The sequence below is a fragment of the Hordeum vulgare genome, chromosome 4H (genome assembly GCF_904849725.1).
Source record: "Hordeum vulgare subsp. vulgare chromosome 4H, MorexV3_pseudomolecules_assembly, whole genome shotgun sequence".
Classification (NCBI taxonomy): Eukaryota; Viridiplantae; Streptophyta; class Magnoliopsida; order Poales; family Poaceae; genus Hordeum; species Hordeum vulgare.
In genome coordinates this window covers 123,240,906-123,385,084 of record NC_058521.1, presented here as the reverse complement: position 1 = coordinate 123,385,084, position 144,179 = coordinate 123,240,906, and positions in this window count along the sequence as shown.

Here is a 144,179-nt window from a genome sequence, read left to right as displayed (position 1 = left end):
GTGTTTGCAGCACAAAAATTATGTCATTACATGTTAGAACACACTGTACACCTTGTGTCAAGAGCAGACCCTCTCAGATATATCTTAAAGAAAATGGTGCTTTCAGGTAGATTAGCTAAGTGGGCGATGTTTTTGTCACATTTTGATATAAAATTTGTGCCATAAAAGGCCATGAAGGGACAAGCATTAGCTAACTTCCTAGCCACGCATCCAATACCCAATGATTTCCCAATAGATGATGACTTGCCTGATTAAGATGTGTTCGCTACATCAGTTGCTAGTTCGTCATGGCAAATGTACTTTGATGGTGCATGTCGGCTATTAGGGGCAGGTGCGGGAGTTGTGTTGGTCACACCAAGTGAAGCAATAATCCCGTACTCCTTTACCCTAACTTCAACAGTTTCAAATAATTCAGCTGAATATGAGGCTTTGATAATTGGGTTGGAATTGGCTCTGAATATGGGGTTAGATTCATTCACGGTATACGGTGACTCTCAGTTAGTGAGCAACCAATTAATAGGAATTTACATGGTAAAGAAAGAGGAGTTAATGCCTTACTTCCAACGAGCCAAAACGCTCATGTCCATGTTTGTTGATCTAAATATTCAGCATGTTATAAGAAGTCAAAATGAAAAGGCCGATGCATTAGCAGGTTTAGCTGCTAGTATGTCATTAAGTTCATATCAAATGATGGACATTCATGTTGAAGAATGCAGAATCCTACCTATACTCGCCGAAGAGAAAGAAATGGCGACATCACTTGCAATGACTACAGACATCAACGAGATTGAAGTCGAAGATTGGCGAAGCCCCTTCCTGGAATACTTACTCCACGGATATTTACCTTTAGACTCTGCAGAAAGATCTAGAGTTCAAAAAAGGTCAGTCCACTATACATGTATAAATGACACCCTGTATAGGCGTTCTTTCGACGGCATCCTCTTTCGTTTTTTGGCGGGGAAAGAAATTTTGAAAGCCTTAAATGAAGTGCACGCTGGGGTGTGTGGGGCACATCAATCGGACCCAAAGTTATATTATCAACTCCGACATCTTGGTTACTATTGGCCTACCATGTTCGACGACGTCATGAAATTGCAAAAAGGTGTCATGAGTGCCAAATACATGGTAATTTCATACACCAACCTCATGAATCGTTGCATTCCAAAAATATGGCATGGCCGTTTGAAATGTGGGGAATGGATATAGTGGGACCTATTAATCCGCCATCTTCAAAGGGCCACAAATTTATCCTGGCTGCCACCGATTATTTCTCCAAATGGTCTGAGCTTATACCATTAAAAGAGGATAAGGGAGAATATGTGGAACACTTTATAAGAACACAACTCATATATCTCTTCGGTGTTCCTTCTCGTATCATGTCTGACAACGGAGGCCCATTCAAAAATAAACATGTTGATAAGTTATGTTCAAAATTTAAGATAAGTCATCACTATTCTACGGCTTATAATCCGGCAGCTAATGGACAAGCAGAAGCTTTTAACAAAACCTTATGCAAATTGTTAAAGAAAGTTGTGTCAAGGAATAAGCATGAGTGGCATGAGAAACTCCTTGAGGCCTTGTGGGCTTACAAGACCACGACACGTACACCAACTGGAATGACGCCTTACGCCCTTGTGTTTGGTGGATAGGTGGTTCTACCATTAGAAGTACAAATTACTTCGCTCCGAGTCGCTATTCAGGAGAACCTTTCTGAAGAAGAAGCCATAAAATTATGCCTCGGTGAGCTTGAATTACTTGAGGGTAAACGCCTTCAGGCTACAAAATTTGGAAGCGTATCAGGCTAGAATGTCTCGCGCTTTCGACAAGCGTGTTAAAACGAGGTCATTCAAGCAAGGAGACCTAGTGCTCGCCGTTATCCGTCCCATGAATGTTACAAGACGCATGGGAGGAAAGTTTGAGCCAAAATGAGAAGGTCCCTATGTCATAAAGGAAGTCTACTCTAGTGGTGCATATAGAATAATTTCCCCTGACGGTGAGTACTGTCCGCCACCTGTAAAAGGGAAATTCTTTAAGCGTTACTATGCTTAAAAATAATAATATTCCAATACACTTATGAGTATAAACTGTGATGTTAACAAATGTTACTCCAACGACTTACGAGTATAAACTGTGATGCAAAAGAAAAAAAATACTCCAACGATTTACGAGTATAAACTGTGATATAAAACATATATTACTCCAACAACTTACGAGTCTAAAATGTGATGCCAAAACATGAATATACTCCGCGCCCTCATGAGTATAAACTGGGGCACATAAAATGTTACTCCAATAATCTTACGAGTATAAACTGTGATGCACCCAAAAGAAAATACTTCACACCTTCACGAGTCTAAAGTGAGGTACAAAAAAAATACTCCATACCCTCATGAGTATAAACTGGAGCACATAAAATGTTACTCAATAAACATACTCCAATAAACTTACGAGTATAAACTGTGAAGCAAACAAAAAATGCTCCATACCCTCATGAGTCTAAACTGGGACATCCAAAGAAAATACTCCATGTCCGCACGAGTATAAACTGAGACACATAAAATGCCACTCTAATACACTTATGAGTATAAACAGTGATGTAAACAAATATACTCCAATAAATTTAAAAATATAAATTTTGATATAAAACATATATATATATACTCCAATAAACTTATGAGTATGAACGATGCAGCAAGAAAAATACTCCAATATACTTACGAGTCTAAACTATGATAAAAAAATACTCCATGCCCTCACAAGTCTAAACTGAGGCATCAAAAACATTATGTACTCCATACCATCACGAGTCTAAACTGAGGCACTCAAAGAAAATATACTCCAATAAATTACGAGTCTAAACCGTGATGCGAAAACAAAAGCAAATGTACTCCATACCCCACGATTCTAAACTGGGGCACTCAAAGAAAATATACTCCAATAACTTAGGAGTCTAAACTGTGATGCGAAAAGAAAAGCAAATGTACTCCATACCCCCACGAGTCTAAACTGGGGCACTCAAAGAAAATATACTCCAATAACTTATGAGTCTAAACTGTGATGCGAAAAGAAAAGCAAATGTACTCCATACCCTCACGAGTATAAACTGGGGCATCCAAAGAAAATATACTTCATACCCTCACGAGTATAAACTGGGCATACCTAAAGAAAATATATTCCATAGCCTCACAAGTCTAAAATGAGGCACCCAAAAAAAGGAAGATATACTCCACACCCTCATGAGTATAAACTGATGTACAGTACACAAATTACTACAATAACTTTGGTTGTAAATTGTGTGATATATATGAAAAGCATTTACCATAACCCTCATGAGTATAAACGGGGCATAAAATGATACTCCAATAGCTTAAGATTATAAACTGTGGTGCAACAAATTGATGGAAATTAAATATTCATCGAAAAAATGAAGTTCACGCTTATGCATATAGGAGTAAATACTCCTAACATCAAATGAATAAGCATATGTCTATAAATGCTCTAATACTTCAAGAGGCAAAACCAGCACGTACAAACTGCTCCAATATGAGCGTAAACTATAAGCATGCTCTAAAATGTTAAAACTAAAACAACCCTCATGGGTATAAACTCCCAGATGTCAAGTTCAACTGCACAAAAAATCCAAGCTTACATTGAAATTAAAAAAATGCATTGTGTAGATACAAAAAACTGCATAGCCATGTATAGCTGGCATACATTTGAATAAAAATCAGACACTTAAAAATGGGAATATTATAAAAAAGACATGATGCCACATATGCATGAAAATACTTCAAGAACAAAAGAGATTGTCAAGTTTCGAGCTCTAGACCAGAAACAAAATATCTCTTCGGACCCAGACCTCGAGGGGCATTTGTTGAAATGGATTTTGACCAAGATAAAATAAAACACATAAAATATAAATGCAAATCTGCCAAAATCCGTTTACGATGAAAATGAGAAATTAAGAGGAATATGTAATCAACCGTTCAAAATGAGGACGAGCAAAAAATAGGCATATGATATATTGCCGAGGATACTGAAAAGTGCTAAGAAATTATAAAATGTGAGCATACGCACATATGTGTAAACGACGACGGAAATCTAATATTGACACAAGTTCGAATTATCATAGACAACATTAATATTACTAAAGTATTGGATCACAGACTAAATGGGCACATATTCTAGCACTGTTCATGAAATGTCACACCTAGCATGTAAAAGAAAAAAAATGTCATATATGATGACATACTTAAATTAAAATGTGTCGGACCATTATCAAAATATTGACGTATAATATTGATAGAAAGAATATCGTTTCATATGAAGGAAACAAGACTTGGTTAGCCATTCCAACTAATAAGCCCTAGCTCATTCAAATAAATTGGCTACGTACATGAGCATGCATAGTCTCATCCATCAGTCACTCACCTATGCAAGGTTAGTGTGCAGGTCCAGATGTTGAGAGAGCGTGGCCTAATCCCAGACTAATTAGAAGCTGCCGGTTGATTAGCAATAAAGAAATAGAAAAAAAAAGAAAGGAGCATCCCCACTCCCTTCATCACACGATCCCACGATCACTGGACGTGGGCGCGCGCAGGCAACCAGCCATAGGCCACAGTGCTCCGCTACTGGCCCTTATAAATACACGCTCGCCCAGGTTGCATCAGGTTGGATCCAGTTTTGCTCTCCCTGCCGCCTCCTCCTGCTACTATTAGCAACACACGTATATACAGATACACACACACAAAGAAGAAGAAGCAGGGAGGCCGGCGTTCTACTTGCACAGGTGAGAAGGTGAGATATGATGATGTTCTCATGCCCTTAGTTTCGGTCGCTTGGTTCAGATACAGGAGCTCTCTCTTCGCACACATGAAATCTTGTCCTTAGTTTCGGCCGCTTGGTTCGGATCAAGGAGCTCTCTTTTCTCACACATGAAATCTTGTCCTTAGTTTCGGCCGCTTGGTTCGGTTCAAAGGAGCTCTCTCTTCTCACACATGAATTCTTGTCCTTAGTTTCGGCCATTTGGTTCGGATCAAGGATTTCTCTTTCTTTCTCACCTCATGAAGTTTTGCCCTTAGTTTCAGTCGTTTGGTTCGGATCAAGGAGTCATCTCTTATCATAGATCAAAGCATATCCTTAGGTTCAGCCGTTTGGTTCGGATCAAGGAACATAAAATCCATCAAATCATGTCCTTAGGTTCAGCCGTTTGGTTCAGATCAAGGAATATAAAATCCACCAAATCATGTCCTTAGGTTAGGCCATTTGGTTCGGATCAAGGAACATAAAATCCACCAAATCATGTCCTTAGGTTCAGCCGTTTGGTTCGGATCAAGGAATTTTCACTCTTTCTCATCTCATGAAGTTTTGCCCTTAGTTTCAGCCGTTTGGTTCGGATCAAGAAGTCATCTCTTCTCATAGATCAAAGCATATCCTTAGGTTCGGCCGTCTGGTTCGGATCAAGGAACATAAAATTCACCAAATCATGTTCTTAGGTTTGGCCGTTTGGTTCGGATCAAGGAACATAAAATTCACCAAATCATGTCCTTAGGTTCGGCCTTTTGGTTCAGATCAAGGAACATATAACTCATCAGATCATGCCCGTAGGTTCGGCTTTGTGGTTCAGATCAAGGACGTACTTTTTTTTATCTTCACGTGGACATGCCATGTGTGGAAAAATTCATAAAATGCTCTACGCATGGGTTCCTTACATTTGAGTTCCATGACATGAAAGTACATTTCGTGCATGGGTTCTTTCTCACGAATTCCGTGACGCGAGCCATAAAATGACTAAGCAATGAGCCAAAGAAAATACACAATTACGCTATGTCATGGGTTCTTCTCATATGAATTCTATGACATAAGTCATAAAACCAAAGTAAATACAAATTATGCTATGTCATGGGTTCTTCTCATATGAATTCCATGACATAAGTCATAAAATAAAGAAAATACAGAGTATCTTATGTCGTGGGTTCCTTCATACAAATTCCACGGTATAAGTCACCCAAAAAATATATAAAATATCTGATGGCATGGATTCTTCCATACGAAGTCCGTGGCCTCATATGAATTCCATGGCATAAGTCATAAAACCAAAGGAAATACAAATTATGCTATGTCATGGGTTCTTCTCATATGAAGTCCATGACATAAGTCATAAAATTAAGAAAATACATAGTATCTTATGTCGTGGGTTCCTTCATACGAATTCCACGGTATAAGTCACAAGTTGACAAAAAATATGTAAAATATCTTATGGCATGGAATCTTCCATACGAATTCCATGGCATGAGCCAGAAAATAATAAAATTACGCTATGACATGGGTTCTCTCATACGAATTCCATGGCATACAACATCCATATAAAAATACACAATTATGCCATGTCGTGGGTTCTTCAAAATGAATTCCATGGAATAAACCATCAACCAAATAGAACATCAATTATGCTCCAAGTAGGGGTTCTTTGAAATGAATTCCATGATATGAGCGTTAAATATTAAAAATGCATGGATGCATCCTATGCCTAAAAACAAGGGGCCAAATCAAGTTGGGACCAAATCAACCTTCATTTTAAATCATAACATAAATGAAGTAGAGCACAAACAAATTAATTGCATGATAAAGACATATATGGCAAACCATCAAACATAACGGCGTCGAAGATAATCTACGCAGATAAATTTCAAGTTCCCACGTCGGAGTTCAACGACGACCGCAAGGAGGATTTTTCTTGTAGCATATTGTAATAGGAATGTGTTGCAATATCATGTAATAGATATGTTAGAATTCTTAATCGGGTTTTTCTCTTTGGAGATGTAATTAACAGAAGTTTTATGTAAATATAAGAATTCTGGAGATATGTACCTACAATGTTTGATCTTTATTTTGTATATTGTATGCGCTATATTTTATTCACTCTCTATCAATGACATGGACGCGTGTTTTCACGCCTCGCCATTTTCCCGTCATCAATTGAGACTGGAGGGGCTCGAAGCAATTCAATGGCAGACTCTTTGTAGTGCGCGTGCTGAGTCATCCAATCCAAAACCCAAGTGTTGACATCCTTTGTGTCGCAGAGATGTGCAGAGTATCTTAGAACTGAAGAATGATGTCACAGTTCTAGTCGCTAATGTCAGTGCAGAGAGGCAATAATCTAGCTTCGTCAAGAACGTTGAGGACTTGAGTGAAGCAAGGTATTTCCTCCATATCACACTGAGGAATATGTTTATGCTGAAATATCTTGTTCCTCCCACAGAGCACTGAAGCATAATAGTTGAATTGGTTCCTTGTCCAAATCTTCCTGTGCCTGATGCGAAGCTTATCATAAGAATTTTCACAAGTGAAGTACATGCGTTCTTCATAAAATGCCTCCTTTTGAAACTTTGGCCTTTTGGAGAAAGGAAGATTCTGCTATGGTTGAAGATTATGTTGTTGTTCCTGAGGAGGAGCCACTATCATCGTTGTTTCTGTGCTTGGGGCTCGAGCATTTTCTTCATTCTGAGCATTTTCATCAGGTTGAGGATTTTCCTCAGCTTGAGGAGTTTGCTTCTTGGAGGAGGCAGTTGTCGCATTTGTCGCTGCATTGTCTTCAGCTGATGTAGCTGATTCTTTAGCAGATTCCTCATAGAATGTCTTCCCATCAGATCCTGTGAGGATTTCTGTTGCAGCAGAAGTAGGAGGAATTTGAGTTTCTTTTGAGAAGTCATCATGAATAACTAGACTGCTGCACCGAGTTTCATCATCACCCACAATTTCTTCAAGGGTCTTTTGACAAATGGTAGATTGAGGAATATCATCAATTAGTATTTCCTCATCCATGATTTCTTTAGCTTCAGCATCTTCCATTACCTCATCATCTTCAGGAATGACGTAGTCAACTCCAAAGGGAACCAACAAGTAGGATGGAGTTACATTCAGAGGGTTAGGATCCACAGGGGCAGTTGAAGACTCTGATTGAGTGACCTTTGGGCGCTTGGCCTCTGAGGATTCTGAGATCATTGAAGCTTTTCTCTTCTTTGCTTCTTTCTCAGCGGCTTTGGTCTTCTTCACGTCAGATGCAGACAGAATCATCTTCTTCAACTTTGAGGGTTGAGGTCAAGGAATAGTTTCATCAGGAGCTGGTGCAGACTCAGTCCCGACAGTTTCCTCAGCTGAAGCATTTTCTTCCGCTGGAACAGTTTCTTAACCTAGGGTATTTTGAGGAACTTCCTCAGCAGCAGGTTCATCAGCTTCATCTTCCTCTGTCAGCTGAACAGTGTATATTCCCTGAGGTGTTGTTTGCTGCATTCGAGGGGTTGTTCTCTTGTTGTATTCATCAACAGCAGCTGATGCAACCTTGATGAAATTCACCTTGATGCCTTCACGATCAGTGTGAAGACTTGTATACTTGTGTGTTAGTGTTTTGAGTTCAGCTTGAGTTGATACAAGTGCTTCAGGCGTCAACTTGAGGAGATTCTGTCTGAGAAATTTCTCCTTCTTGAGCTTAGCAGCCTTTGCTTGCTTGGCTTGCTACTCTTTCCACTTTGCCTCATTGATGAAAGTGGCTACCATGTGGCTTACTCCAAGCGGAAGCTTCAAGTCATCAACAACAGTGTTTGAATCTTCATACCAGAGATCAATGAAGTCGAGCAAAACCTTTGGGTCCATGGCTAGAGGAATGGAGCTCCCTGAGGCTTGAGCAACTCGTTCCTGCTTGTTTCTAATGATAGCTTGAAGTGTCTCCTCATCAAATTCTTCACTTCCTTCTGATGCAGAAGGACGTTGATGACTTTGCTAGGACTTGGCCTGATGCCTCTACCAGCAGTCATTTTAGTCTTCAATAAAGGTGGTGAAGACTTTGCAGCAGAGCTCATAGCCGACGGCACTGAGGAACTTGATTGAGCAGGCTGATGCTTAATGAGCTGCTTCTGTTGAGGCTGTGCGGACTGTGGTGTTGTTGAAGATTTTGTCACTGGTGCAGCCTTCTGAGGCAACTGCTCTTTTGGCACTGAGTCCTTTGGTTTATTCGACACAGTCTTCTTCTGAGGAATGGTTGTATCACAGGCCTCAACAGCTGAAAAGGTGGCGGCAGTGGCAGCAGCAGAGTCATCATTGAATTTATTCACGACTGCTTCTGCCTTCTTCTGTAACTTAGACATATATTTGTTTTTCTCATCAGGGTAATCTTGTTGATCACCCTGAGGAGGCCTCTTGCAAGGTGGCTTGAGGGTGAATTTCTTCGCATATTTTGGAGTAACATATCTGTACTCCTTCCACTCCTTAGCCCACCTGCGTTCAATTTTCTGAAGCCTTATCTTGCGCTTCGCCATGGTTTCTTTCCATGAATTTCCTCATCAGGAGTGCAGTAGTCAGCATATATATCTTCTGGTATTTCAAAAGTTGTGTTCTGTTCAAGCTTCTTTCCTCCCTTCTGTTTTTGGTCATCCTCCATTTTCTTCAACTGAGGCTTTCGCTGAGGAATATGAGCTCGTGAAGTTTCTGATGACACAGGTAAAGTTTCTTCGAGGAACACTGCAAATGAGTTAAGTTGATGAGAACCTAGAGATTCATCAGCTGACATTTTTGTACCTGTGAACAGAGTATGGGAGCGAAGAATTTGGAGAGGTCATATGTGTTCTCTGATTTGAAGAAATTTAAAAAATTTAGAAGTGGAGGAATTTGACCAGTGGGTTGAGGAATTTGACTAAGAATTCTCATCTTGAGTTCCAGAGTTGTGCAGGTTCGGGAATTTACACAATTGAGGAATCTCATGAAGAATTTGAGTGGCCTAGTGAAATTCATCAAGTGTTTGAGGAATGAGTGTGCATGGCTGACAGACGCTCTGAGGAAAAACAGATTTCGCGAGTCTAAATTGAAAGAATGGATCAACAAAGGTAGTAAAATAAGATTTTAACTACCCTGAGCGAAGAACACGAAGAACAGGAGCAATAAAAGAGTGAAGCTCTTTGGTTTAGATCTTCTGCGCCCTAACTCGGCGGCAGAAATCAGCTATGGCGGTGGCGGAGGGAGAGATTCCTCTTCTGACGTGAGTTTGGCGACGGGGAGGGCGAGCCAATGAAGCTTTTCCTCAACGGCGATGAGATTGCTAGCGGTGGCGCTAGGGTTGAGCTCGAGCGGAGAGAAGATGAGAGGACAAAGAGTTTTGAGTGAGGGGGGGTAAGAGGGCCTATTTATAGCTCAGGTGAAAAAGTGTTCGGCCAAAACTTTCGGACCGAGCCGCCCTTGCCCATTCGTCTTCGCATGACACGTGGAACCCACGATTGAAGCTGTGGAGTTCGTGGTTATCTTATCGTGGGAAGTGGGTCCACTTACTGTGTAACGATATAAAAATTGATTTTTGAAAATTTGAGGATTTCGTTGGAAAGTCCTCAGGTGACAAGGGCACAATGAGGATTTTGAACAAGTGTCAAGTAGAAGGCATCTGAAGAAATGAATAGACTGGGTTGAGCTTAGCATAGAGGGGAGTCGGGTCTGATCACATTCACTTAGATGAAATATCAAATTTGAAGACTGAGCTATAAGTGAATGTTGTTGAGGACATGGAAATCTCAGTCTATATATATATATATCTAGGAAAATGAGAATCATCAAACGTTTTGAAGAAATTGAAGATTTTGATGTTTTTGAAAAACTTGAGGATTTTCTGACTAAGTGTGAGATTGATGAATTTCAACTTTGAAGAAAAACAGCTTGAAGAGTTTCAAAGTTGGGTGGTGGCGTGACCCACCGTATAAGAATGATGATTTCAGGCGCCGCGTACAATTGTCATAGGGCCCTGAGAACAAAATTCTTCATTAGTTTCCTCACACTAAGAGTGATATTCTTCATTCATTGAAGAAAATCGATTCTTTGTGTGTTGCACATTTAAGTAATCAATTTTGCATAAGTGTTAGGATGTGTCCATATTTTCACAAAACATTTGAAGACTCTAGGATATTTAGCTCGCACCTCATGTTGCAAAACCTTTTCTCATCCAAGGGCTTAGTGAAAATATCTGCTAGTTGATCGTCAGTCTTCACATGGTTGATGATCATATTGCCCTTGAGGACATGGTCCCGAAGAAAATGACAAAAAATCTGGATGTGCTTAGTCTTCGAGTGTTGTACTGGGTTGTATGCGATATTAACTGCACTCTCATTGTCACAGTATAGGGGCACATTCTTCATGTTGATGCCATAGGGTTTGCTTCATCCATAGTAGTTGGTTACATCAGGATCCATCAGCAATGTACTTAGCTTCGGCAGTGGAGAGAGAGACACAGTTCTGCTTCTTTGAGGACCAGCATACTAATGATCTTCCTAGGAAATGACAAGTACCAGATGTTGACTTGCGATCCACACGGTGACCAGCATAATCAGAATTCGAATACCCGACGAGATGAAAATTTGAGCCATTGGGGTACTATCCTAGTGTTGGTGTGTGAGCTACGTATCGAAGAATATGCTTCACAGCCTTATGGTCTAATTCCTTCGGTTTTTGCTTGAAAATGAGCACACATGCAACCACTAAACATTATATCTGGCCTAGATGCACATAGATACAATAAAGAGCCAATCATCGAGCGATATACCTGCTGATCGAAATCTTTACCATTTTCGTCAGTGCAGAGGTGGTTGTTGGTAGGCATAGGAGTCTTGCACTACAAGAAATATGTCAACTAACGACCTTTTGTGAGTGACACTCGTAGAATTGGTCATAAATCTACGACCATTTTAGACCAATTGGTCGTAAGATGTCCGGAGAGGTCTAAACCCCACGAACTAATGACCATTTTCATGAGAAAGGTCATAACTTCCTTACTGGAAATGGTCATAAAGTGGATAGCCCTGTTCTACTACCTAATTTGTAGCTAATTACGACCAATATAGATGGTCATAGCCACGACTAGGTGCCACATCATCAGTTTTGCCTACGTGCACTACAGGAATCAGCTAATTTGCCGTCTGCCATCACAGACAGCAAAGACTAAATCCCGTACGGCAAAGAGAATTCCACAGACGGGAAAGAATCTCATGGCCGGCAAAATATCTGCGTCAGCCTACGACGACATCGTACCTTCTTTGCCGCCTGTCCCCCGAAAGCGGATGACAAAGCTCTTTGTCGTCAGCTTTCCATAGGAGCAGTCAGCAAAGTGCTCGAGACGGCAGCCGACAGGCGTTGCCTCCGTTAGGAGTTAACGGAGGCTTTGCCGTCTGCCTCCCCCTTATTCTTTGCCGTCTGCCTCCCCCTTATTATTTGCCGTCTGCCACCCCCTTATTCTTTGCCGTCTGCCTCCTCCTCCTCCCCCGTCCACTCTTTGCCGTCTCCTCCTCCTCCCCCCTCCTCTGTGCCCTCTTCTTTGTCGTTTGCCCACCCTAGAGGCAGACGGCAAAGACCCTATATAGACACCCCAGGATGCACAGCTGGGTGCCATGTGGCACCTTTGCCATCTGCCAGCTGATGGCACAGGTCTTTGCCATCAGCTGGCAAACGGCAAAGAGCCCATATAGTACCTGTTTTTTTTGTTTTATATTATTGCACATCATATATATATATATATATATATTTGACAGAACATTTATATAATTCACCACACATATATGATATATAGTTCAGCACACATATACTTGCCAACACATATATATAATTCACCACACATATATGATATACATATAAATCAATGTACATCCCCATATATCGAAAGAACCAACATACAAAGTATTGCACTGTTCATCCATATATACATATAGTTCGACATTGTTCATCAACTCAAATGAAAACTAGATGATATACATACAAAGTTCATCCATCAACATTGTTCAACTCCATGAATGCCAGCTTCCATGCATGTAGTATATCCAATCTACAAAAATGTGAATAAGAAAGTCAGAAGAATAACAAAATATGAATTTTTTGAACTAATTATGTCATTTTAGCGAAAAACAAGCTAAGAATATAATACTCATGAGCTAACCAAGGTTCTTATGCCATTTTTAGCTTATTATGGCATTTTGGAGCTAAATGGGTTCATTATGTCATTGTTGGGGAAATTAAAGCAAGGATAATATGAAAGAGGAGAAGAAAGAGGAGGAGGAGGATAATAAGAAGAAAATAAGAAGAAGGAGGAGAAGGAGGAGAAGGAGGAGGAGGAGAAGGACTAGAAGGTCCTTGGCCTTCTCCTCCTGCTCCTCCTCCTTCTCCTTCTTCTCTTCTTCTTCTTCTTCTTCTTTCTTTTCATTTTTCCTATTTCTTCTCCTCTTCTCCTCTTGTTGGAGCTAAATTACCTAATTATGTCTTTTTGGATCTATATGGGATAATTATCCCATTTTAGAGGAAAACAAGCTAAGAATATAATATTCATGAGCTAACCAAGGTTCTTATGCCATTTTGAGCTTATTATGGCATTTTGGAGCTAAATGGGCTAATTATGTCATTGATGGGGAAATTAAAGCAAGGATAATATGAAAGAGGATAAGAAAGAGGAGGAGGAGGAGAAGAATAAGAAATCAAGAAGAAGGAGGAGAAGGAGGAGGAGGAGAAGGACTAGAAGGTCCTTGGCCTTCTCCTCCTCCTCCTCCTCCTCCTCCTTCTCCTTCTTCTCTTCTTCTTCTTCTTCTTTGTTTTCATTTTTGCTATTTCTTCTCCTCTTCTCCTCTTATTGGAGCTAAATTACCTAATTATGTCTTTTTGGAGCTAAATGGGTTAATTATCCCATTTTAGAGGAAAACAAGCTAAGTATATAATATTCATGAGCTAACCAGGGTTCTTATGCCATTTTGAGGTTATTATGGTATTTTGGAGCTAAATGGGCTAATTATGTCATTGTTGGGGAAATTAAAGCAAGGATAATATGAAAGAGGATAAGAAAGAGGAGGAGGAGGAGAAGAAGAAGAAATCAAGAAGAATGAGGAGAAGGAGGAGAAGGACTAGAAGGTCCTTGGCCTTCTCCTTCTCCTCCTCCTCCTCCTTCTCCTTCTTCTCTTCTTCTTCTTCTTCTTCTTCTACTTTCTTTTCATTTTTCTATTTCTTCTCCTCTTCTCCTCTTGTTGGAGCTAAATTACCTAATTAGGTCTTTTTGGAGCTAAATGGGCTAATTATCCCATTTTAGAGGAAAACAAGCTAAGTATATAATATTCATGAGCTAACCAAGGTTCTTATGACATTTTGAGCTTATTATGGCATTTTGGAGCTAAATGGGCTAATTACGTCATTGTTGAGGAAATTAAAGCAAGGATAATATGAAAGAGAAGAAGAAAGAGGAGGACGAGGAGAACAAGAAGAAATCAAGAAGAAGGAGGAGAAGGAGGAGAAGGAGGAGGAGGAGAAGGACTAGAAGGTCCTTGGTCTTCTCCTCCTTCTCCTCCTCCTCCTGCTCCTCCTCCTCCTCCTTCTCCTTCTTCTTCTTCTTCTTTCTTTTCATTTTTCCTATTTCTTCTCCTCTTGTTGGAGCTAAATTTCCTAATTATGTCTTTTTGGAGCTAAATGGGCTAATTATCCCATTTTAGAGGAAAACAAGCTAAGTATATAATATTCATGAGCTAACCAAGGTTCTTATGCCATTTTGAGCTTATTATGGCATTTTGGAGCTAAATGGGTGTCACACCCAAGATGCGACCCTATCCTCAATTTAGCACGGGGGCCTCGTCAGGGATAGAAGCGCATCTCGTCGTGTTGCAAGAATGGAGATCGTTACTAGTACATGTACTGAAAAGAAGAGATATATAATAGTATTGGCTTGCACTCGCCATAAGCTACATCAGAGTCACATCAGTACATTACATAATCATCAAGAGTAAGAGCAGGGTCCGACTACGAACGAAAACAAACGACAAAAGAAGAACGACGTCCATCCTTGCTATCCCAGGATGCCGGCCTGGAACCCATCCTAGATTGATGATGAAGAAGAAGAAGAAGAAGAAGAAACTCCAAATGAACAATCAATGCACTCGCGTCAAGTAACCTTTACCTGTACGTGCAACTGGTGTTGTAGTAATCTGTGAGCCACAGGGGACTCAGCAATCTCATTTCCAAAGGTATCAAGACTAGCAAAGCTTAATGGGTGAGGTAAGGTTAAGTGGTGAGGTTGCTGCAGCGGCTAAGCATATATTTGGTGGCTAAACTTACGAGTACAAGAAATAAGAGGGGGAATATCTACACATAATGGAAGTGAGCTACTGATGATCAAATGAATGATCCTGAACACCTACCTACGTCAGACATAACCCCACCGTGTCCTCGATCGGAGAAGGAACTCACGAAAGAGACAGTCACGATTACGCACACAGTTGGCATATTTTAATTAAGTTACTTCAAGGTATCTAGAACCAGTGTTAAACAAAGCTTCCACGTTGCCACATAACCGCGGGCACGGCTTTCCGAAAGATTTAACCCTGCAGGGGTGCTCCAACTAGCCCATCACAAATTACCACAAGCCGCATAGAAATCCTCAATCAGAAAGCTCGCGATCTCGTCGGATTCCTTAGTGGAAAAACCTCAACTCTGAGATCACCCAAAGCATCACTGGAATCCCGATGCACAAGATATTTTGTCAAAGGTAAAACTAATCCAACAAGGCCGCCCAACGTGTCGACGAACCCAATAGGAGCCGCGTATCTCGTTCTCAGGACAGGACGGATGGGTCACACTAGGAGAACCAAACCTCGGGTTGCCCCGTGGTGGCCCCGTAGTCTGCCAGTTTGGACCAACACTCATGAGGAGCACTGGCCCGGGGGTTGATTAAATTTCCTCGGGTGCCGGCGGGTCCCTATGCATTATTATTAGGTTATTAGGCAAATGTAGTACCAAAGTTTGGCCTTGTCAGACCAGTATTAATCTAAAACGAATTATCAAGGGGGTCCCCATAACAACCCCGATCGTGTTAGGAGCGCTCATTTATGAACATAACACCGGTAGCCGGAAACTAAGGGGGCAAAGGTGGAAAAAAACACCAGGCTAGAAAGGCCGAGCCTTCCAACTTTTACCAAGTGTATAGGTACATTAAATTAAATAGCATATAATATGGTGATCTAACAAGGAACCCATGTTTTCACATGGAAGCAACTGCACCTGCAACTAGCAACGCTAACACAGGGTTAAGCAACCAGTAACGTAGCCAATCAGTGGTTTGCTAGGTAGAACAGGTTGATGGTTTTCATGGCATTGTTGAGAGGCTGATGTTTAACATGTGGTAGGCAACAAGACATAATCTATAGAAGCGATAAAACTAGCATGGCAATGATAGTAATGGTATCTGGGGAAATGGTCATCTTGCCTGAGATCCCGCTTGGAAGAAGAATGCCTCCGTGAAGCAGACAAACCGGCGTAGTCGAACGGGTCCTCACAATCCGACACGGTTGCGGAACTCTATCGAGACGGGGAAAACCAGAAACAAGAATCAACACACGAATTCAACACACGATGCACAACACAAATGATGCATGAGCAGCTGAATACATGCAAGACATGGCATGGAAAATCACACAAACAAACACTACACATTAAGTGAAGTTCAATATGCAACGAGTTGCATATTGACGAAACTCCACGTTTATTTATTTAGTTTTATACCGATTAGGTACTCGGCAATATTAAATGTGGTTCAACATGGCAAGAGGTGAAGCGTAATTAATCTACCTATCTAGGCATTTTAAATGAGGTCGGAAAAGACATATAGCACCTCCGAGACGACCTCACATGTTAATTTACAATTTTGTCCAGATCTGAACTAACACCTTTAATTAGTTGTTAAACAGCAAAACAAATAGGTTCACGTGATTCTACAAGTCACTTAAAGCAATTTACACATAGAGATCATCTCCAACGGAGCTACGGAGCAAAAGTTACAAGCACCGCAAGATATGATGGCATGAATGCAATATGTGTGCAACGACGACTAAGAGCACTTCAAAACATAAAAAAAACAAGAGAAAATGAAACTACACGAGACTCTAAGCAAGTTTCATGTAGGACACGATCAAATCGGAGCTACAGATCAAAAACTACGAGCAAAACAAGAAATGACTACAATCTGCCAAAATCAGCCACATAGCATTTTCTATGCCCCACAACTACGAGCTACACAACTCCGATAAACTCAAGCAAGGTATGACACGAAAGAGGGCAAGAAGCACTACTACAAACAACTAACAACAACTAGCATGGCAGCAAGGATCACTAGGGAAAGAAGTCACAAAATGGCATCCCACACAGTATTTCAGACTTGGTGAAAATTACACTTCATGAAAGTGCAGTTTTCAATCTGAAGCCATATTGACAGCAGCAAAACCATAAGCTATAGGTCTCCAAATGGCATGAAAACTCATAGCATGCTAGAGAGTCACAAGAACTACAACTAACTCCATTGCACCAACCTCAAAAGAGCTACAGATCACAAGATACAAGCAAGACAAGACAACAACAAAATATAACAGATTTCAGACATAGAAATATTTCAGCACCTCCAAATCAGCACTATTTCTAGCAACTTGAGAGCAAGCAAACCACACCTAAACATGCATTTATATTGCAACCAAAAATACCAGGGGCTAGAGTAAACATCAAAGAACAACTTCATAGTTGACAACTCCGTCAAACTAAGCACGGAATAAATCCTACAAAAAAGACAAGAGGGCAATAAATCCAACGTAATCCACGCGTAAAACTACGGGAAAACCATATACTACACGCCTCGTTCCGACACACGGTTAAAAAGATTCGGTTATTCATTGGAATTTATTAATTCCGAAAATTCCTATTGAATAACGGGCCTAACACGGGCGTAATGTAAATAAAAGGTGATGGGGGCAAGGGAAAGGAGCTGCTCACCTCGGGCCTGCGTGGAGATGGGCCGGCAGCGCTGCTGGTCATTGGGGCTGGAGAGAGAGGCGAGGCGGCTGGGCCGAGCCGGTGGAGAGGTGGGCCTCGGGGCGGAGTAGCCTGGGCCGCCGGCTCGCAGGGGTTGGCGGCGCTCCCGATCGGCACGGAACGCAGCGGCGGCAGAGCTCGAGGGGGCGCGCTGGATCGGGCCTGGGCTGGCGCGGTCAATGCGGGGGCTCGGCACCGCGGGAGCCCACGCGGGGGAAGCAACGAGCGGGACGATGCGGCGGTTGGCGCTCTCCACAGGACGCGGGGAGGCTGGCTGCCTCGGTCAACGTCCCCCGACGGGATGTGCCGGATCGAGCGGGACGCGCCTCAATCGGGGAGGCGGCAGGGGCCTGCGCGGGAAGGCTGGCAGCGGGGAACACGAGGAGGCGCGATGGGATCTGGCGCGGGGACTAAGCGAAGCTGGCGGCGGGGTGCTCGCAGATCGAGGGGAGGATGGCGGCTGCAGGGCTCTCTCGTGCTGGGCAGGAGGCGGCGCTGTCGGGACGAGGGGATATGTTCGAGGTGAAGGCTGTGTACGCCAGGGTTAGGTCTAGGTTGACTATATACGGTAATTGGGTTAGACTAAATGGCATCTGGACCCTCTGATTAAATCGGACGATCAGAAATAGCTGGGTTAGGGAGTTCAATGGACAAACCGAAGACGGTTTGCGGTAAAACGGGGTTGATCCGGATCCAACGGTCACAACAGCCGGGTTCGGGTTCCGGGAGGTTTTGGACTGGGCTGCGCGTAGGGTCGATGCACTGTGCAGAGGGGCTAGGCGGAGATGAGAGGGAAAACGGGCACCCCACAACATATTTTAAAAACACCGACAACCGTCCGACGGTAGACCGAATACTGTGCCGCTACGGTCGACCGTTCGGGTACCAGACGGACCCCGTTCCCGACGACATTTGTCAGGCGGCCTACCTATAGCTAGTCACGACCGCATGCCAAGTTTCACCTCGACCAGAAAAAGTTTTCAACACAATTTTAAAATAGGGTTTTGATGATGCCGCGGGCGCGTGCGAGTGCGGTCGGACTCAGAACGGACAACGACGAGAACCGGCAACTACTAACGGATGCAAGTTTGGAAACTGGCGGCAACGGAGATGCCGATGTAATGCAGATGATGCGCATGATGCGATGATGATGCGACAAAAGAAAATAGACACACGACGAAAATGGAATAGAAGGGGAATCTTCTGGAACGTCGGCACCAGGCTGTCACAATGGGCTAATTATGTCATTGTTGGGGAAATTAAAGCAAGGATAATATGAAAGATGAGAAGAAAGAGGAGGAGGAGGAGAATAAGAAGAAATCTAGAAGAATGAGGAGAAGGAGGAGAAGGAGGAGGAGGAGAAGGACTAGAAGGTCCTTGGCCTTCTCCTCCTCCTCCTCCTCCTTCTCCTTCTTCTCTTCTTCTTCTTCTTCTTCTTCTTCTTCTTCTTCTTTCTTTTCATTTTTCCTATTTCTTCTCCTCTTCTCCTCTTGTTGGAGCTAAATTACGTAATTATGTCTTTTTGGAGCTAAATGGGCTAATTATCACATTTTAGAGGAAAACAAGCCAAGTATATAATATTCATGAGCTAACCAAGGTTCTTATGCCATTTTGATCTTATTATGGCATTTTGGAGCTAAATGGACTAACTATGTCATTGTTGGGGAAATTAAATCAAGGATAATATGAAAGATCAGAAGAAAGAGGAGGATGAGGAGAAGAAGAAGAAGTGAAGTAGAAGGAGGAGAAGGAGGAGGAGGAGAAGGACTAGAAGGTCCTTGGCCTTCTCCTCCTCCTCCTCCTCCTCCTTCTTCTCTTCTTCTTCTTCTTCTTCTTCTTCTTCTTTCTTTTCATTTTTCCTATTTCTTCTCCTCTTCTCCTCTTGTTGGAGCTAAATTACCTAATTATGTCTTTTTGGAGCTAAATGGGCTAATTATCCCATTTTAGAGGAAAACAAGCTAAGTATATAGTATTTATGAGCTAACCAGGGTTCTTATGCCATTTTGAGCTTATTATGGCATTTTGGAGCTAAATGGGCTAATTTTGTCATTGTTGGGTAAATTAAAGCAAGGATAATATGAAAGAGGAGAAGAAAGAGGAGGAGGAGGAGAACAAGAAGAAATCAACAAGAAGGAGGAGAAGGAGGAGAAGGAGGAGGAGGAGAAGGACTAGAAGGTCCTTGGCCTTCTCCTCCTCCTCCTCCTCCTCCTTCTCCTTCTTCTCTTCTTCTTCTTTCTTTTCATTTTTCCTATTTCTTCTCCTCTTCTCCTCTTCTTGGAGCTAAATTACCTAACTATGTCTTTTTGGAGCTAAATGGGCTAATTATCCCATTTTACAGGAAAACAAGCTAACTATATAATATTAATGAGCTAACAAAGGTTCTTATGCCATTTTGAGGTTATTATGGCATTTTGGAGCTAAATGGGCTAATTATGTCTTTTTGGAGCTAAATGGGTCATTGTTGGGGAAATTAAGGCAAGGAGAATATGAAAGAGGAGAAGAGAAACTTACCGTAGTGGTCATCAAGGAGGAGAAACACCTGGAGAAGGGTCGGCCGCTCGGGAGTTATTCTGTAGAATAGATATTTTGCAATGTCTCAATTAGCATGATGACACTCAATTATTAATACTAGTTTATAATGAAACTCACCGTGCCAATCGAAGAGAAGACGGGCATCGGCGGAGGGACTTGACCGCTCTTCTCGCACAGACCCTGAAGAGTGGATCGTATTAGTTAGTAATGAAACAGACATTACACACATGATTTGCCTAATGTGAAAAAAACTTACCACAAAAAGCTCGTACAGGGCCCGTTGACCCGCCTAATTCCGGACCTCTCCTCCTCAATCAATCGTGCCATGGTCTGGTCCCTCTCATCAAGAGCAACCTGACTTGCCAGTCTCTCTTTCTCAAGAGCAGCCTCAAGAGCAGCCTGGCTTGCCAATCTCTCTTTCTCAAGAGTAGCCTGGTTTGCCAATCTCTCTTTCTCAAGAGCAGCCTGAAACACCATTCCTCGTTACCACAGTAATGATCTATGGTGACACACATAATGAAATGGATGAAAGTGTTCTTAGTCCGTACAACTAACCTCGATGGCAAGTTCGACTGGCCGTGGACGACGCATTATCTCAGGAGAGCTGCTCGACTCGCGCGCCTTGATCTCCAGGAGAGTGAGTGGACAACGTATTATCCCATCTCCAATGGCTATCGAGCCATGGGGCCTCCCGCCACCAGATATCATCACCAGCTCTGCATCCAAAGGTTCCTGGCTAGGGTTAAAGTCATCCCCTTTCGTAGCTTTCCCCGCGTCCCTGTATGCCACGAGCTTCTGGTTGGATGATATATTGGTGAACTTATTGGGATCATCCAGGTCAGACTCAGAGAATGCCTTCGCCTTCTTGTACGAGGCAGTATGGGCCATGCCATAAAGGTCGTACAAGTGTGGCATCTCCGTCTTATTGTGATGCGCCTAAAAGAGAGTAACAAAATACTAGCATCAAGAATGAATTGCATGAATCATGAAGCAAATCACATACCCAGTTTCGTCCAAACTGAAGTAAGTTGGCACTGCCTTGATGGTGTGGCACACCAACCATTTGGCTACGCCGATCCTTCGCATTCTCGTGGACGGCTCGCAAGCTGCCTGTGCACCACTCATCAACCAACGCCTCCCAACAATCCATCTTATCCTCACACCATCTCGGGGGCACCTGTAAGTTATTAGAAAGAATTTTTAGTGCTACGCCTATGAATGAAATCAAGAAAACTACGTAGAAGGACTTAAGAATAGTTAATTACCTTCATGTATTGCTCGTTCTTCAAAAACTTTCCGCGGCAATCCTTCTTCTGCTTCTTAATACCACGCGTGGCGTAGTAATCTCGAATAGCCTGCGGCCGAGCCTCGTGGCGCAAGTTCTGTAGTAACCGCCGAGCCTCGAGAACCCTGGCCGCCTCCTCCTCATATCCATCCTCACACCTATAGAAGGTCTGCAATCAAACGTGAAAACACCGATTAGTACAATAATTAGCTATATTGTTAATTTTAGATTCTGTAAAAGGATAATTTACCCAAAAGCTCTTGATCACCATCTCGGCCCTCGTGTGGCACAAGACAGCATCTATAATCTCCTCCGGCGGGGCCTGCGCAGCCTGGTAGTGCTCCCAGGAAAATCCTAGTGTAGGAACCTGGCCCTCAGCAGGCAACGTGACAAACCCCGGGAAATTTGTCCGGCAAAGCACACCAAGGACGGAGTTCGGCCTGCGGACTCCAAGAGGGTGTACCCATCCCCTGCAGTATGATAAGGTCAACGCATTAGATATTTGAAAAAACTTGAAGGCAAAAGCTAAACAAAGAGTAAATGTACTTACCTATCTCCTTCAGGTTTAATCACCGGTCTCTGCTCGCGGGTAGCCGATGCGACAGGGAGACATGTACTACCACGCTTGTACACGGTGGCCCCGTCCACGTGCACATCGCCCTCACTATCCGTAAGCTCATCCCCGCCCCCTGAGCCACCCGGACCCTCGGTCCAATCCGGCAACTCGGTACGATCCGGCCAGGTCTCCCATCCGGGCCTCTCCACGTCGGGTGAAGCCTCCGGAACCGTAGTCTCCTCCGGCTGCTCCTGGGCCGAATGCACCTCGACCCGAGGCTGCTCCGGACCGGAGTCCCATGGGACGAATGCCCGTCAACAACAGGCTCCTGGAACGGAGTCCCCGTAGCCTCCTCCGCAAATGGGTCGACCATAGTAGTCCTATGCTCGGGTGAATGAGCTGGTGGTGGTGGCGAGGACGGCTTAACAGTCCTCCTGGATCTTCCACGGCCACCACCTCTCCCTGTACCCTTCCCCTTCTTCCCTACCCGACCAGCACCTCTCCCAGTGGGCAATGCCGCCGACGAAGAAGAACCCACAGGTGGTGTCGACAGACTGTCTGCCAAGGCTCTACGGAGAGATAGGGGTGGAAGGGAAGTACCACCCCTCGTGCGGGGCGCCTGGGAAGAACCCGTCGAGCGATCTCGACCAGCGCCCACCATCTTTCCACACCTGGTGACCTGCCATGATAAATATTAAAATAAATTAGTACAACATAAAAAAATTGAATAACTGACATGAATAATTATATGTACATGAATAATAAAGATTAAAAAATATATAATTTAAGTTGTGAATCTTACAAACTAATAATCATCATCAATAAATGCATCATCATCATCACTATCACGCATGTCTTCATGAATAAGGTGCTCGTCGGGTTCAACGGCGTGAAGTTGTGAAAGGCCTTCCTTTAATCATTGAAACATTGACAGGTCATCCGCATCAGTAACCTCTACGAGTTCCAGGTCTTCTGGTTCCGGCTCAGGGCTGGAGTCGGATTCATTGTCGCTGTCTACTTCCATGTTCTTGGGTGAAGCACGACGGTTCTTGAAACATTTTTTGGAAAGACGTGTTTCTTGGAAGAATTCTCCATCATATGTGTCTGGGTTAATGTGAGGTTCATAATCCTGTTCATTTGGGAGAGGTAGTCTGACATGTGGCGGCACTTCATAAACAACATACCAACCTTCCAGATTCTTATCCGTTTGGCATGCCCACGGTAGATAGAAAACTTGGGTCGCCTGTTGAGCCGTAATATATACATCGGGAACATCTAAATGGGTGTTTGGATTGATTTTGACTAGTCCTATATGTTCATGAGTCCTTCTAGTCTTCTTCGGCTGGAACCAATAACATTTGAAGACTACGACGTTCGGTGGGTTTTCACCATAGAATTGAAGTTCATAAATTGCTTCAACTCTTCCATAATACTCGATAACACCTTCGCCGATAGCAGAGACACCAAAATTTGTAGATTTCCGGTCGGGCATAGATAGCTCTTTGCCAAAGGTACAAAAGAGATACTCGTTGATGTTGTATTTCTCAAATGAACGGACCTTATAGTAAAAACCATTAGCGACTTGTCTCAATTCGGCGTCCATAGACTCTGAATTAGCCTACAAGTTTAATACGAAACGATTATTGCATTAGCCGCAACATAGACCAAGAATGAAATGGTCCATTATTGATAATTACCGTTTGTTTGAACCAAGAGATGAAACCGGGATAGCCGCCTCCTGTCTTCGATAGAAGCTCATACTCTTCGACGGAATCATTTTCGATCACCGCTCCATCCAAGAATTTGGCGACGTAACGACTGTTTGAAATATCCGGGAATAAGAGCTGTTCAAATGAATTAGAAGTTACGGGAAAATGTGTCGAGAACTCACTCGATGTACGGCCGCACTTCTGTTAGGTTGTTGAAGATATACAACGAAATGTCCCGCCATTCTTCGACATCCAACGTTATTGGTTTCGAAGCACCGGCTGGTGCGAGCTTCCCTTTGAATAGGCTGAGGTTGGACCCACCTTTTTTAGGGTCTGCATCATTGTGCCGAGGCTTCGGATTATGCAAATGATGATTTTTGGCTTCGTAGTGTGCTGTCACAAAGTTTGCCACCTCCTCAGTAATGAATGCCTCAGCCATCGATGCTTCAATTCTACGCTTATTTTTACATTTAGCTCGAAGGGTCTTCTGCATCCTCTCAGTTGCATAGCACCAACGATCTTGCACGAGCCCACCCAATCTTGCCTCGGTCGGTAGATGTAAAATCAAATGCTGCATTGGATTAAAGAAGCCCGGTGGAAAGATCTTCTCTAACTTGCACAACAACTCCGGTGCAAACTCCTCCATGTCTTCTACCATGCCAGGCGACAATTCTTTCGCACAAAGAACACGGAAGAAATAGCTCAGCTCCGCCAGTACTAGCCATTCATCCTTGGGAATAAAGCCACGTAACATCACCGGCATTACCCGCTCTAGACATATGTGCCAATCATGACTCTTGAGACCAAAGATTTTTATTTTTTCAAGAATCGCTCCCCTCTTTAGATTCGTTGCATACCCATAGGGGAACATCAAGTGCATTTTGTCCCACAAGATAATTTCCCTCATAGCTGGCCTTCCAACATTGAACCAGGCCTTTGGCTTCGACCACTTCTGCTTTCCTTTGCCTTCTCGCATGTTTTGTAACGGTCTATGACATAGTGTCTCTTGATCGACTCTAGCCTTAATATTATCCTTTATCTTCCCATCTATGTCGAACAATGTACCAAAAATAGCCTCTCCGATATTCTTTTCAGTGTGCATCATGTCGATATTGTGTGGAAGAAGGAGGTCTTTGAAGTAAGGCCGATCCCAGAAGCATGGCTTGTGAGTCCACGCGTGTTTTGAATTATACCCCTTGAAATACCCTGGACGCTCTGGATCAGGCTCGAGGGTGTTTAACTGATCCAGGATCTGTTGGCCTGTGAACGCAGGTGGTGCCAAGTTTTTGACAACTTTACCTTTGGTAAAGTTCTTCTTGTCTTTTTTGAACTGATGGTCAGGATCCAGAAACTGTCTATGCAAGTCAAAGCAAGAATACTTCCAACCCTCCTGCAACCAATGAAACTGAAGAGCTGCCTTGCATTGGGGGCACGGGAACCTTCCATGCACACACCATCCAGAGAATAGCGCATACGCTGGCAAGTCATGCATATAGTACATGTACCACACATGCATTTTGAAGTTTTCTTTTCTAGCGACATCGTATGTCTTGACCCCATTATCCCAAGCTTCTTCCAATTCATCCTTAAGAGGTTGCAGGTACACATTCATATTCTTCCCCGGATAATTGGGCCCTGGAATTATCAATGTCAGAAATATGTTATTTCTTTGCATAATCTGCCCGGGGGGGGGGGGAGATTGAGTGGAATGACAAATACAGGCCAACAACTGTATTGGGTTGTCGTCATGCCGAAGGGATTAAAACCATCCGTGGCGGCGCAGACTCGAGGATTCCTTGGATCTGCCGCTTTATCCTGATGCAATCCATCGAAATGTTTCCACGCTTCCCCATCCGATGTGTGTACCATCATCTTATTCCCATCCGCATCTAGTTCGGTTCTTTTGCCCAATTTGTGCCGTGTCATCTGTCTGGCTGTCTCTTCGACCATGAAAAGACGTTGAAGTCTTGGTACGATTGGCATATACCGAAGAACACTAACTGCAATTTTGGTCTGCCTCTTCTCACCCATACCGTTGTCTACCACAAGATACCTGCAAGACTCGCAATTGGGACAATAGTCCAAGTGTGAATACTCCTTCCTAAATAAGACACATCCTTTTTCACATGCATCTATCTTCTCATAGGGCATCTTAAGTACACGAAGTATTTTGTTCGACTGGTACATGTTTGCAGGCATGATATGGCCTTTGGGTAGGAAGCGTCCAAATAGTGTCATCATCGCGTCGTAGCATTCTCTTCCCAAGTTGAACTGAGCCTTCACAGCCATTACTTGTGCAATTGCATCCAGCTGACAGAGCTCAGTGTGCTCATGGAGAGGATGTTTTGAAGATTCCAACATTTCATAAAAGGCCTTTGCAGATTCCTCCATCTCATCTTCCGAATCCCGAGCATCATCAAAGTCTTGCACCATGTCTTCGATCCCGGTACCATGCTCGTCCGTGCGACGACGGACCACCTCAGCTCTTGTGCGTTGTATAGACTCACCATGAAATGTCCACACCATATAATTAGGCTTAAAACCCCTCCTTTGCAGTTGTTTAATCATTACAGCCTCTGTCGTCTTTTAATAGTTGTCGCATCCAGGATAGGGGCAATAGTTTCTTTCCTGGCCATTTGCGAATGCGGCTTTCACAAATTCCTTTGTCTTTACAAACCATTCTTTCGTCATCTCTTTCTGACTAGGGTGACCGGTATACATCCACGCATGATCACTCATCTTGCGTAGCTACTAAAGACAGAAGAAATATATTTATATATAATTTAGCATTTATATTCATCGGTTAATCAGGTTCGCCATTTTTATTACGTCCAGGCAACCTACACGCTAATAGGTAAAGATAGGTCCTAATCCCACCCGAGTATGTGTAGATTGGGTTTGTTTTCCCATGCTCTGCTCTGGATCCAACGCAAAATTTCAGCAGCACCTCCCTGCTGTTCTCCTGATACACATCTCCGCAATAAACAAAGAGGATGTGCATCCGGAGAACAACAGGGAGGCACTGACGAAATTCCGCATCGGATCCAGAGCACAGCATACGGGAAAACGAACCCAATCTACACATACTCGGGCTGTCCATGGATAATGTGGGACAATTCGAAAGGATTTTGGTTATAAATATGCAAAGACATGCATATTTATAGATGTCGCCCTTTCGAACAGGAGACGCATACTGGTCACGCATACTCATGATTGAAGAAACCTATAGATAGCTAGCAAGTTTCATTGGCACGAAGACCGGGACAGAGCAAATTAAGGGGGTAGGAGGAGAAGTCATTTGTGGTCACCAACAAATGTAAATGCGGAGCTCGTCCAACGCACGTGGAGGTCGTCGAACAAGTGCACATTGAAATTCACCCGATCAACACAAATATGATGTTTTTATAAGATAATCAAAAAATATATGACCTAACTCTTATTTTCTTTTTTTGTTTTTTCCTCTTATTCTTCTTCTTCTTCTTATTCTTATTTTCTTTTTTCCTTTTTCCTCTTATTCTTCTTCTCCTTCTTCTTCTTTTCTTATCTTCTTCTTCTTCTTCTTCTTCTTCTTCTTATTCTTATTTTCTTTTTTCCTCTTATTCTTCTTCTCCTTCTTCTTCTTTTCTTCTTCTTCTTCTTCTTCTTCTTCTTCTTCTTCTTCTTCTTCTTATTCTTATTCTTCTTATTCTTATTCTTATTTTTTCTTTTTTCCTATTATTCTTCTTCTCCTTCTTCTTGTTTTCTTCTCTTCTTCTTCTTCTTCTTCTTCTTCTTCTTCCTCTTCTTCTTCTTCTTCTTCTTATTTTCTTTTTTCCTCTTATTCTTCTCTTCCTCTCCTATTTTTCTTCTTCTTCTTCTTCTTCTTCTTTCTTCTCCTTCCCTTCCTTTATCTTCTTCTTCTTTTCCTTCTTCTTCTTATTTTTTTCTTCTCCTTTCTCCTTCTTCTTCTTCTCCTTTCTCCTTCTTATTCTTCTCCTTTCTCCTTCTTCTTCTTCTCCTTTTCTCCTTTACTAAACAGGAAACTAACCTAACTAAACCTAAACTAAAACTGAACCTAAACTAAACTAAAACTAAGCCAAATCCTCACTAAAACATATAACTAATTAAACAAAAACTATTAAAAAAAGAAGAAAGAAAACTAACCGGGGGTAGGAGGGCCACAGGGGTAGGAGGGCTGCAGGGGGGAGAGGCCGCAGGGGGAGGAGGGCAGCAGGGGGAGGAGGGGCATGGTGAGGGGCACGAGGAGGGCGGCAGCGGTGGGGTGGGGCGCTGGGGTGGGGGTGGCGTCGGCGGCGGTGGGGCAGGGAGGCCGGAGGAGGGCGCGGTGGCGGTGGTGGTGCCGGGGGTGAGAGAAAGGGGTGTCGGGGTGGAGGACGGGGCGCAGGGCAGCGGTGGAGGAGGATGCGGGGAGGCCGGGGAGGTGGAGGGGGCGCAGGGCGGCGGTGGAGGGGGCAGGGCGGCCAGGGTGGAGGAGGGGGCGCAGGGCGACGGTGGAGGAGGGTGCAGGGCGGCCGGGGAGGAGGAGGGCGCAGGGTGGCCAGGGAGGAGGAGGGCGCAGGGCGGCCGGGGAGGAGGAGGGCGCACGGCGACGCAGGGAGGCCGGAGGAGGGCGCGGCGGCGGTGGTGGTGTCGGGGGTGAGAGAGAGGGGAGTCGGGTGGCCGTTAGGGGGAGAGAGAGACGCATGGTGGTGGGGCTAACGGCCGTTAGGGGGGGCACCCTCTTTGTCGTCCGCCTCCCGACGGCAAAGAGCATGCAGGCAGACGGCAAAGAAAGTGGCCGTTAGGGGGGAGAGAGGGGCTCCGGGGTGGGCCGCCCATGCTCTTTGCCGTCTGCCTGCATGCTCTTTGCCGTGAGCTGGCAGACGGCAAAGAGCTGACTGATGGCAAATAGTACCTTTGGCATCAGCCTTCTCTTTGCCGTCTGGTTTCTGGTAGCTGATGGCAAAGAGAGTCTTTGCCATCAGCCAGCAGACTGCAAAGAAGCAGCAGATGGCAAATAACTTATTTCCAGTAGTGGTGTCATGTCCATGTGTCAATTTTTGCCCTAGTTTGTGAAGCAACCTACTATTCTGTCATTCGAAAAATTCCCAAACAATTCTCATAAATAATTAAAATCATATATTCCTCAAATATCTGAAAACCCTTCCTTCCATAGTTCAAAAATAATTCAGCAATATTCATTTTCCTATTCAGTTCATAATAGCACTTTGTGAAGGAAGTGCTAATTCCATTTTCGTTCTTCCTCATCTTGCTTGTTTCGGAAAATCCACTTGGTGGCGATGACATTGTGCTTGCGAGGATCTGCTCGTTTAACGAGTTCCCACACGTCATTTAGCTTGAATTGAAGAAGTTCATCTTGCATGGCTTGAATCCACTCAGGTTCCATGAAAGCTTCAGCAACTTTTGAGGGTTCTGTGATAGACACAAAAGAGGAATGCCCACAAAAGTTAACTAAATGTGAAGCTTTTGAGCGAGTGAGAGGACCTGGTGCGTTGATGTCATCGAGGATTTTGTCAAGTTCTACTTTATTTGCAATCCTTGGATGAGCTGGTTGAGGACTTTGTCTGGGCTGAGGAATTTGATCTGGAGCAATTTCCTCAGGAGCACCTTCTTGAATTTCATCAGTGCTGGTGACGATTTCTTCAGCAATTTCCTCAGTAGGAACAATGTCTTTGGTAGCTTTGAACTTGATTGCTTCCTCAGGAGATAATTTTTGTGGCACAGGAGGCAATTCCTCTCTTTGCGAGCCATTAATTTCATCGGACCACACATCTACAGTTTCAACAACCTTGTTGTGATAGGTGTTGTAGACTCTGTAGGTGTGCGAGTCCTTTCCGTAACCAAGCATAAAACCCTCATGTGCTTTAGGTGCAAATTTTGAGCTATGGTGAGGATCTCTAATCCAGCATTTTGCACCAAAGACTTTGAAATAACTTACATTTGGTTTCTTATCAGTGAGGAGTTCATCTGAGGTTTTCTTGAGGAATTTGTGAAGATATACCATGTTGATGATGTGGAAAGCGGTGTTGATTGCTTTAGGCCAGAAGCGACGAGGAGTCTGATATTCTTCAAGCATGGTCCGTGCCATTTCAACGAGAGTCCTATTCTTGCGTTCAACGACGCCATTTAGTTGAGGAGTATAAGGAGCAGATAATTTGTGAGTAATACCAAGTTCATCAAGATAATCATCAAGACCAGTGTTTTCGAATTACGTCCCATCGTCACTCCTGATCTGTTTGATTTTGACGCCGAAGTTCGTCGAGGCCCTTGAGGAAAATAGTTTGAAGACTTCCCGCACATCAGTTTTGTACAAAATGATATGTACCCAAGTATATCGAGAATAGTCATCAACAATGGCAAAACCATATAAGGATGTTGCATTGGTTAGAGTAGCATAATGAGTAGGTCCAAATAGATCCATGTGAAGCAATTCAAATGGACGAGTGGTAGTCATGATAGTCTTTGAGATGTGTTTGGATCTGGTCATTTTTCCAGACTGACAAGCACCGCAGAGGTGATCCTTGAGGAATTTGACTGACTCGATGCCAATGACATGCTTCTTCTTCGCCAGCGTGTGCAAATTCCTCATGCGTGCATGACCAAGTCTTCGATGCCATAGCTAGCCTTCTGAGGTTTTTGCTCGTAAGCATGTGGATGGTTGAGGACTTGTGGAAAAATCAACAATGTACAAATCTCCTCTCCTAAAGCCTTCAAAGACTTCGGATCTGTCAGATTCCATGATGGCTACACATCTATATTTTCCAAAGATAACAACCATATCAAGATCACAAAGCATTGAGACTGACATGAGGTTAAACCCAAGGGATTCGACATGCATCACTTTGTCCATGTGCATGTCCTTGAAAATACCACTGCTACTACAACAAAATACCTTCCAACGGCGCCAGAAATAGGCACGTCGACGGGAGAATACTTGGCTTGATCTTTCTACTGCGGCTACACCTTAAGGGACTTCCTAGGAAAGTATGCAAAGGATTTCCCCCGTGGCCTTGGAGCCTTGCGTTGGTGTTCCCTCGAAGCGGAAAGGGTGATGTAGCGTTGCGGTGGTAAGTATTCCCCTCAGTTTGAGAACCAAGGTATCAATCCAGTGGAGGAGTATCTCAAGATCCTGCACAAACACAAAAACTTGCTCCCAACGCTATGAAGGGGTTGTCAATCCCTTATAGATTGTTTGCCAAGTGCGAACTGAAAGCAACAAAGTAACAAAGCAAAGTAAAAGCGGAGGTGTAAATGATGGATGTGAATAGACCCGGGGGCCGTAGTGTTTACTAGTGGCTTCTCTCATGAATGCAAGTAGACGGTGGGTGAACAAATTACTGTCGAGCAATTGATAGAACCGCGCAAAGTCATGACGATATCTATGCAAATATTATATCTATAGGCATCACGTCCAAAACAAATAGACTGATACTTTCTGCATCTAATACTATTACTACACTCGTCGACTGCTATCCAGCATGGATCTAGTGTATTAAGTCCATAAGAACAGAGCAACGCCTTAAGCAATATGACATAATGTAGAGGGATAATCTCAAACCAATGATAAAAACCCCATCTTTTTACCCTTGATGGCAACTACTTGATGTGTGCCTTGCTGCCCCTACTGTCACTCGGAAAGGTCACCACATGGAAGAACCCAAAACCAAGCACTTCTCCCATTGCAAGAATCATAGATCTAGTCGGCCAAACAAAACCCACGACTCGGAGAGACTTACAAGGATATCAAATCATGCATATAAGAAATCAGCAAAGACTCATATATATATCATAGATAATCTGATCACAAATCCACAATTCATCGGATCTCGACAAACACACCGCCAAAGAAGATTACATCGGATAGATCTCCATGAAGATTATGGAGAACTATGTATTGAAGATCCAAGAGAGAGAAGAAGCCATCTAGCTACTAACTACGGACCCGTACGTGTGAAGTGAACTACCCACGAGTCATTGGAGGGGCGATGATGATGATGAAGAAGCCCTCCAACTCCAAAGTCCCCTCCGGTAGGGTGCCGGGAAGGGTCTCTAGGTGAGATCTCGCGGAAACGGAAGCTTGCGGCGGCGGAAAAGTATTTCTGAGGCTCCCCTAATTTTTTGCGGAATGTTTGGGAATATATAGGCGAAAGATCTAGGTCAGGGGGCGGCCAGGGAGGCCACAAGCCTGCCCACCGCCGCCTCCCCCTGGTGGCGGAGTGGGGGCTTGTGGGCTCCCTGGAGCCCACCTGGCTTGGCCCAAAGGCCCCCTGATCTTCTTCCGTACGGTAAAAAATCATTTGGGGGGTTTCTTCCGTTTGGACTCCGTTCCAAAATCATATTGAAAAGAGTCAAAAACACGGAAAAAACAGGAACTGGCACTTGGCACTGAATTAATAAGTTAGTCCCAAAAAAGATATAAAAGGTACATAAAACAAGCAAAGGAGACAAGATAACAGCGTGAAACCATCAAAAATTATAGATACGTTTGAGACGTATCAAGCATCCCCAAGCTTAACTCCTGCTCGTCCTCGAGTAGGGAAGTGATAAGAATGAATTTTTGATGCTTTCATGCTACCTAGCATAGGTGTCCTTTGTAATTCCTCTTATGTGACGTGAATGTTCAGATGCATTAGATTCAAAACAATAGTTTTCTATTGACGTGGAAACAATAATAATTCAAGCAAACTAGCAAAGTAATCATGAACTTTCAAAATAACAAGGCCAAAAGAAAGTTATCCCTACAAAAGCATATATTCTCGCTATGCTCTATCATCATTGCACAATGAATTTATATCATGCTCAACCCCGGTATTGACCAAGTAATTGTTTCACTCCTTTACTTTCTCAAACCTTTTCAACTCTCACGCAATACATGAGCGTGAGCCATGCTTATAGCACTATAGATGGTGTCGAATGTAGTGGAGGTTGCGAGACAAAAAGGAGAAGATAGTCACATTAACTAGGCATATCAATGAGCTGTGGAGATGCTCGTCAATAGATATCAATGTGAATGAGTAGGGATTGCCATACAATTGATGCATTAGAGCTATGAGTATGTGAAACCTCTTAAAGAAAACTAGTGGGTGTGCATTCAACTTGCTTGCTCACGAAGACCTAAGGCAATTTTGAGGAAGCCTATCATAGGAATATACAAGCCAAGTTATATAATGAAAATTTCCCACTAGCTATATGGTGGTGACAAAACGAGAGACTCTCAATCATGAAGATCATGGTGCATAATATGCATAAGTGTGGAAAATGTGGTAGCATTGTCCCTTCTCTCTTTTTCTCTCTTTTTTTGGTGGGCTCTTTGGCCTCTTTTTTTTGTGGGCTTCTTTGTCCTCTTTTATTTCCTCACATGGGACAATGCTCCACTAATGATGATCATCACACTTTCAACTCAAAACTTAGAGTAACGATGACTCTATATGGAATGCCTTCGGTAGTGTAGCGTGGCAATGATCTAGCATGGCATAGGCATCAATGGAAACATCATGCTAGCTATCTTACGATCATGCAATGGTAATGTACACGTGGTGGCACATGTCATGGTGGTAGTTGCATGGCAATATATCTCAGAATGACTTTGAAAAAGCCATAGTAGGTAGGTATGGTGGCTGCTTTGAGGGAGGCTAATGGTGGGTTTTGTGCACCGGCGAAAGTTGCACGGCACTAAGAAGATAGTGATGGTGGAAGGTGAAAGTGCATCTAAACCATGGACTCAACATTAGTCATGAAGAACTCATATACTTGTTGCAAAAGTTTTATTAGTAATCGAAACAAAGCATTCAACGCATACTCCTAGGGGAAGGGTTGGTAGGTATAAACCATTGCGCGATCCCGACCGCCATGCAAAGGATGATAATCAATAGACTAATCATGCTCAGATTTCATAACATAGCGGTTCACCATACGTGCATGCTATGGGAATCACTAACTTCAACACAAGTATTTCTAGATCCACAACACCTTACTAGCATGACTTCAGTATTACCATAACCACAACTCAAAACTAATTGAGATGAATCAAACTTCTCTAACTATTCAATGCACATGAAGGTGGAAGTTTTCGTATCCCTTTGGATAAATAACCCTTTTGAGATTACTTTCAAAGCATAGATAAACTACCAAGCCATGCACCACTGCTCTCTAAAAGATATAAGTGAAGCACATAGAGAAAAAGTATCTAGCTCAAAAGATATAAGTGAAGCACATGTGAGCTGAATTGTCTACCGAAAGATATAAGTGAAGCTCGACAAAATCACGGTGTGTGCATGTATCTCTCTCTAGGTGTGCAGCAAGGATAATTGTGACAAAAAAAAGACTCCTACGATACAAGACGCTCCAAGCAAAAACACATAACATGTGGTGAATAAAAATATAGCCCCAAGTAACGTTACCGATGGATTGAAGACGAGAGAGGGGATGCCTTCCCGGGGCATCCCCAAGCTTAGGATTTTACGGCATCCTTGAATCTCTTGGGGTGCCTTGGGCATCCACAAGCTTGAGCTCTTGCCACTCTTTATCTCTTTGTCCATAAGAACTTCACCCAAAACTTGAAAACTTCACAACACGAAACTTAAACAGAAACTCCTGATAACATTAGTACAAGAAAGCAAACCACCACTTCCTTAGGTACTGTAGAAAACTTAAATTCTACTTGTGTTGATGATGTGTTACTGTACTTTCAATCTTCCATGGCTAATACCCCCCGATACTATCCATAGTTTCATCAAAATAAGCAACCAACACAACAAAACCAGAATCTGTTAACAACAGACCGGTCTGTAGCAATCTGTATATTTCGTATACCTCTGTTACTTGAAAACTTCTTAAACATTACGACAGTCTGAAGAATTTGCGTATCAATCAGCAGAAAAAAGAATCAACTCAAAAGATCTTACAGAAAAAAATTAAAATTCTTTTCGTGAGCAGAAAGTTTCTGTCTTTTCCAGCATGACCAAACGATCATCCCCGAGACTAATCATAACGGTTTTGCTTGGCACAAACGCAAAAAGAAACACAAAAATACAATCATAACAGAATTATGAAAGAGTGGAAAACACAAAACATAAATAAAAAGGATAGATTCGTTGGGTTGCCTCCCAACAAGCGCTTTTGTTTAACGCCCTTAGCTAGGCGAAAGTGATGGAATCACGTATAGTCATCTTTGGTGCTCAAACCATAGTTAGCCCTCATCATAGATTCATAAGGAAATCTTATTTTCTTTCTAGGAAATTGATCGATGCCCTTCTTTAAAGACAATTGAAATCTAATATTCCCTTCCTTCATATCAATGATAGCACCAATAGTCCTTAGGAAAGGTCTACCAAGAATAATGGGACATGAAGGATTGCAATCTATGTCAAGTACAATGAAATTCACGGGTACATAGTTCTTATTTGCAACAATAAGAACATCATCGATCCTCCCCATGGGTTTCTTGACAGTAGAATCCGCAAGATGCAAATTAAGAGAACACTCTTGAATCTCATGAAAACCAAGAATATCACATAAAGACTTTGGAATCGCGGAAACACTAGCACCCAAATCACACAAAGCATTCCACTCATAGTTTTTGATCTTGATTTTGATAGTAGGTTCCCACTCATCATGAAGTTTTCTAGGTATAGAGACTTCTAGTTCGAGCTTCTCTTCAAGAGATTACATCATAGCATGTACGATATGCGCGGTTAAGGCTTTGCTTTGGCTATAAGCATGTGGAGATTTTGCGATGGATTGCATCAAAGAAATGCATTCAAACAAGGAGCAACTATCATAATTGAATTCCTTGAAATCCAAAGTGGGAGTTTCGTTACTACCCAAAAATTTGACTTCTTCTACTCCACTCTGCACACCTTTATCATCAATATAGGTGGACTCCGAATCATTGGGGCGTTTTTCAACCAAAGTGGATTCATATCCAGACCCTCCATAAGTAGGTTTGACATGCGAAAACAAAGATTCAAGAGGAGAAACACCAAGCACTTTAAGATCTTCGTGATTTGCATCACTAGAACGCACCCTTTTAAACCATTTATGTCTAGCGCGAATTTGGGCAGTTCTTTTTTTGCTCTCATTCATGGAGATACGCATAGCTTTCAAAGTTTCATCCAAGTTGACCTTGGGAGGAGCGCATCTAACTTTCAAAGCATCAATATCACAAGGCATCCTATCAATGCTCTTAGCCAAATCGTCTATTTTGAGTAGTTTTTCCTCTATGGACGCATTGAAAATCTTTTGAGAGTTGATGAACTCTTTGATATTACTCTCTAAATCATAGGGTAATTTATTGTGATTTCGATTAGTGTTGTTGTAGGAATTGCCATAATTGTTAGAGGAGTTCCTAGGAAAAGGCCTAGGAACATAGTTTCCTCTAAAAGCATTATTGATGCCAAAATTGTTCCTACCAACAAAATTCACGTCCAAACTAGCGTTGCTACTCTCAATCAAAGAAGACAGTGGCATGTCATTAGGATCTACGATAGTGTTTCTACTAGCAACAAAATTCATCAACTCGTCCATCTTAGCACTAAGCGAGTTAATATCTTCTATAGCGTGCACCTTTTTGCTAGCACGCGACCTTTCAGTGTGCCACTGAGAGTAGTTGGTCATGATATTGTCTAGGAGTTTTGTAGCGTCTCCTAACGTGATTTCCATGAATGTTCCACCTGAGGCAGAGTCCAAGATATTGCGAGAAGCGAAATTCAAGCTAGCGTAAAAGATTTGTATAATCATCCACAAACTCAAGCCATGAGCGGGACAAATTCTAATCATAAGCTTCATCCTCTCCCAAGATTGTGAGACGTGTTCATGATCAAGTTACTTGAAATTCATGATATCGTTACGTAAGGAGATGATCTTAGCCGGCGGAAAATACTTGGATATGTAAGCATCTTTGCACTTATCCCAAGAATCGATACTATTTTTAGGCAAAGAAGAAAACCAAGTTTTTGCGCGATCTCGCAACGAGAAAGGAAAAAGTTTCAACTTAATCACGTCATTATCCACATCTCTTTTATTTTGCATATCACAAAGCTCAATGAAGGTATTGATATGGAATGCGGCATCTTCACTAGGAAAGCCAGAGAATTGCTCTTTCATAACAAGATTCAGCAAAGCTGCGTTGATTTCATACGATTCCTTACTAGTGGCGGGACCAATCGGAGTACTAATAAAATCATTATTATTGGTGCTCGAGAAGTCGCAAAGTTTGGTGTTTTCAGCCATCATGACTTCAACAAACAAACAAGCACACAAGCAAGCAAGAAAACCGGGAAAGGCAAAAGAAAACGGCGAAGGAGAAAGGCGAATAAAAGGGACAAATGTGAAGTGGGGGAGAGGAAAACAAGAGGCAACTAGCAACAAAAGTAAATGCAAGAGAAGATTTTGTGAGACCTACTTGGATAGATCTTGATTTCTCCTCCCCTGCAACGATGCCAGAAATACTTCTCGTACTGCAACAAAAGACCTTCCAACGGCGCCAGAAATAGGATGTCGACGGGAGAATACTTGGCTTGATCTTTCTACTGCGGCTACGCCTTAAGGGACTTCCTAGGCAAGTATGCAAAGGATTTCCCCCGTGGCCTTGGAGCCTTGCGTTGGTGTTCCCTCGAAGCGGAAAGGGTGATGTAGCGTAGCGGTGGTAAGTATTTCCCTCAGTTTGAGAACCAAGGTATCAATCCAGTGGAGGAGTATCTCAAGATCCTGCACAAACACAAAAACTTGCTCCCAACGCTATGAAGGGGTTGTCAATCCCTTATAGATTGTTTGCCAGGTGAGAACTGAAAGCAACAAAGTAACAAAGCAAAGTAAAAGCGGAGGTGTAAACGATGGATGTGAATAGACCCGGGGGCCGTAGTGTTTACTAGTGGCTTCTCTCATGAAAGCAAGTAGACGGTGGGTGAACAAATTACTGTTGAGCAATTGATAGAACCGCGGAAAGTCGTGACGATATCTATGCAATGATTATATCTATAGGCATCACGTCCAAAACAAGTAGACCGATACTTTCTACATCTACTACTATTACTCCACACGTCGACCGCTATCCAGCATGCATCTAGTGTATTAAGTCCATAAGAACAGAGTAATGCCTTACGCAAGATGACATGATGTAGAGGGATAATCTCAAACCAATGATAAAAACCCCATCTTTTTACCCTTGATGGCAAGTACTTGATGTGTGCCTTGCTGCCCCTACTGGCACTGGGAAAGGTCACCACATCGTAGAACCCAAAACCAAGCAATTCTCCCATTGCAAGAATCATAGATCTAGTCGGCCAAAAAAAACCCAAGACTCGGAGAGACTTACAAGGATATCAAATCATGCATATAAGAAATCAGCAAAGACTCAAATATAGATCATAGATAATCTGATCACAAATCCACAATTCATCGGATCTCGACAAACACACCGCCAAAGAAGATTACATCGGATAGATCTGCATGAAGATCATGGAGAACTTTCTATTGAAGATTCAAGAGAGAGAAGAAGCCATCTAGCTACTAACTACGGACCTGTAGGTCTGAAGTGAACTACTCATGAGTCATTGGAGGGGCGATGATGATGATGAAGAAGCCCTCCAACTCCAAAGTCCCCTCCGGCAGGGTGCCGAGAAGGGTCTCCAGATGAGATCTCACGGAAACGGAAGCTTGCGGCGGCGGAAAAGTATTTTCGAGGCTCCCCTAACTTTTTGCAGAATATTTCGAAATATATAGGCCAAAGATCTAGGTCAAGGAGCGGCCAGGGAGGCCACAAGCCTGCCCACCGCTGCCTCCCCCTGGTGGCGGAGTGGGGGCTTGTGGGCTCCCTGGAGCCCACCTGGCTTGGCCCAAAGGCCCCCTGATCTTCTTCCCTTCGGGAAAAAATCATTTCGGGGTTTTTCTTCCGTTTGGACTCTGTTCCAAAATCAGATCTGAAAAGAGTCAAAAACACGGAAAAACAGGAACTGACACTTGGCACTGAATTAATAAGTTAGTCCCAAAAAAGATATAAAAGGTACATAAAACAACCAAAGAAGACAAGATAACAGTGTGAAACCATCAAAAATTATAGATACGTTTGAGACGTATCAGCCACTTTGCCAAGTCCCAATACCTTGCTTTTACCTTTGTCAGCATAAGTGATTTGCTTCAGTTAGTGGCACATTCATCAACAAGATTTTATCACTAGTCATGTGGTTTGTGCAGCCACTATCAAGAACCCACTCAGTACTCTTGGGTTTGTCAAGATGCAGATGAATTAGTACAGCTTACCATCTCATATGCTTCAGACTTGAAGAATATGATTTCAATTTCATCAGATAGGAATTTCATCATAAATAGTAATTTGAGGACGGGTGAAATGTTATCATTTCATCAATTTTAGCTTGCGTCCAATCAAGCATTTTCTTCACGTCTCCAGCAACTTCTTCAGATGATGACTTTCATCTGGAGACCAGACTTGCAGAAGTGATTAGTTCAATTTCTTCACCACCCAAATCTGTAGGGGTGGCAAAGAGTTCATCATCCTGCGAGCACCTTATGAGAATGGGGGCATTGAAGCTAATGCACTTCTCTTCTCAGTAGGGGGCTTAGAGTACTCAAATGAATAGACAGAGAAGTTCTTTGAGGATTTATGAACATAATGATTTGAGGAATAATGCTCATATTTGTATCCCTTGTAATTTCTCTGCATATCAAAAGCGTCAACACGAGTACGAGCATAGTTTTGACTAGTTGAGGATTTTGATCCTCTTGAAGACTTTGGTCCACCTGAGGAATTTGATCTGGGATTCAGGTTCTTCACAGGTTATGTCATGAGGACATTCACCTGAAGATTTTCCAAGCAACTTTTGGGGACCCAGATTTTCCTTAGGAGTGGTCCATTCCTGCAGTTAGTTCCAATATATCGAGAAAATACTTCACCAGATTGAGTTTTGAACGGTTTACAGTTGGAGTCAAATGACTCATCTAAGGAATATGATAATTCACATGCAAGGCCTGTTAGAGTAGATGGATCAATAGGAGGCCTTTAGCAGCAACCCATGAAGTTTTGGGGTACTGCTCAGGTTTCCAGTATGATCCATCAACATTCAATTTTCTCTCGGATGAAATTTCTTCTTTCCTCACGTTCCTGTTCAAAATCTGCTTTTTGAGCACATCGCAAAGGGTTTGATGCCCTTTGATACTTTTGCATATGCTTGTCACATACAATTCCTTCAGCCCTGCATTTTCATCAGTAACACTTGTGGTTTCCTCAAGTGAGGAATTTGTTACCACAGGAGCAGTTGAAGAATCTGTAGCAATAGAAGCATTTGATGATTCTGGTGAAGAATTGGCAGTTTCACGTTCGATGCATTCGAGACATGGTGGAGTGAATTCAACCTGAGCGGTACTGATCTGTTGAGCAAGCAATGAATCGTTTTCCATTCGAAGATCATCATGAGACATCTTCAACTTCTCAAGATCAAGTTTCCTTTGAAGAAATTCATAGGAAAGTTTCTCATGATCAGCAAAGAGTGTGCCATAACGATCTTGAAGACTATAAAATCTAGACTTAAGACTATTCATGTCTTCAGTGATGACTTGAGTAGAATTCATTTCATCATTCAACAGATCATCGCTTCTGTCTAACAATTTCTGAAGCTTTTCAATGGCACTTTGTTGTTTAGTTGCAATATTGGCAAGTTTACTGCAAATGGGTTTTTTATAATCATTAGGTTCACAGTCACTTGAATCATAGGAGGAAGTGTCATTCGTTACCTTTGAACCTTTTTCCATGAAGCAATAGGTTGGAGCGAAGTCATCAGCATAGTCATCAGTGTAGATTGCGTTGTCATTTTCTTCAAGGTTAAAGATTGACTTGCTAACGAATGTGGTAGCCAGTGCAAGACTTGCCACACCAGACTTTGAGTCTTCCTCAGAACCTTCCTCTTCATCACATTCCTCAGATTCTTCCTTAGAATCCATTTCCTTGCCAATGAGTGCCCGAGCCTTTCTGAAACTAGTCTTCTTGTGCGATGAGGACTTTGAGGATGAGGAATTTGAAGATTTCTTCTTTTTCTTCGAGTCATGAGAACTTTCATCCTTGTATTTCTTCTTCTTTGCCTCCTTCACGTGAGCGAGGACAATCAACAATATAATGGCTAGACTTCTTGCATTTGTGGCAGGTTCTTTTCTTGTAGTCCTTAGATGAAGATTCTGATTTCCTCATGTCTCTTCTTGAAGATTTACGAAACTGGCCATGCCTTGTAAACATCTGGAATTTGTCCACGAGCATTGCAAGCTCCAGTCCAAGTTCTTCAGGATCGCCAATGCTGCAATCTGAGTCTTCTTCTTCAGATGATGAAATTGCTTTGGCCTTCAGCGCACAAGGTCTAGAGCAGCTTGGTCCATACAGATCTCTCTTTTCTTCCTGTTGGAATTCATGAGTATTGAGTCTTTCGAGTATATCAGCAGGATTAAGCATCTTATAGTCTGCTCTTTCTTGAATCATCAGAACCAGTTTATCAAATGATGGATCCAGAGATCTTAGCAGTTTCTTCACAACTTTAGGGTCAGTAATGTCTCGAGCTCCGAGTGCTTGCAGTTCATTTGAGATGTCAGTGAGGCGATGAAAGGTATCTTGGAAGCTTTCATTGACAAGTCTCTTGAAGCGATTGAAGAGATTTCGAAGAACATCAACACGATAGTCACACTGAGTTGAAATTCCTTCATTGACTTTGGACAGCCTATCCCAGATAAGCTTAGATGTGCCCAAAGCACTCACTCTGCCATACTGACCTTTTCTCAGATGGCCACATGTGTTATTCTTCGCTTGAGAATCAAATTGCTTGAATTTCTTCACATCAGCAATAGAGACTGTAGCAACAATGGAGGGAACACCATGTTCCACAATGTACAAGAGATCATTGTCAGTAGCGTGAAGATGCATCTGCATCTTGGTCTTCCAGCAGGGAAAGTCCTTTCCGTCGAAGGTAGGACATCCTACAGTAACCTTGATCATACCTGTAGTCAACATAACTAAAACTCCAGGTGGTTAAACCAAAATCACACAGAAGAAGGGAGTACCTTGCTCTGATATTAATTGGAAGTGTGTTATATCGACTAGAGGGGGGTGAATAGGCGATTTTTACAATTTCATCGCTGAGAAAATTCCTTTTGAGGAAATTCCTTTTGAGGAAGTTCCTCACTGATGAATTGCGTGCAGCGGAAATAGCGCTGGATCAGAGGTGCAAAGATTACAACAGTAGTAAACTTGGTGAAGAGTATGAGAATCGGTTTAAACAGTATGCACGCACCGAATAAGCAGGTGAAGATTAACTGGTATGAAGATTTTGAGGTTGAGGAAATTCAGTGAAACTCTTCCGCAAATTCTTCAGACAGTGACAATGAAAGTCTTCAACATACAATATTGAGGAATTGAAAGAGTTGAAGAATTAGAACTCGTTTCACGATGAAGATAGTTGATGATGACCCAGTTCCAATTGCTGTGATAGTCGTATGTCCGGTTTGGAGTGGCTTGGTATTGAAACCAAAGGACACAAAGTCCCGGGACACACAGTCCCTACCGTATTATCCTTGAGATAAGGACACACAGTTCTCGCCCAACACTCGTGCTAACTCTTCAGGGCAGACTTCCAACCCCTCAGAAACTCGGTCACCAGGCGATCCACAATTGACTGCTGGATGTTCTAGACCATGACGCCTAACCGTCTGGAGGATGTACAATCCTCAAACATAAAAGGCTTCAGTTCCACACAGGAATAAATTCTTCAGTGATGCTCAATCACTTGGTTTTGGTTTGTGGTTTGGTGTTTGGGGTATTTCCTCACTTGATGATTTACTCTCGAAGACTCTGGGAATTTGGGGTTGCTCTTGATGACAAGTGTCAGTTTCTCGTGGAGTAGCCAACCAGCTAATGGTTGTGGGGGCGGCTATTTATAGCCTGGGAGCATCCCAACATGATTTGACATAAATGCCCTTAACTATTGTGACCGTTGGGTGGATAAGATCAGTGAGGTGGCGTGTGTCGCGACACCGGTCGGAACTTTCAACTATGAAACTCCTCATGTCTCTCATATTCCACACTTGAGGCTTTGGTAGGTTTAGGATTGGGTTGAGCGTCATGAAGAAATTCATTCCGTTGTATTACTTTGAGCCCCTTTTAACAATACGGTGTTACTAGGACTCAAGAGTAAAGAAAACAAAACAGAAAGAGTAAATCTTCACGCTTCAAAGTCTTCAGACAATATTTCTTCACGAACCACCGAATTCCTCATCTTCAATATCTTCATGAGGAATATCAATTTCATCACAATTTCTTCGCGATCAAAGTCTTCAAGCTTAGACCAATTTCTTCAGCGGAAGACATACATTTTTAGGGGTCGATATTCATCATATAACTCAAACTCCTCAGCGACTTATAGAGCCTGTGTGCACTTATAAATACATTAGTTACTTAACCTATAAGTCTTCAAACCACCAAAATCACTAAGGGCACTAGATGCACTTACACTCCCAGGGCCACAATCAACAAGATAAAATGAGAGTCACTTGAGCGTCAAAGGGGGGCTCCTGAGCATCGTGCCTTAGGGGCCTTACGGGTCACAAGGCCACCTGCCTCCCTTGATATTGTCCACGTATATCCGATTGTTATTAGGAGTGGCAGGGCTTGACCCCGTAGCTGAGATCGTCCATCCGGTCCTAAGCAGCGGCGGTTGGGAAATGTGCGGAACCGGGTCCAGGCGACGCAGAGTCGCTTGAGCATCAAAAGGGGCTCCTTTGCATCGCGCCTCAGGGGACTTACCGGTCACAAGGCCACCTTCTGTCGTTGATATCATCCAAGGACATTCGGTCATTATCAGGGGTGGCAGGGTTTGACCCCGTAGCTACATTCGTTCACTCGGTCACACTCAACGGCGGTTGAGAAATGTGCAGGACTGGATCCTAGCGACGTAGAGCCGCTCGGACATTAAGGGGGCTCCTGAACATGGTGCCTTAGGAGCCTTGGTAACCCACAAGTATATGGGATCAATTGTAGCCTTTCTCGATAAGTAAGAGTGTCGAACCTAACGAGGAGCTAAAGGTAGGACAAATATTCCCTCAAGTTTTATCGACCACCGATAAAACTCTACGCACACTTTACGTTCGCTTTACCTATAACAAGTATGAAACTGGAAGTACTTTGTAGGTTCGAAAGGATAGTTTTGCAAGAAAACGAAGAACACGTAAATAAAAACTAGGGGATGGTTAGATAAAGAAACAATTACGTTAGTTTAACGAGTGTGGAAAAGTGGTGGTAGGAGTTGCGGAATTGTCCCTAAGCAATTGACTATGTTACTAGACCGATAGCAAGTTTTATGTGGGCGAGGCCACTTCTAGCATGTCATCCCTTACATGGAATTCTATGCACTTATGATTGGAACTATTAGCAAGCATCCGCAACTACTAACGTTCATTAAGGTAAAACCGAACCATAGCTATAAGATATATTGGTCCCCCTTCAATCCCGCATGCATCAATTTCTATGCTAGGCTGAAGCTTCTGTCACCCTTGCCGTCCAATACATAGTCCTATCAATATACTACTAACCCTATGGTGTGAGACACGTGCGCGCTCATATGATGGGCACCAAAGGACAGCAACATAACCACAAGAAAATTAAACCAATCATAGCAATTCATCAATCACCTATAGGACAACGAAAATCTACTCAGATATCATAGGATGGCAACACATCATTGGATAATAATATGAAGCATAAAGCACCATGTTCAACTAGAGGGTACAGCGGGTTGTGAGAGAGTGGACCGCTGAATATAGATGGGGGAAGGTGATGGAGGTGTTGGTGAAGATGACGAAGGTGTTGGTGTAGATCACCGTCACATGATGATGTCCCGCGCGGCGTTCCGGCACCGCCGGGAGAGAGGGGGAGAGAGCCCCCCTTCTTCTTCTTCTTCCTTGACCTCCTCCCTAGATGGGAGAAGGGTTTCCCACCTAGTCCATGGTCTCCATGGCGGCGGAGGAGCGAGAGCCCCTCCTTCTGTTTCTGCGATCCCATATTCTGACTTTCACCATTTCTTAAATTACCGGAGATCCGTAACTCCGATTGGGCTGAAATTTTAACACGATTTTCTTCCGGATATTATATTTATTGCGCCAAAAGAAGGGCCCCAACCGCCTTAGGGATTGGTCACAAGCCTGCCAGCCACGCCCTAGGGGGGCGCGCCTCCTGGGCTTGTGACCTCCTCGGGCATCGTTTCGCATAGATTCTTGCTCCCAAAAATCATAAATATTCCAAAAAAAATCCCGTAGGTTTTTTATTGCGTTTGGACTTCGTTTGGTATGGATAATCTGCGAAACAAAAAACATGCAACAAACATGAACTGGCACTGGGCACTGGATCAATATGTTAGTCCCAAAAATAGTATACAAAGTTGCCAAAAGTATATGAAAGTTGTAGAATATTGGCATGAAACAATCAAAAATTATAGATACGATGGAGACGTATCAAGCCCTACTGGTCACAAAGCCACTTGATCACCCTGGTGCCGTCCAAGTTTGGTCGGTATGGGGGGGTGTCGGGGCCTTGCCTCGTGAGGCGCCTCACGACGGCAGGGAAATGTGCGGGAATGGGACCTGTCGGCGTAGAGCCATAGAAAAGACCTTAACCGGCCTCACGAGAAGGAGTGCGCAGGACCTTCATCGACCCGCCGCACCTCTGCATCGTCCTTCAATCCTTCGGGAACCTACTTCATCCCGTGACGCTCTCACATAATAACGAGCCGAGGATGTATACGCCCACGCCCCCCGAGGATGCGGAAGGGGTCCAACCCATGCCTAGTGGAAGACCTATGCTCCGTGCAGGGTAGACACGGAGGAAATAAACACAGTCCACCAATGACTTCCAGAATCAGGCGCCTATGCCTTGGGGGTAGGGACACACGCAAGGCCAAAGCGTCCTCGCAACCTCCCATATACACACCCACCGTGACACTCTCACGTAATAACGAGCCGAGGCTGTATACGCCCGGGGCCCCCCAAGGACGTGGAAGCGGTGCACCCCACGCCTAGTGGAAGACCTATGCTCCGCGCTGCGTGAAGACGGAAGCAATCCACTTAGTCCACCAATGACTATGCCCGCAGCTGGCAAAGAAACCTATATAGTCCACCAATGACTATGCCAGCCTAAGTGCCAGACGCGGTGTTTGCTTTCTTTTTCTTGGATTTCTAACTATCTTCTTCCGACTTACATCTATCAATCTGAAAAGTTGATGTTTGAAAACAAAAGGGGGGCTGGATCTTTCTCTTGCGCTTTCTCGTATTCGCCAGTTTTGAAACCTCTTTTTCTGGATGACACTCTCTGAGGAGCTGAACGCTCCGCACCGCGCTTAGGGGCCAAGGAGCGAAAGCAAGGACTTGTCGTGCAAGGGGTGAACGTTTTTGGCTATCGGCCCCCGCTCGGGGGTACGGCTCGAAGCACGATATCACCACAAGGAGTCTTAGGAAGCCTTAGGGCGACCTGAGGCAATGACCGGAGAAACGAGAAGAGGACTCGCTCAAGCGCTAAAGGGGGCTCCTGAGCATCGAGCCTTAGGAGCCTCACCGAACACGGTGCGGGAGCCGCAAGCATAGAGATCGAAAGGGTCTCCACCCAATTCCACCTACGGAGAAGGACCTACTTAGGAGGAGCTAGGGGTCATTTGGTCCCACGCCAAACTAATAAAAAATTGAAAAGATGCGTACTAGCAAACGGATGCACAACCTAAGGATTCAGCCACGGCGAGGACGGAGGTTATCAACCAAGCGTGCAACGACACAGGCAATAGCTCAGGAGGACGGGGCCTCCTGAGGGCCCCGGCCGTCGTTACTCTCGAGCGACGGTTGGGGCAGCAATGAGCCCTATGCGAAGAAGCCGAGCTGCAACGACTACGGGCAGGCGAGCTATTGACCCACGAGCGAAAGGGAAAACGAAAAACAACGAAGGTGACGAACAAAATTTTAACGCCCAACAGGGCAAAGTTTTTGGTCAGACGTTACAGTGGAAGGATACAGAAGCTGCGTGACGCCTCGGGGGACAGGCCGCTGATACGTCTCTGTCATATCTACTTTTCCGAACTCTTTTGCCCTTGTTTTGGACTCTAATTTGCATGATTTGAATGGAACTAACCCAGACTAACGATGTTTTCAGCAGAATTGCCATGGTGTTGTTTTCGCGCAGAAATAGAAGTTCTCGGAATGACCTAAAAATTTATGGAGAATTTTTGTGGAATATATTCAAATACCGGCGCAAGAATCAACGGAGGAAGTGGAGTGTGGATCCCAAAAGCCCACCAGGCGCGGCTCCCCCTGGCCGCGCCTGGCAGGCTTGTGGGCCCCACAAAACTCCACCGCCTCCAAATCCAGCGTCTATTTAGTCCCTTTTGTTCGAAAAAAGATCAGGGAAAAGAGTTCATCGCGTTTTACGACACGGAGGCGCCGCCACCTCCTGTTCTTCATCTGGAGGGCAGATCTGGAGTCCGTTCTGGGCTCCGGAGAGGGGAGATCATCGCCATCGTCATCATCAACCTTCCTTCATCGCCAATTCCACGATGCTCTTCACCGTTCATGAGTAATCTCATCGTAGGCTTGCTGGACGGTGATGGGTTGGATGAGATCTATCACGTAATCGAGTTAGTTTTGATGGGGATTGATCCCTAGTATCCACTTTGTTCTGAGATTGATGTCGCTACTACTTTGCCGTGCTTAATACTTGTCACTAGGGCCCGAGTGCCATGATTTCAGATCTGAACCTATTATGTTGTCGCCAATATATGTGTGTTCTTGATCCTATCTTGCAACTTGTAGTCACCTACTATGTGTTATAACCCGGCAACCCCGAAGTGACAATAGCAGGAACCAGTCCCGGAGATGACCATAGTATGAGGAGTTCATGTATTCACCAAGTGTTAATGCGTTGGTCCGGTTCTTTATTAAAATGAGAACCTTAATATCCCGTAGTTTCCATTAGGACCCCGCTGCCACGGGAGGGATGGACAATAGATGTCATGCAAGTTCTTTTCCCTAAGCACGTATGACTACATACGGAATACATGCCTACATTACATTGACGAACTGGAGCTAGTTACATATCTCTCCGTGTTATAACTGTTGCATGATGAATAGCATTCGGCATAATCATCCATCACCGATCCATTGCCTACAAGTTTTTCTACTGGTCCTTGCTACATTACTTTGCTGCTACTGTTGTTACTGCTGCTACTGTTACTCTCTTGCTACTGATGTTACTTTGCTTCTAATGCTGTCACTTTGCTGCTACTGGTTACTGTTGCTACTGCTGCTATCATACTACCTTTCTACTAATACTTTGATGTAGATACTAAATCTTTCAGGTGTGGTTGAATTGACGACTCAACTTCTAATACTTGAGAATATTCTTTGGCTTCCCCTTGAATCAAATCAATAAATTTGGGTTGAATACTCTACCCTCGAAAACTGTTGCGATCCCCTATACTTTTGGGTTATCAAGACTATTTTCTGGCGCCGTTGTCGGGGAAGCACAACTATATTCTCTGAGTCACTTGGGATTTGCGTCTGTTGGTCACTATGAGGAATCCGATAGATCCAAGAACTGAAGTCTTGCCCTCAACTACGAGGACAGGTAAGGAACTGCCATCTAGCTCTGCACTTGATTCACCTTCAGTTCTGAGTAAGTTTGCGACACCACCTCCTGCTAGAAATCTTGATATGTCGCCTGTGCTTGATGATTCTACTTCTGCTGCCCATGATGCTTATGATGACGCTATGCTTGATACTACTTTGCCACTAGGTGCATTCCTTGATGCACAAATTGCTAGAGTTGCTGCTTAATGTGATGATACTTTTGAAACTGCTGATACTATTGAAGTAGAACCTGCTATTTTGCTTACTAGAACTAGCTCTCCTAGACATGAATTGCCTGATATGCCTGAGTGTCATGTTATGGAGGGAGAGATAGCTGAGGACTTTCTTGCTTGTAAGGATATCTATGATGTTGAGAAATTACTGCTCAAGTGGAAAGAAAAGTCTTTGAACGCTAGGATGAAATATGACCGGAAGTTTGCTACTTCGCCTATCTTTGTGACCGATAAGCATTATGAATTCTCTGTCGACCCTGAGTTAATCACTCTGGTCGAATCAGATCCTTTTCACGGTTATGAGCCTGAAACGGTCGTAGCACATCTTACCAAACTGCACGATAAAGCCACCCTATTCACTAGTGAGGAAAAGATCCGCCACTACTATATCCTCAAGTTATTTCCTTTCTCGCCAAAGGATGATGCTAAGACTTGGTTCACTTCTCTTGCTCCTGGTTGTGTGCGTAGCCCCTAGGATATGGTCTACTAGTTCTCTAAAAAATATTTCCCTGCCCATAGGAAGCAAGCTGCCCTCGAGGAAATATACAACTTTGCTCAAGCTAAAGAAGAGAGTCTCCCACAATCTTGGGGGAGGCTCGTCCAGCTGCTGAATGCTTTTCCTGATCACCCTCTTGAGAAGAATGAAATACTTGATATCTTCTATAATGGACTTACCGATGCTTCTAGAAACTACCTAGATAGTTGTGTTGGTTGTGTTTTTAGGGAACGAACCGTAGAACAAGCTGAGATCCTATTGAATAATATCTTGTGCAATGAGAATGCTTGGACTATTCCCGAACCACCTCCTAAGCCAACTCCGAAGAAAAGAGGTATTCTATTCCTTAGTCCTGAAGATATGCAAGAAGCTAAGAAATCTATGAAAGAGAAAGGCATTAAATCTGAAGATGTCAAAAATCTACCACCTATCGAAGAGATCCATGGACTTGATAACCCGATACAGGTAGTAGAAGTAAATTCTCTGCATAGGTTTGATGAGAGTGATATTCCTTTTGATAAATCTGCTAGCTTATGCCTGGATGAATTTGATAACTTTGTTGCCAAACAACAGATTTTCAATGATTATGTTAGCAGACAATTGGAACAGAATGCTCGTATGCTTAGTCATTTAAGTGCTTGTGTAGACAGAAATGCCAATGATCTTAAGCTCCTGACTAAACATGCCTCTATGGTTACTACTCACATAGAACAAGTACTTAAGGCTCAAAATGACTTGCTCAATGAGTTGAATGACAATTATGTCAGAGTTGTTACTAGAGGCAGTAGAATGACTCAGGAACCTTTGTATCCTGAGGGTCATCCAAAGAGAATTGAACAAGATTCTCAAGGATTTAGCACTAATGCACCTAGTCACCCTAGAAAGAAGAAGAAAGATGATAGGAACCTGCACGCTAGCAACCCTATTGCTGCTACACCTGAGAGTCCAAACGATGTCTCTATTTCTGATGCTGAAAAACAATCGGGTGATGAACATGAGCCTAATGATAATATCGATAGTGATGTTCATGTTGATGCTCAACTAGCAATGATAAGGATGTGGAGATTGAACCTGTTGATCTTGATAACCCGTAGCCTAAGAATAGGAGATATGATAAGAATGACTTCACTGCTAGGAAGGATGGTAAAGAAAGGGAACCATCGGTTCAGAAACCCATGCCCTTTCCTCCCAAACCATCCAAGAAAAAGGATGATGAGGATTTTGAGCGATTTGTTGAAATGATTAGACCTGTCTTTCTGCAAATGTGTTTGACAGATATGCTCAAAATGTCTCTGTATGCTAAGTACATGAAGGATATTGTGACTAATAAAAGGAGGATACCTGAGGTTGATATTTCCACCATGCTCGCTAATTATACCTTCAAGGGTGGAACTCCTAAGAAACTAGGTGATCCCGGAGTGCCCACTATACCTTGCTCCATTAAAGGCAACTATGTTAGAACTGCTTTATGCGACCTTGGAGCCGGTGTTAATGTTATGCCTCTCTCTTTTTATCGTAGACTTGAACTGGAGAAGTTGACACCCACTGAAATCTCTCTCCAAATGGCCGACAAATCAACTCCTTTTCCTATCGGCATTTGCGAGGATGTGCCTGTTATGGTTGTGAACGTTACTATCTTAACATACTTTGTTATCCTGGATATTCCCCAGGATGGTGCCATGGCGGTCGTCCTTGGAAGACCCTTTCTAAACACTGCAGGGGCTTTTATTGATTGCAAAAATGGCAATGTCACTTTCCATGTCAACGGTAATGAGCATACGGTGCACTTTCCGAAGAAACAATATCGAGTACATTGCATCAATGCTATCGAAAAAACTTCATCGATTCTTATTGGGAGCTTTAAATGCCCTATACCTCTTGTCAAGATGAAGTATAATTTTCTTGTTGGGGAGATACACATCCCCATTGAGGTGACCTAGTGACTATTCGAAAATTCTCTATTTCCTTTTGCGATTCGAAAAAGTTTGTCAAGGAGACTTGATCAACTTCATTGACGGATTTCTTTTGATGACCATGAGATGGATGAATCGAGGAGTCACAAACCTCTGTTCCAAGCTTTCACCTTCGGTTGCTTAGAATAAAAATGATAGATTTAGTTTAGTTTTCCCTGTTTTCTGTTTTAGCGTCCCATAGAAAAGTACCCCGAAAATAAAAGTTCTCCAAATGTCGTGAAAATCAAGTATGATTTTTCTGGAATTTTTGAAAAATAGTGAGACTAAGAGCTAGTCTGGGGGCTGCACCAGTGGGCCATAAGCCGTGGAGGCGCGGGACCCCCCTGGCCGTGCCTACCAAGCTTATGGGGCCCACATGCACCCCCTCCACTCATTCTAGCTCCCATTTGCTTCTCCTACCTCCAGAAAAAATTGTTTCGTAGCTCAAACCCGTGTTCTTGCTCTTCTTGCTGGGACTTTCGATCTCATTGTGCAAAGCACCATTCACCAAACTATTTTGGGGAAATTACTCCTTGGTAAGTGACTCCTCCATTGGTCCAATTAGTTTTTGCTCTAGTGCCTTATACTTTGCGTATTTTTGCTGCCTTGGTGACCATGTTCTTGAGGTTTGCATGCTAATTATAGGCGGTCCCAAGTAGTTTTGATGCGTAATATGGCCTCTAGGCACTTGTGGGAGTAGTTCCTATGAGTTTTGTTGAGCCTTGTTCATTTTTCCTTAGAGTCACTAAAAATTTCAGAAAAGGAAGATGTTCAGGAGAAATTATCATGGTGGTTCCTCAAGCAAGAGAGGTCCCCGTCTCGCGATTCGGGAGCCCGATCCTTACCAATCAAGGAACGCACAGGTACAACCATGTGAATGGCCTTCTAATGAATTCATGATTGAGGCAGGTTTCAAAGACGAGTTTGATACACTTGTTCACAACGTCGGACTCAAAGAATTCATCTCCGATAAATGTTAAAAGTATGTTGCTCTCACTGCCTCTTTTGTTCGTAGATTCAAATTTTCAGCTAGCCGTGACACATCCTTACTGTTTGATCTCTGTGACAAATCGTATACCATGGATTTAGAGGATTTCAATAGAATATGCAAGATACCTGTTTGGGGTAGTCTCAATGATCCTCCTAAATCTTCGGTTAGAGATTTTTTCTCTCGTATAACTGTCGGAGAAACTAGAGATATTATACAGGCTACCATGGGGAGCATTCATTTTCCTGCCTTGCATTACTTTGCCCTCTTCGTAGGTAGATGCATTAACGGCGAGATTGAGCATTGTCACCTCCACACACCAGACCTTAGAATTCTTAAGAGCGCAGTAATGGGTGATAGAATTTTCAACATGGGAGCTATAATAGCAAGGAGGCTGAATAATAATCCTAATGAAGGGGATTTCTTTGGTGGGATCTATGCCACTCGCATAGCAAATTTTCTTGGAGTACCCATCCGCGACGGAGATCCCCCGCTCCATACAGCTTTCCTTGACCGCGTCGCTTTGACACGCTACCAGTTCCTTGAGAGGGATGATGAATCCCTCCTATACCGTTTAATATTTAACCGGCAGCGTCTTTTACATATTACCCTTCTTGCTCCTGCCTTCTTTGACTTTCAGGTAAAACGGAGATATTACATAACCAGAGGAGAGGCAGAGAAGTATGAGAGGGAGGCAAGGGCTGCTCGTCTCCGTGAGGCAGCTATCCAGGCAGTGGCTGCAGCGCTCTCGTACAACCCCCATTATGATTTTGGGTATCCCCGTGACCATCCATGGGAGTAGACCAACTTAGGCCAAAAGCCTGAGCTTGGGGGAGTACGTGTTTCTCACCGACTTTATATTCTCGCTTATGTTTTCACTTTGTTAGTCGGTGTTCACACTTTGCCACTGTATCATCCATGCTAGTTTATTTTCTTTTTCTCGTTTCTTTTCGTGTGTCTGTCTAGTTTGAGAAAACCCAAAAATATTTTCTTTTTCTTCTTTTGCTTGTTGGGAGGTTTCCGTGTAAATAGTTTTCTTTTTCTTTGGGTCAAGGTAGAAGACCATGGTTACAATGTTTAGTGGCAATCGCATGCATATCTGTTTATCTATTAGAGAGCCATATTACTTTGTCTTCTCCTTTGCGTTTGCTTGCAGATTCCAGCGTACTCCAATGCATGAGCACTCTTATTATTGTTCACATCATTCGATCGTGCAAGTGAAAGGCAATAATGATGATCTAAGATGAAGTGACTGAGCTTGGAAAAGCTGGTATGAACTCGATCTATTTTGTTTTTGTAAATATGACTAGCTCATCGTTCCTGATTCAGCTTTGTTGTGAGAGAAAAATGTTTGCAATGACAACTTAGAGATCATAGTTTCTGATGCCATGCTTAATTAGCTAGGAGCTTATAATGGTTTGTTTTGGATGCCAACATGAATCTTGAGATGACTATGATGTAGTATGATAGGATGGTATCCTCCTTTGAATGATTCAAGTGGCTTGACTTGGCGCATGTTTATGCATGTAGTTGAAACAAAATCAACATAACCTCTATGATATTCATGTTCATGGTGATTTATGTCCTACTCATGCTTGCACTCAATGTTAGTTAATCTCAATGCATTTTGATGACTGTTGTCGCTCTCAAGTTGGTTGCTTCCCAGTCTTTTGCTAGCCTTCACTTGTACTAAGCGGGAATACTGCTTGTGCATCCACTTCCATAAACCAAAAGTTGTTCCATATGAGTCCACCATACCTACCTATATGCGGTATCTACCTGCCGTTCCAAGTAAATTTGCATGTGTCACTCTCTAAATCTTCAAGAAATAATCTGTTTTGCATGCCCGAACCACTCATGTGGTGACAGGGAGCTATCAGTATCTTCCATGCTAGGCGTGTTATCATCAATATATGTTTATTCACTATCATTCACGAGAAAGGGGTCGGTAATTGGAATGCCCAGTTCCATGCTCCAATCGAAAAGATGATTACAAACAAAACTCCCCCTGGATTGATGTTGGTATGGACGCACCCGAGTATTCGACTAGTCATCGAGTGTGATTGATCGGTGGTGGGGGAGTCAAAACTTTACTTTTCTGTTTGGGAACCGCCTATCGCATGTGTAGTGTGGAAGATGGTGAGAACTCTAGGTCATTGCATTGACAATGAAAGCATGCCACCCAATATTATTATCTCGATTTTCAAAGCTTGAGCTCTGGCACCTCTGCAAATCAATGCTTCCCTCTACGAATGGCCTGTCTATTTATGTTCCTGTTGAGTCATCCTCCTCTTATAAAAGCACCAATTAGACAGCACCTCTATCATTTGTATGATTTGCTTTTAACTGTGGTTGAGTATGACTGTGATTGGATCTTCTTTGCCATGAATTACAATGTTTAGTCAGCCCTTGGTCTTTGAAGGTGCTCTGCATTTATGTTTTGCGGTCTCAGAAAGAGCTAGCGAGATACCATCTGTTCGTACTGCTTCATGATTGTTTTCATTGAAGTGTTGACGTTAGAGACTTATTATTATTTGCTCACTAGTTGATTATGCCATTGATATGAGTTTACCGTGAGACCTAGATGTCATTTGCTTATGTGGTTAGCTTGTGATCTTGCTGAAATTCTGGATATGAGTTAGACATAATTGCAACAACAAGATCAAACAGAGTTCGTAAAAGTTTTCTTTTTGTCTCTTTCAGTTTGTCAACTGAATTTCTTGAGGACAAGCAAGGCTTTAAGCTTGGGGGAGTTGATATGTCTCCGTCGTATCTACTTTTCTGAACTCTTTTGCCCTTGTTTTGGACTCTAATTTGCATGATTTGAATGGAACTAACCCGGACTAACGCCGTTTTCAGCAGAATTGCCATGGTGTTGTTTTTGCGCAGAAATAAAAGTTCTCGGAATGACCTAAAAATTTACGGAGAATTTTTGTGGAATATATAAAAAATACCGGCGCAAGAATCAATGGAGGAAGTGGAGCGTGGAGCCCACAAGCCCACTAGGAGCAGGCCCCCCTGGCCGGGCCTGGCAGGCTTGTGGGGCCCACAAAACTCTATCGCCTCCAAATACAGCGTCTATTTAGTCCCTTTCGTCCGGAAAAAAATCAGGGAGAAGAGTTCATCGCGTTTTACGATACGGAGGCGCCGCTACCTCCTGTTCTTCATCTGGAGGGCAGATCTGGAGTCCGTTCTGGGCTCCGGAGAGGGGAGATCATCGCCATGGTCATCATCAACCTTCCTTCATCGCCAATTCCATGATGCTCTTCACCGTTCATGAGTAATCTCATCGTAGGCTTGCTGGACGGTGATGGGTTGGATGAGATCTATCATGTAATCGAGTTAGTTTTGACGGGGATTGATCCCTAGTATCCACTATGTTCTGAGATTGATGTTGCTACTACTTTGCCATGCTTAATGCTTGTCACTAGGGCCCGAGTGCCATGATTTCAGATCTGAACCTATTATGTTGTCGCCAATATATGTGTGTTCTTGATCCTATCTTGCAAGTTGTAGTCACCTACTATGTGCTATGACCCGGCAACCCCGAAGTGACAATAGCAGGAACTAGTCCCGGAGATGACCATAGTATGAGGAGTTCATGTATTCACCAAGTGTTAATGCGTTGGTCCGGTTCTTTATTAAAAGGAGAACCTTAATATCCCGTAGTTTCCATTAGGACCCCGCTGCCACGCGAGGGATGGACAATAGATGTCATGCAAGTTCTTTTCCCTAAGCACGTATGACTACATACGGAATACATGCCTACATTACATTGACGAACTAGAGCTAGTTACATATCTCTCCGTGTTATAACTGTTTCATGATGAATAGCATCCTGCGTAATCATGCATCACCGATCCGTTGCCTACGAGTTTTTCCTACTGGTCCTTGCTATGTTACTTTGCTACTACTGCTGTCACTGCTGCTACTGTTACTCTGTTGCTACTGCTGTTACTTTGCTGCTACTGCTGTCACTTTGCTGCTACTGGTTACTGTTGCTACTGCTGCTATCATACTACCTTTCTACTGATAATTTGCTACAGATACTAAATCTTTCAGGTGTGGTTGAATTGACAACTCAACTGCTAATACTTGAGAATATTCTTTGGCTTTCCCTTGAGTCGAATCAATAAATTTGGGTTGAATACTCTACCCTCGAAAACTGTTGCGATCCCCTATACTTGTGGGTTATCAGCCGCCGACACCTCCCTTGGAGCATGTGGGCTCGGCGTCGGAGGCATCCTCCTCGCTGGAGACAGGAGCGCAGACGTACCGCTCCACCACGGCGTCCACGTGTGGGCGCACTTCGTCTCGGAGAAGGCACCGGGGCTCTGCGGGCACCGTCTCGACGGCGTGCTGGAGATTGAGCTTCAGGACAAGGCGGCGCATGTTGGATAAGACAAGCGTCAAGGCAAGGCATAGAATCTCGCGCGCGTAGGACACACGCTCCTCCTCCACACGGGAGACACCGGTCTCGAGTGCCTCCACCACCTTCTCGAAGAAGGCGAGGTAGCCCCCGTTGCTCCTCATGTTTGGCAGTGCCGGGGCTTCCCAGCAAGCCGGCGCATCGGTCAGCCGCTCGGCCGGCGATGCCAGCAAACTGCTTGGCCCGCTGGGATGCCATCATCCGGGCGAACGGCGCCTCGTCCTTGGCGGTCAGGACGGCATCGGTCACCTCCTGGATTTGCTTCTGCAGCGACGTCAACTCGGCCTTGGCCTCCGCCTCGCCCTCATGGGCGGCCTGGAGGGCGGCCTCACCACTCGCAAGCTGAGCCCGCAGCCCCTCCATCTCCTCCAGAAGCTCACCTAATTTGAGCTTCCTTGCTGAGGGCGCTCTGGAGAGAAGGAAATATCAACCAACAAGCAGAAGATGGGGCGACAAGGAAAGGAGATGCACATGAGGGACTTAGTCATCGCTGAGGGGCCCACGATGGCGGACACGCGGCGACTCGAAGGGCCCTCCGCCGCTGCCCCCGGGGACGGACGAAGGCTCACAAGGTGTCGCGCGCTTCCCCGGAAGACGCTATGAGGACTAATACGTCCATTTTGCTTCATGTTTTCATGTTGATATTTATCGCTTCTTGGGATATTATTTCACTTCATGGTACAATACTTATGCCTTTTCTCTCTTATTTTGCAAGGTTTACATGAAGATGGAGAATGCCGGCAGCTAGAATTCTAGCCTGAAAAAGGAGCAAACTTGAGATACCTATTGTGTGCAACTCCAAACACCGTAAAAATCAACGAGGATTTTTCTCCGGATTTATAAAAAATACTAGGCCGAAGAAGCGCAAGAGAGGCGCCAGCAGGTGGCCACAGGCCTGCACGGCGCAGCCACCCCCTGGCCGCGCCATGAGGGCTTGTGGGCAGCCTGTTGGCCCACTGGCCCCCCACTTATGCTATATGAAGGGTTTTGTCCAGAAAAAAAAATCAAGGAGGAGCTTTTTCGTGGATTTGCCGCGGAACTTGAGCAGAACCTATCTAGAGCTCCGGGAGGACTATCCTGCCGGGGAAACTTCCCTCCCGGAGGGGGAAATCGTCGCCATCGTCATCACCAAGACTCCTCTCATCGAAGGGGACTCGTCACCATCAACATCTTCATCAGCATCATTTCATCTCCAAACCCTAGTTCATCACTTGTAACCAATCTCCGTCACGCGACTCCGATTGGTACTTGTAAGGTTGCTTGTAGTGTTGATTACTATTAGTAGTTGATGCTAGTTGGATTACTTGGTGGAAGAGTTTATGTTCAGATCCTTGATGCTACTCATTACCGATCTGGTCATGAATATGATTATGCTTTGTGAGTAGTTACTTTGGTTCCTGAGGACATCGGATAAGTCATGCTAATAGTAGTCATGTGAATTTGGTATTCGTTCGGTATTTTGATATGTTGTATGTTGTTTTTCCTCTAGTGGTGTTATGTGAACGGCGACTACATAACACTTCACCATTATTTGGGCCTAGAGGAAGGCATTGGGAAGTAGTAAGTAGATGATGGATTGCTAGAGTGACAGAAGCTTAAACCCTAGTTTATGCGTTGCTTCGTAAGGGGCTGATTTGGATCCACTAGTTTAATGCTATGGTTAGACTTTGTCTTAATTCTTCTTTCATAGTTGGGGATGCTTGCGAGAGGGGTTAGTCATAAGTGGGATGCTTGTCCAAGTAAGGGAAGTACCCAAGCGCCGGTCCACCCACATATGAAACAATCAAAGTAACGAACGCGAATCATATGAACATGATGAAAACTAGCATGACAGAAATTCCCGTGTGTCCTTGGGAGCGTTTTTCTTCCTATAAAACTTTGTCCACGCTTGTCCCTTGCTACAAAAGGAATTGGGACACTTTTCTGCACCGTTGCTACTTTTGTTACTTGTTGCTTTCTACGAATCATCTCACCACACAATCACTTGTTACCGACAATTTCAAGGCTTGCAGATTTTACCTTGCTGAAAACCACTTGTCAGATCCTTCTGCTCCGCGTTGGGTTCGACACTCTTACTTACCAAAAGGACTATGATTGATCCCCTATTCATGTGGGTCATCAAGATTCTTTTCTGGCGCCGTTGCCGGGGAGTGAAGCGCCTTTGGTAAGTGGAACTTGGTAAGGAAACATTCATATAGTGTGCTGAAATTTATTGTCACTTGTCACTATGGATACTAATCCTTTGAGGGGCTTGTTTGGGGTATCTTCACCTCGAACGGAAGCACAAAGAGTTGCTCCTCAACCTGCTGCACCTACTGAAAATATTTGCTTTGAATTTCCTTCGGTATGCTTGAGAAACTGCTGGCTAATCCTTTTACAAGAGATGGAACATCACATCGAGACTTGCATCTAATCTATGTAGATGAAGTTTGTGGTTTATTTAAGATTGCAGGTTTGCCCGAGGATGAGGTCAAGAAGAAGGTCTTTCATTTATCTTTGAAGGATAAGGCGTTGACATGGTATAGGCTATGTGATGATACTGGATCATGGGACTACAATCGGTTGAAATTGGAATTTCATCAAAAGTTTTATCCTATGCATTTAGTACATCGTGATCGGAATTATATTTATAAATTTTGGCCTCGTGACAGAGTAAGCATCGCTCAAGCTTGGGGGAGGCTTAAATCAATGTTATATTCATGCCCCAATCATGAGCTCTCGAGAGAAATTATCATTCAGAACTTCTATGCTCGGCTTTCTCATGATGATCGCACCATGCTTGACACTTCTTGTACCGGTTCTTTTACGAAGAGAGATATTGACTTCAAATGGAATTTATTGGAGAGAATTAAACGCAACTCTGAAGATTGGGAGCTTGAAGAAGGTAAGGAGTCAGGTATGAATTTCACGTTTGATTGTGTTAAATCCTTTGTTGAGACAAATACTTTTTGTGACTTTAGCGCTAAGTATGGACTTGACTCTGAGATAGTAGCTTCATTGTGTGAATCCTTTGCTGCTCATATTGATCTCCCCAAAGAGAAGTGCTTTAAATATCATCCTCCTTTAGAACTCAATGTAGTTAAACCCACTCCAGTTGAAGAGAAAGTCATTGCCTATAATGATCCTGTGGTTCCCAGTGCTTACATTGGGAAACCACCTTTCCCTGTTAGGATAAAGGATCATTCTAAAGCTTCAACTGTGATATGTACAGGCTACATTAGAACACCTACACCCCGTGAGCAAATTAGAGTTGAACCTAGCATTTCTATTATCAAAGATCTTCTGTCCGACGATGTTGAGGGACATAATATTCACTTCTGTGAAGATGCTGCTAGAATTGCTAAACCTCACGTTAGAGACAAACATAGGCCTGTTGTTGCCATGCATGTGGTTTATGTTAAGATAGGATATCATTATTATCATGGTTTATGTGACGTGGGTGCTAGTGTTAGTGCAATACCTCAATCCTTATATGATGAAATCAAAGACGAGATTGCACCTGTTGAGATAGAACCTATTGATGTCACTATTCAGCTTGCCAATAGAGATACTATCTTCCCTGTGGGAATTGTTAGGGATGTTGAAGTCTTGTGTGGTAAAACGAAGTATCCTGCTGATTTCCTCGTTCTTGCTACCACACAAGATAGCTTTTGTCCCATCATATTTGGTAGAACTTTTCTCAATACCGTCAATATCTCTATGCCATCATATCGATGAAAGGGATGAAATAGATAGAGCAAACCGTCACTATTGGCTTTGAAGGTGTGTCACATGAGTTCAATTTCTCCAAGTTTGGTAGACAACATCATGAAAAGGAGTTGCCTAGTAGGGATGAAACAATTGCCTTAGCTTCTATTGCCGTGCCTCCTACTGATCCATTAGATCAATACTTGCTTGAGCATGAAAATGATATGCATATCGATGAAAGGGATGAAATAGATAGAGTTGTCTTAGAACAATATCCTATCCTTAAGAATAACTTGCCTGTTAAACTGCTTGGGGAATCACCCCCACCAAAGGGTGATCGTGTGTTCGAGCTTAAACAGTTGCCTGATACTCTTAAGTATGCTTATCTTGATGAAAAAGAGATATATCTTGTCATTATTAGTGCTAGCCTCTCGGAGCATGAAGAAAAGAAGTTACTAAAAACTCTGAGGAAGCACCGTGCTGCTATCGGATATAATCTTGATGATCTTAAGGGCATTAGTCCCACTCTATGCCAGCACAAGATTAAAACCGATCCTGATTTCAAACCAGTTGTTGATCATCAAAGGAGATTGAATCCTAACATGAAAGAAGAAGTAAGAAAAGAAATCCTAAAGCTCCTAGAAGCGGGTATTATCTATCCTGTTGCTCATAGCGATTGGGTGAGTCCAGTGCATTGCGTTCCTAAGAAGGGAGGCATTACCGTTGTCCCTAATGATAAGGATGAATTGATCCCACAGAGGATTATTACTGGCTATAGGATGGTGATCAATTTTAGGAAATTGAATAAAGCCACTAGGAAACATCATTACCCTTTTCCTTTTATCGACCAAATGCTAGAAAGGCTGTCTAAACACACACACTTCTGCTTTCTAGACGGTTATTCTGGTTTCTCCCAAATACCAGTTGCACAATCCGATCAGGAGAAAACCACTTTCACCTACCCTTTCGGTACCTTTGCTTATAGACGTATGCCTTTTGGCTTATGTAATTCACCTGCCACCTTTCAAAGATGTATGATGGCTATATTCTGTGACTTCTGTGAAAAGATTGTCGAGGTTTTCATGGATGACTTTTCCATTTACGGGTCCCCTTTTGATGATTGCCTCACCAACCTTGATCTAGTCTTACAGAGATGTAAATACACCAATCTTGTCTTGAATTGGGAGAAGTGCCACTTTATGGTAAATGAAGGCATCGTCTTAGGACATAAAATTTCCGAAAGAGGTATTGAAGTCGATAAGGCTAAGGTTGATGCAATCGAGAAAATGGCATACCCCACAGATATCGAAGGTATAAGAAGTTTCCTTGGTCATGCTGGTTTCCATAGAAGGTTCATCAATGACTTCTCTAAGATTTCTAGGCCTCTTACCAATCTCTTGCAAAAGGATATTCCTTTTGTTTTTTACGATGATTATGAGGAAGCCTTCAAAATACTTAAGAGGGCTTTGATAACTGCACCTATTGTTCAACCACCTAATTGGAATTTACCTTTTGAAATCATGTGTGATGCTAGTGATTCTACTGTTGGTGCTGTCCTAGGGCAAAGAGTCGATAAAAAGTTGAATGTTATTCACTATGCTAGTAAAACTCTAGACAGTGCCCAGAGAAAGTATGCTACTACGGAGAAGGAAATTTTAGCAGTCGTATTTGCATGTGAAAAGTTCAGGTCTTACACAGTTGATTCCAAAGTCACTATTCACACTGATCATGCTGCTATTAAGTACCTCATGGAGAAGAAGGACGCTAAACCTAGACTTATCAAATGGGTTCTCTTGTTACAAGAATTTGATTTGCACGTTGTCGACAGAAAGGGTGCTGATAACCAAGTAGCAGATAATTTGTCTTGGTTGGAGAACGTTCTTTATGACCCACAACCTATTGATGATAGCATTCCCGATGAGCAAGTGAATGTCATCAAGGCTTCACGTAGTGCCCCGTGGTATGCTGATTATGCAAACTATATCATTGCCAAATACATACCACCTAGTTTCACGTACCTGCAAAAGAAGAAATTCTTCTTTGACTTGAGACACTACTTTTGGGATGATCCTCACCTTTATAAGGAAGGAGTAGATGGTGTTATTAGACGTTGTGTACCTGAACATGAATAGGGACAGATCCTACAGAAGTGTCACTCCGAGGCCTATGGAGGACACCATGCGGGACATAGAACTACACACAAGGTATTGCAGTCAGGTCTTTATTGGCCCACTCTCTTCAAGGATGCCCGTAAATTTGTCTTGTCTTGTGACGAATGTCAAAGAATAGGTAATATTTGCAAACGTCACGAAATGCCTATGAACTATTCACTTGTCATTGAACCATTTGATGTTTGGGGCTTTGATTATATGGGACCTTTTCCAAAATTCAACGAGTATACCCATATCCTAGTTGTTGTTGATTACGTCACTAAGTGGGTAGAAGCTATTCCCACTAGTAGTGCTGATCACAACACCTCTATCAGGATGCTGAAAGAAATTATCTTCCCTAAATTTGGAGTCCCTAGATATCTAATGACCGACGGTGGTTCACACTTCTTTCATGGTGCTTTCCGTAAAACGCTTGCTAAGTACGATGTCAACCATAGAATTGCGTCTCGCTATCACCCTCAGTCCAGTGGTCAAGTAGAGCTAAGAAACAGAGAGATTAAACTAATTCTGCAAAAGACTGTCAACAGGTCTAGAAAGAATTGGTCGAAGAAGATCGATGATGCACTGTGGGCTTATAGAACTTCCTATAAGAATCCCATGGGCATGTCTCCGTACAAAATGGTGTACGGTAAAGCATGTCATTTACCTCTTGAGCTAGAGCATAAAGCTTATTGGGCAATCAAAGAGCTCAACTTTGATTTCAAACCTGCCGGTGAGAAGAGGTTATTTGATATTAGCTCGCTTGATGAATGGAGAACTCAGGCATATGCGAATGCCAAGTTGTTCAAAGAGAAGGTTAAAAGGTGGCATGATAAGAGGATACAAAAGCGTGAGTTCAATGTATGTGATTATGTCTTGCTATATAACTCTCGTTTAAGATTCCTTGCTGGCAAGCTTCTCTCTAAATAGGAAGGTCCCTATGTTGTTGAGGAAGTATATCGTTCCGGTGCTATCAAGATCAACAACACGGAAGGTAATTGTCCGAGAGTTGTAAATGGGCAGAGAATCAAGCATTATATCTCAGGTACTCCCATAAATGTTGAAAGCAATATTATCAATACCATAACTCCGGAAGAATACCTAAGGGATATTTATCAGCCTGTTTCAGACTCCGAAAACGAAGAGGTATGTTTCGGTAAGGAAACAGAGTCCAAACCTTTTGCAGTAGGAAATTTTCTCCGTTTTAGAATATTTGAAAAATACAAAAATTGGAAGTAATCCGGAAAGTGCGCGAGGAGGCGACAAGCCTGCCCGGCGCGGGCCCACCCCCTGGCCGTGTCGGGAGGGCTTGTGGCCACCTTGTGCGCCTCCCGGACTCCGTTTTCGTGCGGGATACTCCTTCTGGTCTGAAAAAAATCATTATATATACTCCTGTTTGGTCTGACCCCTGCATCACGGAGATTACCTCTGTTTTTCGTTTCGAGCCTGTTTCTGTTGCAGATCTAGATTGCTATGACTTCCCCAAAAGCTCCGAAGGACAAGATCTTCGAGAAGGTCATCAATCCCTACCTCACGGGAGTGCTACAACACCCTCAATCTATCGAGATGCGTGAGGGGATGTTGCACATCCGTGATGTTGAGGGGCCCAAGAAGACCGGAAGCATGGAGACGAGGCTCGAAGCAATGGAGCAACAAATCTTCAAGTGCCAAGGGATGGTGGAGCGTGGACTCAACGCCAACCACATGATGATCACGGATTTCACCAACAAGCACAGGATTGATGCCAATGACATTGGGAAGCACCTCTCCAGGCTCTATCACAGGATTGACCAACTCCAGGCCCAGATCTATGACCTGCAGAACCAAAACTGTGAGTATGAGTATAGATTCAAATCAATACGATTGACTGCAGATTTGAGGATTCTGGAAACTCGTTCATCTTTCCATGTTGGAGCACCTATGCCTTGGAAGACGGAGGATCAATCCCATGTTGCAATAACTCCACCACCATCACCTCCAAAGGAAGACCACTAAACATGGGTATGGGCAATCCCCTTGGCTTGTGCCAAGCTTGGGGGAGTTTCCCCGGTATCGTATCACCATCACATCTTTTGCCTTTACCTTTGTTTTAGTTTTCCTTCTCAGTTTTCTCTCTCTCTTGTAGACTAAAAGTCTTAGTGTTTTAGTCTTGAGTTTTGCTTTGTGTCACCACCGATGTATTCGAGCTCGTGAGCCATATAATAAAGATTGTCTTAGTTGAAGGGCTTTGCCTCTTGCCATTATCAAAAGAGTGAGAATAGAACAAAGGCATGAAAGATCATGTAATGATCTTATGGAAAGTGATGGGTTCACATATAAAAAGAATGAGGATTGAAACTTGTTGAGGGTAGGCAAACGTAGACCTTGGTCATTGTTGCAATTAATAGGAAGTGATAAAAAAGGAGAGGTTCACATATAAATATATCATCTCTGACACCATCTATGATTGTGAACACTCACTAAACTATTGCATGCCTAGAAGTAGATGTTGGACAAGGAAGACAACATAATGAATTGTGTTTGCTTGGTTCCGAACAATGTTATATGATTAGAGATCCCTTAGCATGTGATGATTGCTTCCACCTCACATTAGCCAAACCTCCCGCACTAAGTAGAGATACTACTTGTGCATCCATAAACAATCAACCCAGTTTTGCCATGTGAGTCCACCATACCTACCTATGGATTGAATAAGATCCCTCAAGTAAGTTGTCATCGATGCAAGTAATAAAAATTGCTCTCTAATATGTATGATCTATTAGTGTGTGGAAAATAAGCTTTGTACGAACATGTGATGAGGAAGACATAAAAGCGACAAACTGCATAATAAAATTCTTTATCACATGAGGCAATATAAAGTGACGTTCCTACGCACTAAGAGGACACGCATCCAAACCTCAAAAGCGCATGACAACCTCTGCTTCCCTCTGCGAAGGGCCTATCTTGTAATTTTACTTTTTGCCCTTGAAAGAGTCATGGTGATCTTCACCAATTCCTTATCTCGCCTTTATCTTGGCTAACGTCATATGCTTGGGAAAGATCTATATTCATCTTTCAACTTGGAGGTAAGTATTCATGAATTATTATTGTTGCATTACCCTTGAGGTAAGTAGTTGGGAGGCAAAACTATAAGCCCCTATCTGTCTCTGTGTCTAGCTGAAACTTTGATCTCATGAGTACCACGTGAGTTGTAGCAATTGTAGAGAACGAAAGAATGATTGAGTATGTGGATTTGCTTTACAAGCTCTTATTTGACTCTTTCTGATGTTGTGATAAATTGCAATTGCTACAATGACTAAAGGCTATCGGTTGTTACTTCTCCGTAAGGTTCTTGATCCATGCTTTACTTTCTGAAGGAATTATCACTTTAGCATGAGAGATTATATGTTGGTATGGCTGTTCTGATCATGATCATGATGCATGCATGTTCGTATCTTGTTTTGTCGACAACTCTCTCCCTAAACATGTGGACATATTTATTGAGCTAGGCTTTCAGTTGAGGACAAGCGAGGTCTAAGCTTGGGGGAGCTGATACGTCCATTTTGCATCATGTTTTCATGTTGATATTTATCGCTTCTTGGGCTGTTATTTCACTTCACGGTACAATACTTATGCCTTCTCTCTCTTATTTTGCAAGGTTTACATGAAGATGGAGAATGCCTGCAGCTGGAATTCTGGCCTGAAAAAGGATCAAAGTTGAGATACCTATTCTGTGCAACTCCAAACGCCGTAAAAATCAACGAGGATTTTTTTCTGGATTTATAAAAAATACTAGGCCGAAGAAGCGCCAGAGGGGCGCCAGCAGGTGGCCACAAACCTGAACGGCGCGGCCACCCCCCTGGCCGCGCCATGCTTGTGGGCAGCCTGTTGGCCCACTGGCCCCCTCTTCTACTATATGAAGGGTTTCGTCCAGAAAAAATCAAAAATGAGCTTTTTCATGGATTCGCCGCTGCCACGAGGTGGAACTTGAGCAGAACCAATCTAGAGCTCCGGCGGGACGATCCTGGCAGGGAAACTTCCCTCCTGGAGGGGGAAATCGTCGTCATCGTCATCACCAACACTCCTATCATCGAAGGGGACTCATCACCATCAACATCTTCATCAGCACCATCTCATCTCCAAATCCTAGTTCATCACTAGTAACCAATCTCCGTCTCGCGACTCTTATTGGTACTTGTAAGGTTGCTAGTAGTGTTGATTACTCTTTGTAGTTGATGCTAGTTGGATTACTTGGTGGAAGAGTTTATGTTCAGATCCTTGATGCTACTCATTACCTCTCTGGTCATGAATATGATTATGCTTTGTGAGTAGTTACTTTGGTTCCTGAGGACATGGGATAAGTCATGCTAATAGTAGTCATGTGAATTTGGTATTCGTTTGGTATTTTGATATGTTGTATGTTGTTTTTCCTCTAGTGGTGTTATGTGAACGTCGACTACATAACACTTCACCATTATTTGGGCCTAGAGGAAGGCATTGGGAAGTAGTAAGTAGATGATGGGTTGCTAGAGTGACAAAAGCTTAAACCCTAGTTTATCTGTTGCTTCGTAAGGGGCTGATTTGGATCCACTAGTTTAATGCTATGGTTAGACTTTGTCTTAATTCTTCTTTCGTAGTTGCGGATGCTTGCGAGACGGGTTAATCATAAGTGGGATGCTTGTCCAAGTAAGGGCAGTACCCGAGCGCCGGTCCACCCACATATCAAACAATCAAAGTAACGAACGCGAATCATATGAACATGATGAAAACTAGCATGACATTAATTCCCGTGTGTCCTCGGGAAAGTTTTTCCTCCTATAAGACTTTGTCCAGGCTTGTCCCTTGCTACAAATGGGATTGGGCCACTTTGCTGCATCGTTGCTACTTTTGTTACTTGTTGCTTGCTACGAATCACCTCACCACACAATCACTTGTTACCGACAATTTCAGTGCCTACACATTTTACCTTGCTGAAAACCACTTGTCAGATCCTTCTGCTCCTCGTTGGGTTAGACAATCTTACTTATCAAAAGTACTACGATTGATCCCCTATACTTGTGGGTCATCAAGGACGAGGAAGAAAGGGAAGAAGAGGTCTTTTCGCGGCGAAGTAGAAGAAGCAGAGAAGGAGCTAAAGGTTGTAGTGGCTCCCCCTCGACGAGGGTGAGGCATATTTATAGGCGAACCATGGCCACCAACCATCGTGGGAGCGTGAGCATCGCGTGCCCCCACGAGGGTCGCGAGGTGGGCCGACTGGAGCACTGCCGCTCACATCTCTTCACCTGTCCACTGATACGTCTCCAACGTATTTATAATTTTTGATGGTTTCATGCTATTATCTTGTCAAACTTTGGATGCTTCGCATGCCTTTTATACATTTTTTGGGACTAACTTATGGACTCAGTGCCAAGTGCGAGTTCCTGTTTTTTCCATGTTTTTGACCCCTTTCAGAGGAGATTTTGAAACGGAGTCCAAACGGAAGAAAATCCCCGAAAAGATTTTTTTCGTAACGGAAGAAGATCGGGAAGCTTGAGAGCCAAGGCAGGGGAGCCTCAGGGGCCCCACAAGCACCCACCCCGCGGCCAGGGGGTAGGCCACGTCCCACAGGCTTGTGGGCCCCCTGGGCGCCCTCTGCCCTTGGGGTTGCGCCTATATATTCCCTAAAAATCCAAAAAAAACCCAGGAGATCATCGAAATCACTTTTCCGCCGCGGCAAGCTTCTGTCTCCGCAAGATCCCATCTCGGGCACGTTCTGGTGCCCTGTCGGAGGGGGATTCAGACACGGAGGGCATCTTCATCATTACTATGACCTCTCCGATGATGGGTGAGTAGTTCACCATAGACCTACGGGTCCATAGCTAGTAACTAGATGGCTTCTTCTCTCTCTTGGAACTTCAATACAAAGTGCTCCATGATCTTCATGGAGATCTATCCGATGTAATCTTCTTTTGTGGTGTGTTTGTCGAGATCCGATGAATTGTGGATTTAGGATCAGATTATCTATTAGTCTTATTTGAGTTTCTTCTGATCTCTCTTATGCATGATTTCATATCCTTGTAATTCTCTTCGAGTTGTGGGTTTTTTCTGGCCAACTAGATCTATGATTCTTGCAATGGGAGAAGTGCTTGGTTTTGGGTTCATACCGTATGGTGACCTCACCCAGTGACAGAAGGGGTAGCGAGGCACGCATCATGTTGTTGCCATCAAGGGTAAAAAGATGGGGTTTTCATCATTGGTTTGAGATTATCCCTCTACATCATGTCATCTTGCTTAAGGCATTACTCTGTTCGTCATGAACTCAATACACTAGATGCATGCTGGATAGCGGTCGATGTGTGGAGTGATAGTAGTAGATGCAGAAAGTATCGATCTACTTGTCTCGGACGTGATGCCTATATGTATGATCATTGCCTTAGATATCGTCATGACTTTGCGCGGTTCTATCAATTGCTCGACAGTACTTTGTTCACCCACTGTGATGTTTGCTATTTTGAGAGAAACCTCTAGTGAACACTATGGCCCCCGGGTCTACTCCACACCATATTTTCAGCCTTACACTTTTTACTTCATTGCACTTTCTGTTGGGGAACGTCGCATGGGAAACAAAAAATTTCCTACGCACACGAAGACCTATCATGGTGATGCCCATCTACGAGAGGGGATGAGTGATCTACGTACCCTTGTAGACCGTACAGCAGAAACGTTAGTGAACGCGGTTGATGTAGTGGAATGTCCTCACATCCCTCGATCCGCCCCGCGAACAATCCCGCGATCAGTCCCACGATCTAGTACCGAACGGACGGCACCTCCGCGTTCAGCACACGTACAGCTCGACGATGATCTCGGCCTTCTTGATCCAGCAAGAGAGACGGAGAGGTAGAAGAGTTCTCCGGCAGCGTGACTGTGCTCCGGAGGTTGGTGATGACCTTGTCTCAGCAGGGCTCCGCCCGAGCTCCGCAGAAACGCGATCTAGAGGAAAAACCGTGGAGGTATGTGGTCGGGCTGCCGTGGAAAAGTCGTCTCAAATCAGCCCTAAAACCCCACTATATATAGGAGGAGGAGGCGGGAGACTTGCCTTGGGTTCCAAGGACTCCCAAGGGAGTCGGCCGAGCCAAGGGGGAAGGTCTCCCCCTCCCAAACCGAAATCCACTTGGTTTGGAACGTGGAGTCCTTCTTCCCTTTCCCAGCTCCTTCTTTTTTTTCCTTTCCTCTTTGATTTTCTTTCCTATGCGCATAGGCCTCTCTTGGGCTGTCTCACCAGCCCACTAAGGGCTGGTGCGGCACCCCAAACACCCATGGGCTTCGCCGGGGTGGGTGGGGCCCCCGGTGAACTCCCGGAACCCATTCATCATTCCCGGTACATTCCCGGTAACTCCAAAAACCTTCCGGCAATCAAATGAGGTCATCCTATATATCAATCTTCATTTCCGGACCATTCCAGAAACCCTCGTGACGTCCGTGATCTCATCCGGGAATCCGAACAACATTCGGTAACCAACCATATAACTCAAATACGCATAAAACAACGTTGAACCTTAAGTGTGCAGACCCTGCGGGTTCGAGAACTATGTAGACATGACCCGAGAGACTCCTCGGTCAATATCCAATAGCGGGACCTGGATGCCCATATTGGATCCTACATATTCTACGAAGATCTTATCGTTTGAACCTCACTGCCAAGGATTCATATAATCCCGTATGTCATTCCCTTTGTCCTTCGGTATGCTACTTGCCCGAGATTCGATCGTCAGTATCCATATATCTATTTCAATCTCGTTTACTGGCAAGTCTCTACACTCATTCCGTAATACAAGATCTCGTAACTTACACTAAGTCACATTGCTTGCAAGGCTTGTGTGTGATGTTGTATTACCGAGTGGGCCCCGAGATACCTCTCCGTCACACGGAGTGACAAATCCCAGTCTTGATCCATACTAACTCAACGAACACCTTCGGAGATACCTGTAGAGCATCTTTATAGTCACCCAGTTACGTTGCGGCGTTTGATACACACAAAGCATTCCTCCGGTGTCCGTGAGTTATATGATCTCATGGTCATAGGAACAAATACTTGACACGCAGAAAACAGTAGCAACAAAATGACACGATCAACATGCTACGTCTATTAGTTTGGGTCTAGTCCATCACATGATTCTCCTAATGATGTGATCCTGTTATCAAGTGACAACACTTGCCTATGGCCAGGAAACCTTGACCATCTTTGATCAACGAGCCAGTCAACTAGAGGCTTACTAGGGACAGTGTTTTGTCTATGTATCCACACAAGTACTGTGTTTCCAATCAATACAATTATAGCATGGATAATAAACGATAAATCATGAACAAAGAAATATAATAATAACTAATTTCTTATTGCCTCTAGGGCATATTTCCCACACTTTCCGCCTTCAGATCTCACTTTGCAAACAATCTTGAAGGGATTGACAACCCCTTTGAAGCGTTGGGTGCAAGCTTGTTTGTGTTTGCGCAGGTACTGTGGACTTGACTAGACCCTCCTTCTGGATCGATACCTCGGTTCTCAAACTGAGGGAAATACTTACTGCTCCTGTGCTGCATCACCCTTTCCTCTTCAAAGGAAAAAACCAACGCAAGCCCAGTCTCCGTCAACGTGTCAACTTTTGGCACTGTTGTTTGAGAAGTAGCAGAAGGATTTCTGGCGCCGTTGCCGGGGAGGAAGATCAGGTGGTGTTGCCGGGGAGGAAGATCAAGTCAAGAAATCATCCAAGTAGGTGCCACAAACTCATCTCTTGCATTTTCTTTGTTTGCCAGTTTCCTCTCGTTTTCCTCTCCCCCACTTCACCAATTTGCCTTTTTCGTTTGCCTTTTTCGTCCGCCTTTTTGTTCGCCCTTTTTCTCCCCTGCTCTTTGTTTGCTCGTGTGCTTGCTTGCTTGCCAAACTCACCATGAATGAAAACACCAAACTTTGTGACTTCTTGAATACTAATAATAATGATTTTATTAGTACTCCGATTGCTCCAGCCACTAGTGCGGAGTCATACGAAATCAATGCCGCTTTGTTGAATCTTGTTATGAAAGAGCAATTTTCTGGCCTTCCTAGCGAAGATGCCGCATCCCATCTCAGTACCTTCATTGAGCTTTGCAATATGCAAAACAAGAAATATGTGGATAATGGCGTGATTAAATTGAAGCTTTTTTCCTTTCTCGTTGCGAGATTGTGCGAAAACTTGGTTTTCTTCTTTGCCCAAAAATAGTATCGATTCTTGGGAAATGTTTAAAGATGCTTAAATATCCAAGTATTTTCCGCCGGCTAAGATCATCTCTCTCCGTAATGAGATCATGAATTTCAAGCAACTTGATCATGAACATGTTGCACAAGCTTGGGAGAGAATGAAATTAATGATTAGAAATTGTCCCGCTCATGGCTTGAGCCTTTCGATGATTATACAAATCTTTTACGCTGGCTTGAATTTCGCTTCTAGAAATATCTTGGACTCCACCTCAGGTGGAACGTTCATGGAAATCACGTTAGGAGAAGCCACAAAGCTCTTAGACAACATCATGACGAACTACTCTCGGTGGCACACTGAAATGTCACCTACTAGTAAGAAGCTACACGCTATAGAGGAAATTAACTCGTTGAGTGCTAAGATGGACGAGTTAATGAATTTGGTTGCTAGTAGAAGTGCTCCTTTGGATCCTAATGATATGCCTTTGTCTTCTTTGATTGAGAGTAGCAACGCTAGCTTGGACGTTAATTTTGTTGGTAGGAATAACTTTGGCAAGAACAATGCTCTTAGAGGAAACTATGTTCCTAGGCCTTTTCCTGGTAACTCCTCTAATAACTTTGGCAACTCCTACAACAATACCCATGGAAATTACAATAGATTACCCTCTGATCTAGAGGGTAATATCAAAGAGTTCATCAACTCTCAAAAGATTTTCAATGCGTCCATAGAGGAAAAGCTACTCAAAATTGACGATTTGGCTAAGAGGGTTGATAGAATTTCTAGTGATGTTGATGCTTTGAAAGTTAGATGTGCTCCTCCCAAAATCAACATGGATGAAACTTTGAAAGTCATGCGTGTTTCCATGATTGAGAGCCAAGAAAGAACCACCAAAATTCGTGCTAGACATGAATGGCTTAAAAAGGCGTGTTCTCGTGATGAGAATCACGAAGATCTTAAAGTGCTTGCTGTGACTCCCATTGAATCTTTGTTTTCTTGTGTCAAACTAATGATTATGGGGCTGGATATGAATCCACATTGGTTGAAAAGTGCCCCAATGATTCAGAGTCCATCTATCTTGATGCTAAAAGCATTGAAAGTGGAGTAGAAGATGTTAAAACTTTGAGTAGTAATGAAATTACTACCGTGGATTTCAAGGAATTCAATTATGATAGTTGCTCCTTGATTGAATGCATTTCTTTGATGCAATCCATGTTAAACTCTCCACACACTTATAGCCAAAACAAGGCCTTTACCGATCATATCGTTGAAGCTATGATAAAATCTCTTGAAGAGAAACTTGAATTGGTAGTATATATCCCTAGAAAGCTTCATGATGAGTGGGAACCTACCATCAAAATCAAAATAAAAAACTATGAATGCAATGCTTTGTGTGATTTGGGTGCTAGTGTTTCTGCGATTCCAAAGTCTTTCTCTGATGTTCTCAGTTTTAATGAGATTGAAGAGTGTTCTCTTAATTTGCATCTTGCTGATTCTACTGTCAAGAAACCCATGGGAAGGATCAATGATGTTCTTATTATTGCAAATAGGAACTATGTACCCGTGGATTTCATCGTGCTTGACATTGATTGCAATCCTACATGCCCTATTATTCTTGGTAGACCTTTCCTAAGGACTATCGGTGCTATCATCGATATGAAGGAAGGGAATATTAGATTTCAATTTCCTTTAAGGAAGGGCATGGAACACTTTCCTAGAAAGAGAATAAGATTGCCTTACGAATCCATGATGAGGGCCACTTATGGTTTGAGCACCAAAGACGACGATACGTGATTCTATTGCTTCTATGCCTAGCTAAGGGCGTTAAACAATAGCGCTTGTTGGGAGGAAACCCAATGAATTTATCTTTTTCTTTCTGTTTTTTTGCATCCGTACCATCATAATTCTGTTGTGATTGTGTTTTTTTTGTTTCCTTTTGTGTTTGAGCCAAGCAAAACCTTTATGACTAGTCTTGGTAATGGTCGTTTGATCCTGCTAGAAAAAGACAGAAACTTTGCACTCAGGAGATGATTTTACGTTTTTATTCAGAAAGAGCTTTTGAGTTGATTCTTTTTGCTGCTGTTTGATATGCTTTCTTCCAGACCGTCGTAATTGTTCAGATTTTTTGAGGTAGCAGAAGTATACGAAGTATATAGATTGCTAGAGACTGGTCTGTTTTTGACAAATTCTGTTTTTGTTGAGTTGGTTGCTTGTTTTGATGAAACTATGGTTAGTATCGGGGGGTACTAGCCAGGGAAAAGTGAGAATACAGTAGCCCAACACCAATATAGATAGAATTCAAGTTTGCTACAGTACCAAAAGAAGTGGTAGTTTGTTTTCTTGTACTAATGTTATCACGAGTTTCTGTTTAAGTTTTGTGTTGTGAAGTTTTCAAGTTTTGGGTTATGTTCTTATGGACAAAGAGATAATGAGTGGAAAGATCTCAAGCTTGGGGATGCCCAAAGCATCCCAAGCCAAATTCAAGGACACCAAAAAGCCTATGCTTGGGGATGCCCCGGGAAGGCATCCCCTCTTTCGTCTTCAATCCATCGGTAACATTACTTATAGCTATATTTTTATTCACCACATGATATGTGTTTTGCTTGGAGCGTCTTGTATCTTAGGAGTCTTTTTTATGTTGTGTCACAATCATCCTTGCTGCACACCTTTTTGAGAGAGAGAGACATGCACTCATCGTGATTTTGCTAGAATGCTCACAATGATTCACTTATATCTTTTGAGCTAGATACTTTTGCTCTAGTGCTTCACTTATATCTTTTAGAGCACGGCGGTGTGTGATTTGGTAGTTGGCTTATGCTATGAAAGTAGTCCCAAATGTGATAGTTACCCAAAGAGGATGCAAAAACCTCCATCTTCATGTGCATTGAGTAGAAAGAGAAGATTTGATTCCTCTCAATTAGTTTTGAGACATGGATTTGGTAATATTGAGAGCTATGTTAGTAGGGTGCTGCGAATCTAGAAATACTCGTGTTGAAGTTAGTGATTCTAGTAGCATGCACGTATGGTGAACCGCTATGTTAGGAAGTCGGCGCATAATTGATCTATTGATTGTCATCCTTTGTGTTGAGGTCGGGATCGCGCGATGGTTAACACCTACCAACCCTTCCCCTAGGAGTATGCGTTTAGCACTTTGTTTCGATTACTAATAAAAACTTTCGCAATAAGTATGTGAGTTCTTCATGACTAATGTGAGTCCATGGTATAGATGCACTTTCACCTTCCACCATTGCTAGCCTCTCTTGTGCCGCGCAATTCTCCCGGTACACAAACCCACCATATGTCTTCCTCAAATGAGCCACCATACCTACCTACTATGGCATTTTCATAGCCATTCCGAGATATATTGCCATGCAACTCCCACCGTTCCGTCTCATGACTTGTGTCGTCACTCTCATATCGCCATTGCATGATCGTAAGATAGCTAGCGAGATGTTTTCAACGTCATACGCCATGCTAGATCGTTGCACATCCCGGTACACTGCCGGAGGCATTTCCTATAGACTCATCATCATTTTTAGCTTTGAAGATGTGAGTAAATAAAAGTGTGATGATCATCATTATTAAAGCATTGTCCCATGTGAGGAAATAAAAAAAAGAGGCCAAAGAGCCAAAAAAAAAAAGAAAAAGAAGAGGCCTAAGAGCCCAAATGAAAAAAGAGAGAAAAAGAGAGAAGGGACAATGCTACTATCTTTTTCCACACTTGTGCTACATAATAGCACCATGTTCTTCATGATTGAGAGCTTCTTGCTTTGTCACTACCATATGCTAGTGGGAATCTTCATTATATAACTTGGCTTGTATATTCCAATGATGGGCTTCTCAATTGCCCTAGGTCTTCGTGAGCAAGCCAGTTGGATACACACCCACTGGTTTTCCTTTTGAGCTTTCACATACTTATAGCTCTAGTGCATCTCTTCTATGACAATCCCTACTCATTCACATTGATATCTATTAATGGGCATCTCCATAGCCCTTTGATATGCCGAGTGAATGTGACCATCTCCTCCTTTTTGTCTCACAACCACCACCACACTCTATTCCACCTATATTGCTATATCCATGGCTCACGCTCATCTATTGCGTGATAGTTATAAAAAGTTTGAGAAACTAAGAGTGCGAAAACAATTACTTGGCCAATACCGGGGTTGTGCATGATTTACATTAGTTGTGTGAGGATGATGGAGCATAGCCAGACTATATGATTTTGTAGGGATAACTTTCCTTGGCCTTGTTATTTTGAAAGTTCATGATTACCTTCGTAGTTTGCTTTAAGTATTATTGTTTTCATGTCAATAGCAAACTATTGTTTTTAATCTTACGGATCTGAACATTCATGTCACCTGAAATAAGTTGCAAAGGACAACTATGCTAGGTAGCATTCCACATCAAAAGTTCACTCTTTATCACTTCCCTACTCGAGGACGAGAAGGAGTTAAGCTTGGGGATGCTTGATACATCTCCAATGTATCTATAATTTTTGATGGTTTCATTCTATTATCTTGTCAAACTTTGGATGTTTTGCATGCCTTTTATATATTTTTAGGGACTAACTTATTGACTCAGTGCGAAGTGCCAGTTCTTGTTTTTTTCATGTTTTTGACCCCTTTCAGAGGAGATTTTGAAACGGAGTCCAAACGGAAGAAAATCCCCGAAAAGATTTTTTTTTCGTAATGGAAGAAGATTGGGAAGCTTGAGAGCCAAGGCAGGGGAGCCTCAGGGGCCCCACAAGCCCCCACCCCGCGGCCAGGGGGTAGGCCGCGACCCACAGGCTTGTGGGCCCCCTGGGCGCCCTCTACCCTAGGGGTTGCGCCTATATATTCCCTAAAAATCCCAAAAAAAAAATCAGGAGATCATCGAAATCACTTTTCCGTCGCCGCAAGCTTCTGGCTTCGCAAGATCCCATCTGGGGCACGTTCTGGTGCCCTGCCGGAGGGGGATTCGGACATGGAGGGCTTATTCATCAACACCATGACCTCTCTGATGACGCGTGAGTAGTTCAACATAGACCTACGGGTCCATAGCTAGTAACTAGATGGCTTCTTCTCTCTCGGATCTTCAATACAAAGTTCTCCATGATCTTCATGGAGATCTATCCAATGTAATCTTATTTTGCGGTATGCTTGTCGATGAGTGGAGTAATAGTATTAGATGCAGAAAGTATCAGTCTACTTGTCTCAGACGTGATGCCTATATGTATGATCATTGCCTTAGATATCATCATGACTTTGCGCGGTTCTATCAATTGCTCGACAGTAATTTGTTCACCCACCATGATATTTGATATTATGGGAGAAGCCTCTAGTGAACACTATGGCCCCCGGGTCTACTCCACACCATATTTTCAGCCTTACACTTTTTACTTCGTTGCACTTTCCGCCTTCAGATCTCACTTTGCAAACAATCTTAAAGGGATTGACAACCCCTTTGAAGCATTGGGTGCAAGCTTGTTTGTGTTTGCGCAGGTACTCTGGACTTGACGAGACCCTCCTTCTGGATCGATACCTTGGTTCTCAAACTAAGGGAAATACTTACTGCTCCTATGCTGCATCACCCTTTCCTCTTCAAGGTAAAAAACCAACGCAAGCCCAGTCTTCGTCAACGTGTCAATTTCTGGCACTGTTGTTTGAGAAGTAGCATCCATCGAGCGGAGCAGTTTCCCCTTTGGTGCAAAGGGGGCAAGGTAGAACGCAGGTTCCCAAGGCATCTTCTAAAGGTTTCCGTTCTGGTGCAACAAGACCCTGGCCACCCGCCGGTAGAACGTACGTCGCCCCTGCGTCGGCCCCCGCAAGACTGGCAGCTACTTTGCAGGCGAAGACCACTTTTGGACAGGAGAAGCATGATCCCATGTCCCCTTTGAAATTGGTCGTTGTGGGATCCCTTCCGCTGCAATGATAAGGGAAGAGGACCGGGGTCGCCACTATAAATAGAGGATAGGCTGCTTCATAGACAGGGAGGCCCCGAACCATTTATTCACCTATCTTCACGTCACTGAGGCCATCTAGCCTCAGGAGGCCGAAGAACACTGTACTAGTTCATCCACCAACCTCCATGGGAGGCAATCCACCAAAGCAGGATTAGGGTTTTACGCTTCGCAGTGGCTCGAACCTGGGTAAACTGTTGTGTCCTATGTTTCCCTCACCGTCGAGTGAGTTCTTCGCCGTTCCCATCGAGTAGAGTGCTAGGGAGGGTAGGGCCGTGAGAGATCTTCGTACATGCCCTGGAGTTCGAATCTTTAGGGTTTTGCGGAGCCCGAAATCCGACAATATTTAATTATTTTTGCGTCCGGTGATGCTTTACTTTATCGCTAGTTCAGTAGCTTTAGTAGTTCCAGCATAGGTGGCGCAACAACCTCGATGGCAGCACAATGATGGAGATCATGATGATGGTGATCATGGTGTGGTGCCGGTGAAGATGGAGCTCATGTCGGTGCTTTGGTGATTGAGATCAAGAAGCACAAGTTCATTGCCATATCATGTCACTTATAATTTGCATGGGGCGTTAATCCTTTTATGCACCTTATTTTGCTTAGGACGACGATAGAATTATAAGGTGATCCCTCACTAAAATTTCAAGATAAAATTGTGTTCTCCCTGAGTGTGCACCGTTGCGACAGTTTGTAGTTTCGAGACACTACGTGATGATCGGGTGTGATAGACTCTAGGTTCACATACAACGGTTGCAAAACAGTTGCACACGCGGAACACTCGGGTTAAATTTTACGAGCCTAGCATGTAGAGACATGGCCTGAGAACACAAGAGACCAAAAGGTCGAAGATGATTCATATAGTAGATATGTTCAACATGGAGATGTTCACCATTGAAGCTAACTCAACTCACGCGTTGATCGGACTTCACTTAGTGAATTTGGATCAAGTGTCACTCGAATGACTAGAGGGATGTCAATTTGAGTGGGAGTTCTTAAGTAATTTGATTAATTGAACTTATTATCATGAACATAGTCCATATGTCTTTGCAAATTATGTTGTAGCTTGTGTTGTAGCTCCACTGTTTTTGACATGTTCCTAGAGAAAACTTAGTTGAAATATGATAGTAGCAATTATGCGGACTAGGTCCGTCAATTGAGGATTGTCCTCATTGATGCACAGAAGGCTTTTGTCCTTAATGCACCGCTCGGTGAGCTGTGCCCCAAGCGTTGTGTGTGGATGTTGCGAACATCTGACATACATGTTTTTGATGACTAGGTGATAGTTCAGTGCATAGTTCTTAACAGCTTAGAATTGACACGCCCAAGATGTTTTGAACGTCACAGAACATATGAGATGTTTCGAGAAGTGATATTTAGATTTTAGACTGGTGCCCGTGTTAAGAGGTATGATACCTCCGACAAGATTCTTTGTCTACAAAGTAAGGGAGAAAATCTGAATCTTCAGCATGTGCTCAAATTGTTGGGTGACTACATCGCTTGAATCAAGTGGGAGTTGATCTTCCAGATAATATAGTGATTGACATAGTTCTCCAAAGTCACTGCCACCAAACTACTGGAGCTTCGTGATGAACTATAGCATATCAGGGATGCGCAAGATGATCCCTGGGTTATTCGCGATGTTCGACACCGCGGAAGTAGAAATCAAGTAGGAACATCAATAATTGATGGTTAGTAAAACCACTAGTTCCGAGAAGGGCAAGGGAAAGAAGGGATACTTCACAAATGGCAAACCAGATGCTGCTCTAGTGAAGAAACCCAAGGTTAAACCCAAACCCGTGACTAAGTGCTTCTGTTATGAGGGAACGGTCACTGAAGTGGAACTACCCTAGATACTTGGTAGATAAGAAGGTTGGCAAAGTAGATAAAAGTGTATTGGATATACATGATATTGATGTGTACCTTACTAGTACTCCTAGTAGCGTCGGGGTATTAGATACCGGTTCAGTTCCTAAGTGTTAATAACTCAAAATTATAGCTACGGAATAAACGGAGACTAGCAAGGGTGAGATGACTACGTGTGTTGGAAGTAATTCCAAGATTGATGTGATCAAACATCGCACGCTCCCTCTACCATTGGGATTAGTGTTGAACCTAAGTAATTGTTATTTGGTGTTTGCGTTGGGCATAAACATGATTAGATTGTGTTTATTGCAAATCGGTTATTCATACTCTATTTACTTGAATAATACCTTCAATGGTCTTGCACCTAAAATGAATGGTTCATTGAATCTCGGTCGTAGTGATACACATGTTCATAATATTGATGCCAAAAGATAGAAAGTAGTAATAATAGTACCACTTACTTGTGGCACCGCCGCTTGAGTAATACTGGTATAAAATGCATGAAGAAGCTCGATGTTGATGGATCTTTGACTCACTCGTTTTTGAATCGTTTGACACATGTGAACCATGCCTATTGGTATAAACGCATGAAGAAATGTCATGCTAATGGATTGTATAGACTGACTTGTTTTTGAATCACTTGAGACATGCAAATCATGCCACATGGGCAAGATGACTAAAGGTCTCGTTTTTAGTGAGATGGAACGAGCAAGTGACTTGTTGGAAATAATACATTTTGATGTATGCAGTCAAATGAGCGCAAAGGCACGCAATGGATTCATTATGTTCTTACTTCAGTGATGATTTGAGTAGATACATGTGTGTTTGCTTGATGAATCACAAAATCGGAAATATTGAAAAGTTCAAGGAAATTTCAAAGTGAAGATCATCATGACAAGAGGATAATATGTCTACGATGTGATCGTGGGGGTAATTATATATCTGAGTTGCGAGTTTGGTAAACATTTAAGACAATGTGAAAATTGTTTCACAACTCATGCCACCTAGAACACCATAGTGTGATGGTGTGTCCGAACGTCACAGCCACGCCCTATTAAATATGGTGCATACTATGGTGCCTCTTATCAAATTACCACTATCGTTTTTGGGTTAGGCATTAGAGACAACCATATTCACTTTAAATAGGGAACAACGTAATACTGTTGAGATGACACCGTGTGAACTATGGTTTGGAGAAACCTAAGCTGTCGTTTCTTAAAAGTTTGGGGCTGCGACGCTTATGTGAAAAAGTTTCAGCCTGATAAGCTCGAACCCAAAGCGGATAAATGCATCTTCGTAGTACACCCAAAATAGTTGGGTATACATTCTATCTTAGATCCGGAAGCAAAGTGTTTGTTTCTAGAAATGGGTCCTTTCTCGAGAAAAGGTTTCTCTCAAAAGAATTGAGTGGGAGGATGGTGGAAACTTGATAAGGTTATTGAACCGTCACTTCAACCAATGAGTAGTAGGGTGCAGGAAATTGTTCATATGGCTCCTACACCGGTTGAACTGGAAGCTAATGATGTTGATCAGAAAGCTTCGGATCAAGTTACTACCAAACCTCGTAGGTTGTAGCGACCCGACTCAACGAGTCAAGCCTCTGGTGTTTCCGTACCATCCCAAGATCATGCTGGTACACACACAGTACATAATGTATATATTCAAGAGTGCAATCACACAGCTTTATTAATCGAAATCTCATAAAGAGTACTTTATTACAATAAAGGAGTACAATAAAGTGGCTGAAAGCCAACTCATGAGATTATCTAACGAAGACTAAGCGGAAGCATCAGGTAGACGAGTCCATCCGACTCCAAGGGCATGTCGCTGAGCGTAGAATCGTAGCCTCACTCCTGGTCGGAAAAGTACTCTGCAACATGATACATTGCAGCCGTGTAGGTCAGCATATTGAATGTGCTGGCAAATCATCAAAGAGAGGGGTAAAATAATAATCAACTATCTCTACATGCATATTTGGCCGGTGGAGCTAGTTTTGCATAAAGCCAGTTTTATCCTACAACAAAAGGGGTTGAAAGCAAAATATTACTACAATGTTTGTTGTTAACGAGATGGTTCCGCCAACCAGTTCTCGTACCCGAATAGTTGTTAACACCCACATCATTATTAAGTAGTGTCGAGAGTTCAGGGGAAATTCAATGCCTTCGGCTCAAGTTGTCCATGACCGTGGACACGGCTAATCGATTAGGTTGGGTACTCTGTAGAGTTTTGCACACGTTCCCCACAAGATTTGATCGCCTCCGTGTATGTCCTCGCACTCCAGGGCGTTCGAAGACCGGATGATCAAAAAATGGTCTTTCAACGGGTCCCTCTAAATCCCTGTCGGTGCCCATCCATTCCTACCGTTCGTCTACATCTGCTAGCACCGCCTGTCCAGAGTCGCCGCGTTGTCCAACCAAGCCAGAGCCCATAATGACTTGTGGCTGTGCAGGTAAGCCTTGAGTCTTGAAGTCTCCGTCCGTCCCTTTGAGCCTGGGTGAAGCTTTCCGCAGGATGACATGGCCTCTCCAGCATCCCGGGATTCCACTGGGTTTTCCAGGGAGCCGGTCAACCGTCCTTCACCCAGTGTTGCATTGCGTCCGAGGTCTTGAAAATCTTGTCTTAGTCCGGTCTTGATTATTATATCAACCTCACATTCACTCGTGGTATACACTCAACCGATAACCCGTCTACTCAAGCATAGCAAATATAACATTGTCGTCCCGGGGCCAAGTGTCGGGGTTGTTGTGTTCCTACCACATGATACTACATCTTATGCTAAAGTTTCCAAGTACCTAGGAAGCATGCAAATTGGGCAAAGAAGGTGATCTACTATGCGTCGAAAACATAGGTAAAATAAGATGATCAAAGATGCCTTGCCTTGATGATAGTTGTCCTGCTCGAGCGTCTCTAAGTAACACGCTTCGCACTCCGGATGATCTACCGATACAAACACAAAGCACACCATAAGCAATTCAATCATGCCACAAGTAAAAATAACATCACATGCAATGATTTGCAAAAGACTACGCAAAAGAATTTATCGTGCGCCGGAAAGGCAGAAACTTGTTTATGTTGAAAACACCAGTAAATATACTTTAAAATTTCTGAAACTTCTACCACAGTAAGATTTTATCACTAGAAAACAGTAGCAAAAAGAATCAACTCAATATCATTTTTCAAACTCCTGGAATAAGAATTTATACTAAATCTGCTCTAACTTATACTAAATCTGCTCTAACTTATATTTAAAAATTTCAAACATAGACAAATTATATGTTTTTAAAAACTACAGGAAATTTGTGAGCTACTTGAAAAAGAATCAATGTCATTGGACGTAGGGATAAACAGTTGTGGCCAAAACAAAATTGAAAGTTTCTGTTTTTGCTATCAAAAGAGAAAAAACTGATGCTACTAGTACTAACACGTGGCAAGCTGCGGTGGTGTTTGTTTCTACGCTTCGGGCAAACGGCCGTGCTCTAACAAAGGTGCTGGTTAATTCCTAAGTGAAAAATAAAACCCACTAGTTTTTTGAGAATAACCGAAGGGGTACCAGTGTTCTAATCCTAGCCATTGCATGGGATTGCATGGGATCTAAGGGCTAGGAGGGGTTGCATGCAATAATAGAGAGAGAAAGAGGGATACCTTGCTGGGCAGGGCTTGCACCGGCGAGGAACGTCGCTGCCGGCGTGGGAGGAACTCCGGGGCGGTGTTGGAGGCTTCGGGGAGAGGCGGCGGAGGTGCTCCTCCTCGGGGGAGGCGCTCGGGGGGAGAAGGGGGCGACGGGGCTGCTCCCAGGGGCGAGGCCGAAGTGGCAGCAGCCTGCACCGGCGAGGCTCGTGGCGGCGGCGGCTTCGGGCGGCGGCGGCTCGGTCGGCGGTGGCGGCGGCTAGGGTTGGGGACGGGTGGCTCGGGGAGGTGGGGTATATATAGGCCTAGGAGGGGGTGCATAAGGAAGGAGGAGAGGGCTTTGGAAGGGAATCGCGAGAGAGAGGAGAGCTCAGTTCCTGGTGAAAGAAGGAAAGAGAGGAGAGGCAGAACTCGGTCTGGGCAGAGAAAGGAAAGGGAGGGAGGAAGCTTCGGTCTTGGGCAGAGAAAAGGAAACAGGAGGGAGGAGAAGATCACGTGGAGCTTGGGCAGGAGAGAATAAGGGAGGAGAGGGGTAGACAAGGCAGGAGAGAGAGTGCTGGGGAAAATAGGAAAGAGAGGGAGGAGAGAATCGCGTGGGGGAGAAGAGAGAGAGAAAATAGAGGAGACGTGAGGAGGGGTGGCGGTGGGGCTGTGTATGGGATGCATGCCTTGGTGCATGGCTCCAGTACGTGGGCAAGGGAGCTCGAGGGGGCGGCTGGGCTGAGCCCCTTTGGCTCGGCCTGGCAGGTTTCTTTTTTTTTTTGAAAAACAAACAACAGCAAAAAGTTAAATAAAGTAAAATATATATCCTAGCTAACAAATACTAGAAAAAAAAAGTATGTACTAATATATATATATATATACACTAGAATACTTAGGAGAAAAAACAAAGCAGAAATATATACAACTAATATATATATATATAATATATAGGAACCGTAGTTCCACCTAATGCAAAACTTTCGAAAATGAGTTTTATGCAATTTGTCACACAACGCGATTGAAAAAACTCAACTAAAATAATTCGGATTTTAGAAAATTTGCAAAACCAAATTGGTGACTCCAAAAATAAAATTTGAAACGTTATGCACTTTAATTCGACGGGGGGGGAGAAGTCATATTATCTCCACTCCAATAAATTGCCCAAAGTTACATAACGAATAGAATTTTTGGAAGAGCAAAATAATGCATAAAATATGAGATGCATATGAATGATCTATTAACATCCGAATTTAAGAAAATTGGGACGTTACAAACCTACCCACCTTAAGATGAATCTCGCCCTCGAGATTCGGGTTGGCTAGAAAATAGGTGCGGGTGGTCTCGACGAAGATCCTCTTCTCGTTCCCAGGTGGCTTCTTCCTCGGTGTGGTGGCTCCACAACACCTTGCAGAACTTGATGATCTTGCTGCGGGTAACTCTGTTGGCAGTCTCGAGAATCCGGACGGGTTTCTCCTCATACGTCAGATCACTGTCAAGCTGTATGGCCTCTAGGGACAGTGTATCTCTCAACGGAACATCGGCCATCTCAGCATGGAATTTCTTCAACTGGGAAACATGGAAGACATCATGAACTCCGGACAATCCCTCCGGCAGTTCCAGTTTGTATGCAACTTCGCCTCTACGTTCAAGAATTTTGTAGGGGCCAATGAAACGTGGTGCTAATTTTCCTTTCACACCGAATCTCTTGATTCCTCGAAGTGGAGACACCCGAAGATATGCTCGGTCTCCCACTTCGTACGTTACTTCCTTGCGTTTGCTGTCGGCATAACTCTTCTGCCTGGACTGAGCTATCTAGAGTCGGTCACGAATAAGCTTGACCTTCTCTTCAGAATCTCGGATAAGGTCGGGACCAAAAAGTTGTCGGTCTCCAACTCCATCCCACATCAACGGTGTTCTGCACCTCCTTCCGTATAGAACTTCAAAAGGGGCCATCTTCAGACTGGTCTGGTAGCTGTTGTTGTATGAGAACTCGGCATACGGTAAATTGTCATCCCAACTAGACCCATAGTCTAGTGCGCAAGCTCTCAACATGTCCTCCAGAATCTGATTGACTCTCTCGGTCTGTCCATCTGTCTGCGGGTGTAAAGTTGTACTGAATTCCAATCTTGTTCCCAAGGTTTCATGCAGTTGGTGCCAGAATTTCGATGTGAACTGAGTCCCTCTATCGGACACAATGCTCTTAGGTACTCCGTGCAGACATACGATCCTCGTCATATAAATCTTGGCCAGCTTGGCACTCGTGTAAGTAGTCTTCACCGGAATGAAATGAGCTACCTTGGTCAAACGATCGACCACAACCCAAATAGAATCATAGCCAGAACGGGTCCGAGGTAATCCTGTGATGAAGTCCATACCAAGCTTTTGCCATTTCCATTCGGGTATCGGCAGAGGTTGGAGCAAACCTGCTGGCTTCTGATGCTCGGCTTTTACTCACTGACAAACATCGCATATAGCTACAAACTCGGCAATGTCTTTCTTCAATCCTGTCCACCAAAAACTTTCTTTCAGATCCAGATACATCTTGGTTTTACCGGGGTGTATCGAGTACGGGGAATCATGAGCTTCCTGAAGTATCAACTTCCTGAGTTCGGGATCATTGGGCACATAGATGCGATCCTCAAACCATAAAGTTCCGTGTTCATCCTCACGAAAACCTTTAGCTTTCCCGTCTTCCATTTTCTTCTTAATCTCAGCTATCTCCTTGTCTGATTTCTGTGCTTCACGGATCTTTTCTGTCAAAGTAGACTGAATTTCCAGAGTGGCAACAAATCCTCTGGGAATTATTTCCAATTTGAGCTCTCGGAGGTCATCGACTAACTCCTGGGGTAATCCTCCTGCTGTGAGCGTGTTCACATAACTCTTGCGGCTCAACGCATCGGCTACAACATTTGCCTTGCCTGGGTGATAATGCAATCTCATGTCATAATCCTTGATCAACTCTAGCCATCGCCTCTGTCTGAGGTTCAACTCCTTCTGCGTGAAGATATACTTCAGGCTCTTGTGATCAGTGTAAACATCACAACTATTTCCGATCAGGAAATGTCTCGAGGTCTTGAGAGCGTGCACTACGGCTGCTAGTTCCAAGTCATGTGTGGCATAATTCAACTCATGAGGTCTGAGCTGCCTGGATGCATAGGCTACAGCTTTGCCTTCTTGCATGAGCACTCCTCCGAGTCCTTGACGAGAAGCGTCACAGTAAACCTGGAAATCCTTCCGAATATTCGGCAATATCAGCACTGGGGCTGTAACAAGACGTTTCTTCAGCTCTTGAAAACTGGCTTCACATTCCTCAGTCCAAATATACTTGGATTCCTTCTTCAACAACTCTATCATGGGTTTGGCAATCTTTGAGAAATTCTCAATGAACCTCCGGTAATATCCGGCAAGTCCGAGGAAACTGCGGATCTCCTTGACTGAAGTGGGTGCTATCCATTCGGTGACTGCTGCGACCTTGGCAGGGTCCACTGCTATTCCTTCTCCTGAGATGACGTGTTCGAGAAATCCGACTTCCTTCAACCAAAACTCACATTTGCTAAACTTTGCATACAGCTTATGCTCTCGAAGCTTCTCCAGAACTAGACGCAGATGTTCCTTGTGTTCCTCTTCGTTCTTGGAGAATATCAGTATGTCATCGATGAACACTACGACAAACTTGTCCAAGTATTCCATAAATACCTTGTTCATCAGATTCATAAAATATGTCGGAGCATTAGTCAGTCCAAATGACATGACCGTGTACTCATACAAGCCGTACCGAGTGGTAAAGGCTGTCTTGGGTATATCCCGTTCACGAATTTTCAATTGATGATACCCGGATCGAAGATCGATCTTGGAGAATATTCGGGCTCCAACTAACTGATCAAACAAATCATTGATCATCGGGAAGGGGTACTTGTTCTTGATGGTCACATCGTTCAATGCACGATAATCGACAACCATTCTCAAGGACTTGTCCTTCTTTTCAACCAAGAGCACTGGGGCTCCCCAAGGTGCAGAACTTGGGCGAATATACCCTTTGTCCAATAACTCCTTAATTTGCTTCTTGATTTCTATCAAGTCGTTTGCGGGCATCCGATAAGGTCTCTTCGATATCGGGGTTGTTCCGAGTAAAAGCTCAATCAAGAACTCAATCTCTCTATCGGGTGGCATGCCCGGCAATTCCTCTGGAAATACATCTGGATACTCATGTACGATCAGTACTTCCTCCTGGACTACTCCCGTGAGAGAGTTTACTCGCTTACTCCGGGTCGGGCGCTGTGACATGTACTTAATCCGCTTCTGCTCGGGGGTGGTGAGCAAAATAGACTTAAGGGCACAATCGATATTCCCTTCATACTTGGCCAGCCAATCCATGCCTAGGATTACATCCAATCCCTGGGACTCTAATACGATGAGGTCGGTGGGAAAATTATGGTTCCCGATGTTGAGACTCAAAGCATGGAATCCTATCCCGGTTGTCATCATGCCTCCTGGGGAAATGACCTTAATAGGTTGGCTGAGGGTTCTAGTTGGCAAACTATACTTTTCCACAACTACCCTTGATACGAATGAATGCGTTGCACCAGAATCAAAAAGTACCAATACTGGATGTGAATTTAGCAAAAACTTACCAACCACAGTATCGGGGTGATCATAGCCTTCTTCCACATCAATGTGGTTCACCTGAGCTCGAGGAAAAGGATTGGGCTTCTTAGCTGCAGAGTTGTCGTTGCCGTTGTCGTTGCCGTTTCCATTTCCCTGCTTGTTCTGGGGACAATCAGTGGCATAGTGTCCCTTCTTCTGACACTTGAAGCAAGTGATGTGAGTCAGATCCTTCTGAGCTGGAGCTGACTGCTGTTGAGTGCCAGTACCGCCATTCTTGAAGTTGTTGTTGTTGCGGTGGTTCCCATTTCCTCCATGGTTGTGGCCTCCATGGTTGTGCACAGGGTGGTTATGTTGAACGTGTCCACCAAACTTACCGGATCCAGTCCCGGTATTTCCTGAATAAGGGGTGTAGCGAGGCTTCTGCTGAGTGCCGGAGTTGAACTTTCCAACCCCATACTTTCGCTTGCGGTTCTCCATCTGCTGATGTTTCCCCTCCAAGATGAGGGCCTTATCAACCAGCTCCTGGTAGTTGTTGAAGGTGGCTACCGTCAAATGAATGCTCAGCTCATCATTCAGTCCTTCCAAGAACTTCTCCTGCTTGGCCGCATCATCAGCCACATCTCCAGGTGCATAACGGGCGAGCATGCTGAAATCATCAACGTACTGGGCCATAGTGCGATTCCCCTGGCGTAAGTTGCGAAACTCACGCTTCTTCAGACTCATTGCACCAGCTGAGACATGTGCGGTGCGGAAGGCTTGCTTGAATTGCTCCCAAGTGACTCCAGCAATGGGATAAGTGGTGGTGTAGTTCTCCCACCAAGCAGCTGAAGGGCCTTCAAGTTGATGCGCGGCAAAACGCACCTTCTCAGCTTCAGAACAACCAGCGGTGATGAGTTCACGCTCCATCTTGCGAAGAAAGTTGGAGGGTTCAACCTCAGAAAACGGGTGAGATTGTCAGCCTGGGGTGGATGATGGTTGTTGTTGTTGTTCTGGTTCTGGATGATCAGCTGCACCAGGGTGTTTTGTTGCTCGATCAACTGGGTGAGTTCCGGTGGAAAGTTGGAGGTAGGGGCGCGTCTTGGAGGCATATGATGTTTGTGGAGGGGTGAGATTAGCATAGAACAATGGTCTAAGAGGAATTACACTACCCATATGAATGCAACACACAAGTATCACACCACACATTTTATTCAATCATCACAAAGGTTCACACGGGGATACAAAATTCGATAATCCTAAACATCGGCCTAAAACATAAAACGATAAAGTAAATTTGGTGGTCTAGTCTAAGTGTCCTCCTCAAAATAGCATGGTGTCGGGTCCTTCTGTGGAGCTTTCTTCATAGTCCTCGTCGTTGCTGATCACGGGGGCTACATCTCCTTCGGGATGAAGGTTCTCGCCCATGTCCAGTTCCTCCTCGAGGTATGCAACTCGAGTCTTCAGCTTCTCGATCCGCTCCAGAAAGTCCTTCACTTCCTGCTCATGCTCATAGTGGGCTTCCCGGGCTGCATCTTCAAGCTCAAGCTCGCGGAGTGACAGTTGCTTGATCTTGCTGGCGTCCTTGATCGCGTGATATTCCAGAGTTCCGCTGTGCTTCTCCAAGGTCTGGGCATAAGACAAGAGAGCGTCATTGGTCTTGCTTGAGATGATGTCTCCATCTTCATTTCTCCAGGATACGGCGAATAGGTCTGGAGAAATAGGGCAGCCTTTGTATTCATCCTTGATACGTCCGAAGGCACAATGGATCGCCATGTCCCTTCCGAGAATCCAGTTGGGTGCGATGAACTTGAAATCCATCGGCTCAGTGCGCGGCTGGAATGTCCTTCCGGGAATATGCACCTCGATCCTGTAGTGTGAATCCTCCGGGTAAGACGAAGTTGGCTTCCCTGTGATAGACGGCAGAGCAATCCTCAAATCCTTGGTGATCTGCACCAGCTCCTTTCCGAACGGCATAGTGGTGTCGGGCTGGCAAAACTCCGTGAACTTAACACGGATGAAGGTGGCCATCTAAACATTGGAAAATCGGAGAGAAGTCAGAAATGATCAGAAGAGGAAATAGAAGATATAAGAGAAAATAGTTTTCTTCCTAAGGCTTTTGAAATCCTAGAGGTTACGTCCTAAGGTCAGCGTGTGCTCTGAATACCATTTCTGTAGCGACCCGACTCAACGAGTCAAGCCTCTGGTGTTTCCGTACCATCCCAAGATCATGCTGGTACACACACAGTACATAATGTATATATTCAAGAGTGCAATCACACAGCTTTATTAATCGAAATCTCATAAAGAGTACTTTATTACAATAAAGGAGTACACTAAAGTGGCTGAAGGCCAACTCATGAGATTATCTAACGAAGACTAAGCGGAACCATCAGGTAGACGAGTCCATCCGACTCCAAGGGCATGTCGTTGCGCATAGAATCGTAGCCTCACTCCTGGTCGGAAAAGTACTCTGCAACATGATACGTTGCAGCCGTGTAGGTCAGCATATTGAATATGCTGGCAAATCATCAAAGAGAGGGGTAAAATAATAATCAACTATCTCTACATGCATATTTGGCTGGTGGAGCTAGTTTTGCATAAAGCCAGTTTTATCCTACAACAAAAGGGGTTGAAAGCAAAATATTACTACAATGTTTATTGTTAACGAGATGGTTCCGCCAACCAGTTCTCGTACCCGAATAGTTGTTAACACCCACATCATTATTAAGTGGTGTCAAGAGTTCAGGGGAAATTCAATGCCTTCGGCTCAAGTTGTCCATGACCGTGGACACGGCTAATCGATTAAGTTGGGTACTCTGCAGAGTTTTGCACACGTTCCCCACAAGATTTGATCGCCTCCGTGTTTGTCCTCGCACTCCAGGGCATTTGAAGACCGGATGATCAAAACATGGTCTTTCAACGGGTCCCTCTGAATCCCTATCGGTGCCCATCCATTCCTACCGTTCGTCTACATCTGCTAGCACCGCCTGTCCAGAGTCGCCGCGTTGTCCAACCAAGCCAGAGCCCATAATGACTTGTGGCTGTGCAGGTAAGCCTTGAGTCTTGAAGTCTCCGTCCGTCCCTTTGAGCCTGGGTGAAGCTTTCCGCAGGATGACATGGCCTCTCCAGCATCCCGGGCATCCACTGGGTTTTCCAGGGAGCCGGTCAACCGTCCTTCACCCAGTGTTGCATTGCGTCCGAGGTCTTGAAAATCTTGTCTTAGTCCGGTCTTGATTATTATATCAACCTCACATTCACTCGTGGTATACACTCAACCGATAACCCGTCTACTCAAGCATAGCAAATATAACATTGTCGTCCCGGGGCCAAGTGTCGGGGTGGTTGTGTTCCTACCACATGATACTACATCTTATGCTAAAGTTTCCAAGTACCTAGTCAGCATGCAAATTGGGCAAAGAAGGTGATCTACTATGCGTCGAAAACATAGGTAAAATAACATGATCAAAGATGACTTGCCTTGATGATAGTTGTCCTGCTCGAGCGTCTCTAAGTAACACGCTTCGCACTCCGGATGATCTACCGATACAAACACAAAGCACACCATAAGCAATTAAATCATGCCACAAGTAAAAATAACATCACATGCAATGATTTGCAAAAGACTACGCAAAAGAATTTATCGCGCGTCGGAAAGGCAGAAACTTGTTTCTGTTGAAAACACCAGTAAATGTACTTTACAATTTCTGAAACTTCTACCACAGTAAGATTTTATCACTAGAAAACAGTAGCAAAAAGAATCAACTCAATATCATTTTTCAAACTCCTGGAATAAGCCAAACAGTGTTTATACTAAATCTGCTCTAACTTATATTTAAAAATTTCAAACATAGACAAATTATATGTTTTTAAAAACTACAGGAAATTTGTGAGCTACTTGAAAAAGAATCAATGTCATTGGTCGTAGGGATAAACAGTTGTGGCCAAAACAAAATTGAAAGTTTCTGTTTTTGCTATCAAAAGAGAAAAAACTGATGCTACTAGTACTAACACGTGGCAAGCTGCGGTGGTGTTTGTTTCTACGCTTCGGGCAAACGGCCGTGCTCTAACAAAGGTGCTGGTTAATTCCTAAGTGAAAAATAAAACCCACTGGTTTTTTGAGAATAACCGAAGGGGTACCAGTGTTCTAATCCTAGCCATTGCATGGGATTGCATGGGATCTAAGGGCTAGGAGGGGTTGCATGCAATAATAGAGAGAGAAAGAGGGATACCTTGCTGGGCAGGGCTTGCACCGGCGAGGAACGTCGCTGCCGGCGTGGGAGGAACTCCGGGGCGGTGTTGGAGGCTTCGGGGAGAGGCGGCGGAGGTGCTCCTCCTCGGGGGAGGCGCTCGGGGGGAGAAGGGGGCGACGGGGCTGCTCCCAGGGGCGAGGCCGAAGTGGCAGCAGCCTGCACCGGCGAGGCTCATGGCGGCGGCGGCTTCGGGCGGCGGCGGCTCGGGCGGCGGTGGCGGCGGCTAGGGTTGGGGACGGGTGGCTCGGGGAGGTGGGGTATATATAGGCCTAGGAGGGGGTGCATAAGGAAGGAGGAGAGGGCTTTGGAAGGGAATCGCGAGAGAGAGGAGAGCTCGGTTCCTGGTGAAAGAAGGAAAGAGAGGAGAGGCAGAACTCGGTCTGGGCAGAGAAAGGAAAGGGAGGGAGGAAGCTTCGGTCTTGGGCAGAGAGAAGGAAACAGGAGGGAGGAGAAGATCACGTGGAGCTTGGGCAGGAGAGAATAAGGGAGGAGAGGGGTAGACAAGGCAGGAGAGAGAGTGCTGGGGAAAATAGGAAAGAGAGGGAGGAGAGAATCGCGTGGGCGAGAAGAGAGAGAGAAAAGAGAGGAGACATGGGGAGGGGTGGCGGTGGGGCTGTGCATGGGATGCATGCCTCGGTGCATTGCTCCAGTACGTGGGCAAGGGAGCTCGAGGGGGCGGCTGGGCTGAGCCCCTTTGGCTCGGCCAGGCAGGTTTCTTTTTTTTTTGAAAAACAAACAGCAGCAAAAAGTAAAATAATGTAAAATATATATGCTAGCTAACAAATACTAGAAAAAAAAGTATGTACTAATATATATATATACACTAGAATACTTAGGAGAAAAAACAAAACAGAAATATATACAACTAATATATATAATATATATAGGAACCCTAGTTCCACCTAATGCAAAACTTTCGAAAATGAGTTTTATGCAATAGGTCACACAACGCGATTGAAAAAACTCAACTAAAATAATTCGGAGTTTAGAAAATTTGCAAAACCAAATTGGTGACTCCAAAAATAAAATTCGAAACGTTATGCACTTTAATTCGACGGGGGGGGGAGAAGTCATATTATCTCCACTCCAATAAATTGCCCAAAGTTACATAACGAATAGACTTTTCAGAAGAGCAAAATAATGCATAAAATATGAGATGCATATGAATGATCTATTAACATCCGAATTTAAGAAAATTGGGATGTTACATAGGTCGACAAGGACACATACTCCTCCAGAGTGGTACAGTAATCCTGTGTTGGAGGTCATGTTGCTAGACAACAATGAATGTACGAGCTATGGAGAATCGATGGTGGGCCCGGATTCCGAAGAATGACTGAAGGCCATGAAATCCGAGATTGGCTCCATGAATAAAAACAAATTGTTGACTTTGAAAGAACTACTTTATGGTCATAAGGCTGTTAGGTAGAGATGGAATTTAAAAGGAAGACAGACGATGATGGTAAATGTCACCATTAAGAAAGCTCGACTTGCCGCAAAGATGTTTCCAACAAGTTCAAAGAGTTGACTATGAGGAGACTTTCTCACTCGTAGCGATGCCAAAAAGTCTGTTGGAATTATGTTAGCAGTTGCTGCATTTTTCAATTATAAAATCTTGCACATGGATTTCAAAACATTGTTTCCTCGACGGTTTCCTTGATGAAATGTTGTATGTTATACAACTAGAAGGTTTTGTCGATCCTAAGGATGCTAACAAGTATGCAAGCTCTAGCGATCCTTCTATGGATTGGAGCAAGCATCTCGGAGTTGGAATATACGCTTTGATGAGATGATCAAAGCTTTTCAGTTTATACAAGGTTTATGAGAAACATGTATTTCGAAGAATGTGAGTGGGAGCACTATAGAATTTCTAATGAGTATATGTGGTTGACATATTGTTGATCGGAAATGATGTAGAATTTCCGAAAAGCATATATGGTTGTTTGAAAAGTGTTTTTCAAAGGAAAACCTACATTAAACCTACTTGGACGTTGAACATCAAGATCTATGGAGATAGATCAAGACGCTTGATAAAACTTTCGATGAATGCAAACCTTGAGAATTTTTTGAAGGAGTTCAAAGTAGATCGGTCAAAGAAGGAGTTCTTGGATGTTCTGTAAAGGTGTGAAATTTGAGTAAGACTTAGCCATTGGCCCTTGGCTCTATAGTATGCCATGCTGTATACTGCACCTGATGTGTGCCTTGCCATGAGTATGTCAAGGGGTACGAAGAGTGACCCAGGAATGGATCACTTGATAGTGGTCAAGGTTATCCTTAGTAACTAGTGGACTAAGGAATTTTTCTCAATTAGGGAGGTGATAAAAGAGTTCGTCGTAAAGGGTTACATCGATGCAAGCTTTAACACTAATCCGGATAACTCTGAGTAGTAAACCGGATTCATATAGTAGAGAAGTCATTGGAATTGTTCCGAGTGAAGCGTGGTAGAAGGATCTACGGTGAAGAATATGCTTTATAGTGAAGAATATGATATCAAATTCATCAAACTTGAATTTCATCACATAAGGTATATTTTAGACATAATATGGTCGATTGAAATGACAACTCATTTCATCAGGATTAGCTTGCACCATATCAAGCAATTTCCTCACGTCTCGAGAAAATTCTTCAGATGATGACTTTCATCTAGAGACCTCGCGTGCAGAATTGGTTAGTTCGATTCCTTCACCACCCACATCTGAAGGGGTTGTAAAGAGTTTATCATCCTGCGAGCACCATCTGGCAATTGAGGCATTGAGGCTAATACACTTCTTTTCACATGAGGGGAGTTAGAGTACTCAAATGAATTGGCAGAGAAATTCTTTCAGGACTTATGTACATAGTGATTTGAGGAATAATGCACATATTCGTGTCCCTTGTAGTTTCTCTTCATCTCAGTAGCATTAGTGTGAGTACGAGCATAGTTTTGACCATATGAGGACTTTGATCCCCGTGAAGACTTTGTTCCACCTGAGGAATTTGATCTAGGGTTCATGTTCTTCACTAGTGGTGTCATGAGGACATTCACCTGAAGACTTTCCAAGATGCTTTTGGGAACCCAGATTTTCCTCAGGGGTGGCCCACTACTGCAGTTAGTTCCAACATATCTAGAAAATACTTCACCAGCCTATTTTTTGAACAGCTTATAGTTTGAGTCAAATGACTCATCAGATAAATAAGACATTTCACATGCAAAGCCTGTTAGAATATATGGATCAACATGAGGTCCTTTTGCAGCAACTCATGAGGTTTTGGGGTACTGCTCAGGTTTTCGGTATGATCCATCAACAATTAGTTTCCTCTCAAAGGCAATACCCACTTTCCACGGGTTCCTATTTAGAATCTACTTTTTGAGCACATCCCAAAGGGTTTGATGCCCTTCGAGGCTTTTATATATGCTTGTCACATACAATTCCTTCAACCCTGCATTTTCGTCAGTGACATTTGTGGTTTCCTCAGGTGAGGACTTTGTTACCACACAAACAGTTGAAGAATTTGTAGCAATAAAAGAATTTGAAGTTTTAGGTGAAGAATTAGCAGATTCACGTTCGATGCATTTAAAACAAGGTGGAATGAATTCTTCCTGAGTGGTACTGATCTGTTGAGCAAGCAAAGAATCATTTTCAATTCGAAGATCATCATGAGACATTCACAGTTTCTCAGCATCTTGCTTTCTTTGAAAAAAGTCATAAGAAAGCTTCTCATGATCAGCCAAGAGTGTGTCATGATGTTCTTGAAGACTATCAAACCTAGACTGAATACTTTGAACATCTCGGGTGAGGATTTGAGTTTGACTCATTTCCTCACTCAACATGTCATCGCTTTTGTCTAGCATTTTCTGAAGCTTTTCAATAGCGGTTTGTTGCTTAGTGGCAATATTAGCAAGCTTATAGTAACTTTGTTTTTGATAGGCATCAGGTTCACAGTCACTAGAGTTAGAAGAGGATGTGTCGCTTGGTACCTTTGAACCTTTTGCCATGAAGCTATAGGTGGGAGCAAAGTTGTCATTATAGTCATCAGTGTTGTTGACATTGTCATTTTCTTCGAGGTCGAAGATGGACTTGCTGACAAATGTGGTAGCAAGGGCTAGGCTTGCCACACCTGACTCTGACTCCACTTCAGAACCTTCCTCTTCATCACATTATTCAGATTCTTCTTCAGAATCCATTTATTTGCCAATAAGTGCCCGAGCCTTTCTGAAGATGGTCTTCTTATGCGATGAGGACTTTGAAGGTTTCTTCTATTTCCTCTAGTCATGAAAACTGTCGTCCTTGTACTTCTTCTTCTTTGATTCCTTCACCCATCGAGTCCAATCAGCAATTTACTGACCAGATTTCTTGCATTTATGGTAGGTTCTTCTCTTGTTGTCCTCACATGAAGATTCGAATTTCCTCATATCTCTCCTTAAACACTTTCAGAACTGGCATTGCCTTGAGAACTTCTGGAATTTCCTCACAAACATAACAAGTTCCTAACCACGTTCTTCATGATCACCAAGACTACAATCAGAGTTTTCTGCTTCAGATGAGAAAACAGCCTTTGCCTTCAGCGCACGAGGTCTTGTATAGCTTGGTCCATAAAGGTCTCTCTGCTGTTCTTGTTGGAATTAATGAATATTGAGTCTCTCAAGAATATCAGTAGGATCAAGTAGCTTGTAATCTCTTTGTTCTTGAATCATCAGAACCAGTGTTACAAATGACGGATCAAGAGATCGTAGAAGTTTCTTCACAACTTCATGGTCAGTGATGTTTCTAGCTCCAAGGGCCTGAATCTTATTGGAGATGTTAGTGAGGCGATCAAATGTGTCTTGACAACTTTCATTATCAAGTATCTTGAAGCGGTTGAAGAGATTGTGAAGAACATCTACATGGGAGTCACATTGTGTGGAGACTCCTTCATTAACTTTGGACATCCTTTCCCAGATAAGCTTTACAGAGGCCAATGCACTGACTCTGCCATTCTGAACTTTTCTCAGATGGGCAAAGATGATATTCTTTGCATGAGAGTCAAGTTGCTTGAATCTCTTCACATCAGCGGCAATGATAGTTGAAGTGACAAAGGGAACACCATTTTCCACAACATACCAGAGATCATTGTAAATTGCTTCAAGATGCATGCGCATCTTTTTCTTACAGTAGGGGAAATCCTTTCCTTCAAAGGTAAGATAACCCACAGTAACCTTGATCATACTTGTGGTCGACATAAGTAGAACTCCAGGTGGTTAAACCAAAGTCACACAGAACAAGGGAGTACCTTGCTCTGGTACCAATTGAAAATGCATTATGTCCACTGGAGGGGGTGAATAGGTGATTTTAACAAATTCATCAGTCAGGAAATTCATAGTAGGAAAGTCCTCAGTCATGAACTGAGTGCAATGGAATAAGTACTCAACAGATGTGCATAAACAACTATAGCTTAGTCGTCAGAGAGAAGTGCAATGTTCAGGTTGCACAGGTCGCGTGATCAGGATAAGAAGGTGTTGAATAACTTAAGTGAAGAATTTGAGGTGAGGAATTAGAGAAAGTCTTTAGTCAAATTCTTCAAATAGTAAAGATCAAAGTCATGAACATGCAATTGAAGAAATCAAAGAGTTGAGGAATTAGAACCCGTTGATCGATGAAGATAATGGTTTGATGACCCAGTTCTAACTGTTGTGACAGTCGTACGTCTGGTTTGGAGCGGCTTGGTATTTAAACCAAAGGACACATAGTCCCTGGACACACAGTCACTACTATATTCTTCTTGATCTAAGGACACACAATCCTCGCCCAACACTCGTGGCACGTCTTCAGGGCAGACTTCCAAACCCTCACAAACTCGGTCACCCGGCAATCCACAATTTACTGTTGGATGCTCTAGACCATGACGCCTAACCGTCTCGAGGATGCACCGTCCTCAAAGGTAACAAGCGTCAGTTCCACATAGGAACAATCTCTTCACTGATGTTAAATCACTTTGGGGCTTTTGGGTTTTGGTTTGGGTGTTTGGCGTTTTTCCTCACTTGATGATTTTCCCTCAAAGTCTGCGAGGAACGGGTTGCTCTAAATTACAAGTGTTAGTTTCTCTCGGAGCAGCCAACCAACTAGTGGTTGCGGGCGGCTATTTATAGCCTGGGAGCATCCCGACATGATTTGACATTAATGCCCCCAATGATATGACCGTTGGGTGGATAAGATTGGAGACAGGTGGCACACGTCGTGGCAAAGGTCGGATCTTTCAATTGTGAAAGTCCTCATGTCTCTCTTATCCTCACTGATAGGCAATTCGCGCTAGTGAAATCCTAACTCCTGAGTTAGTGCAATTTCTTCAGCGACCAGAACAACTTCGTTTGTGTCACTGAAGACTTTGACTAAGCTGTGAGAGATTTTCAAAGGCTTCACTCGAAGGATTTCGTATGTGTAGGTTTTGAGTTGAGCATCACGAGGAAACATTTCCTTAGTATTACCTCGACCCCCTTTAACAGTACGGTGCTACTATGACTAAAGAAAGAAGAAAATGAAACAAAAAGAGTAAATCTTCAAACTTCAAAGTCTTCAGAGCATTTTATTCGGGATACACCAAATTGCTCATTTTCAAAGTCTTCATGAGGAATAGCAATTTCTTCGCTATCAATGTCTTCAAGGAATGACCATACTCTTCACCCGAAGACATTTATTTTTAGGGTTCGATATTGTTCGATTAACTGAAATTCGTTAGCGACTTATAGAGCCTATGTACACTCACAAACATATCAGTCTCTTAACCTATAAGTCTTCAACAAACCAAAATCACTAAGGGGCACTAGATGCACTTACACATACACCATGAAGAAAGAGGTACGCCCGGTGGAACGATTTGGAGTCATCCTCATACCCCACAAGATGGACGGAAACACTTCTACCCATGCGCGTGTTGCGTACTTGAGATCTCTCATCAGTTCGGGCTTCAATCCTTGCAGCATCATACCGTTCACTCGCTCGGCCACGGTGAGCCACGAAGCCGTAATTGACCCAAGTGCCCTGGAAATGGCAGAACTCGCGGAATTCGTCGGAGTCGAAGTTGGATCCGTTTTCGGTGATGATATCATGAGGAACTCGGAATCTGAAGATAATTTACCGAATGAAGCTGAAGGCAGTCACTAAATCCAGACTTTTGATGGGCTTCTCCTCGACACACTTGGTAAACTTATCCACCACTACTAGGAGGTGGATGAATCCATTCGACCCGGTCTGTAATGGGCCGACCATGTCGAGACCCCACATAGAGAATGACCAAGTGAGCGGAATCACCCTTAATGCAGATGTAGGCTTGTGTGACTGATTTTTGTAAAATTGGCATCCGACGCACAGCTTAACCAGGTCTCTTGCTGCCTCATTTTCTCAGGGCCAATAAAACCCCGCTCGGGAGGCCTTGACCACCAAAGTACGAGAGGACGCATGATGGCCCAGGTTCTTCTGGGAAAATACACTTCTCACTTATCCGTGTAACACTTTTCTTGTATAATTTGTCTCCCAAAACTTCGAAAGCTTCAGATCGCCGAATGATTCAGCAGGCTTCCTCTTCATCTTAAGGGAGTTCTTGCCGAAGAAAGTAAGCCAGATAAGGCTGAGTCCTTTCGGGTGTGATGACTAGCATCTCAAGGACGAGGTTGACCATGGGATGACGTCAATTTCACTCGGATTTTAAGGACCGATTGCTTGTGGGGGCTCCTATATAATGGGGTGTTCTTTAACTGAGGGGCGTGTAAATGTTCAAGGAACACGCCTTTTGGAATGACTCTCCGAGTGGAACCGATCTTGGCCAAGTCGTTAGTCGCATGATTCTTGGCTCAGGGAACATGGTGCAATTCTAACCCTTCAAAATTCTTCTCTATTTTCCTGACTGAATTGTAGTAAACTTTCATGGCCGGGCTCCGAATGTCCGACTCCTTCATCACCTGATTGATGACGACAACTGAGTCACCGTAGACCATCAAACATCGAATACCGAGTGAGATGGCCATGCGGAGCACGTACAAGAGGGCCTGGTACCCGGCCTCATTGTTAGATGCGTCGAATTGGATTTGGAGCACATAGTTCAGTCGGTCTCCCCTGGGGGAAATGAGAACTACTCCAACCCCTGAGCCATGGAGCATCTTGGATCCATTCAAGAACATAGTCCAATGCTCGAGGACACTTGAGCCGGTTGATCTTTTTCTATCCATTCGGTCAGGAAGTCCACCAGGGCCTAAGAGTTGATCACTTTTTTGTCTTCAAACTTGATCTCCAGCGGGAGGATTTCAATCAAACATTCAGCCACTCGGCCAGTGGTCTCTCTGTTGTGCAGGATTTCCGACAAGGGGGCATCACTAATAACTATGACAAAGTGATCTTGTAAGTAATGGACCACCTTCTTCACGGTCAGATAGATACCATAAACCATCTTTTGGTAATGCGGGTACCTTTGCTTGGAGGGAGTCAATACGATTTAATAGGTGAGCCTTTGTACCTTGTATGCTCTCCCTCTTTCCTCACGCTCCACGGTGAGAACGGTGCTAACCACTTGGCTAGTGGCAGTGATGTACAAGAACAAGGGCTCCTGACTGCCAGAAGGAGCGAACACCGGCTGGGTGGAAAGCAAAGCCTTGAGTTGGTCAAATGCGATTTACGCTTTGTTCGTCCACTCGAACATGTTAGATTTTTTCATGTATCGGTAAAGAGGTAGTGCCTTTTCACCGAGTCTCGAGATGAAGCGGCTCAGAGCTGCGAGACAACTTGTAAGCCTTTGCACATCATGGATGTGCTCTGGTCGTTGCATTTGGACCATGGCACCGATTTTATCAGGTTTGGCATGGATGCCTCATTTGGTAACGAGGAAACCAAGTAGTTTACCGACTGGCACACCGAATGTGCACTAGGTCGGGTTGACTTTGATCCCGTAGCATCGCAGGTTTGCGAAGGTTTCGGCAAGATCAGTCAGGAGGTCGGAACCTTTCCTACACTTGACCACAATGTCAGCCATGTATGCTTTGACGTTCTAACTGATCTATTCGTGCAAACACTTTTGGATCATATGCAATAAATTAGAGCCAACTTTTTTGAGGCTGAATGGCATGGTGATGTAGCAAAAACACCCGAATGGGGTAATGAAGGCCATTTTTATCTCATCGTGTCCATACATTGGGATATGGTGGTACGCGGAGTACGCATCCAGGAATGACATGCGTTCACATCCAGCTGTAGAGTCTACAATATGATCTATGCGAGGTAAAGGAAAATAGTCATTCGGAGAGGCCCGATTAAGGTGCTTGAAGTCAATACTCATTCAGAGTGAAGTTTTCTTCTTGGGCACAATAACCACGTTTGCAAGCTACTCCGAGTGGTAAACCTTGCGGATGAACTCGAAATCTAGGAGCCGAGCGATCTCCATGCCTATCGCCTTGCGCTTCTCCATGGAGGAGGAATGCAAGTCTTCATTGATGGGCTTGACCTTGGAGTGCACTCGGAGGCGGTGCTCAGCAAGCTCCCTGGGAACACCTGGCATGTCAGTTGGCTTCCCTGCGAAGGTCTCTGAGTTATCACGGAGGAACTAGATGAGCTCGGCTTCCTATTTTTCATCGAGTGAAGTGGAAATGTTCTTCCTGGAGGCACTAGGATCGGTAGCATGGATGTGAACCTACTTGGTCTCACTAGCCGACTGAAAGGTACACTCAGTAGTCGACCGCTTTGACGTGAGCAAGTCGGTAGTGTCCACCGCCTTATTGTACCCCTAGAGGTCGACCGTGAGGACGTATTTGTTGGCAATCTTGGAGCCCTACTAGGGGCACACCTGGCGATCTTCCGATTATCAGTCATCGTGATTACGCCTTTCGGCCCTCGCATCTTAAGTTTAAGATACACGTCGCATGGACGGGCCATGAAACATGCGTAGGAAGGCCTACCCAGGATGGTGTTATAAGCGCTTTGGAAGTCAACCACCTCGAAGGTTAGTATCTCCTTCCTGTAATTCTTTTCGCCATCAAATACGACATTCAAGGTGATGTGATCGAGTGACTCGGCCTTTTTCCCGTGGATGACCCCGTGGAAATGCATGTTGCTATTTCTTACTTGTGACAATGGAATGTCCATGGCCTTGAGCGTGTCAACATAGAAGATGTTGAGGCTGATGCCGCCATCCATTAGGACCCTCCGTAGTCGGACTCCGTTTACAACTGGATCGACAACCGACGCCTGCCTCTGATGGGTGGCAATGTGGGCTGGGTGGTCCGACTGATCGAATGTGAAGGGTGTCTTTGCTCAATCGAGGTATTTTGTGACTGACGGAACTGCCATCTTTACCTCCAGATTGATGACTTTCAATCGGCTCTTACCCTCGATGTTGACGAATCTCATGAGGACCTTCTCAATATTCGGATACCCGGGGCTAGCCACTTGATCGTCCTCATCGTCCTTATCCCCGGAGGGTTCTCTGCCCATCTCCCGGTATAGAAGACGATAGTCGAGCCATGTGCTTCGTGGGGATGATCTCCTAGTCATCATCCTTATTAGTGTGGATGGGGCACGGTTGGTCAACAAGGTTGCTCTTGGAGTCGGTTTTGATTTTTCCTACCCAATTTCCCGCTTCTTCTATTCGGACTTGCTATGGCCTTGCCCTGGGACAGCAACGACTTCGGCCTTGCCACATGTGTCGGCCTTTCTCTTCTGCTTCTTTACTGTGTTACCTCCCGACTGAGGGGCATCACCAGCTCATCCTTTGCCGATACAGAGGCGGTCTTCTTCTTCGTCGTTCGCATACCCATTGACGATTGCCATGGTGTGACTGAGGGACAGGTCCCCCGATCGACCAAACTTGAGAATGAGCTCCCGGTGCCGAGTGCCTGCCTTGAAGGTGCACACGACTTTATGCTCGGTGTCATTTTCCATGGTGTACTACAACATGCTCCATCATTAGATGTACTCTCACAGAATCTCGGTGCTCTTGTGAACGCAGTGCTGCATCTCCGTTAAGCCACCCGGGCACTTGTAGGTGCCTTTGAATGTTTTGATGAACACTCGGGCGAGGTCTCCCCAGCTGTGGATTCTACTGGAGGGAAGTTGATTGAGCCACACCCTAGCCGATCCCTCCAGCTTGAGGGGCATGTGCTTCATCGCGACGAAGTCGTCGCCACCGCCTATCTGAATAGCCACTCGGTAATCTTCAAGCCAAGTTTCTGCCTTGGACTCACCGTTGAACTTACCGATCCATGTAGCCAATTGGTAGATGGAGGAGATCTCCGCTTTGCGGATGTGTCTGCCGAAGCAATAGAGGACAGATACCGCCCAGCCTGCTCACGATCAGTCAAACATGTTCTGCGTGATTATGGACCTCGCATTGATATGGGGAGCTCGGTAGCCATCATCTCCATAACCCCTATATTGATTGGGGCTTGTCCTATGGTCATGGAGTCGGTGTCTGACTGAAATACTCCTTGGAGGAGGTGTCTTGCTATGAACCTGATAATCGTGCCTCCGATCCCCGTGCAGGCCTCTCCGAGGAGGAGGGGGTCTTTGGCGTCTTCCGGGTGCACGAGGGTTGTGAGACGACTTCACCGTGTCCGCTTGGATGGACCTGTTGTGGATGCGATACCGCGATTGCGATACCCTAGAGTTTTGCTGCAAGGAAGTCTTCAGCAGTTTTTGGATCTGTCGAATACCTTCCGTGCTACACAATCACTCGGCTGAAGGGAATCAGAGATCCGAGTGGCTGCTGCCAGGTTCTGCAAAAGATTCCGCATCACCTCGATGTTACATTGGCGGTTGTTCGGAAACAACTTCCAGGGGCAGCAACTAGAACTGGGCTGGATCCTTGCGATTCGGCGTCGAGTGAGCGTTGAAGCCACTTGAGTCGCTCGTGTTCGGCCAGAGTGGCCTGACGTACGTTCTCCAGTGTTATTTCGTCCAAGGTGTTCCCAATGATGGGAGTACAAAGAGCTTGATCGCTCCTCTACCGAAGTTCCTCCTGCTGCTAATCCGCGAGAGGCTGAGGGACGTGATGGTTTCGGTGGCCATGACGACGCTCACCGCCATCCTGTCCATGAGAGTTCCCCATGGAAAAACCAGGGGCTCCTCCCATGGCTGTGTCGGCCATCAAGATCTCCGCGGCATCTCTACTGCTTTCACAGTCAGAATCATCGAACTATCTGTCACCCGACGAAGGGAAGAGGGTGACGGTGGGCTCGTCCGAATCAAGCAAATCCACCTTCCCTGATGTGGCCTGATGGGCCACCGCATGTTTGATCCAGCGTTGCAGTCGTGAGCGCCTGGAGCGCTTGCGACGAACCGCAACAGGACGTGGGGGCACCGAGTGATATGGTACCGACGGCTATCGGATCAGGACCCCATGCGCAACTGCACTGATGTGCGACGTATCTCGAGCGGGAAAGGCGTTGGGGTCCAGTGGCACGTCCTGCAACCATGCTGAGCTGCTGACGACAAAGCTAAGGGAGCCGAAGAGGATCTCTCTCTGAGTGTCGTCATGATGACGGAAAGGATGGAAACTCCAAGTGTGCCGAATTTGCTAAACGCATAGCCCCACGGTGGGCGCCAACTGTCGTGGGAGTGATCCTGACAATAGTACCAGGGGTACAAATGAGGTGCGGAGCCTAGCTACAGTGCAGTGGATACACTGGAATGTACGAGTTCAGGCCCCACTCGAGAGTGGTAACGACCCTACATCTTGAGGTCGGAGGCTAGTGTTTGCTTATGGGGGGTGTGAGATTACAGAATGCTCAACCTTTGTCCAGGACCTCGGGTGCATTTTATATAAAGTGCCCCATGACTGGCCGAGCGCCACTACAAGGGTAAGTTAATGCTAATAACTACGAAAGTTACTAGTAACAGCAGCTCTAACTCTGGCGTTACTGGTAATGCTCATCTTCACTCCACTTCATGTGGTAGTTTAAGTTTGTGGCCGTTCCAGTCTCTTCATCGTCCACGCCTCGCTGTAGTCTCAGTGTTGGGGCACATTCGACCAATAGACGACAAACTGAGTGACCTTGTGCAAACCGAGTGAGAACATGTTTGCCCGAGTGAGACCGTGACTGCAACGGTAGCTTTGGGGCCATTGATGTCCATGTGGGGTCTTAGGCGGGCCCTGGGATGGAGGTTCGTGGGCCTACCCCTAATGTACAACCCCATCAGGCATTACCCACGTCTAGCTGCCCCCGCCCTCGCACTTGATTTCCCTTAGGGCTACATGCTGGGCCGGCTGTACGACCTCGACGCGTACATGTACAGCACGACGGTGGATGTGAGGTCCCTGATCGCGACGTCTATTGTGTCTTCAATGGTGGGACACCCGACGATCGGCTCGACTAGGTCCCTAGCGAGGTCTACAACAATGACACAAGGTACTCGTACGACACTGGGCACGACGACACCAATGATGGCTTCGACGCGGCGCCCGACATCGACCACCTGAGCCCTCGGGTGCCAATATCCAATGTTGGGGCGATGGTCCATGGCCGGGCGGCCCTGATCCGGTGTTGCATCAGTGCTTCATGGCCTTGGGGACCGTGATATGAGTTCTCGGGTGGTCCAATCATTTGAAGGGTTCGGGTTCAAATCACACCTGCGAGCACATATTTTCTTCTGCGTATTTCTTATTCACACACTTACACGAGGGACCCGCATGATATATTTAACCACTAACTGGTCAATGTTTCTTAGGTTGATTAGTGAACTTGACAAAATACAGAGCTATATGGCGAGCGAGTGACCAAATAATCACCTCAATACGTTTAAAATGACCGTAATCAGGGTAATCCAAAATCATGTGACCGTAGTGTGCTTTTGACTCAAATACAATGACCGTCAGTGTATTTATATCTATCTTTTGAGAGTAGTTTGATGTCCACTCTTGTGTTTCGCTTATTTCCTAAGAGTGAATTGTGAATCAATTGAATATCATAACTTTTAAATTATCAATGTGCTATATTCTTAGTAGTACTTTTGCATTTGGTTTAGAAAGTAAAATCAATTGAACTTTAACAATCACAGTATTGGTCATACGAGCAATTCATGAATGATTAGTATAATAAACAAAACTTTCACATACAAATATACTATCTTGGACATCTTTTATGATTGTGAATACCCATTAATTATTTTCAACCTTGATCAAATTGTTAAAGTTGGACAAAGAAGACAACATAATGGTTATGTTTGGGTATATTTGTATAGAAGTTATATTGTTATGGATCCTCCAACATTGGGTGCTTGTTTTTAAACTTTTGCTAGCCAAAAACTTTGTACTAAGTAGATCCAATACTTGTGCATCCAAATCCTTGAGCCAAATTTCTTCCATGAGAGTCCACCGTACCAACCTTTATATGGTCTCTCACTACCACTCCAAGTAAATTTGCTTGTTCCACCTCTAAACCTTCAAATAAACATCCGTTTTGTGTGCCCGTATCGCTCATGGAACGATTGAGGAGGTCAATATTTTCCATTATAAGTGGGTTATTCTCATGATGAGTGTTTATTCACTTGTCATTGCACAAGAGAGACTGGTAAAAAGGATGCTCAGTCCTGCATAATACAAAAATAAATGAACAAGAACTCCCCCTAGAAAGTTGACTGTTTGGAGGGCACCCATGGATACGGCTAGCCATGGAAAGTGCTTGAATGGTTGAGGGGGATTAAAATTTGGAATATGTTCGGGAACCACCAATAATGTGATTAGCATGGAAGATATTGAAATCCTTTGTTATAAAATTGACAAGAAAGACACACCACCCAAAATATATTCATCTTTGTTTTAAACAAGGAGCTCTCACACCTCTCTAAATCCATGTTTCCCTTTGTGAAGGGGCCATGTATTTACTTTTATGTTATTTATTTTCATGTTATTTATTTTTCATGTTGAGTCAACTTATTATTCCAACATCAATATATTAGGTGGCAAGCACCATGTGGTGGGGAAAGATTCAAACACATATATGTTGTAAAATATATTTGATCATGATTCATTATTGTGGACAATTATCTTCATGATAAGTATGTTGGGAGGCGAAACATTGAGCCCCTATCTTTCCCTGTGTTTGACGGATGTTGTTTTTTCTAAAAACATGCTTTGAGTATTAGCAATCATAGAAGACTATATAATAATTGAGTATGTGGAGCTCTTACTTACACTTTGATGATAACTAGATGATACCCTGCGCGTTCCTGTAGAATTTTTAGTTATATGAATATGATGATAGATAAAATGAATGACTTTTTGCATAGTAGATACATGATCTAAGATAAAATAAAAAATATAATGTATAGTATATAATTATAAACATTGCAAAATGTGAATTATGTGTTCAAATATTTTGCTAAATATAGAGATATGACATGAGTAATCTTCATATATGCATGCTTATGATGTACACAAAGTATATGCTATGATGTACACAAAGTAATCTTCAAATATTTTGCTAAATATAGAGATATGACATGAGTAATCGTCCATGAGAACATCTCCCAAAAATTGAAAAATTCACAACACAAAACTTAAACAGAAACTCATGATAACATTAGTACAAGAAAACAAACTATCACTTCTTTTGGTACTGTAGAAAACTTGAATTCCATCTATATTAGTGTTGGGCTACTGTATTCTCACTTCTCCATGGCTAGTTCCCCCCGATACTAACCATAGTTTCATCAAAACAAGCAATCAACTCAACAAAAACAGAATCTGTCAAAAACAGACTAGTCTGTAGCAATCTGTATACTTCGTATACTTCTGGTACCTCAAAAAATCTGAAAAATTACGAAGGCCTGGGCAAAAAGCATATCAACCAGCAGCAAAAAGAATCAACTCAAAAGCTCTTTCTGAATAAAATTGAAAGATCATCTCCTGAGCGAAAAGTTTCTGTCTTTCTCCAGCAGGATCAAACAACCATTACCAAGACTAGTCATAAAGGTTTTGCTTGGCTCAAACACAAAAAGAAACACAAAAAACACAATCACAACAGAATTGTGATGGTGTAGACGCAACAAAACAGAAAGAAAAAAAGATAAATTCATTGGGTTGCCTCCCAACAAGCGCTATTGTTTAACTCCCTTAGCTAGGCATAAAAGCGATAGAATCACATATCGTCGTCTTTCGTGCTCAAACCATAAGTGGCCCTCATCATGGATTCACAAGGAAATCTTATTTTCTTTCTAGGAAAGTGTTCCATGCCCTTCCTTAAAGGAAATTGAAATCTAATATTCCCTTCCTTCACATCGATGATAGCACCGATAGTCCTTAGGAAAGGTCTACCAAGAATAATAGGGCAAATAGGATTGCAATCAACGTCAAGCACAATGAAATCCATGGGTACATTGTTCCTATATTCTACAATAAGAACATCATTGATCCTTCCCATGGGTTTCTTGACAGTAGAATCAACAAGATGCAAATTAAGAGAACACTCTTCAATATCATTAAAACCCAGAACATCACATAAAGACTTTGGAATCGCAGAAACACTAGCACCCAAATCACACAAAGCATTTCACTCATAGTTTTTCGTTTTGATTTTGATAGTAGGTTCCCACTCATCATGAAGTTTTCTAGGGATAGAGACTTCCAATTCAAGTTTCTCTTCAAGAGATTTTATCATAGCTTCAACGATATGATCGGTAAAGGACTTGTTTTGGCTATAAGCGTGTGGAGAGTTTAACATGGATTGCATCAAAGAAATGCATTAAATCAAGGAGCAACTATCATAATTGAATTCCTTGAAATCCACGGTAGTAATTTCATTACTACTCAAAGTTTTAACATCTTCTACTCCACTTTCAATGCTTTTAGCATCAAGATAGATGGACTCTGAAACATTGGGGAACTTTTCAACCAAAGTGGATTCATATCCAGCCCCATAATCATTAGGTTTGACACAAGAAAACAAAGATTCAATGGGAGTCACACCAAGCACTTTAAGATCTTCGTGATTCTCATCACGAGAACACGCCCTTTTAAGCCATTCATGTCTAGCACGAATTTTGGCGGTTCTTTCTTGGCTCTCAATCATGGAAACACACATAGCTTTCAAACTTTCATCCATGTTGATTTTGGGAGGAGCACATCTAACTTTCAAAGCATCAACATCACTAGACATTCTATCAACGCTCTTAGCTAAATCATCAATTTTGAGTAGCTTTTCCTCTATGGACGCATTGAAAATCTTTTGAGAGTTGATGAACTCTTTGATATTACTCTCTAGATCAGATGTTAATCTATTGTAATTTCCATGGGTATTGTTGTAGGAGTTGCCAAAGTTATTAGAGGAGTTACCAGGAAAAGGCCTAGGAACATAGTTTCCTCTAAAAGCATTGCTCTTGCCAAAGTTATTCCTACCAACAAAATTAACTTCCAAGCTAGCGTTGCTACTCTCAATCAAAGAAGACAAAGGCATATCATTAGGATCCAAAGGAGCACTTCTACTAGAAACCAAATTCATTAACTCGTCAATCTTAGCAATCAACGAGTTAATTTCCTCTATAGCGTGCACCTTCTTACTAGTAGGTGACCTTTCAGTGTGCCACTCAGAGTAGTTCATCATGATGTTGTCTAAGAGCTTTGTGGCTTCTCCTAACGTGATTTCCATGAACGTTCCACCTGAGACGGAGTCCAAGATATTTCTAGAAGCAAAATTCAAGCCGGCGTAAAAGATTTGAATAATCATCCAAAGGCTCAAGCCATGAGCGTGACAGTTTCTAATCATTAATTTCATTCTCTCCCAAGCTTGTGCAACATGTTCATGATCAAGTTGCTTGAAATTCATGATATCATTACACAGAGAGATGATCTTAGCCGGCGGAAGATACTTGGATATATAAGCATCTTTGAACTTATCCCAAGAATCGATACTATTTTTGGGCAAAGAAGAAAACCAAGTTTATCCACATATTTTTTCTTTTGCATATCGCAGAGCTCAATGAAGGTATTGAGATGGGAGGCGGCATCTTCACTAGGAAGGCTAGAGAATTGCTCTTTCATAACAAGATTCAGCAAAGCGACATTGATTTCGTATGACTCCGCACTAGTGGCGGGAGCAATCGGAGTACTAATAAAATCATTATTATTAGTATTCGAGAAGTCACAAAGTTTGGTATTTTTGTTCATGGTGACTTCAGCAAGCAAGCAAGCACACAAGCAAACAAAGAGCAGGCGAGAAAAAGGGCGAACGAAAAGGCCAACGAAAAAGGAAAATTGGTGAAGTGGGGGAGAGGAAAACGAGAGGCAACTGGCAAACAAAGTAAATGCAAGAGATGAGTTTGCGGCACCTACTTGGATGAGTCCTTGACTTGATCTTCCTCCCTGACAAAGGCGCCAGAAATTCTTCTGCTGCGGCAACAAAAGTCCTTCCTTGGCGCTAGGAATTCTTCTTGTTACTTCTCTAGTTTGCGTCGGTTTTCCCCTTCAAGAGGAAAGGGTGGTGCAGCACAGGAGCAGTAAGTATTTCCCTCAATTTGAGAACCAAGGTATCGATCCAGAAGGAGGGCCTCGTCGAGTCCAAAGTACCTGCGCAAACATAAACAAGCTTGCACCCAGCGCTTCAAAGGGGTTGTCAATCCCTTCAAGATTGTTTGCAAAGTGAGATCTGAAGGCGGAAAGTGCAACGAAGTACAAAGTGTAAGGCTTTAAATATGGTGCGGAGTAGACCCTGGGGGCCATAGTTTTCACTAGAGGCTTCTCTCATAATAGCAAATATCACGGTGGGTGAACAAATTACTGTCGAGCAATTGATAGAACCGCGCAAAGTCATGACGATATCTAAGGCAATGATCATACATATAGGCATCACGTCCGAGACAAGTAGACCGATACTTTCTGCATCTACTACTATTACTCCACACATCGACCGCTATCCAGCATGCATCTAGTGTATTGAGTTCATGACGAACAGAGTAACGCCTTAAGCAAGATGACATGATGTAGAGGGATAATCTCAAACCAATGATGAAACCCCCATCTTTTTACCCTTGATGGCAACAACACGATGCGTGCCTTGCTACCCCTTCTATCACTGGGTGAGGTAACCGCACGGTATGAACCCAAAACCAAGCACTTATCCCATTGCAAGAATCATAGATCTAGTTGGCCAAACAAGACCCACAACTCGAAGAGAATTACAAGGATATGAAATCATGCATAAGAGAGATCAAAAGAAACTCAAATAAGATTCATAGATAATCTGATCATAAATCCACAATTCATCGGATCTTGACAAACACACCGCACAAGAAGATTACATAGGATAGATGTCCATGAAGATCATGGAGAACTTTGTATTGAAGATCCAAGAGAGAGAAGAAGCCATCTAGTTACTAGGTATGGACCCATAGGTCTATGGTGAACTACTCACGCATCATCGGAGAGGTCATGGTGTTGATGGAGAAGCCCTGCGTGTCCGAATCCCCCCTCTAGCAGGGCACCAGAACGTGCCCGAGATGGGATCTTGCGGAGACAGAAGCTTGCGGCGGCGGAAAAATGATTTCGATGATCTCCTAATTTTTTTGGTATTTTTAGGGAATTTATAGGCGCAACCCCTAGGTCAGGGGGCGCTCAGGGGGCCCACAAGCCTATGGGCCGCCGCCTACCCCCCTGGCCGCGGGGTGGGGCTTGTGGGGCCCCTGAGGCTCCCCTGCCTTGGCTCCCAAGCTTCCCGATCTTCTTCCGTTCCGAAAAAAATATTTTCGGGGATTTTCTTCCGTTTGGACTCCGTTATAAAATCTCCTCTAAAAGGGGTCAAAAACATGGAAAAAACAGGAACTGGCACTTGGCAGTGAGTTAATAAGTTAGTCCCAAAAAATATACAAAAGGCATGCAAAACATCCAAAGTTTGACAAGATAATAGCATGAAACCATCAAAAATTATAGATACGTTGGAGACGTATCAATGCGCCGCCAATCAAACGGATGTGCGGACCCAACCATTGATGAGCCTGCTCCTGGGGTTCCCCGAGCCTGCCTTATGAGGTAGGTTGCCTAACGTTCACTCATGAGTTGCTGCAAGTCAGGTGACCATCCAGCTAGGCCTTCAAACCTAAGCTACCAAACATATACGACTGTACGATCAGCCCATCGGAGTTCCTTGGCATCTACACTATTGCAGTACAGGTTTCCACCAGATGAGAAAATGTTCACCAACTACTTCCCGTTCTTCCCCGGAGGGTCCATTTTTTCGTGGGCGGATTTTTGCAACCAGTTCATTGGCGTATACCAGTGGGTCAAAAACTCCCAGGTAAGCCCATCGACATGCATGTACTTCCCCCGAGAGATGGTGAATCCCTCCGCAAGTATATTCCAAGATTCACGTGTGTGCAACACCACATCCCTGACATCCATCCTGCTATAGTGATTGTCACATTCCATACGAACGTGCGCAACCGATGGATGCACAAAGAGATGAGCATTAACAAGGTGCAGGCTGTCCCCGAGCTCTATGCCCTGGCGGACAAGTGCGCACGTGCTCAAGAAGGAAGGAGATTCCCCAGGGAGGATACTAGAATGAAGGTCGACTTCAATGATGAATACGTGCCCATGTCCAAGGGAAAGGTCTGAAAGTGCAATCGAAAGAGGAAAGGCAAAGCAGTCATGGCCGTAAAATGGTCTAGCTATTCCAACATCGGCAAGAAGGCTAAGTTTGAGGGGTCCAACAAGGAAGCTGCCCCCTGCTCCAAAGAAGACGAGCCCGTGACAGGAGAAAAGGCCGACATACCATACTGCAAGATCCACCTCACCAAGGGCAACGACATCACTTAATGCTGCCGAGTAGATCGGCTTGCCGACATGCAGAAGCAAGAGTATGAAAGCCCCTACAAGGAGAAGGGCCAAGACGGTGCTGGTGGTTCCAGCAAGAACAACCGCGGTGGCCGTGCCGGACATCGCGGCAAGCTCAACTAACAAAAAGATAAACTTACTGGGGACCGATACAAGAAGTCCGATGATGAGGACGGTGATGATGATGAAGATGAGGAAAGATGTGAGGGTCAAGAGTTCGAGAAGGCGGTAGATTCTATGTGTGTTGACGGAGGCGCATCTTTGCACTCCTCCAACCGACAACTTAAACAGTGGTTCCATGAGTTCAACGCAGCAGAACCAGCGACAAAGTCAAGGAAACCCCTCAAGTGTTCCAACACTCACATCAGCGTCGATGTTGAGGATCACCTTGACCGCATCACTACTATCGGGTGTGTGCCATTGTTTGTATTGACAACAATTCACAACCTCGAGGTCACGAAAATGTTGGTCGATAGTGGAGCCAACTTGAATTTGATCTTGCCCAACGTGATCAAGCGGGTGTAGATCCCCGACAAGGATCTCAAACCGACAGGGTCGTTCCAGGGGGTAAACCTAGGAAGATATCAGACCAAGGGAAATATAACTCTACCAGTGATGTTCGGTAGCGAGCTCAACTTCATGACGGATAGGGTGGTCTTCAATGTTGCAAAGATCTCACTACCATACAATGGGATCTTAGGCCGACCAGCACTCACGAAATTCATGGCGGCGTCCCACCACACCTATAGTATGCTGAAGATGCCAGGGCCGATCAACGTCATCACCGTTCGCACCGACAACAAGAACGCAATCCTCTATGTCGACAAGATCTACCAAGAGTTAAATAGGAGCATTTGTCGACAAGTCACTTGCTCCTACCAACAAAGCTCCCTGGGGGAGAAGAACAAGAGTTTAGACAAGGCCTCCGAGAAGCGCACCGTAGAGTGCAGCACGCCCGTTGATAACTTGCGAGAGACCTTTGCCACTAGGAGCAAGAAAACCAAGGTGACCATCCCCAAGACGAAGCAAGTGGCTGCACGGGAGCATGGCAAGGGTGGCACTTTCACCATAAGTGCCACCCTCGACAGCAAATAGGAAAGCGCGCTCGTCACCTTCCTGCAAGCAAATGTCGATGTGTTTGAGTCGCAACCATATGACATCCCTAGTGTTCCTAGGGAGGTGATCGAGCACCACCTTGCCGTTTGTCCCCATGCACATCCCGTAAAATAGAAGGTCCAGAGACAAGCTCTGGAGCGGCAATAGTTCATTGTCGAGGAAATCAAGAAGCTGGAGGCAACATGTCTGATTAGAGGTTGCTCCATCCCACATGGTTGGCAAACCTAGTGGTAGTTCAGAAGGTGAGCGAGAAATGGAGATTGTGCATCGACTTCACCGATGTCAACAAGGATTGTCCAAAAGATCCTTCCCCCTGCCGCGCATTGACCAAATAGTGGATTTCAACCACTGGATGCAATATGTTGTCGTTCTTTGACGCCTACTCTGGCTACCACAAGATTTTTAAGGCCAAGGAAGATGAAAGAAAAACCGCACTCATTACCCCGTGTGCCACATACTCCTTCAAGCGTATGATTTTTGGGGTTGAAGAGTGCTGGTTCAACATTTTACACGAACAACTAGATTGGTTTTGGTCTGTAGTTACACAAAAACCTGGGTGCATATATGGATGACATAGTCATCAAAAGCAAGGACAAGGGCACGCTGATCCAAGAATTAGAAGAAACCTTTGCAAATTTGTGCAAGATTAACTTGAATCTCAATCCTAAGAAGTGCGTGTTCGGAGTCCCATCCGACAAGATCCCCAGGTTCTTTATGTCATCGCAGGGGATAGAAGCCAACCCGCCAAGATTGAGGCAATCGAGCAGATAGAGGCACCAAAGCGCGCAAGGACATATGTCGCTTGGCGAGCTGCATCACTGATACTTCTCTATTGTATCTATTTTTCCTAATGCTTTTGCTCTTGCTTTGGACTCTAATTTGCATGATTTGGATGAAACTAACCAGGACTAACATTGTTTTTAGCAGAACTACTATGGTATTGTATTTGTGTAGAAATAAAAGTTCTTGGAATGGAACAAAACTTTTTGGAGATTTATTTTGGAATAAATGGAAAATATATTGGAACCAAGAACCACAAGAGGGGAGGCCACATGCGCCCACTAGACATCAGGGCACGCCAGGCCCCCCTGGCACAGCGTGGTGTCAAGTGGGGCCCACGTGGCTCGGCTGACCATAATTTCAGACCTATAAAATCCTATTTTCAGAGAAAAAATTAGAGAGGAAGTCTCATTGCGTTTCACGATACGGAGCTGCCGCCACCTCTTGTTCTTCATCGGGAGGCCTAATTTGGAGTTCGCTTGGGGCTCCGAAGAGGGGAATCTTCGGTCTTCCTCATCACCAACCCTCCTCCATCGCCAATTCCATGATGCGCTCCACCAGGAGTGAGTAATCCCTTCCTAGGAGTGCTGGTCGGTAAAGAGTTGGATGAGATTGATCATGTAATCGAGTTAGTTTTGTAAGGGCTTGATACCTCGTTTCCTTTATGTTCGGAGATTGATGTTGTTGTGACTTTGCTATGCTTAATGGTTGTCACTAGGGCCTGAGTGCCATGATTTCAGATCTGAACCGTTTATGTTGTCATCATTATATCTATGTTCCTGATCTGATCTTGCAAGTTATATGCACCTACTACGTGTTAGGATCCGCATACCCCAAAGTGACAATAATTGGGTTTCTTTCCAGTGATTACCTAGGATGAGGAGTTCATGTATTCACTACGTGTTAATGCTTTGTTCTTGTTCTCCATTAAAACGAGGCCTTAATATCCCTTAGTTTCCTTATGGACCCCGCTGCCACGGGAGGGTAGGAAAAAATATGTCATGCAAGTTCTTTTCCATAAGCACGTATGACTATTTACGAAATACATGCCTACATTATATCGATGAACGGCAGCTAGTTCTTTGTCGCCCTATGTTATGATTGTTATATGATGAATATCATCCATCAATATCACCGATCCAATGCCAATGAGTTTTCCACGTGTTGTTCTTACTTAGTTACTACTATTGCTACTACTGTTACAACTGCTACAAAACTGCTATAACTGTTACCGTTACTGTTGCTCTTGTTACCGCTATTATTGCTACTGTTACCACTGCTATAAAAACTATCATATTACTGTGCTACTGATCACCGTGCCGCATATACTAAATCTCCAAGTGGGGTCGAATTGATAACTCAGTTGCTAATACATGCAAATATTCTTTGGCTCCCCTTGTGCCGAATCTATAAATTTGGGTTGAATACTCTACCCTCAAAAACTATCACGATCCCATATACGTGTGGGTTCTCAAGAACGTTTTTTGGCACTGTCGTCAGGGAGCATAGCTATATTTGTTGAGTCACTTGGGATATTTATTCAATGGCCACGACATTATAAACATATTCTGGAATAACTGCCACGAGGAGGGAATCTCAAATTCCCTCGCCCTTCGTCGTATACAAAGCCTTCTCGAGCTTTCTGCATAGATACATAAATACTTTGCCATGGAAAGCACCTGGCAATCTCAACAACTGCAAGTGGAATCAATCCATACTGAGCAGACCAGAGAAGCTCGGAGGAAGCGCACACCCCAACAACGACTAGTCGAGTGCGGGCCCTCGAAGCAAAAGAACAAGCCCCTTGACGGATCCCAAACCGTACTTGAGAACCTACTGGACAGCCCATGTCCCATACTCAGTGAGCTGGACCTTTTCCTTTATTTTAATTCTGGTTTTTAAAAATAAATCCACAGGATTAATTACCTATCAAAACTTAGATATGTGTCCAGCATAATTCTTGTAAAATTGTCTAGTATTTATCAGTGTTGTTTCTGGATTTTTACGAAAACTTTTATTCACAGGTTTATTTTAGAACCTGGTTTAATTATTTTTAACTTGTGTTAAAACGACTTTAAAAATACTTTTTCATCCAAAAACCATAAACAAATCTTTTGAGAAATAATAATAGGAATTTACGGAATAGGGTAACATTTTATATGTGAGTTTGTACTCTGTTTTTATTGTGGTTGTTATTATTATTATTGCTATTACGACGATAGATCACGCGTTTGACGAAGGACTTGGACCCAAAGTCCTCGAAGACCCCTAATACCTAGCAGATCAAGGCAAGCAGCCCTTTGACCATGTCTGGAAAAAAATGTATGCATGCCATGACGATTACTATAATCCGATGCATATGATCATGAATAAATCAGTAACCCCTCGGCATGTTGTTACCGATGGATCCTCTGGAGCACTTGCATTTGAGCATGACCTTACCATCAATGAGGGTCACGCTGATGAAAAGTGGACAAGTAGAAAGTAGTGTTACACATAGGATGAGCATATGCATGGTGATGGTAACACACAGGTGATATCAAAGGTTTTTCAAAAACCCCGTCGGGTGCCACTAATGCCCGAAGGTGATGGTGTTGAGCTGGATGACCACTTGAGAAAGAAGTGGTGTACCGGAAGGGTTTGTATGAGTGGTTTTGAAAATGGGATTAGATTTAAGATTTGTCGACCGTCCCAACCTTACATGTGCGACCACGATACCGTTTTATGGGATAAGGCTTTGATGATTACTCTGGTTGTGCTTGCAAAGAGCCCGCATTACTAGTGGCGGCAGTGATATGGTCACTCTCGTGACGGGGTCGTGCCAGGTAGGGCGACTATGCCGTTTTTACATGTTTTGGGCACATCGTTAGTCCCTGCATGGATGATACAGTCTAGAGTTGGTGCTCGTAAGACGTACATCATGTGGGCTGGGTACCAATCGAGTGGACTCTTTGTCTAGTGTCATTAGAGGAAATGCATTGATCGGGTACTCACTTCGGGTATGTTATATAATGCGACTCGTGGATGACACAGACGTTTCCCAAATATCGTGGGTACATCACGCAACCTCTGTAGAGTGTAAAACTATTTGAATAACCGTGTCCATGGTCAAGGACAGTTGGGTGGTGCTGCTTAAACTACGTCCAGACGTTTTCGCATAAACCAAGTGTGCGTGTGGATAAATGTGTTACATGAGAAAGTGATTACTTGGTCAAGTTTGGTGACATGACATGGAGGATGAACATGAGGTGTTCAACCCTTGAAATATTTATGTTGGTATCTCTAACCTGTTCTTATGGTTACCATTTACTTATTGATGCATGACTATCTAAATACTTGACCATGTTTATGCATTTATAAAACCTGCTTTCTGCAAAGGCTGCATTATACTTCATATTTCACTCAATTGCATAATCTGCATCATGGGCTGTTTGTGAGTACATTCAAAGTACTCATTGGCTTGCCACTGGTTATTTTATTTACCAGACAAGGAGGAACCAGAATATGGAGAAGAATTCATCATCGGAGACGGACACGAGAACTAGGACGCTTCCCACTCAGAATGCCTGTTGGTTAAGGCTGATGGCACGGGTTCACGTTAACTACCAAAAATTCCGCTAGTAGTTGAGTTGGTGTTATTGGCCTTCATGGCACTATCTATGTAAGACTTGACCATAATGGTCACTATTTGTATCAGACGTTAATCATGGATGTAGGACTCTTGTTATTCAGTATATGTGTGTTTAGTGAGCATTGATCTCTGGGATCACTGTACACGTACATTCGGTGATCTCGACTCATAAGTCGGGGTTTCCACACGGTCTGACATGATTTCTTCCGAGGAGTTGAGCTCCAGGGGATTCTTAACACATCACCATCGTTCAGTTTCATTAGTTTCTCAGGATGGAGGATGTTGGACATTGCCTCAATACTCGTTGTGTCGAGAGGAGTTTGGCATCACCCAGTACTGGGGAGAGTGTTCAGATGTACTACCATAATTGGTATCATTGTGATTACGAGGGACTGAGGTAGATGAGTTTCCGAGATCTCTGGTTATGTGTTGACGGATGTGATACACTCGACGAGTAGTGTTATTTCTAGGAGTTGAGTGATGGATTTTAATCCTTGAATCCATGGAACCGATTACATATCCGGAAAGTTTCAGAAGTTCTTAGGTGGGAATTCAAGTAGTTACCTAGAATTATCTTCCAACAGATCCATTATGTGAGGCTGGGGTTCGACATCTAGTGGATTCGTTAGTTCACTGTCTTTCTTACAAAGGCCAGTCTCGATATATGTCATCACATATGATTCATCAAGCCTTCTAGTTCTCTATGCCTAGGGAGCATATTCGAGCAACATTTCAATATGACAATCCTATGTACGATCGAGTCAGTGCGAATCTTTCTACGAAAATATAAACAGAATCTTTGTCATGAATTTTTTTCATGCTTATTTTGTAAGCCTCATCCTTTGTTATTTTGAGTATGGTAATTTGAGTTTCTTCGATGTCAAGTGGTGGTTTCATATCTTTTCTTAGTGGTGTTCTCATATTTCTATGAGAGTGCTAATTCTTTTGCTCAATCAAGTTGTCTTATCATTTTTTTCAAACCAGAGTCATCATGTCAATTCTTTTCAACCGATGTGCTTCTATTCAAGTAATCCAATCCTCTCCAATATTTGCAAGATCAATCCCTCATTTATTTCCGGAGTTCATCTCATCTATTCCAAGTAGTCTTTCTTTTTTCACACCCTCCCACTGTTTTTGTTCAATGATGTAATTATCATCCAAGTGCATTTCCTTCATGATGCTTCCGCTATGTTCTCTTTCGTGTTGTATTAGGTGATTCATTATGAAGATTCTCACGAGTTTCGAGTTCACCATTTCTTTGTCTCCATGTTCTTCTCTGGTGGATTCAATTCAACCTCTCGGTGTCATCATATCCTTTTCATTTGTTCAATGCTTTCCAATGTTTAAAATTCTTATTCAATCCTCTCTTGTTTTTCATCCCTCTCTATTCTAGCCGGAGTGTTAAAGATATCTCAAAAGTTTCATGTTTTCATTCAATCCTTTCAATTATTTTGAGGGTCTCACCTCATCAAGTTATCATTGTATCGATGCAATCTCTCTTCTAAGCAATACGTTCAATGGTGTTCTCTTTGAGTGGGCCCATAACCCACGGGTTTTCCTAGGATCTTACCTGGCTCTTCTAATCTTTTCCGGTGATCTCTAATTCTTTCAACCATGGGATAAGAATGATTTTCGTCAGTCATATTCCTTCTTCATGGTCGCTTCAAATTAAATTCATCATTGGCTCCACCATTCCTTATTCATTATTGCGGAGTGTCTCAATAATCCATGGTGGTGCTTCGTGCCATCATTCTCTGCATTGAAGACCGAAGAAGTGTTTTATTAAATCTTGGTCCATTCTCTTGAAGATTTATGTTTCAGCTTGTTGCTATCCTCTCAATTGTTTCCATTTGTGAGTAATCCATTCGATATCTATCCCGTGCATTTCAAAGTTGTTTTTATTTCATGATCCTTTGAAGGCCATCATTTCAGAAGATTTTTTCGTTCTTTGCTTTCAGCTTTCGTTCTCCAATTCTTTTCAATTGTTGTCTCTTCGTTTGTATCTCAATTATTCCGGTGCCTTGTTGAAGTTTTCTGTTAGGCGGCTCAAGATCCCTTCATTCTCGTGTATCTCCATCCATTCTTCATTTCCCCATTCGTTTGAAATTCTTACTGGTGGCTTGTTCAAGCATTCTCTAATCAAATCATGCTCTCTTGTCCTCATGTAGCCTAGTTCATTGTATTATCCTCTTTAATTCCAAATTCTTACTAGTGTTGTCGCTGAAGAGTTCTTCAAGTTGTTATATCTCTCCACGCTTTCAAGTATAATAAGTGGTATGCTAAATCCGTTGCTTGTCATTAATTTAACTTGTTGAAGGAAGCATAACATAATCCTTATTCTGTTTTCGTCAAAGTGATTTCAATCCTTCTTCCCGAGTTGTTCATGATATTCAAATTCTTGATTCTAGTTGTTCATATTTTCTTTTCCAAATATCCAAGTCTTTTCAAATATCTCTTCGTGAAGCTTCATCTACATCATGGCAAGCCCTCAATCTTATTCTTTTTCACCTGTCATTTATTTTCATCATTTTTTTTGTATATGCAGGTGCATCATGGTGGTTCTGCATAGATTTATTTCATTCTTGAAGTGTTCTTCAAGATTCTTGCTAGAGGATCTGAAGTATTCATTGTCTTTCATTCTAAGTGCAATTCTTCGTCCTTTATCCTTTGAGGTGGTGTTATAGCATTCTTGATTCATGAGGAGTCCCAAAGATAATTTGTTTCCAGAATAAGATATTTAAACCCACCAATTTTTTCGATCATCACATATTTTTGACTCCTGATTTCTTCATTTAAGTTGTCTTCAATTGGATTTCACCTAAAGCTTTTTCTAAGGATTGTTTCTATCATGGTGATTTTCATTAATCCAAGTTCTCAATGTATCCTCTTGGTGTAATAAGTTTTGCATATCTTGTTGCTTCCAAGCAATCTTTGCTTCCGTTAGTGGCCGATTTTCACCTCATAATTTTGAGATGTTTTCCATAAGCCCACAACCAGCTTATTCTTTTCGTTCTTGATTTTCCAACAACTTCGTTCAATCATTATTTGTAAATTTACTCTTTTCACATTCATGGTGGTAGCAATTGTCATTTTCTTATCCGTTCTTTTCTTTCTAATGATCTAGTTCCTATTCTTTGTCCCGGAGGTGTTGTGATGTTGATCTCTTTGAATCAATCATTTCGTGTTATCACGATCACGATCTTCCCTTGCTTGTCCAATTAACCGGGGTGTTGTGCCCCCTCTTCCAATTATTTCCACCTTATCAAGTTTTGCCTCTTTATCCTACCGAAGTGCTCCCAATATTTATTTTGAATTCTGTCTTGCTTCTCGTGCCATTCTTCATCTCTTGCAACCTTCAAGGTTCGTTGTTTTCACTCGTTTGTCAAATAAGCAACTAAGTTTTACCTCTTTTGTCTCTCTTCTTCTTCCCCATTTCATTCTAAGAACTTGCGTCGAGATCTCTTGTTAGTGTAGGAGAGTTGTAACAGCTCAGAACCGACGCTCCAGAAGATTGCCCTTTCATTCTGTTGTCGCCGTGTGATTTATTTGGTTGTCGCATGCATCATCACATCATGCGCATTATCGGCATTACATCAGAACTATGTTGTCGTCATTTTTTTAAAAACTTGCATCCATTGTTAGTTGACGGTTCTCTCCGCTTTGTCGTCGACCGTTTCAAGACCAACCACACATGTACGCACCCACTACATCGTTGAAATATTGTTTTAAAAAATGTGTATAAAAATTTCCCATATTGGGTCGAATGTTGGGGTGCGGTCTTATTATTATGTTGGTAGACCGCGTGCTATATTACGTCGCATTCAGAGTCCGTTTGGTACCCGAACCGTTAAATATATAGTGGCATTATAGAGTGTCAAACGTTGGGTGTTTTTGGCATTTAAAAACTTGTCACGGACTGCCAAATCTACCTCTTATATCAACCTTGCCCATGTAACACAGCCCAACAACTCACCTAGCCAATCCCTGCAACCAGAGCCGTCCGAGTGCAATTGCACGGTCGAAATCGGAGCTAAAACTGCCTAACCTAGCGATGTGCCTATAAATAATCAACCCTTCATGCCATTTTTAGACCTAACCCTAATCCTCCCTTGAAATCCATGTCGCCGCCACCTCCCACCATGCAGCCGCCGCCAACCACGTCCTCCCACCGCGAGCACGCCAAGACCGAGGCTGGCCTGTCCGGGCCCGAGCAACGGCGCCGACGCCCCGCAGCGCTAGCCCGCGTGAGTCGCGCCCATCCCCGCTGCTAGCCTTGTGTGCGCGAGCGATGGAGCTCTCCCGCGCACCTCATTCTCCAGCGACCCACCGGAGCTCCGCCGAGCTGCCACCACCGCTGACTACTGTCCCGGTGCGCCTGTGTCGCCCCATCTTTCCTCTTCCTTTTCCCTCCCATCCTCTCTATGTCTCTCACGCATTAGGCCCTTGGCCGCCATGGATCAGAGGAGCGCCCCGAGCTCCGCCAGCCACGCCGCCGACCGGATCTTCACCACCGCGTTCGGAGTTGTCATGCTAGTTGTCTCGTTTCTATCGCTATGTCTCCTTACCCACCAGTTAGATGTCAGCTTCAACATTCCCATCAAAAGTCTCTAACCCCTCCACATCCCAGTAAACCACTGTTTGGCTATGTTACCGCTTGTTCAGCCTTCTTATAGCTTTGCTAGTTGCAGGTGCAGTTGCTTCCATGTGAAAACATGGTGTCGTGGTTTTGTCACGGCAGATGTTCTTATGAGAGACCTTAGGTGTGAGGCCATCGCGACCATGTGGCGGCTTGAAGGGGTTGGTCGGAATCGAGAGACACGAGTTTACCCAGGTTCGGCCCCTCCAATGGAGATAAAAGCCTACGTCCTGCTTGTATTCCATTGATGGAGATGATGATATTGATTACAAGGGTGCAGACTTGACACCTCTAATCTTGTGGGTGTCTAATCTGTCTATCTAATGATCTGTATTGTCTAGACCTAAGTTGTGTCTCCTGTCCCTCTTGGGGCACCTTACCCCTCCTTATATAGGTGGAAGGGGTAGGTTTACATGTAGAGTCCTACTAGGAGTAGGAATAGGACTAGTCTCTCTCGAATCCTAATCCGCGTCTTGTTTCCTTCTTGTGGGAGTCTTTCCTCTTCTTGGGCCTTCTCTTGTGGGTCGGCCCTCCTGGCCTCTCTATGAGTCGCCTTATGCCAGGGTGCACGCTGGGCCTTGGTCCTTCGTCATTTATCTAAGTCGCCTGTGGGGACAAGTATGAGTCCCCCGCCAGGTCACTGCTGAGTCGCCGGTGAGTCGCCAAGTCCTTTGGCGGGTCATACTCCAAGCCGGGTTACACTGCGGGATATATCCCCGACATTAGCCCCCAAGGTTAGCTTGAATTATTCATGGTAAGCTCCTGAAATAAGAATAATAAATAAGTTAAGGGACCGGCTTGCTCCTCTGGCCGGCTTGATTTACTGAAGTGGCTCCTTGAAAAATTCGGGTTTCTTCGAGCCGTCTTCACAATAATCTTGTTGGTACATGTCCTTTGTAATAAAATACATATGCCATTGAATCGGCCTCCAATGCTTTGGCTTGATGAAAATTTGGGAAATAAGAAATCCACACAATGTTGAACTAGCTTCTCTTGCTTCGGCGGGTCATGATTGACAATGGCGGGTCATGATTGACAATGGCGGGTCATCATTATTAGTAATGCCCCGTCAAACAACTGAACTCCAATTGACAAATCCGTGTGATGTTGAGCCCGGTCATTCAGTGCTTCAACTAGATAAAAATATGTTGAACCGGTCTCCCAATACTTCACCTCCATGAGATAATGAAATGTGCTCTTCAATTTTTTGATATATCCATATTATCTGTAGCCCCCAAGGGTCGGGTCATCAGTGTGTGATGTGTCGGGTCTTCAATTTGAACATCATGATCTATGAAACAACTTAGTGTTGTAGCCCCCAAGGGCCGGGTTGTCTTGCCTGCAGGAACCTGGGACTTTTGGAATTATGATCTGAATAGTGTAACCCCCAAGTCACGGGTCGATTGCTTGCGGCGACTCGGGACTTTCATGTTCTTCTCTTGAATAAAGATTGGTATGTAGCCTTCCAAGGCCGGCTTATCTCCTTGAGGTAGCCAGGTCTGTTGATGATGTGATGATTTGAAAAGCGGATTGCATTAGCCCTCAAGTGTCATGGTGTATGCTTGCAGCAACATGGGACTTTCATACTTTGATGTAATCTTGATTTGAATAATGTAGCCCCCAAGTGTCGGGTTGCGTGCCTGCAGCGACTTGGGACGTGGTTGCAATGTAACCCGGCAAATATATCCTTGAGAGATCCACATGTTTGAGAAATCCATAAGTGTTGTAGTTTACTACAGAGCACAAGTTGAATAAATCCAAGGGCTGGTCAATTAGATGACTCGGCATTAAATGTGATAGGGCAGCTCTTCAACAATAGTCAATTCTTCCGAGTTGGCTTAAAAACCCCCAATCATTTAACACTGGTTATGATAAACCATGATGAAAATCCAGCCAAATTGGCTATTCAAAGATTAATTTGCACCTGCAAGAATTTATGCTTTGACCCGGTTTGAAAATCGGCATGATATGTATGTATGACGTATGATGCAATGCAATATGATGCATGTATATGATACGATAAGTATGGCATCAAGCTATTTTAAATAAGCCGGCTCAGTGAGTCACGGTGGCTAGCACCTCAGTGAGTAATGGGTTATAATAAATAGCAATCGGCCCAAGATATTTTGAGGCGAGTCAGAAAAAAGCCTGAAAAACCTTGTGGCAGTGCCAGGAAGGTAAAAAATAGCAATTTCGTCGGCTCATAAGGTCGCGACAGGATAGGGCGAGTCAAAAAACTCAAGCGCCACCCAAGATAGCAGTTTCGTCGGCTCATAAAGTCGCGACAGGATAGGGCGAGTCCAAAACCTCAAGCGCCACCGAAGATAATGATTTCGTCGCCTCATAAGGTCGCGATAGGATAGGGCGAGTCAGAAAGCTCAAGCGCCACCCAAGATAATGATTTCGTCGGCTCATAAGGTCGCGACAGGATGGGGCGAGTCAGAAAGCTCAAGCGCCACCCTAAGATGATGGTTTCGTCGGCTCATAAGGTCGCGACACGATGGGGCGAGTCAGAAAGATCAAGCGCCACCCTAAGATGATGGTTTCGTCGGCTCATAAGGTCGTGGCAGGATGGGGCGAGTCAGAAAGCTCAAGTGCCACCCTAAGATGATGGTTTCGTCGGCTCATAAGGTCGCGACAGGATAGGGCGAGTCAAAAAGCTCAAGCGCCACCCTAAGATGATGGTTTCGTCGGCTCATAAGGTCGCGACAGGATGGGGCGAGTCAGAAAGCTCAAGCGCCACCCTAAGATGATGGTTTCGTCGGCTCATAAGGCCGCGACAGGATGGGGCGAGTCAGAAAGCTCAAGGACCACCCTAAGATGATGGTTTTTCTGTAATGACCCGTGGTTCTTGAATTATTCATCCCAGTTGAGTCTGCCGAGCCATGTCCATGTAGCCCCCGAGTCTTAAGTCGACTCAAGGAGGCGGCTTGAGAGTCTCCATACTTGATTGTGGTATAAACCGGCAGAGAAAAGATACTGGTACTCGCTCCATCTCCGAGATATAAAGCCACTGCACCGGCAAGTTGATGTTGTCCGGACCGTGAGGGTGGCGACTTACGTCCTTCTGTTAGGCGGCTCGTACAAGCGAGCATTGCACCGGCAGGTTCATGTAATCCGGGCGGTGAGGGTGGCGTCTTGCATCCTTTGTTGGGCGGCTCGTATAAGCGAGCACTGCACCGGCGGGTTGATATAATCCAGGCCGTGAGGGCGGCGACTTGCGTCCTTCTGTTGGGCGGCTCGTACAGGCAAGCACTGCACCGACATGTTGATATAAACCGGACCATGGGGGCGGCGACTTGAATGTGAGAGTTGTCTGGTGTTTTGGCATGGACTCGAGAATCGGCCGCGACATTGTAAACCGCCTTTGATCATGCGGACGTGAGAGTTGGCCGCGATATTGTAAGTGGCCTTGGTCGCGCGAATGTAAGTGTTGGTCGCCTCATTGTAAACCATCTTGGTCGCAGGAACGTGATAGTTTGCCGCGTCATTGTAAGCCGGTGCCCACTGTGAGTCGCCCACGTCATTGTAGACCGACGCGGACGAAGAATCGTCCATGACATTGTAGGCCAATACAAATAGTGAGTCGCCCGTAGCGTCGAGTGACACGAGCTTCATACTCGCACATGACGTCTCTCTTGTATTGAGTAATTGTCGCTGGTGTTGAATAATTCTGGACACAGTGGAACGACCGCCTAAGATGTATTTCCAATTGTAGTAGTTGTATCAACGTGATCTTTTGTTAGTGATGACTGCCTCGAGCGTCACATTGAAGTAGCGACCGGTTGATTTTTCCTCTGTACGCAAGTATTGCCTCTGGCTTCAAATTTTCGGACATGTCCTGATGACATGATCAGTCCTTGATACTATTTTGCTTGGACATTGCACCACGTGGTGATGGGCTGGGTGATCCATCGAATGTCAATTTTCACTTCACCGCTTGCAGTACCAACTAGCAGTAATTGCCTAGGGAACTGACAGCTGATGAGTGGCATGCAGTATTTTTAGAGCTCGGCGTCCATATGCATGGAGTGGCCGTACGCCTCATACGTGATTAGGACTTTAGAACTAGGTCAGCTTCCAAGTTTCTGCATGCAGTGCCCTCTTCTTCTTGTTTTCTTCTTTGCTGATGGGAAAGGAAACCATGACTCGATCGCGACTTGAGCGTGGGGCTTGCTGAGTGTGTTGGCGGCTCGGACCGAGGTGAACTTGCAGGCCAGTGGCTCGGTGGTGAGCGGCCGAGGCAGAGCTACAGCCCGGCGGCTCGAACACGGCCGAGGCGAGGTGAGCCACGGCAGGTGTGCGGCGGCACATCTTATGAGGGATGACCCGGCGGGGCGGCGGGCGGCCCAGGCGAGGTGATAGCCGGAGCAACGACGACGCTCGCAAGGTGCGAGCCACCTGGCGGTGCGGCCCTGCGTCTTAGCAAGGACGGACGCGGCCGAGCTGACCGGGGACCGCGGCGCAGTGGTAGCATGAACAAAGCGACGCGAGCCGGAGCAGTGCAGCGACCCAGCGTCAGCTCGTGCTGGGCGCACGGAGGTGGAGACGGTCTGGAGGGCAGGGTGCTGACGGCGAGTCCGAGGAGGAAGCCGCGGCGTCGAAGTGCGCAGTCAGCCATGGTGTCGAAGTGCGCAGTCAGCCATGGCGTCGAAGTACGCAGGCAGCCATGGCGCAGTGGCGCCTCATGACGCGATGAGGTCGAGCCGACGCGGTGGGTGCTGACGGCAAATCCGAGGCGGGCCATGGTGGAGGCCTTGGTGGCGAAGCACGGAGGCAGCCATGGCGCGACGGACGACGGTGGCGCAAGCTTGACGACGAATCCGTGCCCAGCTCCAGCTCCAGCTCCAGCTCCACTTCGTGTCGATGTCTGTTTCCAGGTCGTTGCTTTGGCCTGATTGTGATATGTTGATCCCTTCACGATTTTTGTCCGCTAGTCTGACGTAACAAGTGCAGCTAATTTTCTGGGGATTTGCAGCCTGCATGTGGTGATGTACAGGCAATCGATTTTTTCCCTTGATCCACACGCCGATTTGAACGGAGGCCGAGTAGAACTCCATGGAAAATTATACGAGCAGACCTTTCAACGTTTTTTTTTGAGTGGAATTGACCCAATAGCTTGGCCGATGATGTCGCCGAGAGAAAGAAAAACCCAATCAGCCGATCCGATTACTCGATGACAACTCAGATCGAAGTCCCGTCGGTCTTGCCTGCAGCAAAAATCCATCTATCTCCGGATTGATAGAACAAGACGTGTGTGGCAGCGCGCACATTGGAACCCTGATCTCTCGATCTTGAATCTTGCACTCATCATCACAATTTGGATTGCGAAACAATTAATTTGCCAGCTCTCCCCTAAAGTTGTGCAATGCCGGGTTATCCAACGCAACGGTTCCTTGTCGGCTCTTCTTCACCCCATAAATCGCGAGCATCTTGATCCCTGAAGATATCCCTCCAAGAACACAATACCACCATGCGATTAGCCCCATGGTGGGCGCCAACTGTCGTGGTTTTGTCACGGCAGATGTTCTCATGAGAGAACTTAGGTGTGAGGCCATCACAACCATGTGGCGGCTTGAAGGGGTTGGTATATCATCATATACATTTGCCTAATAACTAAAAAACTCGCATAGGGACCATTCGACCCCCGTGGATAATTAATCAGCCCCCCGGGCGAGTGCTCCACATGAGTGTTGGTCCAACCCACAACATCTTATTAACACTACTCGGGGCAACTTGGTGTTTGCCATGGTAACCATAGCTCATCTGTGGTGTCCTGAGAACGAGAGACATGGCTTCTATTGGGATCGTCGACGCGCCATGTGGCCTTGCTGGATTTGTTTTACCATTATAGAATGTCTTGTGCGAGGGATTCCAAGGATACTTTGGGCTATCTTGAGGTTGAATTTTTTCACCAGGAATCCGAGGAGATCACGTGTTTTTCGTGGTCGAGGTTTCCGACCAGTTGCAGCACACCTACAGGGTTAAATCTTTGTGACAGCCGTGTTCGCGGTTATGTGGCAACTTGAAAACTTTGTTTAACACCCGATCATAGCAATCTTGAAGTAAACTTAATTAAAAATATGCCAACTATGTGCGTAACCATGACTATCTCTTCTCGTCAGTTCTGCGTACGAAAGAGGACACGACGGGGTTAGGTATCACGTAAGTAGGTGTTCAGGATCACTTCAAGATCATTATTAGTTCACGTCCGCTTATGCGTAGATCACCTCCCCCCCCCTTATTCTTGGACTCGTAAGTTAGCCACCCAAATAAATGCTTCGTGGCTTTTTGTACCCTCGCCACTTAACCATACCTCACCCATTAAGCTTTGCTAGTCTTGATACCTTTGGAAATGAGATTGCTAAGTCCCCATGTGGCTCACAGATTACTACAAAAACAGTTGCACGTACAGATAAAGCGATACTTTGACGTGAGCGCGATGATTGTTCTATTTGGAGTTTTCTTCTTCTTATTCTTTGATCTAGGATGGGTTCCAGGCTGGTAGCCTGGGATAGGAAGGATGGACGTCGTTCTTTTATCGTTTGGTTTCGTCCGTAGTTGGAACCTGCTCTTCTACATGATGTTTGAATGTATTGTTTTATTGAGATGTTCATGTTGTAGCTTGTGGCGAGTGTAAGCCAATTCCATATACTCATCTCTTCTAAACATGTACTTCTAACGATATCCATTCTTGCGAAACAACGATATGCGCTTATATCCCTGTCGAGGCTCTTGCACCAAAATAAGGATAATATCGCATCCTGGGCGTTACATAAGCGACCTGGATAGGGCTCTACGGGATGAGAATAAAAGCGCAATGCTCACCCTCGAGGCGCTTGTTGACATCTGATTTTTGCATGATGCAAAATACAGTAAAGATGGACTCAAACGATAAGGTTTTTATACAAGAAAGTTCATATTGTCGAGTGAAGCAACCTTGATGTTTAGGCTGTCGCCATTCAGCGTCGTTTCGAGGGCCAAATTACACTTGGATTGTCATGATTGGATGTTCTGATTGCCTTTTTGGTTGATTACGCTTACAATGCAACCTCGGATGAAGGAATGATCTACATGGATTTTCTTCGTCTCGTTGAATCGGTCGATTTTAATATATCGATTGTCTAAATCCGAGGTCATATGCAGCCTGCAGATGCGAAACGAGCTCAGGCTATATTTTCATTCCGGACATCCGAGTGAAAAGCTTATCATCCAAGTGAAAATATAGCTATCCGAGTGAAGTCTTTATGACCGAGTGAAAAGGTTTCCAAATGCAAGTGGAGCTTCGGTCAAGGAGTCCAAATACATGAATTCCGAGTGGAAACCTTGTTATCCGAGTGAAGGCTTGATGACCGAGTGAAAAGGTTTCCAAATGTGAGTGGAGCTCCGGTCAAGGAGTCCAGATACATGAATTCCGAGTGAAAACTGTTGTCCGAGTGAAAAAATTGTTGTCCGAGTGGAAACTCACTCGACCGACTAAAGGGCTCCAAATACGAGTGAATCAACCAAAAGGTAAAGATTGCCCTGTATGGTCGTCTAGATGGACTTGCATGGAATTGTGTTCAACATGAAAGTTGTTCGTAACATTGAAAAGGTCAACTTTGAGTTAACGGCCATTATCATATGAGTTAGTATATAGCCTGCAGGAATGCTACAACACTCGGACGGTCCAATCCGCTACATGACCGAGGCTGATTCAAAGTTAAAGCTAACCTCGTGGAGTATTTGAGATTGCTTTATTTGGGAAAGTGATCAACATACGGATTGTTGGCCTCATTGAGGCGCACAAAATTGGTGTTTGGACCGTCTCCATCAGAGGTCATATGAAGATTCCACGGCCCACGCAAGGAGCAAGAGAGAAGATTGAGCCAGATTTGGGCTGAATCCGAATTAGACTAGAATTAGGGCTCTTGGACGTGATGTGTTGTAATTTTCTTTTAAGGAAATCTTAGATGAGTCCTTTGCTTGTATGGGAAGTCCATCCGTCTCTTATATATATTGGGGTGATGGCCGATTGAAACAACACACAATCGAAACATCAAAATACTACTTTTTAATCTACGTTTTATCTATCCATCGTATTTTATCTCTCATTCTTCGCCGTTCCTCGAGTTTGAGAGCTGCGAATCCCGAGGCTCTAGGGGAGAGTGAATCGATCTAGAGCAGTCCATAGCCGCCGCACTCCCTGACGGGGTCCCTCCCGGGCATGTGGGGCTTCGGGTCCTCAAAAGCACCCGCCGAATGTCTTGCATATCGTGTTGTCGGTCGGGTCTCCTTCGACGTAAGTTGTGGTGCATCACCCCCGGCGTCGAGGGTACACGTGACATGTTCATGTGTCAACAAACTTTTTTGCGACTCCGCTGGGGACGAAAGATCAACCATCATCATCAACCATCATGCCTGATCTTCCCAACCCATCTGAGGTAAACACCAATAATATCATTAAGCCCAAGCTTGATGAGCTATCGGCTGATCATCGTCAAGCCTGTGAGGAGTACAAGAAGGCACGCAAGGAGAAGGAGCTGCAGGAGTTCCTTGCAAACTTCAAGAAGGATCACCAAGGCAATATCACTCTGATTGGAGAAATCAAGTTCCCTCCTCTTTAAGCCGAGCAGGTTAAACCCCGTGTGAGTGCTACCTTTTCTCCTGGGCAATGGGCTGAGATTGAGAGTCGTATTGCCGATGGTAACAATCTGGTCTATCAATCTTTTTTGGAAAATAGTGCTGCTCAGAAAAATATTCCTCAATCATCCTCTCATAATGTTGGTATGCCGAGTAGTGCAGAAAACCCTAATCTGTCTTTACCTATTGCATCGACACCTACCATAACGGTGAATTATTATCCTGCTTAAACAAACCAGATTGTAGTTGCACCCATTAATCCTATCATGAGCATACCAAGTTCGGTGGCAACACCGAGCCAAGCGTTACCTATAGGTGCAAACGTTGCTAGACCATTGCTGAATTATGGTTCGGCATATATACCACAGTTCCTACCTGCCGCTACTAATCCTACTCCTCCTATGCCACTTCAGCAAACTTCATCGTCCACTACGGACGATGGTCTAGCTAATTTCAGAGAGGAGATGGCTAAAATGCTTCGAGAAATCTTTGGTGTTGAATTACCTAGGAATCGGATTTATCAAAAACCGTATCCCAAGTACTTCGATGCGATACAGTGCCCTCCAGGATATAAAATCCTAGATTTTGTTAAATTTAATGGAGAGGGCACAAAGGCCACATGGGATCATGTTAGTCAATACTTAGCCCAGTTAGGTGAAGCAGGTTCACTGAATGGTTTGAAAGTGAGTTTGTTTCCTTTGTCCTTAACTGGTACTGCATTTTCATGGTTTTCATGACATTCGGGTTAAAAAATGCTGGTGTGACATATCAAAGGGCTATGAATTTAATTTTCCATGATTTACTCGGTATTATACTTGAAGTCTATATATTGTTGTCAAATCGTATGCTTTTAGATCTCATTTGGTCGATTTGTGTTTGGCATTTGAAAGAATGAAAAAATATGGACTGAAGATGAATCCATTGAAGTGTGCATTCGGCGTGTCGGCTGGAAAGTTTTTGTGTTTTATTATTCATGAGCATGGCGTAGAAATTGATCCAAAAAAGATAGAAGCTATACAAAAGGTGGAGGCTCCAGCATGGAAGAGAGATATGCAAAAATTCCTCGGCAAGGTCAATTATTTGAGAAGGTTCATAGCTAATTTGTCAGGGAAGGTTGATGCATTCACTCCTATCCTTCGGTTAAAGAACGATGATAATTTTACTTGGGGGGAAACAGCAAGAAGCATTCGAAATGATCAAGACTTTTTTAAGCACTCCCCCGGTGATGAAAGCACCCAAATATAAAGAGCCCTTTAGGCTTTACATTGCGGCGGAGGAAGGTGTTATTGGTGTTGTTTTGACTCAAGAGACCGAAGGAAAAGAACATGCTATTACATATTTGAGTCGATGTTTATTAGACGCCGAGACAAGGTACACCTTTATTAAAAAATTATGCCTTTGTTTATATTACCCTTGCACAAAACTAAGACCTTACTTAGTGTCGAGTCCTTGTCAAACCAATGTCATTAAATATATGTTGCATAGGACAATTCTTAGTGGTAGAATTGGCAAGTGGGCTTACGCTTTGATTGAGTATGATTTGGCCTATGAATCTTTAAAATCCATGAAAGGCCAAATAGTTGTTGATTTCATTGTTGAGCATCAGATTAATGACAAACACGATATTGATGTAAACATTGTCTCGGTAGTACTGTGGAGATTATATTTTGATGGTTCAGTTTCTAGCAATGGCCAAGGTGTTGGTATTGCTTATATATCTCCCCATGGTGCTATTTTGGAAGCCTTGTGTCGATTAGAGTATTTTTGCGCAAATAATCAAGCCGGATATGAAGAACTGTTATTCGTCCTAGAAATTTTGATAGCTGTAGATGTTACACATATTGAGGCTTTTGGTGATTCGTTATTAGTGGTACCACAAATATCCAGAGTTTTTTAATGTATTGAAGAATCACTTAATACTTATCTTGACAAATGTCTAGATATGATTTCTGCTTTGGATTATTTTAGCATTTCTCATATATCTAGACATGACAATTGGAGAGTGAATGATTTCGCACAATAAGCATCCGTTTATCATGTTGATCATGGCATGTTTCATGTTTCATGTTTCTAAAAAGCCGATGTATAGCTTTGCTAGTATGAGAGAGGCGGAACCAGAACATACAACTTCGGCCACTAACAAAAAATCTAGTACAAATGAAAATCTAGACTTGAGGAAGCCCATTGTTGATTACTTGTGTCATCCGAGTGAAAGGGTGGACAGGGTTGTTCGGCATATAGCTTTCAAATATGTGATGAGGGATAATGAACTTTATCGCCGAACAGTTGATGATATTCTTTTGAAGTGCTTGGACGAAGACCAAACTAGAATTGCTATGGGAGAGGTACATGAAGGTATTTGTGGAACTCGTCAGTCGGCTCCCAAGATGAAGTGGTTGTTGCGACGTGCTGGGTTTTACTGGCTGGCGATGGTTAATGATTGCTTCAGGTATTATAAAGGATGTGAAGCTTGTCAAAAAATTGGTGATATTCAGTTGGCTCCTGTTTCTATGTTACATCCTATTATCAAGTCGTGGCCTTTTAGAGGATGGGGTTTAGACTTCATTGGGCAAATTCATCCATCTTCTTCATAGGGGCATCGATTCGTGTTGGTGGCAACCGATTATTTCACTAAATGGTCTGAAGCGGTACCTCTCAAGAACATGCTGCATACGGAGGTATATCAATTCATAACCGAACACATTATTCATAGGTTCGGCATTCCTCAAACAATAACTACAGATCAAGGTTCGTCTTTCATGTCACATCAAGTTAGAGAATTTGCTGAATCATACAACATAAAGTTGCTCAATTCGTCTCCGTATTATGCCCAAGCTAATAGACAAGCTAAGTCTAGCAACAAAATATTGATTAAACTCATCAAGAATAAGATTGAGGATAATCCAAGAAATTGGCATGAGTTGTTGTCTGAGGCTTTGTGGGCACATAGAATCTCAAGGCATGGTGCTACAAAGGTGACTCCTATGATCTAGTATACGGTCAAGAGGTTGTTTTACCAGTAGAACTAAATTTGTGTGCTTTGAGAATAGCCAAACAAAATGATTTATCGATGATGAACTTTTATGATTTGATGATGGACAATATTGATGAAGTTGCGGACAAATGTTTGGTTGCATTAAAGGCCATAGAGAAGGGCAAGTTGAGGGTAGCGAGAGCTTACAATAAAAAGGTCATGTTGAAGAATTTTCAAGTTGGCGATCTTGTGTGGAAAGTAATTCTACCGATAGGTTCTATAGATAGAAAATTTGGGAAGTTGTCTCCAAGCTGGGAAGGTCCTTTTAGGATTGCAAGAATATTTCATGGGAATTCATATTTGGAGGAATCCATACAAGGAGTATTATTGCCTCGAGCTCTCAATGGACGATATCTGAAGAAGTACCACCCGAGTGTATGGCAAGAAGCTTAATTAGGCAATGACCGATATATGATTATCGCCCTTAGCATAAATATGGCCGATACATAATTATCGCTCTAAGAAATGTAGATGGCCGATAGAGTGTTGACATCGTCCTTAGAACAAATGTAGTGCAAATTATTTTTCGGCATGCAAGCTTTGCCAGAAAACAGGGGGGCATATGTTGACATATGATTTTAGCACGATGCAAAATAAAGTAAAGATGGACTCAAACAAGAAGGTTTTTTATACGAGAAAGTTCATATTGCCGAGTGAAACAACCTTGCTGTTTAGGCCGTCGCCATTCAGCGTCGTTTCGAGGGCCAAATTACACTTGGATTGTCATGATTGGATGTTATGAGTGCCTTTTTGGTGAATTACGCTTACAAGACAACCTCGCATGAAGGAATGCTCCACATGGATTGTCTTCGTCTCGTCGAATCGGCCGATTTTGATATATGAATTGTCTAAATCCGAGGTCATATGCAGGCTGCAGAGGTGAAACAACCTCATGTCGTATTTTCATTCGGAAAATCTGAGTGAAAATATAGATATCCGAGTGAAGGCTTAATGACCGAGTGAAAAGGTTTCCAAATGCGAGTGGAGCTTCGTTCAAGGAGTCCAAATACATGAATTCCGAGTGGAAAAATTGTTATTCGAGTGAAGGCTTGATGACCGAGTGAAAAAGTTTTCAAATGCGAGTGGAGCTTCGGTCAAGAAGTCTAGATACATGAATTCCGAGTGGAAAAATTGTTATCCGAGTGGAAAATCCAAGTGAATCAACCAGAAGGTAAAGATTGGCTTGTATGGTCATCTAGATGGCCTTGGATGGAAAAGTGTTCAACATGAAAGGTGTTCGTAACATCGAAATGATCAACTTCACATTTAAGGCCATTATCATTTGAGGTAGTACACGGCCTGCGGGAATGCTACAACACTCGGACGGTCCATTCTGCTACATGACCGAGGCTGATTCAAAGTTAAAGATAACCTCGTGTTGTATTCAAGATGGCTTTATTGGGGAAAGTGACCAGCATACGGATTCTTGGCCTCATTGAGGCGCACAAAATTGGTGTTTTGACCGTCTCCATCGGAGGTCATATGCAGATTCCACGGCCCACGCAAGGAGCAAGACAGTAGATTGGGCCAGATTTGGGCTGAATCCGAATTAGACTAGATTAGGACTCTAGGACGTGATGTGCTGTAATTTTCTTGTAAGAAAAGCCTAGATGAGTCCTTTGCTTGTACGGGAAGTCCAGCCGCCTCTTATATATATTGGGGGTGATGGCCGATTGAAACAACACACAATCGAAACATAAATATACTACTTTTTCATCTACGTTTTATCTATCCATCGTATTTTATCTCTCGTTCTTCGCTGTTCCTCGAGTTTGAGAGCTGCGAATCCCAAGGCTCTAAGGGTGAGAGAATCGACCTAGATCAAACCATAGCCTCCGCACTCCCTGATGGGGTCCCTCCCGGGCATGTGGGGCTTCGGGTCCTCAAAAGAACCCGCTGATTGTCTTGTGTATCGCGCTGTCGGCCGGGCCTCCTTCGACGTGAGTTGTGGTGCATCACCCCCGGTGTCGAGGGTACACGTGACGTGTTCGCATTTCAACAGCACTTTCGGAGGCCCTTGCGGCTGAAGAACTCACCGGACTAAGATCGGTGCCCGACAGGTATGATGTAACTCTTAGGAAGAGACCCAATTCCACATCCTTCAAGCCCGCCAACGAAATAGTCAAATTCCAAGTGCACCTAATGGACCCCGCTAAAACACTGTCCATTAGAGCACAAGTCGACCACGTGGTCGATGAAGCATTGCACACATTTTTACGAGAAAACTGGGATGTATTTTTGTGTCACCGTTCAGACATGCGAGGAATCCCACGAAGACTTGCTGAGCACGGCTTGAACATAATTGATGGCTTCAAACCCGTGAAAAAGATGTGACGTCGCTTCTCCGAACCCAAGCATCAAGCCATTGACACCGAACTAGCGAAATTGCTTGAAGCCAAATTCATTTGAGATATCAAACACCTCGAGTGGTTGCGAAATCTGGTCAAGGTCCAAAAAAAGGACAAATACTAGCGATTATGTGTCGATTTCAAAGACCTCAATAAATCCTTCCCTAAGGATCGATCCCCTTTACCTCGCATATACCAAATCATTAATGCCACCGCGGGACATGAGCCACTATGTTTCCTCGATGCTTACTCCGAATAGCATCAAATAAAGATGAAGGAGTCTCATCAGGTTGCAACTGCTTTCATCACTCCCTACGTGTTATTGTGCTTCAACACAATGCCCTTTGGGTTAAAGAACGCAGGTGCCACATAGCAACGCATTATTCAAACATGCCTAGATAAACAATTCGACAAGACAGTTGAGGCATACGTGGATGATGTGGTCATCAAGACCAAACACGTCACTTTGCTGGTGGACGACCTCCAACAAACCTTCGACAATCTCCAGCAATATGACATGTGACTCAATCCATAGAAATGTGTCTTCAGTGTCCTCGCAGGTAAACTTCTCGGTTTCATCATCACCCATGGGGGAATAGAGGCCAACCCAGCCAAAATCCGAGCTCTATCCCAGCTGGTGATCCCGACAGAATTGAAACTAGTACAAAAACTAGCGGGCTGCATGGCGGCGTTAAGCCGTTTTATCACTCCGCTCGGCGAGAAGGCACTACTACTCTATCGACTGCTCAATCGAACCAAAAACTTTGAATGGACCGAAGAAGCAATAGCAACCTTGGAGGAAATTAAAACATTGCTAGCTAGCAACCCAATACTGACACCACGTGCAACTGGAGAACCAATGTTATTGTACATATCATCCACAAATCAGGTGGTCAGCGCAGTACTCGTGGTTGAATGAGAGGCGGCTGACCACAAAATACAGATACATGAACTAGTTTACTATGTGTCTGAAGTCCTCACCCCATGCAAAACTCGTTATCCTCACTACCAGAAGATAGCTTATACAGTCTTCATGGCATCTCGCAAGCTCCTACAGTACTTTCAAGAGTGTTTGGGAATGGTAGCATCTCAGGTGACCTTGAATGATATACTCAATAATAAGGACGCCATGGTACACATAGCTAAGTGGGCTATAGATCTCTTACCCTATGAAATCACTTACAAACCACGCCGAGCTATTAAATCTTAGGTGTTGGCTAACTTTCTAGCCGAATGGATAGAAGTCGAACTCCCTAAAGAGTATAACACATATTCCCAGTAAACGATGTAGTTTGATGGCCCCAAGACGCTTGCTGGTGTGGGGGATGGTGTCATACTTACATTCCCCACCGGTGATAATATTTGGTACATGTTGCAAAACATGTATACTGATTCTAATAACGCAGCCGAATACGAAGCTCTTCTACATGGTTTAAGGATGGCAACTTCGATGGGCATAGAAAGGCTGGAGGTATGCGGGACTCAAACCTCTCTATCTCTCAAATCAATGGCGAATTTGACGCCAAAAATCCGAAGGTGGCAGCTTATACGAACGACGTCCTCAAAATGTCAGCTCGGTTCGAAGACCTTGAGTTCCACCATGTCTCTACAGACAATAATCAGGCTGTCAATATCCTCGCTCGAATGGGTGCGAAGCGCGACCCCGTCCCTAAAAATACCTTCCTGGGACAGCTTTTCAAGCCTTCCATGGTATGGCAGGACGAGCAGAAAGACATTGGAGCCACAGGAAAGGAACAATTACTCCCCCTATAGTTGAGCCATATGATCAAATCATCGGCCACTCTGCATTGGAGGAAGCACTCTTGGCTTACAAAATTATGATTGGAATCGCGCCATGGACCTAACCCTTCATGGCTTATCTTCTTTGCGAGGAACTCCCCGATGACCAAATAGAAGAAAGATAGATAATTCGACGATCCAAGTCTTACAAGGTTCATGAAGGAGAAATCCATAGAAAAGCACTATCGGCGTCCTCCAGCGATGCATATCTGAAGAAGAAGGTAAACAACTTTTGGCTAAAATAAACGTAGGTATGGGTGAGGAAGTTTGGGATTATGGGGTCCTCGGGTGGCCACTTAGTCAATATTGGATGAGCCCATTGGGCCGCACTAGAGAAGAATGGGCTTGATGATGTCCTCCACTCTAAAAAGAATATCCCGAAGATTGGCGTGTACTCCAAGCTTAGAAAGATAGGTCGGCCCATTTGTTCCCGATTATAGTCGGTAACTTGTAAACCCTAGGGACCCTGGTGTCTATATAAACCAAGGACCCCTATCCGTATAGAGGAGGGTGAATCATCTAGGGTTTGGCATATACGATCTCAGGGTATATCAACTCTCTAATCATATTCATCAATACAATCAAGCAGGACATAGGGTATTACGTCCATTGGAGGGCCCAAACCTGGGTAAACGGATGTTTCCCCTCTCTCCCTGCAACCCATGTATCCAAAGTCCACAGTTCGGGACCCCCTACCTGAGATCTGCCGGTTTTGGCACCAACATTGGTGCTTTCATTGAGAGTCCTACTGCAGGATTGCCAAAAGTTTTGATGTCTCGCTTAATCGTCAGCGACAAAATCAGCAACGGTGACATTTTTGTCCCTCGACATGTTCTCTCGTTCAGCAGCATAACGCTGCACGCAGACACAACCGGTCGTCTTGGCTAGATCGGAAGCTTCGTCCCCAATCAGCAAGCAAGGTGTGGGAGTTTCGAACCCCTAACCCAAGTAGACCAATATGGTCCTCACAAGAATCTCGGCCCAGGCCAAGGAGATCAGAAACCTTGAAGCTTTAACTTTGGGTCCCACGTCCGGCCATGTCCTCGGATCCCTCTCTTTTAAAGAGTCGGCCCCTAGATAGGACCTAACCCAGACAACGAGATCACAACAAAAGGCTTTGATCGAACACGCCTCCCTCACGGCAGCCACAGGGGCCAACTCCGAAAACCATTCGATGATGAACCAGGACGAACTCTCGGTGTCGTGGTTTTGTCACGGCAGATGTCCTTGTACAAGGACTTAGCTGTGAGGCCATCGCAACCATGTGGCGGCTTGAGAGGGGTTGGTCGGAATCGAGAGACGCGAGTTTACGAAGGTTTGGCACCTCCGATGGACGTAAAAGCCTATGTCCTACTTGTGTTTCATTGATGATGATGATGATCTTAATTACAAGGGTGGAGACTCTACACCTCTAATCTCGTGGGTTGCTAATTTGTCTATCTCATGATTTGTCTTGTCTAGTCATAAATTGTTAATCCGTCTATTGAGTTTTCTAGAAAACCTTGACCCTCTTGGGGTGTCTCGCCCCTCCTTATATAAACTGAAGGGGCGGGTTACAAAGAGAGTCCAAGTCGGATTTAGGCTTAACCTATAATGAATCTCCAACACGGTCTTCTCTTCGTGGTCTTCTGAGTCCCGGGCGGCTTACGACTGGGCGACTTACAACTGGGCTTCTCTTGGTGGGCTTCTGAGTCCCGGGCGTCTTACGACCGGGCGGCTTACAACCGGGCGGCTTACGACCGGGCGGCTTACGACCGAGCGGCTTACAACCGGGTTGCTGAATCCGGGGCGGGTTACAACCGAGCGGCTTACGACCGGGCTCCTGAGTCCTGGGCGGCCTACGAACGGGCGTTTTAAAACCGAGCTGCTGAGTCCCGGATGGCTTACAACCAGGCTTCTCTTCGAGACTCATCTTTAGGGACTCGTCTCCAGAACTTGATTGTCTCACGGGTCATAATTGTCTGCCGAGTCATAACTGTCTGCCCAATCATAACTGTTGTGGTTTTGTCACGGCAGATGTCCTCGTGAAAGGACTTAGAGATGGAGCCATCGCACCTTGGTGGCGACTCAAAGGGGGTGAGCGAAAGCGAGACTCAGATTTACCCAGGTTCGGCCCCTCATGAGCAGGTAAAAGCCTACGTCGTGCTTTATGTGGATTAATGGTGATTTCGATTACAAGGAGGGCGTAACTCGCCTGACCTAGCTCTCAATTCTCTCTCTCTCGCCTGACATCTCCGTGGGACTCGCCTTTATATACAGGTCGAGGCCCTAGGGTTTACAAAGTCCTGCCATTCTACTCTTTGTATGTTTCCTTATCTCTAAATCATCGTGTCCTCCACGATCAGGAGCTTCCTTGATATCCCATCATCTGCACGATCTCTTGAACCTCCTTTCAGCTCCTGGGCCATGAAACGCGCAGCTAATGGTGAGTCGCCCCTTGGGTGACCCGGCCCATTAAGGGAGGGTTACCCATAGGTAGTATCCACAACATTAGGCCCCAGATTGTCCTGAATTCATTCATGTCAATAAACTCCCATCAACTTGGGGCGACTCTCCTCATTTCTAACCTTCGGCGAATGATAAATCGCCACCCGTCGTCACCTAATCTGAGTCGCCATGGAATACTGGATGATATCACCTCATCCCCTTAGTTCCGGGGCTCTCACCTCCGCAACCATCAACGGATCTATCGCCATCATCGCAACCTCTGACTTGTCGCCTCGATTTCCACCTCGACAGCCTCGATTTCCGTTCTTGTCCTTTAAATAACAAGGGAAATGGGGGGGAAGAAACCCCGTCACCAACCTCCATCTCTTCCTCGTCTTCCTCACGCACCTCGACTCCGAGCACCAGCGCCCGGGCGTCGTCTCCGGCTCCTCGAGCTTCTCCATCGACAGCGACCTTCCGTGTGTCAAGGATCGCGAAGCACCGCGCATTCGTCCCCGACGCTGATCTCCCGCTCTCAGGTACACATACTCCCCCCATTTAGGGTTAGGCCGAGAACGCCATGACTGCAGTATCTTGCGAACTAGCTTCCACAATGTGATGAACATGCTTATCTGCTTTAGATCCGTCCCATGCTCTCATGATTGACCTTAGGCAGTAGATGGCTTCGGCCATTTAATCATGTCTTTTCTCCAACTTAGACCTACATACTGTAGACCCAACATTATCGATGCGTTACGTGCATAGTTCATCATCATTATTCCAGGAAATATCCTCTTATTTTGACCTATTCGTAGATCCACGATTTACTGCCCATCTTTAGAAACATGTTTGTTCATGTGCTGAGAATATCTCTAAGGAAGAAAACACCTCTGAGAGTCGTCGTTTAGCTCCATCCTTCATAGCGACTTAGTTTTATTACTATAGCCATGATATCTTCTCTTTCAGTCTGAAGGGCGAGTTAGAATACCTTTGAAGATATACCCGTAGATCGCCCAAATAACAGGATATGATGTACGTCAACCATTTGGCGGGTTACAAAACCTTTTACGAACAACGTAGGCCCATACCGGTGGGTTAGAACATCTCCTAGTCTTTTACCGAGTCGCCTCGTTCCCCTCTCTTCTGTAGTCATGGCCATTACGAAGTGTGACTGGTTACCAACCAAAGTCGATGATGCCATGCTTGAGAAGTTTGTTAAGGCAGGTCTCCTTGACAGCAAGGAAACTATTGGTTGGGAAACCGCCCCAGGCGAATTGACCCCCAACCCCGCTCCAGGAGAAGTAGTAATCTTTACCGATTACCTCGAGCGCGGTTTTAAGACGCCTGGGTCAAAAAAAATCCGGGACGTCTGATAACCCACAAGTATTGGGGATCCATTGTAGCCTTCTCGATAAGTAAGAGTGTCGAACCCAACGAGGAGCTAAAGGTAGGACAAATATTCCCTCAAGTTCTATCGACCACCGATACAACTCTACGCCACTTTACGTTCGCTTTACCTAGAACAAGTTTGAAACTAGAAGTACTTTGTAGGAGTGATAGGATAGGCTTGCAAGAAAGTAAAGAACACGTAAATAAAACTAGGGGCTGGTTAGATAAAGAAACAGCTACGAGTGTCTAACGAGTGTGGAAAAGTGGTGGTAGGAGTTGTGGAATTGTCCCTAAGCAATTGACTACGTTACTAGATCGATAGCAAGTATGATGTGGGAGAGGCCTCTGCTAGCATGTCATCCCTTACTTGGAATTCTACGCACTTATGATTGGAACTATTAGCAAGTGTCCACAACTACTAAAGTTCATTAAGGTAAAACCCAACCATAGCAATAAGATATATTGGTCCCCCTTCAATCCCATATGCGTCAATTTCTATGCTAGGTTTGAAGCTTCTGTCACCCTAGCCTGCCAATACATAGTCTTATCAACATACAACTAACCCTATGGTGTGATCCACGTGCGCGATCATATGATGCGCACCAAAGGACAGAAACATAACCACAAGCAAATTAAACAAATCATAGCAATTCATAAATCACCGATAGGACAACGATAATCTACTCAGACATCATAGGATAACAACACATCATTGGATAATAATATGTAGCATAAAGCACCATGTTAAAGTAGAGGGTACAGCGGGTTGCGGGAGAGTGAACCGCTGAATATAGATGGGGGAAGATGATGGAGATGTTGGTGAAGATGACAGATCGCCATCACATGATGATGTCCCGGGCGGCGTTCCGACGCCGCCGGGAGAGAGGGGGAGAGAGCCCCCCTCCTTCTTCTTTTTCCTTGACCTACTCCCTAGATGGGAGAAGGGTTTCCCCTCTGGTCCATGGTCTCCATGGCGGCGGAGGGGCGAGAGCCCCTCCGAGATTGGATCTCTCTCTGTGTGTCCTTCTGTTTCTGTGCTCCCAGATTCTGTGTTTCGCTGTTTCTTAAATATCCGGACATCCGTAACTCCGATTGGGCTGATATTTTAACACGATTTTCTTCGGATATTATCTTTCTTGCGGCGAAAGAAGGGCACGAACCTCCTTAAGGTGTGTCCACAAGCTTGCCTGCCGCGGGCCCACCCCCTGGCCGCGGCAACAGGTCTTGTGGCCACTCCGTGCATCGCCTCGCGTTGATTCTTCTTCCCAAAAATCATAAATATTCCAAAAAAAATCCCCGTAAGTTTTTATTACGTTTGGACTTCGTTTGGTATGGATATTCTACAAAACAAAAACATGCAACAAACAGGAACTAGCACTGGGCACTGGATCAATATGTTAGTCCCAAAAATAGTCCAAAAGTATATGAAAGTTGTAGAATATTGGCATGAAACAATCAAAAATTATAGATACGACGGAGACGTATCAACATCCTGCATTTCCTCAACGTCCATCCTCATGATCTGGGACCCAACTCCATCAGCAGCTTATGCCAGTTTTAGGTCTTCTGCGAACTATTTTTGCAGAGAGAACCCATGATCCCCTTATTCTGGAACTTTTTACATCTAAACCGCCAGACCGAGTTTCCCAACGGTCCCAATCATGAGCTCGAAGGAGTCAACATCCAAAT